We start from the raw sequence: 139,657 nt of genomic DNA, 5'->3' as shown, positions 1-139,657 counted from the left end.
TTCAAATGGCTTTTAAAAGCTTCCTTTTTAAAGGCAATTTGGGGAGCTCAGGGGTAAAATAAGTGAGAACAGACAAGGGAACCCTTCACTGGCTCCTTCCCTTCTGGCCTGAGAAGGACGCGCTCGCTCCCTGCCGAGCAGAAACCTCCCCCGGACTCTGGGCTCCTGATTCCACCAGCTCGCCGCAGCCCCACCCCCGTGCCCAGAGAGCCCAAGTCCCTCTGGGAAATGCCGCACACTTCAGCCTGAGGGCCGCACAGAGATGGCCAGAGCCCCAGCACAGCCATCCAGGTGAAGCTGCACCTGAACTGACCAGCTGCTGCAGGGGGCTGCGTGGGGATGGGAGGGGACCTTCACCCAACCTCCCTTCCGCCCTCCCTTGCTCCCTCCTCCCTCCCCTCTCTCCTACTTCCTCCCCTACTTCCTTCCTTCCTATCCTCCCTCCTTCCTTCTGTCCTCGCTCCCTTCCTTCCTCCCTCCTCTCTCCTTCCTTCCCTTCTTCCTTCCTTCCTTCCTTCCTTCCTTCCTTCCTTCCTCCCCTCCTCCTTCTTCCTTACCTCCTTCCTTCTATCCTCCCTCCTTCCTTCCATCCTTTCTTCCCTCCTCCCTCATTCTTCTCTCCCTTCTTCCTTCCATCCTGCTTCCTTCCCTCCTCCCTCCTTCCTCTCTTCCTTCCTTCCTTTCTTCCTTCCTTTCTCTTTCTTTCCATCCATCTATCCTTCCCCCTTTTTCCACTGATGCACGATTATTTACAAAGCTGTTGATAAGAGAGTCCCAAGCACTCATTGAGCCCCACTTGGGCGGCCCCTCCCCCACAACTTCTTAAATCAAGAAATAAAACCGGGAGTCAGAGAGCTAGTGCAGGGTTCAGGGGTCCTGCCAAGAGTGAGCCCCACCCTGGTTCCATTCCGGCCCTCGTGGGCCCTGAGCACTGTTGGTCCCAGCCCAGACGGTCTCCTGCTACACTGGGGGATCAGAAACTCCTGGTGAGTTCGACCAGCTATGGGAGGCCCCGGGGTCTCCACCATTCCCAGATAAGCACCCCCGAAGGGCAGGGGTCCTGTACGGGTCCTGGAGCAGGGAGGCGTGGGGACGGCTGAGTGATGGGCGCATTCCTGGAACCGAGCGGAGCTCTGCTAATAAATCTGCCGTCGCATCTTGCCTCTGTGGATTTCTGCCCAGTTTTCACCAACGCTGCTACATATTTCTTGAGGAGAACAGCCCCAGATACTGTAGTATCACTTCCAGATCCACTTAGTGCCCCCTCCTTGGCCTTAACTCAACGGGAGAATGATTCACTGGCTCACACAGCACGCGCTCTTGGACGCCAGTGCCGCCCTCGGCGGCTCCCGGCAAGATCTAGGAGGCCTCTATATGGGCAGCAATTATCACATAATGTCAGAACATTAAGCTTTTCACATTTCCAAATGATACATGAATAATCTGCGCCCCGTGTGTCCCAGGCCTTATAAATCAAACATTTAATTTTCAAACACTTTTGAAGGCCATAAAGGCATCTCTTCCTCGCTGGGAAATAGCCCCCGGGCCCCCTGCCCTGGCTGGCTTATTCCTCAGATCAACTCATTCCAGATACGCCGACAACGGCGAAAGCCCCACCCCCCAACTTGTAGTAAATCAGGTTTTGTTAAAGCACACCCTGAAAATCAGAACGCGCACGGTAAAGAGACGGGGCTGCTCACGGCTCAGTGTGGGCCTGAGCCTGGAGGGTCTGGGAGAGAAGCCTGGGCCACGGTGCTCTCCAGACTGCCCCGACACGTGCCACACGAGCTCTGGCCTGGCCTCAGCCCAAGCAACCAGCTCTCACGAACCTGTGGGTCTCAAGTGGCGCTTCAGTGGGTTCAGGTGGAATGACGAGCAGCAGTGAGGATGCTGCCGGTCTTGCACATGATGTGGGGGACCCCACTCCAATGCCCAACACCACATGGGGGCCTCCCCAGCTACCCAGAAGTGAGCCCTGAGCACAGAGTCGGGAGTCAGCCCTGAGCACAGAACCAGGAGTGAGCCCTGAGACAGGAGTCCAGAGCACAGAGCCAGGAGTCCACCCTGAGCACAGAACCAGGAGTGAGCCCTGAGCACAGAGCCAGGAATGATCCCTGAGCTCAGAGCAGGAGTAGTGGAAATAGACAAGACTAAAAGTTGTTAAAGGGTTTCAGCAGCAGCGAGTGTTCCCCACCCTGCCTCCCCTGCACCAACAGCCCTGGCCACTGGGACAGCCCGGGAGGCAAAGGCCCCTCCACGAGGCCCCCCTTGCAGTCCTGAGGGTAGAAGCTGTCCCCCCCTCAGCACACAAGGGGACGGGGGCACCCGGAAGAGTATGCGCCCTGCATACAGCAGGACATGGGCGCCTACAGAGTCTGCCCACCCGCTCCACATACGTGGAACACGAGCATTAAACAGGACAAGCCCGTGACCCGAGAGCTGCCCTCTGTGAGATGCACAGAGGCTGGGCAGCGGCTCGGGAGGACTCTGGGTTCCGTCCTTCTTGCTCCTGCTCAGCCCCGTGCTGCTGGCAGGGTCCATCCATGCAGCTGTGCACCCCCAGCCCTCCCCAGGGGCCGACACCCATCCCACACCCCGTTCTCCCCTGTGCTAACTCTCTCCTGAGTATCTCCATTCCCGCCGTCCTTCTGCATGTCACTCCCCTACCAACGATCCTTCGGGACTAACCCTTGAGTGCCACTCTTCACGGACCCAAGATCTAAAATAAAAACCCAAGGGGCTGGAGAAATAGCACAGCGGGTAGGGCGTTTGCCTTGCACGTGGCCGACCCGGGTTCGATTCCCAGCATCCCATAGGGTCCCCTGAGCACTGCAACACTGTTACTCCTGAGTGCAGAGCCAGGAGGAACCCCTGTGCATCGCTGGGTGTGACCCAAAAAGCAAAATAAATAAATAAATAAATAAAATAAACAAACAACAAACACACTGTCCTCCCGTTGTTCATCGCTTTGCTCGAGCGGGCCCAGTAACGTCTCCATTTTGAGACTTGTTATTACTGAGTTTGGCATATCGAATACGCCACGGGGAACTTGCCAGTCTGCCACGCGGGCGAGATACTCTCGGTAGCTTGCCGGGCTCTCTGAGAGGGGCGGAGGAATCAAACCCGGCTCGGCCAGGCTGGCTGCGCCCAAAGCAAATGCCCTACTGCTAAAAACCCAAGACTGTAATAAGACGAAAGTGGGGATTACAAAGGATCAATTTCAATCCAGCAACAGCAATAAGACATTGGTGTTGTTCTGCTTTGTTTGGGGTCACACCCGGCTGTGCGTGGGGCTTACTCCTGGCCGTTTGAGGGATGCAGCGCATTGCTGGGGATATACTCGCGGCCAGCTGCATGCAGGCGTCAGGTCCCCGATGATCTTCCCAGCCCATGGGGCAGTTCTGGCCGCCTCAGAACCGGCCGCAAAGCTGAGGTGCAGTACTTGGCGACTCCCCTAAAGCTTTGACCCGGAAGACGAAACTGCATCGCTGCCAGGGGAGCCGGATGGCAACGCTCACGCACAGGCAGGAGCAGATGGCTCGCGTGTGCCAAAGCGCTTCACAGAGCACAAATGGGCACGGCGTTCTCAGCATCTTCCTGAGAAGATTGTTAACACCCACTGAGCTTTTGCGTGGCAAGAATCAGTGCTCTGCAGCCTCTGCCCACCCGTGGGCCTGGAGCATCCCCAAGCAGGGACCCTCAGCTCTAGCCGAGGCTTGCTTGGGTCTCCACGCGCCTCGCCCGCCCCTTCCCTTTGGTGGGGTCGTGGCTGTGGGTCCAGGGGGCCACGTTGGGAACTGAACTCACAGCTTCCCCCCCCGCCCCCGGGCCCTGAAATCTGTGTCTGATGGTGACGCTGTGAATGGGGAGCTCGGAGGAGACATGGGCCAAGAGAAGTCGGGATTTTGGAAAAGAAATTGGGAATTTTGGTGGCTGGAGCCTGACTTGGGCATCTTGAAGAAAAGGGCAAGTTTTACTGTCAAGAAGGCCGGTGGCCCATCCCTGGGTCAGTGGAGCAGAGCACTCCTCGAGAGAGTCTGTGAACCTGTTCCACGGGCTCAGCCACATTGTAACTTAGTTTTTGGGAGACAGAGGCAAAGATACTTCAACCCGACCAGCCAGGCGAGGACTGGTTCTGTCACACTGCATCTTAGGTCCTAGGAGACGTAAGCGAAGATACTTCAACCCGCCTGACCCAGGACAAATCCAGAAAAGGTCACTGCAGGCTGGACCCTTGGTGTCCCAGAGAGTGTCTCCAGCCTCTTACAAGCCTATTTTATTTAAGCAGTGTTTTGTAGTATTCTTCATATAGGTCTTTGACCTCTTTAGTTAAGCTGATTCCCAGGGACTTGATTTTCTGAGCCACAATTGCAAATTGGATTCTTTTAATCCCTTTCTCTCTTCTATTTCATCATTTGTATAAAGGAAATCCATAGACTCTTGCATGTAACTTTTGTATCCTGCCACCCACCTTACTATTCAAATCTATTGTTTGCAGGAGATTTTTTGTAGAGTTCTTGGGACTTTCCAAATACAGCACATGTCATCCACAAATAATGAGAACTTGACTTCTTCTCTTTTCTATCTGGATGCCCTTAATATCTTTTTCTTGCCTGATTGCTAAGGCAAGCATTTCTAGTGTCATAGTGAATAGCAGTGGTAAGAGCAAGATCACTGTGCCTAATCTGAGGTGGAGGCTATTAGTTCTTCCCCCTTGAGTGTAGTGTTTGCTGTGGGTTTGTGGCTTTGACGATGTTGAGGAAAGTTCCTTCAATTCCATTTTACTGAGAGTTTTTATAAGAACAGGTGCTGGGAGAGACAGAGCAGTGAATCCCGGAAGACAGCAGCTCGTTGGAAATCTTCCAGACCCTGTACGGAGTCAATTCCACCGGGACACCTCAGAGGGAGCAGGTATGCCCTCCCTGCCCGCTTCTGATGAAACCCCGATGGTCAACGAGCTTCCAGAAGCAAAACCCAGGTATGTGGACTATGGGACTAAGACTCAGGGCCACATGGGGGCAGTGGAGATGGGCTGGCCCTTCCCGTCTCTCTTTCCACTTGGGGTCCTGGTGGTCAGGCCCACGATCTGCCTCAGGGCGACCTCTCAGCACATCAACAGCCTTGATCCAGAGACTCCCAAATGAATCTCAAAATGGATTAGCTCCCTACAGAGATGTCTCAGGATCCCAACCATTTACATTTTAGAATTCCAGAAGTACATGGCCGCTTTTGTGGTCACACAACCTCTCATGATATTCATAATTAGCAATAGAAAATAAATTATCTAGCATCTGCCCCTGGCAGGCAGGCTTGAGTGGTGGTGGGAAAATTCGAAAGAATGATGGTGGGAAGGTGTAATGGTGATGGGATTGGTGTTGAATGTAATCAGTTAATGTGAACAACCTTATGAAAATAAAATTTTTAAAAAGAGAATGGGTGCTGGATCTTATCAAATGCTTTCTCCTCCTCTGTTGATATAACTATATGATTTTTTTCTTTGCGGTGATATGTGGAGTATGTGGATTGACTTGCATATGTTAAACTATCCTTGCAAACCTGGGATGAATCCCACATGGTCATGGGGTACAATTATTTGGTATTATCATGAGACGCAAATGTGCAGGGGAACAGTAGGCCCAGTGCTCACCCAACAGAACTCCGGCAGTGGCCTGCTGCCATAGTCGAAAGTCATCACCCTGCCTCAGAGGGACCTGTCACCTCACCATGTCTCCAGACTTATGATCTTCTCGGTGAGTCGTTGGATTTGATTTGCTAGTACGTTGTTGAGGATCTTGTAGCTGAAATTCTACAGGGAATGACCCTCACTAGCATTTTAGTCAGTGGCCCCCAGAATAGAAGGAAATCAGAATAAATGCTGATAATTTTCTCTTTAGTCATCATTGCATTGTTTTCAGGACAATAACATTTCAGTCTCTTTATAATTAATGTTTGTGTTATTTTTTGTTTTATAATGAGCCCATGGGTTTGTTTATATTTATATATTCAATTGCAGCTTCATAGTCATACTCACTATCTATGTGCATATCTTACAGGGAAATGAAAAGAGCAAATAGAATTCCTGCCAGCCCCTCCTCCCATGACTCCTCAGCACTTTGACTGGGAACTTTCAGCTCAGGGTAATGTGAGATTGTCCTGTGAGACCCCCCTCTTTCAAAAGCAATGGCTTAGGGAGACATGAACTCCTTAAAAGCAGGAACATTGAAAAAGAAGAGGAACTGGTCTTGAATGCACGATATTTCATACCACACACCCTACCCATACTCCGAGAGTACCACGCCACATCTAATGGGGTTCAAAGTAGGAGGCAACCAATCTTAGAGGGAAATCATTTTAGGGGTGTGTGTGTGTGTGTGTGTGTGTGTGTGTGTGTAAAAGCACACAAGGCTCAACCTCTAACAACATGTTAGTGATCTCTTAGAGAAGGGCTTAATGGCCACTGGGTGAAATACAATTCTCACCCTCTTTCCTCTAAGGATACTTTTTTGTAGAATTTTCAGTAGTTTTTCATAACAAACAATACAAAATATATTATTTCGGTTCTGCTTTGGGGCAGGGATTGGGGTTCAGGATAGAAACACCCGAAATATGATGGTGGGATGGTGTAATGGTGGGATTGGTGTTTAAATATTAAATGTCATGAAATATTGTGAACTACTTCATAAAACAAAAAATATTAAGAAATAAACAATAAATACCTTTTGGCATGAAAAAAAAGAAAGGAAGAGGAACTGTTTAATCAGGGGAAGAGCCCCCATAGGGGTTTAAGACATTCATTGTCGGATGTGCCCAGACACTGGCTGAGGCCCTTTGCCAGGGGTCAGACAGACGGGAGGTCACACTCAGAGCACACCTGACCCCCAGAGGAGCCACAAAGGCCGGGGCCTGACCAGAACTTAGGTCACACCGGCCACTCAGACCTGGGGAGCAGCCACTGAAGGACCCCCCACCCCAACCCCAGGCATCGTCTTCGCCCTGTTCCCTACCCAACTGTGTAGCCCCCACCTCGCCGCTGCCCAGTGCAAAGCTTGCCTGGCCCTGCCCGCTCCCTCTTCTCCCCCACACCTGTTTGCTCACCCCAAAATGCCCTGGGCTCAGAGCCCCCAGCAGCCGGCTGCAGCCCCGCGGCCCTGGGTAGCTCCCGTCCTGCCTCCCTGGCCCTTCCCACTCCCTCTGTCCTCAGACATGCCTGCCTCAGGGTCTTTGCAGCTCCTGAAGCAATTCCCCTCATCCAGGACAGGGTTCCAAGGCACCAGTGGATGCCCACAACCCACAACAGCAGGTGGACACAGGTGTGGGGGTGTCCTGAGAGGACAGGAAATGACTGTGCAGGGGCCGATGCCTCTGGCCCACCGCCTCTGCCCAGGGAGGTCTGTTCATGCCTCTGTCTCCACCCAGTGTGGACCTGCCCAGCATCCCCGCCTCCCACTTACCAATAGCTCAGAGGATCCAGAGTCTGAGATAATGCAGGTAGATGGTGACCAGGCTGCATAAATCAGGAAAAAGTGACCCTCCCCCATACACAGACCCCTAAACTAACACAAGTCTGTCCTGCCTGGCTTGCAGAGACCTCCAAGCGCCTGGCACTGTCCGGGGCTAAGCTGTCCACTGAGTCCCGACCCTTCCCGAGATCCCGGCACAACTGTCTGCTGAGAGCACCCTGGGCTCAGAGCCCCCAGTAGCCTGCTGCACTGGTCGGTACAGGTGCACTGGTCCCTGCACCTGCCGCCCTCCACCCCTCCTTGCTCGAGGACACATGACATAGAAGCCACCGGCCTCCCCCCGCCCAGGGTGGGCCCTGGACACAGTACCACAACGCCAGGGGCATGGGAAGTGCCAGGAGGCTCTTCCAGGCAGCTGTGTGGCCACCTGGCCCTTGGCTAGGTCTTCTTGGTACTTTCTGTTCTTCCCACCAATGCCCCAAATCACAGCTTCAGACCGGCTGGCACACAAGGCTCACCCTTCACACCCCTTCCCCTTAGTCCTGAGTAGCAGCGCCTGTCGCAGGGATGAGGCTGAGGTGCGCATAGTCAGGCCCCCAGAGCCCTTCTGCTCCTGCTCCATCACCTGCCCTAGAGGAAATCCCAGGGGGCTGGGGGCTGAGTTATGGAAGTGGCCCTCGCAGGGCTCCATCAGGAAGATGGATCTGGCCCTTCCCCGGCCTGTTTCCTGAGCCAGCTGCACCCGTGGACCAGGGCCTGACGAGGGAAATGAGTAGGGCCTTCCCGCCCGATGGCCCCAGGCCCTTGGGCCTCACGCTGTGCTGAGCTGGGATCCCCACAAATGCTCGCATACTGATCACTGAGCATCCGTTTCCAAGCCAGCACTGCCGAGAGCTGGACCCGAGGCCTCGGGAAAGGCCCCTGCTGGCCCCCCTCCCAATCACGAACCCTCTCCGGGTGCTGCTGAGCTCCACAACCACGCTGAGGGCCCCAGAGAGCCACCGATCCTGCATGCTGGGTCCTTAACACTTAGGGACCTCAAACACATTTACTTCCACTGCCTGACTTTTACAGGCCACAACTTTAGGCAAAGTCCACGTGCTTCTTCCACCAGAGACTGGACCGGAGCTCACTGCCGGGGTCCTCTCACCCCTCAGCCCAGCGTCACCCAGCTGGATTCACGGTGCCAAGAGAACTTGGTGGGTGACCCAACGGTTTCTGAAAGTTCAAAAACAGAAAAGAGAGGGACTGGAGCGGGTAGGGCGTTTGTCTTGCACACGGCCGACCAGGGTTCGATTTCCAGCATCCCATATGGTCCCCTGACCACCACAGGGATAACTCCTGAGTGCAGAGCCAGGTGTGATCCAAAAAGGAAAAAAAAAAAGAGAGATTAACGGAACCTCTATAACAAAGTATTTTGAGGACATTTCAAAGAGGGAGACACTCCAGGTCAAACCCAAGAGAAGGCACAGCAGGGAAGCAGCCCCACGGGGAGAGCCGAGGAAGGGTGACATGCAGCGATGGCACCAGTTGTCCCAGTGGTAGTCAGCGGGGATAGCACTGGTCCTGCACACAGTCCACCGGGGTGCGATCCCTGGTACCACAGATGAGGCCCCGCAAGTGATCACATGCCAGGAGTGATCCTGAGCGCAGAGCCAGGAGTCAGCCCCGAGCACAGAGCCAGGAGTCAGCCCTGAGCACTTACCAGATGTGGACCAAAAACAAAAGGAAATTATTATTGACCACATTAACTAATAAAGGAGAAACACTACACGATCGCTTTTAACCAGTGCAGAAGGATCATGTGATAGAATTCAGTGTTTGTAAATTATGAGTAGAAGAGGTTAGTTTGGCAAAAGGTATTTGCAAGACTCCTATCGTGTCCTTAACTGTAACATGGAACTGCCTTCTGGAAAGGACAAAGACGCTCTCGAACACCACTTATATCCAACCTCTACTAGAAACCATAGTAACGCCTACAACTACAGCAAAACAAGCAAATAAATAAAGGGCCTGAAGTCAGATGAGCAAGTTAAAGATCAAGCGCCTAGGGCTAGAGCAATAGTACAGTGGGGAGGGCGTTTGCCTTGCACGCGGCTGACCCGGGTTCAATTCTCAGCATCCTACATGGACCCCCCAGCACTGCCAGGAGTAATTCCTGAGTGCAGAGCCAGGAGTAACCCTTGAGCATCACCGGGTGAGATCCAAAAAGCCAAAAAAAAAGAAAAAAGACTCAGCACAATAAAGACATCATGGTCGTCACATGATCTACGCGAACCCTCCAGACTGGACCCTCCCTAGGTGTCTCCTAGGACATTTGCAGGCCAATCTGAGCATCTTTATTGAAATGTAAAAACAAAACCAGCCAAGAATCTCCAAAGCCATCTTAAAAAGAGAGCAGAGACACAGAGACGGAGACAGAGAGACAGAGACAGAGAGAAACAGAGACAGAGAGAGACGGAGAGAGAGTGGGAGAGAGAGAGAGAGAGTTCCTGCCTGAGAGGCAGGTGGTGTTGGCGGGGTGGGAACTGGGGACATTGGTGGTGGGAAACACATGCTGGTGAAGGGACGGGGATTGGAACATTGTCTGGCTAAAACCCAACCATGAACAACTTGGTCACTGTGCAAACTGTGTCTCTCACTGTGATGCAACAACAAAATAAAAAGAAAAGGAAAGAGAACAGAAATGTTTTCCGCGGGACCCTTTATCCATCCGACTGGCCCTCGAGACTGGGTTGAAGGCCTGAGAGAGGGCACGAGGCTCAGCCTCTGGAACAGACCAGAAACAAGCATCTCGCTCTCGGTCCGAGCAAGGGCTGTGGCCCCTGCAAGATGTGATGGTGGGTCGCTGTGAGGCCCCGACAGGGACGGCCTTGCCCCGTGCTTCACACAGACACAGAATCAATCCTAAGTGGATCACAGACCTGGCGAGGGGAAGAACAAATTTTCCGGCAATAACCCAGGAACATAACTTCAGGGCCTCGGGCAAGAGACAGTTTCTGGCACAAGATGCAAAACGCCTTTGCCAGAAAGGAAAAAGTTTGCAACTGACTTGATTGCAACGAAGGAGCTGGAGTCAGCAGAAGGCATCCAGCAAGGCAAACAAATTGCGGAGGGGAAGACTTCTGGGTGAAAGGTCCCTGAGGCGAATGCACCCCCAGACACAAAAGACTCATTCCAACCTCTGGGGGGGTGGGAGGGGAAGACTGACTTGATGGCACAGTGCCACAGGCGTCACTCCAGCGGGAATCAGCGCTTTCCAGGGAGCAGGTCGGGATGACAGGGAGGAGCAGGGGAGGCACTGGGAGCGGAGTCCGCCTGGGCAGGGGGGCTGGAGCCCTTCTGGAGGGCCCTGCAAGGCTGGGCGGCAGCTGCAGCTCTGCTCACATGTGTGGTGAGAGCAATCCCATGGAGACTCTCCGAGAAAGGGGTGCGGCTCACCACTAAGGAAACCAGTGCTCACAGCCTATCCCTACCTCCGCATGCACCCATGGGACACAGATCGTGCAGGGGCCTGAGCGCATGCTTGCACATCGTGGAGCCCAGTTCTACCCAGGCACTGCACGCCCTCCCCCGCACAAAGCAGCACCAGGGAGTCCCCCGCATTGCAAGGTCCAGGCAGCGCTGCCTCTGGCTGGCCCTCACACCGAAGCTGGCCAGGAGTGGCCCCCAGTGTCCTGAGCATCCCGTGGGGGCATCCCCCAAGTCACACGGTGTACAGAGATCCTCGCCGTGGTGTGGACCAGCTCACACGCCCAGCAGCCAACGTGAGGGAGAAGCGTTTCAGTCAACTCAGAAAGGAGAACAGCACAGCCCACACACTGCTCTAGAGGGCCAATTCACCGCCAGGCCCAAACCAAGACAACAGCTGAGACATCCAACAGAAAACACAAGCTGATCAGAGGTGAAACCAACAGGGACTCTGCGGGGGGCACTCTTGAGGGTCACTGAGGGGTGGAGGCGACTGGGAAAGGTGGTGGGGGAGCCTCTGGCTCTGTGGGTCACTGATTTCCTCGTGTCAGAACTAAGTGCGTTTTACTGACATTTTCTCCCAGTAAAATGCGCTCACTGGGACTTCTGGGTCCATCGGTATGGTCAATCTCAGTCAAAGGGTTAGAAAAAAAAAAGAGAAAATGATGCTGGAAATTAAACACACTGACCAAAAGCACTGACTTGGCCCAGAATTGTCTGTGCTGGGGCTCACAGAAGCTCTGAGCGGGAAGAGTTATGGCCCCTGAAGGGGCTGCGGAGACCCTGAGGTCAAGGCCACGTTGAAAAATAAGCCTAGGGGCCAGAGCGATAGTACAGTAGGGAGGGCATTTGCTTTGCATGTGGCCGACCACGGTTCAATTCCCAGCATCCTATATGGTGCCCCGAGCACCATCAGGAGTAATTCCTGAGTGTGTGAGCCAGGAGGAACCCCTGAGCATTGCTGGGTATAAGCCAAACAGCAAATAAACAAATGAAAATTTAAAAAATAAGCATAAGTACCTTGAAGGTTGAAAAGGGAGTCAGATAACGGTAGATTTTACCTGGATGGCTGGATGGATGGCTGGATGGATGGATGGACGGATGGACGGACGGATGGATGGATGGATGGATGGATGGGTGGAAGGGTGGATGGATGGATTGGATGGATGGATGGATGGATGGATGGAGAGAGAAAGATGGATAGATGGATGGAAAGACAGTTTTGCCTGGATGGATACATGGATAGATGAATGGTGGTGAGATGAATGGATAGATAAATGAATGGCTATATAGACAGATGTGACCAGGATGGATGAACATATGGACAGACGGGTGGATGGATAGATGGATAGAGAGATTACCTCAATGGATGGATGGATGGATGGATGGATGAAATAATAGAGATTACCTGGATGGATGGATAGATGGATGGATGAATGAATGAAATTATGGATGGATGTAACCGAGGTGGATAGATGGATGGATAGTTGGTGGCAGGGAAATGGACCAGTGGACATGTGGAGAGAAGTGACCAGATGGGTGGATAGATTGATATCACCAGGATGGATGGAAATTCATATATGTTACCTGAACGGATGATAGATATTAAACTGAGTGTTCAATAGACAGCCAGCATGTCTGGCCGCAGGAGAAAACAGCCCTTCATCTTCACCATCTGGAGGGTTGTGTGGAGCTCGAAAAGGACCCCCAGAGCCGTAGTACCACTGATGAGGAAGACAGACCCCCGCCCCATCTCACATAGGCTAATTTCCCTCGGGTCACGTCTGGACAACGTGTTGTCTCCATGGGATGCATCCAAGAGGCCTCGTGTCCTTGAAGTGTCCAGAACCTGCTCTCCAGAATGAGACACTCGGGAGTTTCGGCTTCTGTTCTCTCATACGTGTCCCACCCACTACCAGATATTCTACAGAAATGAGCTCTCGGGGCCAGAAAGAGCTAGGACACACATAGTTAGTCCAGCAAGTAGGGCACTTGCCTGACATGCGGCCAACCCAAGTTCCCTCCCCAGCACAGCCAGGAGTGAGCCCTGAGCATTACCCGGTGTCGCCCAAAAACTAACAAAAAGAACCTGTGCTCTCCCCTTTGCATGGGCCCAGTCTCTGAAGCAGGAGTTCTGCAGGGCCTACTGGTACATCATAAACAGAGATACCACTTCTCAGCGTAGACCACTTGGGCCTTTGCTCTCATAAGAAGTTCTGCAGCACTGCCAAGCCCGTTTCCTGTTTCCTACCACCAAGGCCAAAGGCGGACAACGCATATCCTTACTAGAGGCCGCATCCAGTGGTGCTGGGGGGGTGAGGGAGGAGGAGTGGGGTCACACCCTGTGGCTCAGCCCTGGAGTGCTGGACTAACAGAGTTTTGGTCAACAGTGCTGGGGGCATGTGCACACATGTGTGTCTTATATGTGTGGCATGTGCTGGATCCGGTGACAGCTGCCCCCAGCCCCTAGATGAACCGATTCCTTTTTTTGTTTCTTTTTGGGTTACATCCGGTGATGCACACGGGTTCCTCCTGGCTCTATACTCAGGAATCACTCCTGGTGGTGCTCAGGGGACCATATGGGATGCCGGGAATCAAACCTGGATCGGTCCCGTGCAAGACAAACACCTTCCCCGCTGTGCTATCACCCCAGCCCCATGGAAGAGTTTAATATTTTTTTTCTTTTTGGGTCATACCCGGTGATGTTCAGGGATTCCTCCTGGCTCTGCACTCAGGAATTACTCCTGGCAGTGCTCGAGGGACCATGTGGGATTCTGGAAATCAAACCCGGGTCAGTTACATGCAAGGCAAACACCCTCCCTGCTGTGCTATCACTTCAGGCTCTGAATCGATTCTTTTTTTTTTTTTTTTAATACAGGAGTACTGCTATTTATTCAGCCACTGATTAGCTGACTGAATTGGGTATGAACTCCACCTTACTTGTTTTTTTCATAATTTTTTCCTTATATTTATTTATTGAATCACTGTGGGGAAAGTTACAAAGTTTTCAGGTTTAAGTCTCGGTCATACAATGATCAAACACCTTTTCCTCCACCAGTACTCATTTTTCATGACCGAGAACCCCAATATACCCCCGTCCCACCCCTCCCAATGCCTGTGAGGCAGATGATTTCTACTTGACTCTTCTCTACATTGATTACATTCATTATTTTGATAAAAGATGCACCATTATTGTTTAGAATTTCCCCCAACAATCAGAATTGCTGAAAAGGCATTGTGAAATACTTTGTTTTCTATAGCTGGTTATGAGAATCATATAATGTCACGCGGCCACAATTTTGGATTTCTGCAAAGAGACAGATAATTATGAGATTGGTTTCTGTGCATCTGGAGCCATGGCCATGCCGGAGAGCCACTCGTGGGGGGCAACTTGTGACCTCGGTAGGGTGTGAAGGACGAGCCAGTGCCGCCCCCCTTCCCATGAGACTGCAGTTGCCCCATCACCGCCAGCTCATACCTGGCTTTCCTATAATCTCTGAGGCGGCAGCCACCTTGCTGCCGCGGTGGGGGGGGGGGGGGGGTGGCGGGGGAAGGCGGAAGGGAGCAACACCCTTTCCCTCCTGGGTAGGCATGGCACCACAGTTTAATGCATGGTCCATTTACTTTTCTGCGCAAGCTGCTGGGCTCTGGATTAAGTCCTTTTGCCTCTGGAGCCATGGCCGTGCCAGAGAGCCACTTGTGGGGGGCAACTCGTGACCTCGGTAGGGCATGAAGGACGAGCCGGTACCGTCTCCCTTCCCATGAGACTGCAGTTGCCCCATCACCGCCGGCTCATACCTGGTTCTCCAATAAGTTCTGAGGCAGTGGCCACCTTGCATGCGGTCCAGATGCATTTCTGCCAAAAGCCGCTGGGTTTCAAGATTTGTTTCTGATTCTCTGGGATCATGGCCATTAATCTGCTTGATCAGGAGCCAGAGAGGCCATTTGTAGGCGGCGACTTGGGGTCTCGTTGGGATGGGGAGGAAAGGGCCGGTTCCACTCCCATCTGGTGAGGTCCTGCGTGTCTCGTTACTGCAGGCCCAAACCTGACTGTCCAGTAGACTCTGGAGGATCACGGTCACTGGGCCACCAGGGGGAACAGGCCAAGGCACAAAACCTATTCCCACCTGGAGTGGACCAGCGCCAGTAACCTATTGCAGGAACAGGACGCATTTCTGCCAAAAGCCTTTGGGTTCTGAGATTCGTTTCTGAGTCTCTGGGATCATGGCCATTAAGCAGTTTGATCAGGAACCAGAGAGGCCATGCCTCCAATTATGTAGCTGGGCCAGAGGTGGTTTGTGGGTGTGTCTCCCACATACCTAACTTTTGGCCCTTTACTTTCTTGGTAAACTTTTCCCCAAGTTTTTGGGGTCTGGCCAAATGCACAGCAGCAATTTGGGGGTATCTGAAAGTCTGACGGTGCTGAATCGATTCTTAAGACCAATGTTTCCCACCCTGACCGTCCCTCTCTCACTTGTCACCTCACTGTGGCCCCCATCATACTCTAGTCGCAGGCTGTGCCCACTTATGCAATTTTTTTTCTTTTTTACTTTTCTGTTTTTTTTTTTTTTGAGGTCACACCCGGCAATCCTCAGGGGTTATTCCTCCTGGTTCTGCACTCAGGAATTATTCCTGGCAGTGCTCGGGGGACCATATGGGATGATGGGGATCGAATCTGAGTTGGCCAGGTGCAAGGCAAAAACACCCTCCCCGCTGTGAATCCCTCCGGCCCCTACTTACATGCAGTTTTAATCTATGACCCCTAAGGATGTTCTGGGGCCCATAAGATGTCACAAGACCCCAGAGGAGAGCTGCTATTTTGGAGAACAACGAAAAATAAAAAAACATGTCTGAGAAAAGAGAAATAAATCAAGTTTGGGATTTAAGACCAAGAGCTTAAACAATAATTTGAAAAACCCCGCATCCTCTCAGCGATTCCAACTGCTCACCTTAAATTTAAGACCTGCAGCTTACACCTGCAGGTTGAAGATGAAAGTGTTTTTGCTTCTAAGATGCCCTCCAGTCCTGTTACTCAGGGCCCCTTTCCTCACCCAGTCCTGAGGAGACAAATGGGTCTGCATAGTAAAAGCAACAGCTGTGTCATTTAACCCAACAGAGAAAATACATGCAAAAGCACCACCTCGGGCACGCCTAAGAAAACTGGTTCTGAAGGATCAGCTGGTGAGAGTGACAGCCTGGTTATCTGGAAAGTTCTCAGAGTGTCAGGGTGGGGGCAATGGCTTAGTCACACGAGCACTGCCCCAGCTATGTCCAGTCACAGAACTGCTCAGAAATGCTCAGGAGTGCAGCTGGCCTGCGGCTGTGTGGGCCGGGGCTGACAGGGTACAGTGGGGCTGTCCACAAGCTCACCACAGCCCTGACCACCCTCCCAGAGGGAGACACACTAACCTGGCTCTGAGCGTCAGCCACCCATCAGGTCACTGAGGCGCAAAGTTCAAATATACACATGGTCTTCTTTAAGCCAGGGGGATGGGCTCGCTGTCCCCAGCTCCTTCTGTCCCAAAACCATCGGGTGCAGCCAAGAACCAGACATAGTCGATGCACAGCCAGTCCCTTGGGCGAGCGGGGGGAGGGCGGGAGAGAAGGGGGGCAGGCTAGGAGATCTTTCTTTCTGCCTGGAAGCGGGTCTTCCAGCACACCCGATGCAAAAGCCAAGAGAATGCCACCCGCAACGGAAATTATTGTTTTGTCTCTGTGGCTTGGGGGGCGCATCCTGCAGTTCTCAGGGCTGACTCCCGGTTCTGAGCTCAGGGATCCCTCCTGGCAGGGCTCAGGGAACACTAGGGGGTGCCGGGGATTGAACCCAGGTTGGCCGCATGCAAGGCAAGAGTCTTCTAATCTTCTCCTATTCTCTCTCTCTCTCTCTCTCTCTTTCTCTCTCTCTTTCTCTTTCTCTCTCTCTCTGCCCCTGTTTTTCAGGGCTACTGGACATTTCAAAAGAATTTGTGTGACTTACAGAAGTTCATAAAAAGATGTGCAGATTATTCATTCAAAGAGGTTTCGCAGAAGCCCAGGCGCATAACACTGCTGTCGTCCTCTTCATTATACAACATTGAAATAATTTGAAAAACCCCGCATCCTCTCAGCGATTCCAACTGCTCACCTGGGGCGCCAGGCCCCGCTGCCATTCCCCCTGCCACACGCAGAAGCTGCTGACGAGGAACCCGATGCAGGGCGCGCGCTCGCATGATGCAGATGACTTCCAAGGGACACCATTCATCTTCCCCGGGATCTTCATCTCCGAGTGACTCACCGGGGGAAGAAGTTCTAATAAGCTCTCATAATATGCTTAAAATAAAACTCGATTTCCATACTGCTTCCCAGGAATGGATCTGAGGGAAACAAAATGCCCCTGCCCCTTGCCGCAGACACGAAGCTGGGCCCCCACCAGCACAACTGTCCGATCTGTCGAGAACAGCAGGTGACCCTCAGATCTCCCCCCTGCTCACCTGCTCCATTGCTTCGGAATATTTATTACCTGCTGACTATCCCATTGCTCTTGTTTGGGCTGCTGGCAATTAATTCCCGGCGCCTCCATTAGCTCGCGCCAGGATGCGTCCCAAGCATACACTAGACCATAAATAAGGTTAAATAAGTGAACATGTTCCATGAAGTTACAGGCAACCATCTTAGGATTTCTAACGGAGAGAAGGTGAATATTGTCTTCGATGTTCTAGATTAAGAAGAAAGCGTTTGACTCGAAGAGCAATGGTGCCCTGGGATCACTTCCCCAAGTGCAAGGATTCAGGGAGGCCCCTTGAGGAACTGGTCATCCACCTTCCCACTTACGTTAGCTCCGGACAGGGCTTTTTGAAATAATAAGATTATAAAAATAGAAAGGGCACGGAGAGGCAAGAGTAAAAAATCTCCTGGGGTTGAGGGAGAGGAAATCAAATCTGGGGAGACGGATGAAGAGTCTGACTCTGTTGTGCGATGCTTGACAGAGCAGGGCGTTTCTGGGGCTCTTCTCCCATGTCCTGACCTCTAGCTGTCAGCACCACAGGAGAGAAGGCCTTGTCTTTATTATTCTGTACTTTGTGTGGGAAATGGATGGCTGCTTTCTCTCTGGAGACAGCAATTGGCTTCTGCCTACCTCTGAATCTGTTTGTTTCTGGGTGGCCTTTCCTTGGCTCTGCTGTGATAACACCTATTCTTCATCCCAGTCATCCCTGAAAAGGGGCATTTTACAGACAATGAGCCTGCATCCACTCTGCACCACAGAAGACAGCAGCCACAGCTTCTCAGTAGATCTGCTTCCTGCTACCACGCCAGCTCTCTGCAGCAGAGCCCCTTTCCTCACCCAGTGACTCCCCCATCAGATGCTCTCCCCGATACACACGCACTACCATGACAGAGACAATCTCCTTGTACACAGTGCCTCTCACCTCAGAGACTCTCTCCTCACACAAGCTCCACTCCGCTCAGAGAGTCTCTCCTCACAAATGCACTGAACCCATCAGTCTTTGTCTCCTCACACACAGCACCACTCCTATTAGATTCTCCCCTCGGACCAGAATCACTTCTCTCAGAGATTCTCTCCTCACACACTGCTCCTGTCAGAGATTCTCACCTCACAAATGCACTGCTCCTCTCAGAGATCATCCCCTCATACACAGCACCACTCCTGGCAGATTCCCTCCTCACACATAGATTCACTTCTCTCAGAGATTCTCTCCTCACACACAGCTCTGTTCCTGTCAGAAATTCTCTTCTCACACACAACACCACTCTTTTCAGAGATTCTCTCCTCACACAGATTCACTTCTCTCAGAGATTCTCTCCTCACACACTGCTCCTGTCAGAGATTCTCTCCTCACACAGATATTTACTTCACTCAGAGATTCTCTCTCACACACTGCTCCTGTCAGATTCTCTCCTCACACACAACACCACTCTTGTCAGAGTCTCTCCTCGTACAGATTCACTTCTCTCAGAGACCATCTCCTCACACACATTACTGCTCCTGTCAGAGAATCTTCCCTGCATTCACAGAGAGCATTTTGAAGAACTAGTCCAGGCTAGTTCCCTTCTTCCAGAGGTAAAGATCCTTACTCAGCCCCAGTAGCTCTCTATCTCTAGACCAGTCTCCCATCTTCTCACACCCAACTTCTTTCTCCATGGGGAACCATGAAGGACCATGCAGGAGTCACAGGCAGAGGTGTCATGTCTGCGTGTGCCACGCCACAGGAGACCTAAATCTGTTCTCCCTGGTGCCTGTTGGACCCCTGCTGGGCCTTCAGCCTTGTCCTAGCTGTGCCGCCACTGTCACGACTCCACGGACCCTGGCACCTTCTACCACTCAGGTCCCCTCCTCAGCGGGGAGGGGGGGGGGGTGTCACCTGCAGTTCCATTCCCTCACAGGAAAAGACCCACTGACTGGACAGTGCCAGAGAGAACAGAGGAGCACAGACGCCATGGTGACTCAGAGATATGTAACAGTGTGTAACAGTAGCTCTCATTGCCCTGGCACTAAGAATGATACCAACTGGTATCTGAACTCCTCAGGGGCAGAAACAAGTGAGGGGCAAGGGGCAGTGCTGCCTGCCAGCTGCCGGGGTTGAAGACGTCAGTGGAGGAGCTGAGCCCTGCCATGGTCCCAGGGCCTCCATCCCGGCAGCCACTCCGGGGAGCATCCCTCAAACCAGGCATTGGCGCCCCCTATGGAGTCACCTCTGAAACTCCCATGGGAGAGACGCTGTTCATGTTAGGGGGTTCTGCCCCACAGCCTCTCTAGAGGGTCAGGGGGGCACAGAGCAGAGATTACCCCCATCAGATCAAAGCCGGAAGGTTGGACTGCCCGTTTCAACTCAGAGAAGCCGCAACTGAAGCTCTGGTGCTGGGCGGGGAGAGAGTGACCCACGAACCATGTCCAAGGCCACATGGAGCAAAGCAACAGGGCTGTTCCGTGGAAGCTGGCTGCCATCTGGGAAGATGTTTCCTTTCAGTTCGACGACGCTAGCTTGACTGGAGGCAGCCTCAGAGATCACTCCTGAGGTGCTAGGGGACCTTGGAGGGTGTCAGTGAGGAGACCGGGGTCAGCCATGTGAAGGCTCTCACGTTGTCCCTGGACTCTCTCTCCGACCCACCTGTAGTTGATTTCTACAGCTAACTACACACATGGCTTCAAGCAACCACGGCAACGCCCTCACCAGGGTGAGAACTGACTTCACAAAACAACCTTCACTGAGAAGCCTTTTCAAGAACAACCTTCCTGCAGATGCATCTAAAAACAAATTATGAAAACAGAACACACATTCAGGGGTAGAGCCAATATATTAGGAATGTTCCTTAAGACTTCTAGGACATAGTTACTAAAACTCCAAGAGGAAAAAAAAGACCCATGTATAAAGAATTTGATTTGCCAAGTAATTATGTAAAATAATGATACAAAGTGTAAAATATACAAAGATAAAATGCCATTTTCTTAGGAGTATAAATTAACTACTATTAATCGCATCTAAATGGGTTTAAGTATCAAAATCACACAGCACATGGAAATTTGTGCTTTTTAATAGCAGTTTCACGAAGGAACTAAGAATGAAAACAAATGTAACATTTTCCCCATATAGTCCCACTCTAAATCCCATTTACTGTATTTATCAATGCCTTTGACTCAGTCTGAGTGCTGAGTGAGTCCCACCGGGGGCGGTGGCCTGGGACCCCCCCAGCCTGTAGTGCAGGTCGGGTGAGGGCATAGGAAAAGGTGAATTAGGGGCCAGGAGCTCACAGAGGGTTAGTGGCTGTGAGTGAGGCCAAGCCGGGCCCAACGCCACAACCTTGAGGACAACCCCTGAGCATCGCCAGTTGCCCCCCAAACGAGAAACGTAATCCTGTCAACCGCCACCCCTCTCCCCCGCCCGACAGAAGTCAGCTGCTCCATCCCACGGGGGTTTCACCACGGATCATCCCTGCCGCAAGAAACAGTCATTTTCTTCCTTCCCTGAACCTCAGGATAAAGGGGAACACATTCTATTTGGGGTCCACACCCAGGGGTGCTTAGGTGCTTAAGCTCCTGGCTGTGCTCAGGACCGCTCCTGATGGGCTCTGGGCATTGGATCGGCCACATCCAAGCAAGCCCTGGACCCCATCCTGCCCCCCCAAAATCGAGATTCCCCCAAACCTTCACAGTAATGGCCCCCAGCATGCATCCTTCTTCCCTTGGCTGGCCAGGGCCCAGGGCTGCCCGCCCGCGGTGCAGGCGTGCCGGGCTCTCTGTGCAGGGCCAGCCGGGACCAACCAGGCCAACCTGAACACCAGGACCTTCCAAGCCCCGCGGGACTCCCTCAGAGCAAAGCCCTCTCCCCTGCGCCGAGGGACAGGCGCTTGCTCAGATCATTCTCGTAGATAATGAGGCATTTCTACAGGCAAACAGCACAGCCCGAATGCAGCGAGGGGCTTATGGCCGAGGGGGAGGCGTCCGCACGCAGCCCCCTCCCCCGAGGCAGGTTCAATCCCCGGAACTCTGCCCTGCTCACTCCTGACCGCAGAGCCAGGAACCCCAACACCCCAAAACTGGGGAGGGCCAGAGAGAGAGAAAGAGAGAGAGAGAGAGAGAGAGAGAGAGAGAGAGAGAGAGAGAGAGAGAGAGAGAGGGCTCAAGGTACCACCCAGCTCGACTCCCCGAGCACCGAGTCAGGAGTGAGCCCTGAGCGCCAGGGTGCGGCCCCCCAAAGATAAAACACAAAGCACAGTGAGGGTCCCATCCCCAGTCCAGGACCCACACAGGGTCACATAGCATGACCAGGCACGGCCAGGCACGGCTGGGCATGCGTCCCCACCTGCAGGGGGCCGCGTTCCTTTGGGGGTGGGGGTGGGGCACACCCAGGATGCCAGGAGGAGCCTGCGGCTTTGTTTCCAAGATGACGCTTAACATCAATGCAGTGTGACCGCTGCGTTTGTGTCTGCATAAACGCTGGGCCCATAGATCTGTGTCCACGGGGACAGAGCGTCAGCCCGGCCGGGACACACTGACCACGTCCAGAATTCTCGTGATCCGCGTTTGTTTCACGTGCCGGGAGTTTCTCTCCCAGTCGCGTCCCAGGGAGTGACCGTGAGACTCAGTCACGAGAGAAAAGTGGTTCTCAAGGGGGCCTCGGTGGGGGCGGCCACAGCCCCTTCAGCCCCTCTCCCCGAGCCCCCAGGGTGGGAGCCCAAGGAGCCAGGCAGGGTCTGATCCCCCCACCAGACCAGACCAGGCCGACCCTCCAGGCGAGGGTCTGGGACTCCAGGCCTCTAGTGCTGGGAGGAGACAGGAGTCCTGGACGGCAGTGGGACCCGGGACGCTGGTGTGGATACTCATGGCACAGAGGGACGAAAGGCTGTCCGCCATCCGCGGCCTTCCCAGACCACAGCCACCAGCTCGAAAGCCACAGTCAGACCGACAGCCCCACACTGGCCCTGCTTCCAGAGCTTTCCAGGGCCTTCCAGACCTTCCACGGAAGCTGCCAGTGATGTCCTACCCTCGAGGTCAATGTTGCATCTGCTCAGTTCTTCAAACGCTGATTTTCAGGCAAGAGATTTCTGCGTGGGGGGACACTTGTGGCAGAAGGGAGGCGGCGTGGGTGGCCCCAGGACAGAGCTGGGCCTGACTTACAGCCGGGGGAAAGAAATCTGGGCTCTGGCTTCCCCATCCTCCAGCCTCTGCTTCGTGCCCGCAGGCTCTGTCTCCCGACCCAGCACACCCCTGGCCTCTCCTGTCCTCCCTGACACCCACGGGCCTCCTGCCCTGCTTAGCCACCCAGTAGGCCCCCAGAGAGGGTCCAAGGGCGCAGGGGGCACCGCCCTATCCTGCGTGTCCTCCCCCCCGCCCCCCCCCAGGAGGCAGGAGGCCTGTGCCCAGTCCTGGGCCCCTCAGCCTGCCTGCTGGTCTCTGTCGCCACCCAGCGGTCACTCGGCTGAACGACCTCCCAGTATCCCTGATTTGAGACAACCGCCTTAGTGGACACCTGATTCAACGCACCTGGGGTGCCGCATCGTGGGGGGGGGGGGGGCACACCTGGCCGTGCCATGCTTTCATCAAGTGGATGCCTTCACCCCTGCACTTGTCTCTCTCGTTTTAAAAGAACCTGTTGAACCCAAAAGGAGAGAGAGAACAAAAGGGAATGCCCTGCCAGAGGCAGGGTGGGATGGGGGGATGGGGGGTAGGAGGGATACTGGGATCCGTGGTGGTGGAAAATGGGCACTGGTGGAGGGATGGGTATTTGATCATTGTATAATCGAAACCCAAGCACAAAAAATTGTAAACCTACAACTGTACCTCATGGTGTTTCACTAATAAAAATTAAAAAAAAAAAAAAAAGAACCTGTTGAAATAGGAAATGATTAAATTGTGACAAGAAAAAAAAATACCTAATTCTGGGACCAGGTAAAACAGAAGGCATTTGCCTTCCACTGGTCAGGACAGACTCAAGCCCTGACAGAGCATCTCGCGAGTCCTGCCAGTAGTGACCCCAAGCACTAAGCCAGGAGTCAGCCCTGAGCACAGAGCCAGGAGTCAGCCCCGAGCACAGAACCAGGAATCAGCCCCAAGCACAGAGCCAGGAGCGAGCCCTGAGCACAGAGCTGTGAGTAAGCCCTGAGCACAGAGCCAGGAGCAATCTCTGAGACACAGTCAGGCATCATCCCCGAGCACAGAGCCAGGAGTGAGCCCTGAGCACAGAGCCGGGAGCCAGCCCAAGCACCACCTGTAAGGCCCCTAAACAGCATGTCCGTGGGAGACCGGCACCCTCGGGCTCTCCCCTCCCTCTGGAGATGCTGCCGGGGACCACAGAGCAGGGCCCAGTCCAGCAGCGATGTCCACCCAGAGTATGTGTCCCGTGACCATCCTGGCACCTGCGTCAGGCCCGGCCCAGCCCCTGCCCGCCCTGCCCAGAGCACCGAGGGCCCCTCTGCCCTCCTGGAGCCCATGAGCCCTGAGCGCCACCCTCCGCGGCCTAGTGCCACCCGCGGGTCCTTCCCAGCCGGCGCCCAGCTCAACACAGTCCAGCCTTACACCACGGCGGCCGAACACGCTGCCCATGCTGGCCACACCGCTGACTGCTCCTCCCCCACGGCCCCACACTGGCCCTCCCCGTCCACTCTGCCCTGGCTCCCAGGCCAGGTCTGGTGCCTGCAGGACCCTCCCGTGGGTGAGTCCACGGTCCTGCCCCCCTGTGCCCACCCACGCAGGGGTTCCCCTCATGCTGGGCACAGCCGGGCGGGGCAGGCCAGGGGCTTTGTGCTCCCTCACTCCTGCGGGGCTTGGCTGCTGCCCGCAGGTCTGGGCACAGTAGGGTGCTCCTGCAGGAGTCGCGCCGCCTGGGGGTGAACTGGGACAGGCCTGGCGACACTCGGGGTCCAGAAGCACCTTGGGCCTCAGGCGGCTCGGAGCTCAGGAGTGGGGTCTCCTAGTCCCGCCAGCTCAGACACGCCCAGGGTCCACCTTCCCCACAGCCCCGGGTGCCCCCACTCCCACACCCACCCAGCCCGGCGGGCCCCAATTGGCAGAGGGGCGCTGAGGCCTCCGGGTGTTTGGGGTGTGGGGATGGGGCATGGGAGGCTAGTCAGGCAAGGGGGAGGGAACCCTGGGCCAGACCCCACGTGCCTACCTCCCCTCCCCCCTCTTGGGGACCCCTCAAACCCCTCCCCTGCACACAGTCACCCACAGGGGGCTCCCCGATGACCCAATGTCCCCTCCACCTTCCCAGACCACAGCCCCCACCCCACCACATCGCCAACCCCTCCTCCTCAGGGACCCTGACCTGGGACAGGCAGGGTACAGGGAGAGGGCGGGTGCAGGGACAGCTCCCACAGCGCGGCCCAGGCCACCACAAGGGGAACTGAAACCCTGGCCAAAGGAGGCTCCAGAGCCCAGGGCTGCACCCATGGGCCTGTGGTGTCACCCCTGTTGGTGATCAGCTGTAGTGGGGACACCCCCGGTTCTAGAAGGTTCCTGAGGTCACACTACAGGTGCCAGGTGGGGGTGAGGTGGCCCCTCGTCAGCACAGGGCAGCCCCCTACCAGCACTGGTAGAGCCGGGCCACCCCGGGGAGCCCCAGGAGGGCGTCCACGGCCACGGGGCCCAGCTACGCAGTGACCCACGGGTGAGGCCCAGGAGGCTGACAGGCTGCGGGGACAGGGAGCGCCCAGATCCCGGGCAAAGGCGTCCAGCTCTGCCCGACAGTTGTGCTGGGGTGGGGGCAGGGCTCTTCTGTGCAGAGTTGCTCTGGAGCACTGATGCCCCTGGCCCGTCCCACAGCTTGTGCCTGCGGCACCAAGGCCTGGTGTGACCAGGCGGCAGCGTTCGCTTGCCAGAGACCCCCGACCCATTTTACTGAAGAGCCGATGCTTTGCAGACCCTCAGGAACGGGCTCTGGTGTCTCCTAGAACTCGGGTCAGGCACATTTTCTCTACTCCACCTGGACTGTCTTTGAACCTTCCAAAGTTAGCATCTTCACAGTATGGACAATTCTCAAAAAATTAAAAATTGAGCTCCCATTTGACCCCGCAATACCACTCCTGGGAATATATATCCCAGAGAGGCAAAAAAGTATAGTCGAAGTGACATCTGCACTTGTTTGTTCATTGCAGCACTCTTTACGACAGCCAGAATCTGGAAAAAACCTGAGTTAAAGAAACTTTGGTACATTTACACAATGGAGTACTATGTAGCTGTCAGAAAAGATGAAGTCATGAAATTTACATACAAGTGGTACTACCTGGGAAGTATCATGTTAAGCGAAATGAGTCAGAAAGAGCAGGATAGACACAGAAAAACTGCATTCATCTGGGGAACATAAAGTAACATAATGGGAGACTAACACCCAGGAGTGGCCGAGACTAGTACCAGGAATTCTGCTCCATGACTTGGAGGCCAGCCACACATGCTAGGGGAAAAGGCAGCTTAGAGAAGGGAGCACCAAATAAAGGGTGTTGGGAGGATCCTCCCAGGATGGGAGATGCATGCTGAAAGTAGACTATAGACCAAACATGACTGCCACCCAATGCCTCTTCTGCAAACCACAGCACCCAAAAGGAGAGAGAGAACAAAAGGGAATGCCCTGCCACAGAGGCAGGGAGGGATGGGGGGAATGGGGGGTGGGAGGGATGCTGGGATCCGTGGTGGTGGAGAATGGGCGCTGGTGGAGGGATGGGTACTTGATCACTGTTTAACTGAAACCCAAGCACAAAAATTTGTAAGTCTATAACTGTACCTCGTGGTGTGTCACTAATAAAAATCTAAAAAAAAAGTCAGCGTTTTCACTGTTTGTTAGAAGAAAAGTCCAAAGCGCCGAGTCGACCCCCTGCAGCGGTTTTATTTATCCACATAGAAAAGTGATTATTGTTATTTAAAGGCCACTTCTGTGCCCTGAGGTACACGGAAAACACCAACCACAGTGCAGACACCGGTCACTCAGAACCGCGCCCAGCTCCCGCCAGCGGCTCGACACCTGTCCCTGAGAGATGAAACCTTCCAGGAGCTTTCCCCGGCCGGCAGTGCGCTCTGCTGCCCCAGGAAGGCCAGTGCCAAGGACCCAGGAACCAGGGCACCTGCCCTCGCTCCCGGCTGGCCGTGCCCAGGATCTTCGCACATGAGAACAAGCTCGGACAGACTCGGGAGAGCACAAAGGAGCGTCGTAGAAGTGGTTTCTCCGACGAGACGCCACCCTCTCCCGACGGGATGTTGTCAGGTTCCAGTGCGTGTGGCCAGGCATCAGCCCTCACCTGTGACACGTGAGGAGCAAAGGGCAAACCACGTGACTCCACTGCTCGCGGGAGCTGCTGTTGGGGGGGGGGGTGGGGGGGGGGGACACACCTTCGGGAAATTGCTTTGTGAGGGTAAGTGAATCAAAGAAATTTTTTAGAGTAAAATGAGATTCTTTTTCCTTTTGAGTTCTCTTGACGGTGATAAAAGACAAAATTTACCATTCTAATGGTTTAGAAAAAAAAAATTGGCTGACTCTTGGTGCTGTAATTAGGGATCACTCCCAAATTACAGTGGCAGTGCTCGGAGGACCCTATGGGATGCCGGGGGCCCAACCCAGGCCAGCTGCGTTCGAGGCAAACCCCACTGTACTATCGCTCCAGCCCCTGCTTCCAATTTTTTGATAATTAAAACAAACAAAAAAAACTTTACAATTACTAAAACCCTTCATACCTGAATATACTCTTAGGATATGTAGTTCTAGGACTAGAATACTGTATTAAAAGAATTATAGATTTATTTTATTGACTTATTCTCCACATTTTACCTTTCATATCTGTTTTCTGAAACAAGCATAGTGACCCAGAGAAAATCTTGAAATTCAAGAAAGAGACTAATTTCTTCCAAATCCAAATCTTACACACCAAAATCACTGTCAGTGTCCTCCCGTTGTTCATCGATTTGCTCGAGTGGGCTCAGTAACATCTCCATTGTGAGACTTGTTGTTACTGTGTTTGGCATATCGAATATGTCACGGGGAGCTTGCCAGGCCCTGCCGTGCGGGCGAGATACTCTCGGTAGCTTGCCGGGCTCTCCAAGAGGGGTGGAAGAATTGAACCCGGCTCGGTTGGCCGGCTGCATGCAAGGCAAACGCCCTACCGCTCTGCTATCACTCCAGCCCATAAAACACTAATATTTAAGTTTTTCAAGATAAATCTGACTTTCCTTCCCAATACTTACTCTGTGTGCGAAAGTTTCATTTCTTCCCTTTGTTTTGCAGAATAATTTAGATTCCCATCTAAAATGCAAATAAACACAATCTTCTCAACTTATGCTTGTAAATAAAATTCAAACAGCAATGTGCTTTATTTTAAATAGACAGGGCTATGTAAGATGAGAAAAAAAAATCATTTCCCTCCTAGAACCTTTACTAGGGAAAAAACTCTCGTGCATCCGTAAGAACGTGGTTCCAGGGCCAGGGGCTGGCGCGGCTGGTTGCTATAGCTACACTGGCCCGCACAGGGCTGGTCCTGGCTCCATCCCGTAGGGCGGAGGCTCCCTGGCGCCCTGAGCTGAGGCGGAGGAAGCCCTGGGCACAGCTGGGTGTGGCCCCAAAGCAAACTTGAAACCCAAACAAACCAACCAAGTCCTTGTAAAGGTCTTTCTGGGTTTACCCACAGAGTCTGCCAAGGGCAGGGTAGCAAGTCCACACCAGAATCAGGTGACAGCCCCCGGGCCCAGTAGGTGTGTGGCAGGACCTAGCCCCTCCCCCACGAAAACCCTCCCAGGCTGGCCCAGCCCTGCCAGCAGCCAGCACGCACCTTGGGCTCGGTTCACCACATAGAGCAAGGCCACGGCGAGCAGCGACACTGCAGGAAGACAGACGGACAGTGCTGACCCCCATCCCACCCACCCAAACAGACAGGCAGGGGCTAATCCCCCATCCCCGCCAAACAAACGGACAGGGCTGAGCCCCCATCCCCACCCAGACACCTGATCCCTGCTGCCCCCACCTGCCAGGGGCCCCCAAGGTCAGGGACACCAAGGTCAGGGCAGCCCACCCCCAATTGTCAGGAAAAACGCTGATGTGTCCTGCCCGCCCCCCTCCCCCCAAGAACAGAGCCCGGGAGGGTCTCCCAGCCCCCACCCCCAGCCGTGATTCTACCAGCCCTTGAGTGGCTGATCTTTCACCAAAGCCAACAGGAGCAGCCTGGGGAGCCATCAGGGCTGAAACTAGTATGTCCAATCTGAAGAGAGGGACATCAGGCCAAGGCAGCGAGACCGCAGGTCACTCGCGGCACTAATGCCCCTTAAATCCCCGGGGCGTGGCTTTAAGGGGAGACCTCTGGTCTCCCCAGCATACGCACCCATGGGCAGGGCTGCAGCACCCAGGTCCGAGCACAAAGAACCCAAGGCCGCACCCCTCCCTTGGGGAAATGCCCGCTTTGGTGCCAACTGCTGCGCCCACCAGGGACGCCTCCCCCCACCCCACAACCTGGGAGTCTCGCCCGAGACAGCCGTGCCAGCGAGGGGCAGAGGAGGGGACGCTCAGCCCCCAAACCAGGGTCCAAGCACTTCCCAGCCCGCAGCCATACCAGAGACACAGGCGATGAAGAAGACCTCCAGGAACAGGTACCCGCGGGTGTCCAGGATCACGCCCGCCAGGATGGAGATGACGGCCAGGCCCAGGTTCTGGATGGACTGCATGCTGGGGCAGAGGGGGTCACGGGGTCGGGTGCAGCTCGCCGTCTCCCCTCCCTGCACACCTCCCCCCTCCCCTTGCTGGGCAACCTCAGTGCTGAAGGCCCGAGGGCATGTTTCATGAACAAGGAGCAACGTGGAAACAGAAGAGCGGGACAAAGGCAAAGGCAAAAGCCTGCCGGGCTGCAGGAACAGGAACCCGGCCAAGGGCGAGGGCGTGGCACAGCCCCCAACGGAAACCCTACGGCTAGAGGTCCACAGGGAGAGGCAGACCCAGATGGGGTCTCCCAGCAGGGACAGGCAGCCCAGCCTCGCCACGGCTGTCTCCCAGAGTCTGGAGACCTCAAAGGACCCAGATGGGCTGGATCCACGCCTCACCGGAGGCTGGGAACTCGGTTCTGCTGAGACCGGGATGGGAACAGCCGCCGGTATGGGCCCCTGGGCACGGCCTGCGCTAAGCAGACGGCACTGGCTCACGAGTGCCATCTGGGGGTTCACCGCTGCCCCCCACCACCCACCACAACGGCACTGGGTATGTCAGGTGATTCTCAGCTCACAGCTGCCTCCCAAAGTCCAGGGACCCCAGGGCCGGGCACTGTCCACCCAGGGGCAGGTACTCACAAGCCATAGGCCGTCCCCAGCTGATGCTCAGGCACCACGAACGCCACCATCGGCCACAAGGCGCAGGCCAGCAGGGAGTAGGACACGCCCAGGAGGCTCTGGGCAGAATGGAAGGGGGGAGGGGTCAGCTGCGCCCTCAGGCTCAGCCAGGCTATCTCACACTCCCCCTCACGGGCCCAGCTATATCCAACACCACACACCCAACACCACACGCTGGACTCGACAGACACTGGCATCACACACACACACACACACACACACACACACACACACACACACACACCGTGGAGTGACACAGTGTACAGAGCGTGTCCACTCCCTGTCACTGATCACACACAGTATCAGAGCATGTCCACCCCTTCATCATGGACGGACATTGGCATCACACACACATGCAAACACACACCCCGACCCCATGGAGTGACAGAGTGTACAGAGCATGTCCACCCTTCCATCACGGATGGACACTGGCCTCACACACACACACACACACACACACACACACACACACAAACACACACAGACCCCGTGGAATGACAGTGTACAGAACGTGTCCACCCCCCGTCACTAGTCACACACAGTATACAGAGCGTGTCCACCCTCCCATGGGCTTCTCCTTTAGCTCCCTCTGGGCCCTAGAGATGACTGACACTTGGCTGTCACTGCTGACCCTCCTGGGTCTGGGAAACCTGGCTCCCCTAGAGCTGCCGGCCCACTGGGAGAGCTGACAAGGGATTTCAGAATGTGCCACCAGGGGCATGACCACCTCAACGGTGCCCTGAGTTACCACCGTGTTCAATGGCTGAGCGAGCCCTGCCCCACGTAGTCACCATGACAACCCAGGGGGGAGCCCTGCCCCCAGTCACCATGACAACCCCGGAGTGAGCCCCGTGCAGTTACCATGGCAATCCAGGGGTTCCACAGCGTCAGGGCCAACATCACGTGTGCAGCAAGCGTGGCGGCCACGGCACACAGGACCCACACGATGTTCCTCCCAGTCTTGTCCACCAGGAGACCGAACACAGGCGACATGGGTGCAGAGATCACGTAGACGATGCTGCACGGAGCACACTCTGAGCCGGGGCCCTCCCTGGGCAGCCCCTCAGGACAGTGCTCACACCCTGGACGCTGGTCTCAGGCCACCGTGGGCCCTGGCACGGGCGGGTCCCACCTCCCGCCTCACCCGCAGGTGCCAGATGGCATCAGGCACATACCTGTTAATGGCACTGGCAGCCTGGGAGGAGAAGCCAAATTTCTCTATGAAGAAAACTCTGACCGGAGGGAGAGAGAGGAGCGCGTCAGACGCCGGCGGGGCACGGGGAGCCGCAGCCCACGGGAAAGGCAGGAAGCCGGCTGCGACTCACTTGCCCAGGCCGATGAACGGGAAGATGGCCACGTAGTAGCAGACGCACACCAGGAAGATGAGCCAGAGCGGCAGGGAGAAGTCCTTCACATCCGTCAGCTTGATGACCTCGCCTGGCCGGACACAGCAAGTCAGGAGCCCCTCGCCGCGCAAGCCACAGACCACATGGGTGGTAAACTGAGGCCTGAACATTTCAGCTGGGGACGGCACGGCGGGCAGGACTCTGGCCGTGCCTGTGACCAGCCCAGGTTCAAGCCCCAACTGCCATGTGTGGGCGTGAGTACTACCAGGAGTGACCCGAGACCTCTGGGTATGGCCCAAACAATGAACCTTTTCTCAGGAAACTACTAGAATACGGCTTCTGGGCCCACAGAGACCCGGACACAACAGCTGGGCCCGAGACATGACAGTGGGGGAGGCGCCAATCCCGGCACCAGGCATGGCCCCCGTGAGTAACTCCAAGGGTCAGTGCTGACCACGGGGCTGGCCCCAGCCCCCTCCGCCAGGAGAACCCAGCATGGCCCTTCCTGCTCTCTCCAGGAACCCTCCCTCCTCGCAAATGTGCAAAGTCCTTCAAGCTAAGTCCCACCAAAACCCAAGGACAAAGGGGCCGTGCCGGGGCAGGGGGTCGCAGGAACCCTGAGTCTCGGGCGACAACAGGAGGGCCCCACGCACCTGTCCTGCCTTGCTCCTTGTGGAGAAGCCTTTCTGCTCTCTGGTCCAGGTACGCGAGCACCAGGGCGCAGACAAGCGACAGGACACAGGTGACACCCCCTGGAAGAGGGAGGCTCTGGGTGCGGGGCCGGACAACACGCGAGAGGCAGTGCGGGGGCGTGGGGGGCGGTCACGGGGTGTGCGGGACGGACGGACTTCGCCCACTCACCGATCAGCAGTGTGACCCCGAGGGTGCTGTGGCCGGTGGAGCCCAGCGCGGCTGCCATCCGCGAGTATAGCCACCCCATGAGGTTCATGTTGACGGTGCTACCCTGTGGGGACACAGTGGCCACCTGTGTCTCTCCTCCCCACGGGAGACAGAGCGGGGGTGACGCGTCCGGGAGAGCACCCGGGGAACGCTGTGGGCACAGCCTGAGCCCCCGAGTGTGCTTAAACGACTGCCAGAGCCGAGCAAAGCGTGGTGAGGGTCAGACCGGAAGCACAGCGGGAGGCCCCTGCCCTGTACACAGCAGACCCGGGTTCAAGCCCCAGCACCCACGCGGGCCCCTGAGCCCCACCAGGAGCGATGCCTGAGCACAGAGCCAGGAGTAACCTCTGAGCCCCTGAGCACCGCCGGGTGTGGCCAAAAACAGAAGGGAAGAAAGGAAAACCCTCGAACACCATTCCTGGCCCCTCACACGCACACCGGCTCAGGCCCTTCCCGAGAAGCGACCCTCAGCCCCGGCCCGTCATACTCACGACTCTCGCCATGCTGAGCTGGAGCCCAAACACCAGGTTCAGCTCTTTGCCTTTGAACCAGCTCACGGCATATGTGTTCTGGGCCACCGCGAGGGACTCGCCACCAACCCTGAGGGGAGAGAGGGAGGTGCTGACGGAGGTCAGGAGCAGGGCTGAGGCTGAGCCCGGGCGCCCCGTCCTGCAAGGAGTGGGAGGAATCTGGCCCCCCGGCTGGTGGCCGTCAGCTGCGGGGGCCGCAGGTGCCGTCTTTTCGGTCTACTTTAAACCTCGCATGCTTGGGGGTGTGGGGGACTGTGCCCAGCAGTACTGGGGAACTGTGTCGCTTCAGGAACTGCACCTGGGTTCGCCAGCATCAGAGCAAGCACTGAGCCCCAAGCTATACCCCAGCCCAGAACATCACTCAGTCTATCAGAAAAACACAACATGAAGAAGACCGTTCTGTTCCAATCCCACAGAGTTAAGCGGGGCCCCCAACAGTGCTGGGCCTCGGGGCCAGAGAGATAGTACAGCAACACCCCAACCCAAGTTCAATCCCTGGCACCCCGATGTTCCCTGAGAATACCAAGAGTGAACCCTGAGCAAGCCAGGAGTCAGCCCTGAACATCGCCATTATGTGACCCTCCCACACACACACAAAAAAGCATTGCTTCCTTCACAGGAAGATGACAACTTTTACAGTTTGTAAATAGAATTCAAGGGTTCAAGATAAATTCTCCAGAAAGATGAAATACTTTGCACAAGTTGTTAATGAACAGATTAACACTAAAACAATATATTAGGATACATGAAATTACTTTGCACTTACCCAAACACAAACCTTCCAAACTCCATCAACCAAAAAGCATTAAATATTCCACCCAGGGCAAAAATAACCTATAATGAAGCATGTAACAGAAACTCAATGAGAAAGTAAATTCAAGGCATTCCTGAGAAGCGGCTGACGTTCCCGCCCCAGGACCCGTGACATGCCGCGTTCTGTGAGCTCAGAGCTCACATGCTCTGTACCAGGAAGGTCAATGCGCCGCCGACTCAGTGGCTTGCTGCGAGCCGGGGACAGCGTCCGGGTGACTGCCTAAGCCTTACCTGCCCCAGGCAGACGAAGCAGCTGAAGATGATGGTACCCCACCTGTGAGAGAGACAGAGATGAGTGAGCGCCCCAGTTGGTGACGCCTCCCTCCTGCCTGACCCTCTGCCCCCTCCAAGGAGCCCTGCCAGCACCAAAAGTCTGGAAGTGGGGGACAGTGAGCAGCAGACAGAACCTCGGCCCCTCTCAAGAGCGGCCGCGAGCACTGCAGAAGAGAGGAGAGGAGAATGGCAACTCACGACACATTTTGAATTCAGGGTTTTGGCCAAATGTACCCCAAACCAAAAGAAGTCTAGACTTCTGAGAGGATTCTAGAAGTTTCCAAAAAAGGCCCAAGTCAGGTCATGATGACTTTCAACACAACACAATAATCTTCTGAAGTTCTCAGGCTTTCCATTTACACCCGGAAAGGCTAACATTTCCAGTAAGAACCCACTACCGAGGCCAGTGAATTCCCAAGTGAACCATGCCGAAGGGCTGAAATTCTTAGCAATGAAGGGCCAGCTTCAGAGTGACAAACACCATCCAGGTGAGCACAGTTACACCAGAGACCTTCCGGTCAGAACTGATGTCGCCCCAGAGTAACAAACCAGCATCCTCAGGACCCTCCTGCTCAGCCAGGGAGCAAAGGCAGGGCCAAGACGCCAATCCCACCCAGGTCCCGGGCAGTGGCCACACGGTCTGTGTGTGTGCTCAGACCAGGTAAGCCCCGGCCCCTCCTGCCCGGAACCTGCCCGCTACATCCCACCAACCCCTCTCCTGCAGGCTCATGAGGGAGCCAACTCCTCCCGAACACGCTCACCGTCTTAGGTCAGCATCCCCGTCACACCGCCTCTGCCCCTTCCAGTCCCTGTCCCCGTCACACCATCTCTGCCCCCTTGAAGTCAGTGCCACTGTCCACCACTGAGCTCCAACTCCCCTCACCAGTGCCCTCTGTGTCTGAAACTCCCCCGCCACCCCCCTCTCCCAAGCGCTCCACATCCGCCAGGGGGGAAGTGACGGTGCTGACCCTTCACTTCCCTCCTCGGCCAGCAAAGGCCCTGCTGTCCAGAGAAAGGCAAGGCTGGAGCCAAGCACTGTGGCTCCGGCCCCTGTCCTGCAGGTGACGCTTGCTTGTCCCGTCCCAGACAGTCCCCAGGGCACCAGCACGTGGAGGCCTGCATGCTACAGGAAGGCAGAGACAGCCCGGGGCTGGGCGAGGCAGAGACCTCACTGCACAGAGCCACCTCCCAGGCAGGATGCAGGGTCCAGGTTTCCCAGTGTGCCCACTGCAGGCTCACATTGAGGGCAGTGGACACCCGCAGGTGAGGACTGAGCTCCGGCCTCGAGCAGCCTTCCTCGTTCAACACATTTCCAAACATTGAAAATCTAACTCCAGAAACATAAAAATTGCTTCAGTGACCAATGTCCCAGTTTCCCATTGGTGCTGGGAAATGACACCGGTGGAGGGATGGGTGTTGGAATACTGTATGGTCAAAACCCCATCATGAATGGCTCTGTGACACGCACATGCGCTCTCTCTCTCTCGCTCTCAGTTAAAAACATACATGCAGTTCTATGTTCTCCTAGTCACCAGGCTCTGCCATTGGTGCAATTTGGGTGCTGTTCTCAAGCTTACCGTATTCCAAAGACTCGGTCTATCAAAAAGCCGCCAAGGAAACACAGGATGACATTGGGCCAAGAGTACCAGGCGTAGAGCAACATGAACTTGGTGGTATTCACCTGCATGTCCTGGGAGGGAAGAAACAGAACCGTCTCTAACAGGGAAGCGGAGCAGCTGACAAGTCAAGGGGCCGACTGCCTGCCAATTTCTGGCAGCTCTAGTCCCTGAGAACTTTCTGGGTTCCTGTGGCACTAGGCTGTGCGCACCTGCCTGTACCTCTCTGTGTGCCGTGGGGCTGCCCCACCCAGAGCAGCGTCACCTCAGCCCCCTGCCACCACCCGTCATTCCCCCCTTCTTCTCCTTCCAGTCTGGAAAGGAACATCTATGCATTTCCCCCACCTCAAAGTAAATGGCAGACAGACGACGCCATACACAAGGAACTGTTATTACCGTGTGAGGCTACAAAACCAGACTGAAACCACCCACAGGGACATTCTCTGCAGAATGCAGAGACATAATCTCCAAATAATCTCAGTGACTAGTGCCCTGGCTAAGAAGTCTGGGGACCTTTACAGAGTCAGGGTCTCTCCCGTACCCCCCATACAGTCCTGCCCACCACCCACGTCTGCCTCTTTGGCCCAGACCTAGATCTGGACCATGCACACCTTCTGAAGCAACGGAAAGCTTAGTAAGATCTTCGGACAAGGGCTCACTAACCCTGAAATCAAATAGAACAATGTTCAAAGAAATTTATTTTCTAGGTCTATTGCTTTTAATACTGCAACTTTGTCGTCTAATCAATTTTAAACCTAGAATTGTATCAAAAGTGCCACTATTTTCTACAGTAAATACTTGATCACTTGACTTCCTGTTAATCGTCGATTTGCTCGAGCGGGTGCCAGTAACGACTCCAATTGTCCCTGTCACGTGCTAGTGTAGCCCAGTGGCGTCTGTTCGTTCTAGGAACACGAAGAGCCTCAAACCGATCGTTCATGATCTTGATGAAAAGTCTGACCATCTGGTAGGTGGGCGGCCACACGGTCTTTTGACGTCCCGTGGAATCCAGTCGGTAACAGCTCTAGTCCAGCGGTCATCTCCAAATCTCATTAACTGACCAGCCCATCTGATTTTTTGACGCCTTGGCAAATGAGACAGCATCCCTGATTCTTGATCGTCAACGGAGGTCGAAACTCCAGATTCTTTCTCTCACTTGAGTGAAACGTGATACTCCAAGCATAGCTCTTTCAATTCCTCTTTGGAAGACCCGAATAGCGTTCTCATCCTGTTTGTGTAGGGCCCGGGTCTCTGAGGCGTATGTTAATGCAGGAAGAACAGTGGAATCAAAGAGATGTGCCTGGAGCCAGAGGTTCTTCATCCTCTTAGCTATTTCTTCGACGTTCTTGAAGGCATTCCAAGCCGCTCTCTTCCTCCTGCGCAGCTCGGTGCCAGGTCATTTGTCATGTTGACTTCTCGACCTAGGTACACATAGCTGTTGCATTTGGAGATGGTTGTTCCGTTGAGAGCGAAAGGGGCGTCAGGAACGAGGCTGTTTCTCATAAACATTGTCTTTGTAAGATTCAGCTGTAGTCCGACCTTTCCACACTCACGGTCGAAGTTGGCCAGCATTTGTGCCGCTTGGCTAATGTTTGGTGTTATTAAAACAAAGTCATCAGCAAAGCGGAGGTGGTGTAGTAATTACAATTGGTCTCATACGTTAAATACAATTTTAAAAAAGTTCCCCTTTCAAATTATTTGCTCTTGGGGCTGGAGTAATACCATGGCGGGTAGGGTGTTTGCCTTGCACCCAGGTTCGATTCCCAGCATCCCATATGGTCCCCGAGCACCGCCATGAGTAATTCCTGATCCAGGAGTAACCCCTGTGCATCGCTGGGTGTGACCCAAAAAACGATCTGTCACTCTCACTGTCCTCCCGCTGTTCACTGATTTGCTCGAGTGGGCCCAGTAATGTCTCCATTTTGAAACTTGTTGTTACTGTGTTTGGCATATTGAATATGTCACGGGTAGCTTGCCAGGCTCTCCGAGAGGGATGGAGGAATCGAACCTAGGTCAGCCGGGTCAGTTGCGTGAAAGGCAGACGCCCTACCCGCTGTGCTATTGCTCCAAGCCCGCCCCCAAAAAATAAAGCAAAAAAACAAACAAAAAAATTATTTGCTCTTCTGAAAACTGACTGCACAGTTCAGTCAATACAATGCTAAGCCCTCTGACTATGCAGCGGACACAGCAAGTCACCAGCTCTCCAAGTGGGGACAGGAGCAGCCGCCGGTGCTGACAGCACCGGGGTGGCACTGGGATGCAGGACTGTGCCTCGGGGCCCCTTGCCTACACAAAGCCAGGAAGGCATGAGGTGAACTCACCTGCTTCACCTGGATCTGCAGGGCCGCAGGGTTGTCATAGCAAAAGTAGCTGCCTGGGAGGAAAGAAGAGCCACAGTTACCTCAGTGATAACTGCCATCTGAGACCGTCTCACGGGACAACTCAACCGGTGACTTCAAATGTATGTCTCAGGGGCACAGGAACTGACTGGAAACTCTTTTGGACCACTCCCTTGCCCAGCAGTATCTTCTAAGTTGTCACCAAATGCAGGGAAAAAAAATGCCAGATCAGTTAAATCTATCAGAGAGCACAGACAGCAAGCCTGGATGGAGAAGGCAGTGCAATTAATGGTCCCACTTTTTATTTCCCTTAGATTTCACAGTTTTAGTACTGGCCTCTGGAAAAAGCTGCTGTGTTTTCTTTAAAGCTGCCAGAACACACACACACACACACACACACACACACACACACACACAGAGCTCCAAGCACCATTCCTTGAGATCACTGTGTGTCTTGACAATAAATGGGAGTTTCACTCAGACTCAAGCAGTAACGAAACAATAGTTTTATTCTACAGAGTCTCCAAGAGCAAAGACTTGTGAGGACCAGAAAGACACTGCAGGGAGTAAGGCCGCACCATGGAGCTCAGCACTGCAGAAAGAAAGGCCTGAGCAGCACAAGGCAGGGAAGAGGAACAGAGAATGGTAAAGAAGTCCTAAGAGCAGGGCAGAGTAACAGTACAGTGGGCAGGGGGGTGCCTTGAACGCGGCACGGTTCGATCCCTGGCATCATGCCCTAAGGTCCACGAGCTCGCCGAGAGTGATTCCCGAGTGCAGAGCCAGGAGTAAGCCCTGAGCACAGTTGGCTGCGGCTAAAAAACAAAAAACGCCCACGGGGATGAAAAGGAGTCCCCGTGGCCAAGGTTAGCGCGCAACCGCCGCGGGTGGGCCAGGAGAGCGGGGAGGTCTGCGCGTCCCACTCCGGGGCCGGCGAGGCGACACGCCTCCGTCTGTCTGCCAGCCTGCCTGGAGGTGGTGCGACCCCGCACCCCGAGAGGCGCGCCGCGCCGGGAGAGCACGAACGGGCGGCGGACGGGCGGTCTCCCAGAGCCGCCTGCCGGAGAGCGACCACCGGCGCCGCCCGAGACCCCCCGGGCGGCCGCAGGGTCTCGTGCCCGCGGGCTCCCATCCCGCCCCGGCCCCTCGCGGCCTCCCCGCTGCCCCCCGCCCGCCCCTCAGCCACGGCCTCCGACGGGCCGGCGCGCGGCTCACCGAAGCCCAGGAAGCACATGAGCAGCAGCACCAGCAGCCGGTGCGCCAGGCGGCGGGGGTCGCAGAGCGCGGGCGGGGCCGCGGGGGCCGCGGGGGCCGCGTCCGGCAGCAGAGCGCGCGCCTCCTCCTCCTCCTCCATCCTGCGCCGCTCCGGGGGACGCGCCCGTCACGTGACCTCGCGCTCACGTGACGCTAGACGTGCCGCGGCACGTGGGAGCATGCGCATTCGGTGGCGAGTGGGACTCGGCGGTGGGCGGGGTTTCCCTGCTCACGTGATGTGTGGGCGGGGTATCATGGGCGTGGTCTTGTGGGTCACGGGGCGGGGCGGGGCGGGGCCTGCGGCGCGCACGTGCCGGCCGGGGCTGAGCCGCGTCCCTGGCCTCTGCCTGACCGTGTGTTCGTTTGGCTCAGTATTTTGCAGTTATGGAATCTGCTGCTGCAAATAATCGTGTGTCATGGCACTAGGGGGGGCCACACCCAGCGGTGCCCAGGGCAGGGGCAGGGACCAAGGGGGCTGCCCCGGAGTGAACCCCTGCAGGCCAGCGCCCTCCCCGCTGTGCCCTTGCACTTTTATGTTGCTGGAAGCAGTCGGAAGCGGGGAACCGTGTCCCGGGAGAAATGCAGGGACTGGGGGCTTCCCTGAGTCTTCTACTTTGGCTGCAGAGCAGACGTCAAGCCTTTGGTTTCTGTCTCTGGATTGGCTCCAGACAGCAGAGGTCTAGATTTCTAGTACTTTATCTATTTTTTCCCTTTTTATGGGTCACACCCAGCGATGCTCGGGGTTACTCCTGGCCCTGCACTCAGGAATCACTCCTGGCCAAAATATGGGATGCCGGGGATTGAACTCAGGTTGTCTGCATGCAAGGCAAACACCCTCCCCGCTGTACTTCCCGCCCCGGATCTAAAAAAAATTTTTTTTTTTTTTGCTTTTTGGGTCACACCCAGCGATTCTCAGGGGTTACTCCTGGCTCTGCACTCAGGAATTACTCCTGGCGGTGCTTGGGGGACCATATGGGATGCCGGGGATCAAACCCAGGTCAACTGTGTGCAAGGCAAACGCCCTATCTGTTCCGCTATCGCTCCGGCCCCTGGGTCTAGAATTTTAAAGAAGGTGAGTTTTCACTCTCTTGACAGCTGTATCCAGCCCCTGTGGGGTTTCCAGCCACAGCTGTCTGACCAGCGGGTGTCACTCTCGTGATGCTCTAAGGACTCTCCCCTCCCTCCATCTCTTTCTCTCCCTCTCCTCTCTCTTTCCCGTCTTTCCCTTCTCCCTCTCCTCCTCCCCCTCCTCCTTATCCCCTCTCCCTTGCACGTATCCTCTCTCACCAGGCATCTCTCCCCCTCTCCTCTCTCTCTGTCCCTCTCCACTCTCCATCTCTCTCCCTCTCTCCCCGCCCCCGTCCCTGGGGCTAATGCTCTCTGGACCCCACCACTGACTTTAACCATCTCCTTGGAGGGTCAGAGAGATGGTTCACCGGGCAGGGTGCTCGCCTTCCACTCGCCCTAAGTATATTCCATCCTGGGCACCATCGTGGCTTCAACTTCAGGAGTGATCCCAGAGCACAGAGCCAGGAGTGACCCCCAAGCAAAATGGGTGTGCCCCCCAAAAAAAGTCTCCCTGGGGCTGGGAGAGAACCCAAAGGCTTCATCTGTCCCCTTCCATGCAGGTTCAGCCCACAGCACCCCGTGGGCTCCGGCGGGTGTGACCCCCAACTAAAGCTCCCCTCTGTGTGTACGAGATAAGCCAAGGGAGTTTCCAAGCAGTGAATCTGTCAGCAGGGGGGGCCAGGAGGGGCCACAGCCCGCTCAGCAGCTGGGGACCAGAGCTTGTCCAGTGGTTTTCAAGCCAGAACTAAAATGAGGGGCGCAGAGAGCTACTACAGAGGCTTGGGGCTGGCCAGGCATGAGGCCAGCCCCAGTTTAGTCCCCCGCACCCGATGTGATCCCACCAGCCCTGCCAGGAGTAGTGACCCCTGAGCACAGAGCTAGGAGCAACCCCTGAGCACTGTAGCCCACCCAAAGCAGCACAATTAGGCACCTTCCGGAGCAGCAGGGGCGAGCCCAGGAATGCAGGGCTTCTTGTGGGGACACCTCACCGCCCGGCATCGGCTCCTCAGCCCAGGCCCAGCAGGCGCCCTTCCTGCCCGGCCCATCTGGGGAGCCCCTCCGAGCTCCTGCAGCCCCTCTGCCCTACCTGGAAATGTCCCACCCACAGCTTTCCCAGGGGTTTTGAATACCCTGCAGGTATTCATAAAGAAGCACCGCCACTGATGGCAGGCTGGTCTCAGAGGGGCCACCTTGGCAGAACAGAGCGAGGATGTGCCGGGGCAGGGGTCACCCAGGAGGGCTGGGCGCGGCCAGGCACTTCCTGCTTTCTTTTTTTTTTTTTTTTGCTTTTTTGGGTCACACCCAGCGATGCTCAGGGGTTACTCCTGGCTCTGCACTCAGGAATTACTCCTGGTGGTGCTCGGGGGACCATATGGAATGCTGGGAATTAGGTTGGCTGCGTGCAAGGCAAATGCTCTACCCACTGTGCTATCGCTCCAGCCCCCCTACTGACTTTCATCGACGCGCCTGAAGCCTTCATAATGTTAGAACAGGACAGGCCATGACTGCAAACAGGCTCCCGGGGACGGTCCCCAGCGACCACCCAATCCTCTCCCTGAGGGGCCTCGAGGAGGGACTGGAGCTTCCTGTACATGGGGGTCTCACGTGTTGCTCACTGGGTCTCTCTTTCTGAACCCCATAGCATGACTGAGCTGTCTGCCCCTGGGAGACACCCTGAGCCCCCACTGAGCCCTCTCCCTGCTGAGGTAACTGTCAGGCTCCCTGTGGTGCTCACCAGGCCCAGGAGCCCTGAGGTGCCTTCAGCCCCCTGCTGTCTTTCTACCCCCACCAGCAGAGTCCTAGGACTGCAGCTAAGACCCCGGTGGCCGGCAGAGTCTCAGGACAGCAGCTAAAACCCCAGTGGCTGGTGTGCAGGACAAACCAGGGCGCCTGCACGCACAGAAACAGTTTCCTGAGAGTTGGGGGTCTCACGTGAATGCTCTGATAAGCCACGCAAACGCCTGACCGCTGAACTTTCCCCTGCAGAGTTCTGGCCCTGTGCTTTCCTGACTTCCAAACTTGTAGCTACAATGGCTTTTGCATGTAAGAAAATTGGGTGGTTTTGCAATCTGCTGCCAACTCTTAGATGAGCCAGGTGCCTTCTGACCGGGCTTGTTCCGAAGCCACCTAAAATCAGCCACCCTGGCTCCTGACCCGGCCCAGAAACAGCGGATCCGTCACGAAGCACCTCTGCACTGAGACTTCTCCCCTTGTTTTGGGTTAAAGTAGGCCTTCCGTGCATTGAGGTTCACAGCCTCGTGACAACCATTCTGGTAGAACAAGCCGGAGACGGTCCACAGGCACCCTGAGGGAACTCTGTTAAACTTCAAAACTCCGCATTTAGGGGCTGGAGAGCTAGCACAGTGGGTGGGGCGTTTGCCTTGCAAGCAGCCGACCTGGGTTCGATTCCCAACATCCCATATGGTCCCCTGAGCACTGCCAGGAATAATTCCTGAGTGCAGAGCCAGGAGTAGCCCCTGTGCATCGCCAGGTGTGACCCCCCCCAAAAAAAAAAACCAAAAACTCCACATTTAAAAGGAAAACCAGCACGATCGAGCTCACTCGTGCCAGTTCGGTCACATTAGAGAGATGAACGGCTGGTTAGCAGCTGCCAGAGTCGGGCCCTGGAGGGTCCCAGGGCATAAAACATAAAATAAACAGAGCATGACTATTAATCGGGAATGCAGAAGGATGAGGTTCCATCTATCACCGTGCTTTAAAATAGTTTCCATTACACAGCGGATCTTTTCATTTTCCCGCCATCTCCGGCTTCACCTTGCTGGCGACCTTGCCGAGAGGGAAGTGAGTATCTTTAATACGGGAGTTAAATCTTAGAGCCGCTCGGAGGGGCTGCGGGGACTGTTTATGTCAATCATAAATACACTGGATGACTTGTAAAACCCACACTTTGGAGTTTTTATTCCCAATGCCATTGCTGACGTGCCATAAATCCTGGGGTTGAAAGTACCATATGATATCAAACGTTTAGCGGACCCGCATAAAATTGAACAGAAACTGTAAAATGTGGTTTATGGGCACAATAAAACATGGGGCCGGAGTTCCCGCTTTCTTGGCATCTCTCTGATCCATCATGTCCTCTGGACATTCGAGCTAATGTCCCGGAGAGTTGGAAATTGGCTCTCGGTGTTTCCCTGGCCCCGCCGGGCCTGGACTGGGGCACCGTCCCCTGTGAGAGGCAGGGTCAGCCCTGAGTGGAACCCCCTGCATCCTCAGAACCCTCCTTCCTTATCGCCCTTCCCACTGACCCGAACTCGCCACACTGCGGTCACTGATCACCCCAGTGTCTGGTTCCTGTAACCCCTCAGGGGACCTAGCTGGGCTGAGTGCTGAGCTCTGTTCGGTGGGCCAGCAGTGGGCAGGGTGGATGGGTTTGAAAGGATGGGGGTTAGGGAGATTGGTGGTGGGGAATGTGCCCTGGTGGAGGGATGGGTGTTTGGTCATTGTGTGACTGTAACCCAAACATGAAAGCTTGTAACTTCCTCACGGTGATTCAATAACGTTAGAGGGGCTGGAGCGATAGCACAGTGGGGAGGGTGTTTGCCTTGCACGCAGCCGACCCAGGTTTGATTCCCAGCATCTCATAGGGTCCTCCAAGCACCACCAGGAGTAATTCCTGAGTGCATGAACCAGGAGTAACTCCTGTGCATTGCCAGGTGTGACCCAAAAAGCAAAAAAGAAAAAAAAAGAATGGGGGTTTAGTGGAGGTGAGCAAACTTCGGGGCTCAGAGGAGAACAGAGATGGGGCGGAAGGGGCGAGGAAGAGGGCAGAGTGGGGGTACCCAGGGCTCTGGGTCTTGCTCTGCGAAGTTGAGTGTGGGGCCGAGGGAGCTGGGTGGCAGAAAAGGAGAGTCACATGGGTGCCACCTGCCAAGGCCCAGCTGCTTGGAAATGTCCAGCAGCACGTCTGCATGGACCGAGACAGGGCTGGGCTGAGCCTAAGCTCCTTGCTGTGGGGGGAGGGGGGTGTCAGCATCCTCGGGGGCTTTTCATCACACCCTCAACCCTGGCACCCCGCAGACTGGAGAGACAGGAGACTCGCTCGCAAGCTCCAAGGCAGAGAACAGAACCAAGACTTGTCACAAGAACAGACCCGGGTCTTTCTCCTGATCAGCTCTGGCACGGATGTCAGCAGCTTCGCAGATTGGCTGGGAGTGTCTGTGGGCCGAAGCACCGAGGGTCAGTGGCGGAGACCACCCGCGCGGTCTGTTTAGGCGCGTCCCCTCCTGATTCTGGGCTCCGGGACCCTGAGCGTCTGGCACAAAAGACGCTCCCTCCTGGGCAAGGCCGGGGCAGCAGCGCCCAGGCTGGGACCCGGAGCCAGCTTAGAGAAAGTACAGCTGCAAGGCCGGACCCCCTACACAGAGGCCACAGACACGCCTGAGGGGGCCCGGTGACCACCAAGGTCTTGTGGCATAAGGCGGTCACTGTCCGGGGGGGCTCTGTGATGTGGTTGCTCAAGAAGGGACTCACTCTGCAGACCAGGTGCTGCTGCTGTCATCTGGGGATGGAATCTGGGGTCCCACACTCCAGGACATGCCCTGGTGCCCCCCCTCCCCCGCCCTGCCTGGCGCAGACCGTTTTGGGGGATGAGGGCATTCAGGAGAGATCTGATTTCTCGGACGAGGCGGCAGACAGGCAGGAAGTCAGACCACAGGGGAACTTTCTGGTCAACAAGCCCAGACTCAGGGGGACCGTCCCCCCTTCAGTGGGTTCAGCCAAAGTCCTCCCGGAAGGCCGGCCCCAGCGCACACACGCAGCTGACCTCAGCTGAACCTAATCGCGTCCTTCCACATCTGAGTCAGACGGCCACTGCGAGCTGGGCACCTCTGGGGTCACCAGTCCCCCGGGCGGTGGAAGGCACACACGGGGCTGCCCCTCACTCGTCTCCGGACCACCTGCCTGCTCCCTCCCAGATGGACCGGTTCTGAGTCTCGTGGTCGAGGCCATGAGCACTCTCGTGGGGGGGACACGCTGCCCCAAGGACATAAGGTGGGGGACGGGCTGGGACCGCGTGGCAGAGCACGTGATTGCACGCGAGGCCCTGGGTTCGATCCCCGGAATTGCAAAGCAAGTAGCAGGGCTGGGGCGGGGGCGGGGGGTACTCTCTGCTCTAGGGGGGAAAAGTGCAAATAAATAAAACCCCAGCAGTGGGCCAGGACACCCCCCCCCCCACAGTCTGACCTTTCAGGGCATGTTAGGGCTGGCCCCGGGGGGAGGCCACAGGCGGGGACCCCAGCTCCCATGGACAGAGACGGGGACAGCAGCCATCAGAGATGCGGTCAGATCCCAGGACCCTTTGACTCCACCTCCCGGTGCCAGAGCTCGGTCCCAACTGGGAGGACTCCCCCTGCAGTGCTCACTCCCTTTAATCCTCGGCTTTGTTTCTGGGCCACACCCAGCAGTGTGCAGTGCTGACTCCTGGCTCTGTGTTTAGGGAACTCCGGGTGTGTATGTGTGTGTTGGGGGGTGAACCTGTGTCAGCCGTGTGCCAGGCCAGCGTCCATCCATCCATCCCTGCTGTGGTCTCTCTGGCCCCCTCTGTTTCTGCCACTGTTGCTGTGGGAGTGTGGTGTCCGGCACACTCCTGGCCGTGCTCAGGGAAGCATATGGGGCCCAGGACTGCAGTGAAGTCAGCCACACGCTGGCCAGAGCCGCCCAGTGCCATCTCTCTCCCCCCGAAGTCTTGCTCTCTGCAGGCCGCCAAGGCTCCCTCTGCCAACGGGGCGAGTTTGATCTCTCCTGACAGGAAGAGTCTCTGGCCAGAGACTGGCAGGCACGTGGCAGCCCCCCAGGAAGGCCTGCGATGGCGGAGCAGGAGACGCAGCCACACACACGGCCCCACATCTACTCAGGTTCCTACAAACCAGCTTTCCTTTCCTATGGGGACCCACATCATTCTGTGGGGACCATTTATTACTTTGTGGTTGAAAAAAAATGACAGTGCAAAATGGGGTTGGGAGGGAGGTAGTGCCTATTCCAGCAATAATCCCACCAGGGAGAAACTAGCTGCACTTCCCCCCCAGGAAGGCCTGACAGAAGCCGGCTCAGCTTACACACACAGGGCCTCAGAACTGGCAACTGGCCGGGAGTGGCCTCTGGGAGGCCTGGCAGAAGGTCAGAGGGGAGACGCATCCCCGAGGAAGAGGCCTAGGGAGGCCTTTGAAACCTCAGACCCCTCACTCCCTGCCAGACGCTCTGGGGGGCCGAGTGGCAGGGCAAGGTCGTGGCTACCACTGTCATCTAACCTGCTGTCCCCAGCGCTGGTGGATGGCGGGGGGGGGGGGGGAGGGAGTTGGGGGGGAGGCGCCGGGCCCAGGATGAGGCTGGAGCAGCACCCGCTCTGCCCGGGCCATCAGGGCACCCGCTTGAGGACAAGGGGGTACTCAAATCCATCATGTCCATCCTGGAAACTGCCTGCTTCCCTGTCCTCCCCACTGTCCCACTCTGCCACATGACCTTCCAGAAGCTTCTGGACGGGCCACATGAGGGGTACCAGCACAGTCTGCTCCTGCCTGCCCCAGGCTTCCTCTGCCCAGCTGAGACCCTCCCTGAGCCCCCTAGGGGCAGCCCTGCCCGGGCAGTGCCCGCTGGTCCCCTCTGTCATAAGTGCAACCTGCGAGGCCCGTCCCAGAGGGCACAGGTGAGAGGGACGCCCTGGCCCATGCCGGCCGCCACCCTCAAACTCACCCTCCAGGACTTGGCAAGCACTTTTGGGGCAGCCCCATCAACCAGACCGGCCCCTAATCCCGCCACTGCCCCACCCGGTGCTCTCAGGTCTGTGCTCAGCTCTCTGAGGCTTATTACGGATGGACGATACTGTCCACACCCTTGCTCTGTCTCTGTCCACACCCAGGAGTGACAGTGCCTGTCCGTCTGTCCCTGTGCCTCCGCGTGGCACCCTCCCATCCATCTAGGCTGCCCTGAGCCTGCCGGTGCATGTCTGGGGGTGGTGGCCCATGGGAGCTGGTGACCAGGACAGTGGGCGTCACACGTGCCATTGTTTCTGAGGACCCGGGGAAGGGCGGAGGAGATGGGACCATGGGAAGGACACTGGACTGCACGCAGCAGACCCTGGCTCAGTCCCGGTGCCACAGACAGTCCCCAACCCCTAGGCAGTCACCCAGGATGGTCTCCAACCTCCAGGGCATCCCCCAACCCCCAGGGCATCCCCAACCCCCAGGACGGTCCCCAACCCCCTCTACGGGAGACCCCTGAGCCCGCAGGGCCTGACAGAGCAGAGGAGTCTCACGTCCCACACTCAGGAGCGCAGAGTAGCGGGTGAAGCATCGGGTCACTGAGTGATTCAGGGCGACAGGCGGGGTGGGGGGTCTCGTTTCTGGCACAAGCAATAAAGTGCCCAGCCCCCACCCACCTGCAGACCCAGCGCCCTTGCTGGCCCTGGGTTCGTGTTCAGAGACCCACATTCCAACTGGGGCTGCTGGGGTACACCGCGGGAATGAAAGTCCAGAGAGTGGACAGGCCCGTGCCCAGTCAGCCCACTCCTGCAGGTGGACCAGACCCTGGTGAGCTGTCCCCGGGGTCTCATCCACACTATCCCCATGGGCAGAGAAGAGTCAACGAGAAACTCAGGCCATGCGGGGCCCCACCTGTCTGCTCTCGAAGGCAAGAAACGCTCCTGCAAGTAATAGGAAGGGCCGGGGACACAGACTCGGCACCAGGAGCCGGGCCTGACCGCAGCACTGCGGGGTCCAGCACTGCCCGAGTGATCCCTGAGCACCGCAGGGCCCAGCACTGCCCAGAGTTGCCGGGAGCCAAAAGGTCAGTACAGCCTGACATGCAATTAGGAACTAATTTCTTGGAAAAATGTTAAAAGTCAATCACACCCTGATTGACTGAGAATCTGTATGCTTTGTTAATTCCCCATTTTGCCCACTTCCTCATATAATCAACTATAAAAAGCTAGCTTGGCAGAAATAAATTTGGAGCTTGATCAGAGTCTTGTCTTGCTCCCATTCTTCTGTCTCTCTCTTTTTCCCACTCGCGCACCCTCTCCCGGTTATCCACGTTGACTAGTCCTGCGGGTCAGGGCACGGAGTGATCCCTGAGCACTGCTGGTTCCCAGCACTGCCGGGAAGAATCCCAGAGCACTGCGGGGTGTGGCTCCCAATCCAAAAAACAGGGAGGAAAGAAAGAAAGAAAGAAAGAAAGAAAGAAAGAAAGAAAGAAAGAAAGAAAGACGGACGGAAGGATTCTGGAAACTGGAGGGGCAAAAAACCCCAACCACTTACGTAACATTAGTAACGCACATTTTCGTGACTTGGCTAAATATTTACTAAAGTGGAACATTTATAAACACAGGCTGGACTATGACAGCAGATTAATCTCCGGGACTGCTCAGTCTTGTGAGAAGAAATCCCCTAACCCCAGACAAGGCCACAAATAACCAAGAGCAACCTTTTTCCTCTTTTTCATTTTGTTTTTGGGGCCACACCCGGTGGTGCTCAGGTCTTACTCCTGGCTCTGGGCTCAGGGACCACCGTGGAAGGGCTCGTGGGACTGTATGGGGGCGCTGGGATTGATCTGGGGACAGTTCAGAGCAAGTCACTTACCCCTAAGCTCTCTCCAGCTCCAAAAAGAAATCGGAAACAAAGCAACATATATGAAGAAGGAGAAATCCCTTCTGAAATAATCAATCAAAAACAAGGTCTGTTGGGGGCTGGAGCAATAGCACAGCAGGTAGGGCGTTTGCCTTGCATGCGGCCAACGTGGCCGACACGGGTTCGATTCCCAGCATCCCATATGGTTCCCGCACACCGCCAGGAGTAATTCCTGAGTGCATGAGCCAGGAGTAAGCCCTGAGCATCACTGGGTGTGACCCAGAAAGCAAAAGCAAAAAAAAAAAAAAAAAAACAAGGTCTGTTGGGGCCGGAGTGATAGCGCAGCAGGTAGGGTGTTTGCCTTGCATATGGCCAACCTGGGTTTGATTCCCAGCATCCTATATGGTCCCCCGAGCACCACCAGGAGTAATTCCTGAGTGTAGAGCCAGGAGGAATCCCTGAGCATCGTTGGGTGTGGCCCCCCCCCAAAAAAAGAAAAAACAAAACAAAAAAAAGGTCTTTTTTTAATGATAAAATAGATAAAATAGATCACAATGAAACACCACATATCATCTCGACCTCAAGCAAAACTAGAGAAAACTAGAGAAAAAGTTGCTTTACAAAAGTAAAAAGACTCAGAAGTAAAGACAAAAGACGAACGGTAAAAGTGCTTCGTTTAACAAGTTACAATGGTCAAGAAAGCAAAAGGGAGAAGCAAATGGAAGAAGAGAGACAAATTTCAAACCTCGAGATAACTCGGTTCAGCATCAGTCCAAAGCTGACCTCTCAGAGGCTGTAAGAGGGTGGAACTCTTGCCAACAACCAACGGTGAGCTCCGAGGTCGCTTCCACGGACACACCCAGCGCCATCAGACCAAAGGAGGCGCGTCACACCAAGGGAGGAGATGGGGTCTCCCCGAGTGACCGTGACCACACAGGAGAAGCCGGGACTAGAATGTTCCTTCCTGAGTAACTCAACACGGTGTCATTCTAGTAAAGGCACCGCCATGGCGACAGAGCTCAGGGTGGGCAGGGTGGGGCAGGGAGGGTCACAATCCCATGTGTCGATGTTGCCAGCCCGGCCGAGTCCTGCCTCCCTCCAGCCCTGCGCCACAGCACGGTGACAAGAGCACTCGTAAGGGAATGTTCCACTCTGGGGGCGCTGGGGGGCGTCGAGCAGAGACAGGACCTGGGGACACTGGGCCTGCTGCTCATTTTCAGTCTACAATTGCTCCTTTTAAACACTTTTTATTGGTGTGTGTGTGGCGGGGGTGGGCCACACTCAGGGGTGCTCAGGGGTTTCTCCTGGCCCTGCACTCAGGGATTGGGGATCCATCAGGAATCAAACCCAGGTTGGCTGTGTGCAAGGAAAACTCCCTACCCACTGCACTACCTCTCCAGTCCAAACTGTCCTTCCACCCGCCCCCCTCCCACACAACGGCTCCATTTTTGGACCAGAGAGGTAGCTCGGTGGACCAAGGTACACATGCAGAGAAGGCCTGGACTCAGCCCCTGCTTCTTTCTGCAGGGCAAAAACCAAGACCAAGCTGGGAGTGACCCCCACCTTTATTTATACCAGGTGAAATAAAATAAAATTAAAATAAACAGAACCACCTCTTCTTAAACATCCATTGAAGTTTGGGGGTGGGGGTGGGAATCATGAATGGTTTTATACTTGTTTTACCAAACAATCAAGGATAACCAAAATCTTAAATAAAATACATGCAAATTACTTCCAGCAATGTATGGAAACTTCAAAACAAACAAGATTTATGGGGCTGGAGGATCGGACAGTGGGGATGGTGTTTGCCTTGCATGTGGCTGACCTGGGTTCAATCCCCAGCATCCCCGAGGGTCCCCTGAGCATGGCTGGGAGGGATTCCTGAGCATCGAGCTATCAGTAGGTCCTGAGCACTGCTGGGGGTGTGCCCTAAGCAACAAACAAACAAACAAAAATCCAAGGCTTATTCCCAGAATGATATGATGTAAGTTCAGAAAAATCCTTAGTGTTGGAACCTACTGAGCACGTTCAAAAGCTTTTAAGGACCATCGGGGAGGTGGCACAGGTAGGGCACTCACCTGACAGGGGCCTCGGCTCTGTCCCCGGCACAGGGGAGATGGAAACACTGCAGACAGGGCAGAGGCCGGGTGCCACGGGAGGGTTTAGCCCCCCCCACCTCTACGCCCACGCTTGTCCGCCCAGTGCCAGGTGATCCCTGACGGTGATCCCTGACGGAGGAAGCCCCAGGCAGTGCTGGGCGTTGGCGCTGCCCCAAAACAAGAACAGGAAAAATAACGTAAACACAATTACTCAGGTCTAGAAAACTCATATAATAACTTCAGAGCTCATTCATGGTTAAAATAAACTCTAGACAAGAAGGATGGAAATGCTCATGAACTCGTGCCAGATGGGCACAGCACTTCACGTACATTTTATTATTTTTTTATTTTTGGGTCACACCCAGTGATGCACAGGGATTACTCCTGGCTCTGCACTCAGGAATTATCCCTGGCGGTGCTCAGGGGACCATATGAGATGATGGGAATCGAACCCGGGTCGGCCGCATGCAAGGCACATGCCCTACCCGCTGTGCTATTGCTCCAGCCCCCCAACACATACATATTAGATAGAACCTCACAGCTTGAAAAAAAGGGGGGGCTGGAGAGATAGTACAGTGGGGAGGGCGTTTGCCTTGCACGCGGCCAACCCGGGTTCGATTCCCAGCATCCCATACGGTCCCCTGAGCACCACCAGGATTAATTCCTGAGTGCAGAGCCAGGAGGAATCCCTGAACATCGCTGGGTGTGACCCCAAAAGCCTACTGGGTCCAGAGAGATAGTACAAAGGGAAGGGTGTTCGCCTTGCACACAGCAGCCTCGTGCTGGTACCACATAGGGGCCCCAAGCACCCACCAGAAGTGGCCCCTGAGTGCAGAGCCAGGGGAAACCCCGAGAATCACTAGATATGGCCCAGAAACAAACAAAGATGAAGAAAACATTTCTGGAAACTGCCTTCTGTTGAACCCAAGGGTTTCGTCAGCTCGACCAGAGGTTACGAGGAGCCGCGGCAGGGTGGGGAGGGAGCCATGGGCCGTAGTCGGGGGCCACCGAGGGGGTGTTTGTTTTTCCGTTGCTACTAACAAGCGCCACCACACGCTGCCTCTCCAACCTGGCTCGCCGCACAGCAGGAGCTCAGGGCAGGGCAGGGCCACCAGCACGGGGGCCTCTTCTCTCCCTGGCCGGGGCAGTAATCAACTCCTGGGGCCACATCAGTCCACGCCGTCATCCGTGGGCAGCTCCTGTATCAGAATGCCCGCACTGTGCTCCCGTGGGCCGACAGTCTTGATGAAACGAATCTCAGAGTGGCTCTTGGAACACCTGTGGCATCCCGAATATCCGAATCAGAGGGCGGGTGCGAAACGCCCCCAACTAACTAAGCAACTATCTCCTGCTACTAACTAAGCAACTATCTCCTGCTCCAACAGGCTCTGCCCACGCGCAGGGATGTGTCCGCAGTCGGGCGCAAATCCAGCGGCCCTTCTGAGAATTTTGCCCCCCACAATGGACAAAGCCCAAGAGATTTTTATTTTTCAAAAGAAAACACGATCACCAATATGATGTTCCAGCAGGTTGTAAGCACAAGATCGACTGAGAAAAAGCACAAGGAGCAAAACCAGAAGCAACTCTGGGAGAGTATCAGGAAAAAAGAAGTTTCTGACCTGATAAAGCCTCGGGCAGGGTGTCGCCTCGGGGTGAAACCTTGGGTTTGATTCTGGCACCAAGGGAAATAAGGGGGGGGTCCCGATACCTCAGAGAAGGGAAAAGACCCAAACTGCTGAAGAGCCCACTAAGCCGGGGCCAGCCACGTCTCTCCCCTCCCGGAACTGTGTCCTGCTGAGTGTGACCTGCCAGTGCTGCTCAGCCGGGTGCAGTGACAAGGGACGGAGGGATCAAACGGGGCAAACCTGAGGTTCCGGTCACAGATCTGAGCAAGCCAAGGAAGGAAGCGTGCGTGTGTGTGTGTGTGTGTGTGTGTGTGTGTGTTCGTGTGCGGGGGGGGTGACGTGGCAAACCGCAGGTAACACAAAAGCACTGGTCGAGACTCCTGGGCACAATTGGAGTTAATTTCTTTGTTGTTGCTGTTGGATTTGAGCCACAGCCAGGGGCACTCAGGGATCATCCTGGCAGGGCACAGGGGACCATATGGGGTACCAGGGACGGAACCAGGGTTGGCCATGTGCACGGCAAGCACCCTGACCTCTGTACCATCATTTAGGCTTCAGGGAGTTAATTTTTAAAAATATGCTTGCTAAGAAGATGGGGTGGGGGCGAGGGACTATGGACACTGGTGGACGGACACTGACCAGGGATGTGAGGGAGTGGAGGGACCATGGACGCTGGTGGACGGGCACTGACCGGGGCCGAGATGGGCTGGAACTCTATAAGCCTGAAGCTCTCCACTCACGGGGCTAGCCCAGCACACAGCCTGAATGACAACAGTGTAAAATACAAGTACTGAAGCAGGTACACGGGAGGGGACAGCGCCTGGCCCCTCACCACATCCAGCTTCCAGCCCTGCCTCAGCCTGGGGGTAGAAGGGGTGAGACCTGCACCCCTGGTCTCGGTTGGGGAAGGCGCGGGGGCCCAGGAAGGCCCCTTCTCTGCCCGTGTGCCCCCTCGCTCCCCTCAGTGGGGGAGATGGACGTGCTCCTCCAGGCGGAGGGGGGAGCCCCCAATGCTCCCTGCGGGGACCCCCTGCAGCCGGGGCATCCACGCGGGGAGGGCATGGAAGCTCAGCCCCGCAGCTGCCCAAACCTGAAATTCAAGCTTCGGCAACTTCATGCAGCTGCTGATGGCCCCAGGTCTGGTGCAGATCCAGAATATTCCACTGGGAAGTTCCAGTGGGTGGGCGTCTTCCCTTGTGAGACGTCCAGGCTCCCAGTTCCCGCTGCACCCTCTGCCCACACTCCAGAGTGCAGGGACCCCGCCAGGCCGATGCTGTGTCCAGCGCCCGCGCCCTCCATTCTGACCTTCAGGTTCAGCAGCTGAGGCGTGGGTGCCCCAGTGGCGGCGCCCGCTGGGGTGGCCTCATCTTCCCTGGAGTAGCGACACGCTTCCCCAGAGGGGTTGGGATGGAGGGTACGGGAGGGCCAGGCTGGGGCTCCAGAAGGCGCCCGGGCATGACACTTGGGAGGTCCTGGGTTTGGTCCCAGGAAAGATAAGATTTTGGAAAGATAAGATTTCGGCCCAGATAAGATTCTCTCGGTCACACCCCAAGACAGGGCGGATAATCAGCTTCCAGTAGCCCAGGAAGGAATGTCCTGCTTCCCCACTGCGGGGGAGGGAGGGAGGGAGGAGTGGAAGAGGGGCAGCAGGAGGGGAAAGGAAGAGGGGGAGAAGGGGAAGGGAGGGAAGTCAAGTCCAGGGAAGCCTGTTTTCTTGGGGGGGGGGGAGTCTCTGGCTTCTTTCTGCCTTTCCTCTGTGCTCCCCACCCCCACCTAGCCAGTTTTCTTGCACAGTGCAGTTAGGTCAGGGCTAAGACCCTCCATACACATCCCAAATGCCCAATGAGCAGAGTGTGAGGGTCAGGGGGAGGGGCAGTGGGGTCTCTCCTGTGATGTGACTCCTGAGCCCCCAGGATGCAGGTGCTGATGGGGCATGACCATGGGTTCTGTCCACGCACAGCCCAGCTCGGCCTCCGGGGCCCTGCCCCGTGCCCCGCAAGGCTGTTTCCACTCAGCCATCCAGGGGGGAGGCAGCCGCTGCTCAGAACTGCCAGGCTGGCCTGACACCCCGGGGGGCAGGAAGGGGCAGGAAGGGGCAGGAAGGGGCAGTGTGGGTCTGCAGGAGGGCACCTGGCCAAGCGCCTGCTAATAGGACGTCTGTCTATCAGTCTGTCTGTCTGAAGGAGCCGCGCAGACACAGCTCAGGAGAGAGCAGCCCACCTGCTCCTTCCCCGGTGCTGGAGTGAAGGAAGGGCCAGAAGGAAGGGCTCCCAGGAACCTGCCTCAGCAGGGGAGTGGGGAACGGTGGGCCAGGCCACAGCACGAGAAGGAGGACGGCACAGGCGTCCCCATGACTCAGCTGGCGCCTGTGCCTGCTGCCCAGCCCCTCCCCGCCTGCTCCCGGGAACCCTTCCCGCCTCTCCCCCGCAGAGCTCGCCTGGCCAAGGGCAGCCCGTGCTGCCGGCCTTCGCCCACTGCTCCCCTCTGTGCCGGGGACCAGGTTCGATTCCCAGCACCGCAAAGCAGAGAGAACGGAAATAAATGGCCAACGCAGGGGTCTGGACAAAGCGGTCCGGGTGCTCGGCTGTCACACCCGGCCCGCCCTCCACGTGGGCCCCTTCTGGGACGCTCGGAGCGGGGTCGGCCCTCCAGGAGCTCCAGCCCCCCACGCCCCCGGCCCTGCCTCCTGCCGCTTCACATCTACCGTTACCGTACCATGACGTGGGGACATCCGTCAGTGCCCTAGTCCCTCGGAAAAGGCCATCGACCCCCGCGAGGGACAGATCCCAGGGTTAGTCCAGAGCAGCCGCCACGGGACCTCGCGCCGCGCCTGTCCCCGGCACCGATCCGGGGCCGCCACGTGCGTCTCGGCTGGGCGGGGCTGTGGGCGGGGCCGACGGGCTGTGGGCGGGGCTGACGTGCTGTGGGCGGGGCCCCGGGCGGTGATTCGCGGACTGGGCTCGGCGAGGCCCTGAGGGTGTGGGCAGGTCCATGCAAAATAGGAGAGGCTGAGCGGGGGCGGGGCCTCGGGCAGCCTGACAGGCGATGGGTGTGTGTGGGCGGGACCTCAAGAAGGGCAGTGGGGATGGGCGTGGCCGTGTGGGGGGGCATCCAGGAGATGCGCCGGGTGTGAGGACCGAGGACTCGACAGCGCCGGGGTGGGCGTGGCTTCGCGGGAGGGCGTGGCTTGATGTTGGGGGCGGGGCCGGTCCCTTTATCCCGGGCGGCCGGCGGGGCCCCCGCACCGGCCGCGCCAATGCAGCCCCGCAGCCCCAGGCCCGGCCCGCGCGGGGGCCCGCGCCCCTCGGCCGTCCTCCTCCTGCTGCTGCTGCCGCTGCTGTCCGCGGGGGCGCCGGCCGACCCGCAGCTCCCGGCACTGCTGCAGCGGGCAGCGCGCGCGGCTCTGCACTTTCTCAACTTCCGCAGCGGCTCGCCCAGCGGCCTGCGGGTGCTCGACGCGGTTCAGGGGGGCGACGCGCGGGTGAGCGTGGGTGGGCAGGGGTCGGCGCGGTGCAGGGGCCGGGCGCGGGCGAGTGCGGGCCGGGCAGGGGCCGGGCGGGGTGCAGGGGGTGCGCGCGGGTCAGCGCAGGCAGGTGCCGAGGGGCGGGCGCGGCGAGTGCGAGCCGGGCAGGGGGCGCCGGCCTCGGGCACCCCGCGGGGCTCACCTGGGCGGGCGAGTCGGGCGCCCCCGTTTCAAGCCCCAGGAGCGTTTTTCCCTCCGAGATCCATCATTTAAAACGAGCGCGCTGCTCGGCGTTTTCTCGCCTGGGGTCCCTCCTTGGGAAGTGAAACTCGCGGCATCTGTCGCAGAAGAAACCGAGTCCCGGACCCGCACATTGGGGGAACCCCTCGCTCCCCCGAGAGCCCGCTTCTTCCGTAGGGCCGTCCGCAGTCTCGGAGGGAGGGACGCTGGCTCCCCGGAGGGGTGTCGGGCCGGCGGGCAGGGGTGCGGGAGGGGCGCCTGGCCGCGGGCAGAGGCGCGCTGGGCACCGGGCAGGGGCTCTGGGTCCCGGGCAGGGGCGCGGGAGCAGGTGGTGCGGAGCGGGCGCTGCCCTGGTCTGCCTACTGCCTTCGGGAAGGGCGTCGAGTCCAGCGGGGGAGCTGGGTCCCTGCCGCCTTCACCCCACCCGGGGCCCGTCTCTGGGCGCTGGAGTCTGGGCCGGGGATGGGGTCTCCGCGGCGCTCCGGGGAGAGCGAAGTAGGGCCAGAGCTGGTCTGCGGAGCTGGCTGGGGGTCTCCGCCCGGCCCCTCTGCCACCACACTCACAGACTCCGGCTCGAGGTCACGGGGTGAACACAGGTGCCCCCGGGGCGCGTGTCCCGCAGCAGTGGGCACTGGCAAGGGCCGGTTGGGTCTCCCAGACTCGGTCCTGCGCTCTCCGCAATCAGGGGGTCCGGGGGGAGCCCGGCTTCGACGGCGTCGAGGGGCCTGGCCAGGTGGGGCCAAGTCAGGGCTTTGCAGAGTGCGGCTCCCGGTGGGCTGGAGAGGAGCTCGGTCATCAGTGACCCCAGGGAGCGGCGCAGGCCAGGCCGGTCCTCAGAGCCACGCTGCCCTCTGGCGGCCGAGGGGCGCTCGGGGAGGGCGGGCTGGGAGGTGGCACGGGCAGCCCGGCGCAGGGACCTCAGCTCGCCCACACTTCTGCCCGCAGGCCCGCCCGCTGCGGAGGTGCACCGGCCACCCTTCGGTTCCAAGCCGGGGAGGGGACTTTTTTTTTTTGAGTCATACCCGGCGCTGTTCAGTAACTCCTGGCGCTGCTCAGGGTACCATATGGGATGCTGGGAATCGAACCTGGGTTGGTTGCATGCAAGGCAAACGCCTTCCCCGCTGTGCTATCACTCCAGCCCCAAGGTTGGGGGGGAAACTTTTGAGGCAGAGAAGGACGGGGCCTCAGGTGTGTGTGGAGGGGAGGGGGCAGCAGCACCTCTCCCAGGCCTCACCACAGGGCCAGGAGCCACCTGTCCCAGGGGCACCGCCTGGGAGCTCACCCTGGAGGCCCCCGCCCCCAGGATCTGGAGGGAGGGCGTTCCCCTGCCCCACCCCACCCGGGTGCGTCCCTGAGAAATCACTGTCCAGGGGTGAGGTGGGGCTGCCCCTGTCAAGTGTCCCCACTGACGATTGTCCTGCAGGTCAGCGATGAGGACACCTTGGTGGACGTGACCTTCGCTGCGGAGCGCTTCCGTCTGGAGGTGAGTGCGGGACCCCGCAAGTGGGCCTGGCGGTGGGGGGGAGGGGTCCCCGGGATGCTCCATGGTGACTCGCCACGTTTCCTGCAGGGGCCGCCGAAGACCGGGAGGTGCCGGGCCCTGGTGCGGTTCGCGCCCCGCAGGCCACGGGTGGCCGTGAACGTGACGTGCGCGCGGCTCCTGGCGCAGGAACGGCGGGAGCACGAGGACCTGAGGCTGTTCACGTTCCTGCGGGATCTGCCCACGCCGCCGCTGGCCAATACCACCATCCCCGGTATGGGCCGGCGTCCCGGTATACCGGGCTGCCCACAGGGGGAGACCAGCGACCTTCCTGGCACTGCCGATGCCCAGAGGCTGAGTTGCCCTGGGCATCAGGCCAGCCCCAGGACGGTCTCAGCCAGTGGGGCGCCGAGTGAACCCCAGTGCTGGGCAGACCTGCCCCAGGGTCAGCAGGGGCTGAGGACGAATCTTCACCCCCGCCACCACCCACCCCTGCCCTGCTCATCCCCCCGCAGAGTCCCCCCTAGGCCTACCCCCAGTGGGCAGACTGCAGGTGCTGGTCACGGAGCACCCTTCGTCCCTTCCAGACTGGCACAGTGGGTTCGCTGGCCATTGTCCCCCTTGGTCCCCAGACCCAGGCCTGCCCAGACACCTGGTGGCCGCAGGAGGGAGCCCCGGGTTCCCCGTCAGACACGAGGCCAGACGCTGGGGTTGGGGGGACGGGGAGGGGCTGGGATGCGTGGTGTGCAGGTGTGATCCCAGCACTCTCCCCCAGACAGCCACGGGTATGTGGACCCCTCGCTGCAGCCGCTGTGGGAGCTAGCGCTCTTGGGCAGCTCCTTTGTCATGTGGAAGAAGACCACGCAGGCGGCGCGCTACAACCTGGCCCAGCTCATCGGGGTGCAGCAATGGGTGAGCCTGGCCCCCTGCTCGGGCGGGGGAGTCTCAGGTCCCTCCTCGCTGCCCCATTCCTGGAGTCGCTTGCGGCTTTCGGTCAGGAGACGGCAGGTCCTGAACAGGCACCAAACGCCCCCATTCAAGGGTGGACAGAGAAAGTTGCGGGCAGAAGGCGGGGGGGACAGGGCATCTGAGAGGGCCGGTGTGGGCAGGCAGGTCCAGGCTCAGCCCCAGGAGCACCTCACTGCAGGGTGTGGGAGCACATTCTCGGCCGCCGGGGCACCACACCGCAGGGCGTGGCCCAGACCCAGGCTCCAGGATCAGAAGCCAAGGCTGGACACTGTTTCTGTCCCCTAGAAAACAAGCAGGGACTCGATCCACTTTGACTACACTGTTCTGCTCCACGAGTTCACGACCCAGGTAAGTGCGGCTGCGCCCACACCGCCCTCCCACCACTTCGCCCTTCCTGAGGCCAAGCGGCGCATGGGGACACCAAGTCTCCCTCCTAGGAGATGTTTCCCTGCCATGTCCGCCTGGCCTGGTCCCCCGGCAGGCCCCCGAAGGTGAAGTACCACTGCTGGGAGCTGCAGATGCCCCAGGAGGTATCCGGGGCTGGAGAGCACGGTGACTTCTGAAGAAGAGGAGGGCCAGGTGCTGGTGGCTGGTTCCCCCCGCCCCACCACGTGCCCCAGAACCAGGCCCCTGATCCCCGGGGAAAGCCGACACCAGAACCAGGGAGAGGCTGAGATACTCTCTCCATGGCCCTGGGTCACTTCACCCCGGGGGCACATGTGCTGACCCGCCGAGACTCAGTGGCTGCCCGGGTGGTGTGGACAGGACGACATGGCCGTCTCGCCCCTGCTCGTGTGCAGCTGGATCAGCTACCCTGGACCCTGGGGCCCCTAGGAAAGCCGGTGTAGTCCCACGAAAGTGAGTCCGGGGGCCTGTGTCCCCGGACAGTACTTTCCAATAAATTTCGTGTTTCTAAATGAGTCAGTGGAGAATTGCTCATGGAGTAAAAATGCGCGGAACCAGAACCGAACTCGTCACATCTGCTGAGTTCAAGCAAAAAACCTGACTGAGCCGAGCACCAGAGCAGGCTGACACACATGCAGCCAGGCCGACGGGGCCAAGGCGTGCACAGGCGCCACAGGGCAGGAGCACGAACACTGGGCCGTGAGCGCTCACCGGGAAACATGCCAGGGCCCCCTCAACACTCGCCCCTGAAGCCTTTAGCCCTTTCCCCAGGCAGCACTTGGAGAAACAGACACCGAAGCGCACGTCGTGCCCCCCAGCACCACCAGGGGTCCCTCCTGAGCACCACAGGGCAGCCTGCGCCTCTTGTCACAGGGCCAGGTCCTGCTGAGTACATGGAGGGAACCCCCCTCCAGCCCCCCCCCCCCCCCCCCCCCCCCGCACAGCCAGGCCCCCAGAGCCGAGCCGACCTTCAGGGGCAACTTCCGGGCACAGGAGCAGGCTGGGGAATCCAGCTCAGCCCAGAGCACCGCACAGTTGGCCTCACGGTCCCAGCAAATACGCGCCAAGGCTCAGATCCAGCAGGCGGGCAGGCGGCAACTCCAGGTCTGTCCTTTATTATTCACCAAGACCAGGGTGGGCAGAGACAGGAAGTGCTCCCAAGGGGCCTGTCCTGCACCCAGCTCAGCCCCAAGGGGACCCAGGAGCTCCCGAAAGCATGAGTGCGCTGGGCACTTCCCGTCCAGCCAAGTCCGAGCTCACAACCGTCCCCAGAAAGCCGAGCACTGAGGAGTGAGGCAGGCGGATGGAACCAGGAGGGCTGTGGCCGACCCGCCCTCTTCACGGGCACCATCAGAAAGGCAGCGCCAACCTCCCATGGAAGCCACTTGCCTCTTTCTTCAACATTAGATCTATCTCGGCAGTAAGTACATGTAGGTTTCCCGAGGACAGTAACTGCATCTAGGTTTCCTGAGGACAGTAACTGCATCTGCGTTTCCCAAGTCTCTACAAAATCCATTGATACAGATGAGAGACACAGTCGTAGCAATAAATACCGCCTCCTCAGCACAGGACGGTGTCTTCGCTGCCCGCGGGGCCAGGCTGCCCAGCCACGACGCCCGGCTCAGTTCTTGGCCTTGCCCTTCTTGGCAGGGAGCTGGCCCGTGGCTTCCAGATGCCTGCTGACCAGGTCTTCCTGGGTGGCTGGGGCGCACGGCTGGTACCGGCAGTACTCCATGGTATACTCGCCCTTCCCCTGGGGGAACAGAGTTCTGTCTGTCTGCTCCCCGCACCGCCACTTTGTCCCACAGGCAGACCGAGCGCCTTACCTCCGTGCATGAGCGCAGTTCCGTGGAGTAACCAAACATGTCGTTGAGCGGGACCTGCAGAGGAAGCGCGTCACGGGCAGACCAGAGGCACCCAGGCCTGGCCGCCAGCCGCCGACCCTCGCTTCACCGCAAGGGGGAAACCACGGGCAGCTACGGGGGAGGCAGCTTCCTCCCTCCCTCCCACATGGGCCCCTGCCTCAAGCCCACCCCCAGCCATGGCCCAGACTGTCAGGCAGTTAACGCTTCGGGACATGCAACGGGCACGCCGTCTGACTCCTGAGACACACTTTCCCCCAGACCAGGCCAGGCCCGGGACCTCCCAGGCCGTCCCAGCAGCCACCACGACTGCCGCTCCCCTCCCCATCCCGCCCGCCACACCTCTGCGTAGATCGTAAAGTAGTCTTCCACGCCATCCTGGCCTGTGATCACCCCGTGGCGCCGGTTGAGCCCCGCGATCACGGGCCCCTGGAACTCATTTGGGGCCACGACCTCCACGGACATGATCGGCTCCAGGATGCACACGGTGGCGTTTGCCAGGGCTGGGGCAGGAGACAGGACAGTGAATCAGGGAGGCCCCCAGCAGAGGGGGGCTCTAATACCCCACCTGGCCCGCTTCCTCGGGCAGTGGGAAGAAACACCTAGAAAGAAAACTGGATTCTGGAGTTCCTGGGACTGCGCATCCATCCTTTAAGAAACCATGGACGGGCTGGAGCCAAACTGTCCAGTGGGTAAAGCACTTGCCATGTATGGGGCCAACTTGGTTCTCGTCACTGGCACCCTTATGGTCCCCCGAGCCCAGAGGATTCCCCAGCACCACCGGGTATTCCTACCCCCCTTCCGCCCACCACCACCACAAAAAACCCTCATTACGCTATGAAACAAAAACCAAAGATTGGTGGGAGCCAACCCTGACTTTCCTGGAGGGTCCCTCCCCTTCCCGAAGCCCATGGGAGGCTGGGGGGTGGGGGGACATGCCCAGAGCAGATCCCCCCAGCACCAATTCCTCGGGGCTTCTGCAATGCCTCTAACATTCTGACACCCCGCTTGGAAAATGTCCCTCTAGAGCCTACCAAGACCAGAGAAGGGCTCGGGGCAGGGCTCGGGGGGGGGGGGGGGGGGGGGGGAGAGGGGCTCACGCCCACATGTGGTCCACTCGATGTTGAGCCTTGCCGAGAGAGCAGCCCGCGTCCAGCCTCCCAACGCACGGCCACCTGCATCCGTGTGTCCGATGGACACTGGAGCACACACGTATCCGACAGACATCCGAGTCTGACTCACACTGCTGCCCGGAGGGAGTCAGGAACGTGCTCGTTCTCGTGTATTTCACGAAAACCTCACGAGCACTTGAACTCTCTCCCAATGTGTGTGACAAAATAGCTGACAAGGACGGTCACTCTGTGGCCAGCTCAGCCCAGCTTTCTCACCCTACAACAGCCCGGCAGCCCGGCCAGAGGCGATGGTGAAAGCTCATTCGTCACACATGCTTGCTCTCACCCCCTGACAGATGAACTGGTCTTCTGCTCGGGGACAGGTGAGAAGCCGGAAGGGCAGACTCAACCCCTTCATGCGGGGGCGGCAGGTGCCCGTTCTCTGGCAAACACCCAGAATCAGGTGACAACCCCACTGGCCCACACTGCTCAGCCACCACACTCGCTACCCTGGTGAACGTCTGCTGCTGCGCTACCCTCGCTACGCTCAGGGGTCGTTCCTGGTGGGGGTTGGGGGCCCCATGGGATGTGGGGGTTGAACCCGGGTCGGCCACAGGCAAGACGAGTGCCTTTCCTGCAGGACTATCACTCCGGCCCAGATTCAGTGACTTTTGAACTTCAAGTGTCTTTAAGAAAGCATCGGGGGCTGGAGCGATAGCACAGCGGGTAGGGCGTTCGCCTTGCATGCGGCAGAGCCGGGTTCGATTCCCAGCATCCCATATGGTCCCCTGGGCACTGCCAGGAGTAACTCCTGAGTGCAGAGCCAGGAGGAACCCCTGTGTATCGTCAGGTGTGACCCAAAACACAAAAAAAAAAAAAAAAAAAAAGAAAAAAAAAAGCGTCACAATGAAAGTAGTGAAAAATCTTCTAATTTTGTCAATTATGTTGAATAAGATGAAACAAAGCACAAAAGAGACTACTGTCACTTTGTGACAGATGCTTGGTGACACGGGGCGTGCAGTGAAGCACCGCACTCCCAGCCTCCTCTGTCCACCCCCAGTCTCCTCAGCACCGTCCACTCCCTATCTCCTTGGCACTGTCCACATCCACTCCCCCTGTCCTGGGCACAGGCCCACACGGCATTTGCCGTCGAGAAGCATCAGCCTGGAGTGGGCCTGGGCCCACTGTGCAGGGCCTGCAGGCACTGGCTGGGGCCTCTGGCCAGCCGTGCAGGAGCCAGCGCAGGACCAGACCACAGCCCCGAGGGACAGCAGGAACGGAAACTGGCACTGTGACTGAGGTCACTTCCCTCCGGCCATCTGGTGCTTAGAGGAAGAGGCTCCTGTGAGCTGTGAGTCACCAAGGTCCCTGCCCAACACTCCCATCCCCACTTCACCCGCGGCCAGAGAGTGACCTCTCTGGCTACAGGCCACACCTTTGAAGTCTCCTGGTGATGACCCCGAGGTCAGACTCTGAGCAGTCTCAGGCAGAGCCGCACTGGGTGCCTGAGGCTACAGCCCCCCCACCCCGCCCATGGGGCAGCAGCATTCACAGAGACTGCTGTGGGTCGGCTCAGACGGCTTTTACAGACTGACCAGGGTGGGGATCATTCAGAGGCAGAGCACAGCCATGCGTGGGAAACGCCCGGCATGGCACGTTCCAGAGCACTGCTGGGTAGAGCCCCGCACGGCAGACCCCAGCCCCAGAGCACTGCTGGGTACCGCCCCTGCTGCCGCCGCACTGTGCTCTCTCCTAAAACAGCACCACAGGCCACATCTGGGCAGGGTCCAGCCCCCAGCGCGGGGAGCCGTCACACTTCATCACCAAGGACGCCTGTGGCCCCCTGTGCGGGGAGAGGGTCTGTACGGTCCCCCAAGACACGGGGCAGAGACACAGGCCAGGAGCAACCCCCGAGTACCTGCAGCCTAGGGCCCAAACACCTCCTGAAACAATTCTTTCGATTAAAAAATAAAGTCTCTCAAAATACACAGCCATCATCAAAATGCCGCCCAAACCAACTTACAAATTTATGGATTTCCTGACATCTGAGTCACTAAAAACAGTGCAAATGTGATTTTTCTTTAGTATATTTCTTAAAATGCTGAACATTTGTCTTCTTTACTAAAATCGTAACTTACAGATTACCTAAGAATTTTAACGTTAGAAAAATATACCACGGCATTTATGACAAAGGAAGGGAACGTAGGGCCCCCCTCACCTGGTCTGGTGGCTACCCCAGCTCTGGAGTAGATCCCGCCCCTGCAGGTGGGCCCCACCCATGGACGCAGGCCCCGCCCCTGCACGTGGGCCCTACCCACAGACACAGGCCCCGCCTCTGCAGGCGGACCCCACTCACAGATGCAGGCCCCGCCCCTATGGGGAGACCCCACCCAGGGGCACAGGCCCCGCCCCTGCAGGTGGCCCCACCCAAGGGGCACAGGCCCCGCCCTTGTGGGTAGGTCCCGCCCACAGATGCAGGCCCCGCCCCTGCAGAGGCCCCGGCCCCAGCCCCGGCCCCGCCCACCTTGCTTGAGGGCGCCTTCTCCAGCCCGGATGAAGGAGATCTCATTGGAGTCGACCATGTGGTGCGCCCCGTCCTGCAGCACGAAGCGCAGCCCCGAGAGCTTGTGCCCGGACAGCGGGCCCTTCTCGCAGGCGTCCAGGAAGCCCTGGGGAAGGAGGGTCTCTGCAGAGGGGCTTCCCACACACGGAATCCAGGAAGCCCGAACAGCCCCCGGCCCCGTCTCTTCTCCCGCCTCCAAATCCAAAGGAGCTGGTGAGCGGCCCAGTCCCGGCCAGGTTCCCTGGAAGGCTCTGCAGAGCCCTGCCGAAGGCAACCCACAGCCGAGCACACGCAGGGGCCCGGGTGGCACCCGAGGCACCTGAAAGGGGCACCTAGACGCATCTCCGAGAAGGATCTAGCTGCTGGGTGTGTGAAGCGCAGTGAAGCAGAGAACCGGGTACAGACAATCACCAGAGTTGCTGCAAGCTGATCCAGTACAAGATCCCGACAGAAAGCCTCTGCTCTCTGAGAGGGGGGCCCTGGAAATTCAAGTTTACTCTGGTCGGGGTCACACCAGCGGGATCGGGAGCTACTCGTGGCTCTGTGCTGAGGGTCTCTCCTGACATACGGATGCCGGGGGCCACACCGAGCCAGCAGCAGACAAGGCGAGCACCCTCGCGCTGCTCATCTCTCCTGAAGATTTCCACTACCCAAAACACAACCATTTCTGCTGCACCAGAAGCCTGCACTCCAGGGGCCAAGTCTGGGAGGGACCTCCGGGCTCTGCTCCGGCCCGGGCAGTGGCTGCGATGGGTGGTCCTCACTCCCCCAAATGGGGACCCCACCTGCACCCAAACCCAAGGCGCTGCCGGGTGTGAGACCCCGACACCTGCATGAAGCATCTGCCCGTGTCAGTGGGTGCCGTGAAGGCTGGATCAGATGGAAGCTGCCCACACAGAGCCGCCGTCTCTCCGACGGGCCCCCAGACACGGCCTGGGAACTACCTAAGGGTTAACCGAGGCCGAGAGACTGCACAACGGCAAGGCATTTGCTCTCAGTGCACACGGTCAACCTGGGCTTGATCCCCAGCACCCCGCAGGGTTCCCTGAGCACTGCCAGGAGTCGTGATCACAGAGCACAGAGCAAGGAGTCAGCACAAAACACTCTGAAACACACTGACAAATTTAAAATGCAAGGAACGTTGTCTGCGCCGCTTTTACCTTCTCCACAGCGGGCACAAACTGCTTGGGCACGTTGGCTCCGAATGTCTCATCGGAAAACTCCAGCTTTGTGTAGTTCTCCGGGTCCAGGGGCTCCAGGACCCCGATCACTCTCCCAAACTGGCCGGCACCCCCCGACTGCTTTTTATGCGTGAATTCAAACCTGCAAGTGAGGCAGGAATAGAAGATTAGCAGGCACGGGACACGCACATCAAACGGGGTCCTCTCAGGGCAGACGCAAGTCACTCACCCAGGGCCCCTGCGCGCCCCCCCTGGACTCTCTCTGACATTCCCTGGACGCTGCCGACACCCTCACGGAGGGAAGCTCCAGAGAGGTCAGTTTCCACGCAGAGATGACCACGGCGGTGCCCTGGGCGCCGGGACGCCCCCTCCCCGGGTGGCCCATGGCTGAGCTGGTCCCAAGTGTCTCCCAGCACTGAAGCTGCACCAGGACAAGTGACAGGGACAGGCGGAGCCCCAGACGCGGCCGCTGCTCTGGGACTCTCAGGGGCGAGGGGTCACCGCCGTGCAGCCTGCCCGGGAAAGCCCAGCTGCTGCGCCAAGAGCAAACATCACACCCAGTGACGGGAGGAAAGTTCCAGAATGGGACGTGTGGCAGCCCTCCCAGACAGCCTGCACCATCTCCCACGGTCCTGCGTCCCCAGGGACGGGGCTGGCGACGCAGAGGCGGGTCCTGGGGGAGACAGCTCCGGCAGGGCCGCCCGCAGGGAGCGAGCGGCAGGCACCACGCCACAGACGAGTGGGCGCAGCACAGGCCGCGCGGTCCCTGCCAAGCTGCCATTTCCCCAGAGGCTCCCGCGAGAACAGAAGGGGATGGGCATGGCCAGTGCCCAAGGCGAGGCCAGGTGGAGCGCAGGGCGGGGCCGCCAGGGAGGGGCAGGAAGGTGAAAGGTCTCGGCGGCCAGGTGCGGAGCTGAGAGCAGCCCAGGGTGTCCTTCAGGGCTCTGACTCTCTGGGCACAGCAGGCCATGGGCCGGGTGATGTTCACACCTGATATGTATGACACAGGCGACCCGCCTGGCCCGAGACCCACAAGGGGGCCCGCACACTCCTCAGGCTCAAGAATCAGGGATTCTGGCTCCTGTCCAAGAAACTTTTTCCTCCAGCAAAGACCTCGAGGAGGTTCTGGGAGCGGCCGAGACGGGGGGTGGGCGCTAATGGCAGGAGGGGGGCTCTGAAAGGACCCCCCACATCCCCCCTGCTGCCAGCCTCAGGCGGACAGAGACAAGCCGCTCACACACCGCTTCCAGCGGCTCCCCGGGACTCAGCCTGCGGCACGTCCCCAAAGCACCTTCGCCTTTCCAGAAAGACGCCAGGTGTCCCAGCCCCGCCCTGGGAGCCTAGAGAGACCCCAGGAACTGCCAGGTGTGGCCCCCCAAACCACAGCCCCAAAGGAAACCAAGCTCTTGGGAAAAGCCTGGAGGAGAATCTCCCTCAGGGCCCTGGTGCGCCAAGGGCGACCCTCCTGCTCCTCTCTGGGAAGCGCAGCAGGGAGCAGCAGGCCAACCCCCTGCCCCTCCCCCCGAAGCTGCTCCCAGTGCTCCGTGAGTTCTGCTTTCGGGTCTGTCCCAGGGTCTCTTTCACTGGGGCTCACCGGGGGACTGGAGGGGTGCAGGACGCAGCAGCTTCCTCCCAGCCCCGCCCTGCCCGGCTCCCCGCGGCTCCCTCCCAGCCAGAGGCCCTTGCGGGCAACACAGTGGCAGGGCAGTGGCCCAGCCCCTTGCTGGCCAGGAAGCCCCAGCCGGCAGCTGTGGGGGCAGAAGTGGAAGCACGAGACCCCCCCACTGCTGACCCCCACCCTGACCCCCTGGCTGCACGGAAGGGGGGCGCCTGGTGGGCGTTACTGGAGGGGTGAGGAAGGAAGGAGGAGGGAGAGGGAGGGAGGAAGGAGGCGCGGGGGTGGGGAAAGGAGGGAGGCGGGGAGCGAGGGAGGGAGGCGGGAGGAGGAGCCGCCCCGCCCCGCCCGCCTGCCGGGCCAGCCCGCCGCACTTTGCTGCAGGAAGGAGCAGGACCAGCGTCCAGGCCCATGGAGATCCCGCCGACCCATGCGCCTGCCTCGCGGGCCGCCTCCGTGGTCGAGAACTGCATCAACTACCAGCAGGGCACCCCGCACCAGGTGTTCCTGGTGGGCGCCGTGGAGCGGGCCAGCCTGGAGGTGAGCGGGCAGCAGCCCTCCCTTCCCTTCCCGCGGGAGTGGACGCCTCTGAGTGTCTCTCAGGACGGCGGCCGTATTTCCCCGCCATCTGCTCAATGGGCCCCGAGGGAGGCGGCCGCTCCCGCTGCCCCTGCCCTGCAGGGCACCCTGGCAGTGTGGCTGGTGGGTGTGGGCAGGCCGAAGTGTGTGTGTGTGGGGGGGGGGGGGGGGGCAGGTGCCACAGCCTCGGCTGGGCAGCCAGGGCTGGGCGGGCCGGGCGGGGCACTCGGCCCTGCAGAGGGTCCTGAGGCAGCACAGGGGCGGGGGAGGTTTGCTCCAGCTGCTCCAGCCCCCCAGCCCCAATTTCCTAGCCGTGCAGAGAGTCATCATCCTAACGGCTCACACCACACACACTTTTCTCACTTTTAGGACATTCCAGGAAAGGGACATAAGTATCATCTAAAATTTTCTCTGGAAGAAATCATCAAAAAGGTAAGTGCCGGAATGGGAACCTCTTCAGGGCTAGACTCCAGACCCGCTGGTCCCAAAATGACATTTTTCAAAGGCGGCCGGGAAGCTGCTGCCTTCAAGTAGCACCGACCACCCAGGGTCAGCTCCTCCCCTGGCTCAGGCCGGCAGGAGCTGTGGAAACCAGGCTGCAGACATCAGTGCAGCAGCTCCCATTAAAGTGCTCTGCCCTCACAGAGCCGCGCAATCAGGCCCCGGGGGACGGGCCTGTTCTCTCGGCCCCATCATTTCCTCAGATCCACCTCCTCTCTGGTCCTGATTAGCGCAGCCGCGTGCCGGCAGTGATTTCCTGGCAGGGGCAGGCTGAGACCCACGATTCCAGCAAGGGCTGAGAGGAGGCAGGAGAGATTTTAAAACCATGCAAGTGTTCAATTATTAATGAGACCCGCTTAATATGGTGTGATTTGCACCACAACTCTCATGGAATCAAAAATAGATCGCCCTTTGCTGAGCTCAGGAAGCTCAGGGAAGGCATGTGAGTGAGCAGATAGCCATCGCCGTGGCCATCGCCATGGCAGGGGGCGGCTCCCTGCTGGGGCAGGAGCCAGGCGCGAAGGGAAGGTCTGAAACGGGACCAGAGCCTGAACTCGGTCAACCAAGTCAAGACCAGGCCTGGCCCTGCACAGGGACATCCCACCATGCTGACACAGTCCCGCGAGCCTGGACGGCCCTCATGGCCACACTGACCAGATACAGGGTCGGTTCCCGAGACTCCTGCTTGGGCAGGACCCGGTCAAGGGAGGCCGCCCCAAGTACAGATCCCTGCAATCTGTTTCTTGCAGCAAGTTACCGTGAACTGCACCGCAGAGGTGCTTTATCCGCCAGAAGGGCAGGACACAGCCCCCGAGGTCAACTTCACATTCGAAGGAGAGGTCGGGAAGAACCCAGATAAAGAGGACGACACATTCTACCAAAGACTGAAGTCCACCAAGGAGCCACTGAATGCACAGAATATTCCAGGTATAGAAACGCGGTCCGAAACACCCTTCCTTTCACTTTGCAATCAAGTCAGTTACTTATGCTCAATTACTCCTCCAGATTGTTGTCGGGAGTAGACTAGCCTTTAAAGAAAAGTTAACAATGTAACGCAACAAAAACATTACAGATTTTAGAAATTCAGGAAACCACCGCATTTTCACATTGGAGGGGAACAAGATATTGCTTAGAACTGAACTCTTTTTTTTTTTAAGGTGGTTCTGTATGTGCAAGTTATATCACGTCTTTCCCCCCACCAGACAATTTTGGGAATATCGCTCCAGAAATGGAGCCAGTTCGACATTTAGGCTGGGTCGCCTGTGGTTATATCATATGGCAGAACTCTACCGAGAACACGTGGTACAAGATGGCCAGGATCCAAACTGTCAGACAAGTGGTGAGTCATTCCCAGGCGGCGTGCAAGGGTTAACGCTGATTCAAAGCCTCAGAACCCATGACCGGGCGAGGAGGGCGAAGAGGGCCCCTCCAGCCACGCTGGACCTGGGGGGCGGGGGCCACACCCACAGAGCAGCTGAGCAGCCCAGGTTCAACCTGGGGTTGCCACACAGATGCCAGCGCCCGACCCCTGGACCTCTTGGAGTTAAAACCGAGGCCCTGGGCTTCTGCAGTGGAGTCCCCGCCAGCCGAGGCAGTGTCGGACGACCTGGCCTCAGGCAGGCTCCGTGCCCGCCTCATAGCTCCTTTCTTCTTGTTTGTGCTTGGGCCACGCGGCCAGTGTTCAGGGACCATTCCTGGTGGGCCGGGGATGGAACCAGGGTCGGGCTTATGCACAGCCAGTGCCTGCCCCCGTTACTGGCTCCCTGGTCCCCCCACCCCATTTCCTCCTGGGTTTGTGTTCAGACAGCAGCGGGTGCTGGGCTGGCGGGGAGAAGCCTCGGCCGCAGCCCGCTCCTAAGGGCCCCTCAGTCTCCTCACGGCCGCCTGTCTCGCTGGTGCTGGCCTCAGTTTCCACAGAACTGCCTCTGAGGCCCCACCTCCAGGGTCCCACAGAGGAAAATGAATCTGTTCACACTCAGTTTTACCGAGAGATTAAAAAAATTAAAAAATAAAGTGCCACCATGCAGTACCTGGCAGAACTTTTAAAAATCCAGAATGCCCGGCAGTGCAGGGGCCACGGTGGTGGGGCCAGTGCCTGAGCCTGTGGGCACTGGAGGCTGGACTCGGGCCCCTGCCGTGCCGGGCGCCTCACACCAACCGTCAGCTCAGCCGGGCCTGGGGTGGGCCAAGACTGAGCACCAAATCACCAAATCAGAAAAACGCCACTTGCATGGCATTGTACCATTTCCTGTTGTAAAATGGAAGGAAAGGGAATTTCTGTTTCCTTTCCTGGAAATGGTCATTTTGCTGGTTTCTCTCTTAAAAGCAATGCTTTTCTGAACGTTCAAGAACCCTAAGTGAAGGTACAGACTGCGCCTGGCGCCCATCTTCAAGGAAACCAGCTGGGTAGCGGCCCTGAGCAGCCAACAAAACCCCATGATTCTTTTTCTTTTTTTGCTTCTTGGGTCGCACCCAGTGTTGCTCAGGGGCTACTCCTGGTTCTGCAATCAGAAATTACTCCTGGCAGTTGCTTGAGGGGCCATATGGAATGCTGGGAATTGAACCCAGATGGGCCGTGTGCAAGGCATACGCCCTGCCCGCTGTACTACTGCTCCAGCCCCCCCATCCATGATTCTTAAAAACCGTTTTTAACACCAGAAAATAGATTTTCTGTCAGCCTAAACTGAAATCATGACATCCAATTCTCGTTTACCTGAAAATACAAGTATCATAGCTACCAACTGACAAAAGCATGTTTAAGTCCCACATTTGCCAGTGGGAGTGGCTGTCACTTTCTATGCCTGTATTCTTGATCGTGCTGGGGACGGAACCTGGGGCTGCCATGGTGTGACCCCGAGCCTAGGCCCGGCCCCTCGGATGTGACTGACACCAGGCCCATGTCTGTGGTTCTAGCCGAGAAACGACGACTTCATCGAGCTGGATTATACCCTTCTCCTCCACGACATCGTGTCTCAGGTAAGGCTGCCCGTGCCCCGCCGCCCCCAGCACACAGACAGGCTGCCCGGGCCCCGCCGCCCCCAGCAGACAGACAGACAGATGGCGCCCGCCACGGCTGGCCTCAGCCCCAGGGGGCACAGAAAGGCGGAGCCCTGACCACAGCCCGGCGCTCTTGGGCACTTGCCACGCCACTGCTTCTGTCACCCACAGGAGATCATCCCATGGCAGATGCAAGTTCTCTGGCACCCGCAGTATGGCACGAAGGTCAAACATCACAGCCGCCTGCCCAAGGCCGCAGAACCGCAGTGAGGAGGGACGGCGCCCCTCCCCCTCGCCGAGCCGCATGTCCCCCAAATAAAAGGCTCCCCCCCCCAGCCCAAGTGTCTGGTGCCGCCTACTTACGGGACGGGGGCAGTAATGGTCTCTCTGAAGGCCACCTTGGGCTTTCCGGTGACACAGGGACAGCCGTACTCTCTCTCCATCCGCTACAAAGACGAGGGAGAGGACGTTCTCACGTGTTCCAGGGCGAGCCGCAAGGGAAACCCCCAAAGGGCCTGACCACCCTTCACCGAACACGAGCACACAAGAGCCACTACGCCGGTGCAAGGACAGGACACGGAACCTGCTGTCACACTGAGAGAGGCTGGGCTGCCGGCTCGGGGCCACTACACTCTCCACCGCTCACACACGCGTCAGCGACCCTGCCCCTCTCCACCCCAACTCCACTTCTTCCTTGGCATCACCTGGGAATGCCACGATGAGGGGTCGAAACCCACATGTCTACAGTCAGCTTCAGGGGCACCCACAGGACAGGAACCCGCCCCGTCCCCGCCCCTTCCCACGGGAGCCCGCCCTGCGGGGGGACCCTCAGCTCGCTCCTCATCGTGCCACGGGAATGGAAGCACCTCAGAGCCTCCCTGCCAGCTGCCCCCAAGACAAGGACCAGGGCCCACGGACCCCACTCTCCAGCGCTGGGGATGATGGAGGCTGGGAAGGTGAGAGACAGACAGACAGACAGATACACACACCCACCCGCCCTGGCCAACCTGAACAAACCCCCGCAGGTGGTACCTGCTCGTAGATTTCCAGGTGTGTACACACACACACACACACACACACACACACACACACACACCTGAGCGTAGATTTCCAGGTGTAATTCCCCCATCCCAGAGACGATCGTCTCTTTGCTCTCGGTGTCAAAGTGGACTCTAAACGTGGGGTCTTCTCTTGTGAATCTGCTGATGCCTTTTGAGAATTTTTCCAGATCATTCTATAACAGAACATTGCGATAGCACAGCGGGTAGGGCGTTCGCCTTACAAGCGGCCAACATGGCCGACCCGAGTTCGATTCCTCCGCCCCTCTCGGAGAGCCCGGCAAGCTACCGAGAGTATTCGATATGCCAGACACAGTAACAACAAAGTCTCCAATGGAGACGTTACTGGGCCCGCTCGAGCAAATCGACGATCAACGGGAGGGCCTTTACCTTTACCTTTACCTATAAATCCTACTAAGCACGAGAAGCCATGGGATTACTGAGAGCCCGGCAGAGTGAAATCAAAGGCTCCGACGGCTGTGGTCAGTCACGGCTCCCCTGGCCGAGGAAGTGGCTGTACCTCACAGCCCCGCGGGGGCCGCCCGCAGGCAGAGAGGAACCCCCGGCCTCCCCAGCCTCCCCAGCTTCAGGCGCAAAGCCGTTCCCCTGGGGAAATGGCTCCTGAGGCTGGCTCCCATCCCCAAGTTAGGGCCAGACACCAGGGGCTCGGCCTGTGGAACCAACTCTGGTTTCTCCAGCAACGGTTAGTGACCAGGCGCCACCTTGACCCGACGGTCAGCGTGTGACGTGCTGGATGCTGCATCTCCATGGGTCGGTGGCCCTACATGAACACGTCCCCCCAGCCCCAAGGCCATGGCTGCCCCATTCCTTGGGGACTCAGGTGTGCTCTGGGGGCGGGCTCACACCCACCTTGTTGGCCGGCTTCATGGCGATGGAGATGACAGGGTCGGGCACGTGGATGGACTCCTGAAAATTTCCAGAGCCAAGAGTGAGTCGGGGTGACTGGCTTTAGGGTGCCATTTCCACAGGAGGGTAGTTGGCAGCCTGAGGCGAGAGCTGCCTCTGCAGTCAGCAGGGCCGAGCAGCCGTCAGCTGGTCAGGAGCTCCCGGTCACACGTGGGCCTGTTAGCTTCTCTGCCCGGGAAACTGGCACCCAACACCGAGATGAGGACGCCGTCCTCACGGCTGCCCCAATGGCCATTCCGCCAGCATGCCCGGGACCGAGACAGCAGCAAGGACCCGCATCAATCTTGGGGCAGCCTGTCCCCACCCACCACCAGGGGGGCTCTGGGGGCACAGACGGACACGCTCCACCTCACTGACCCCCTGTGGTCCCAGAGGCAGTGATGCTGCCCACATTGGCCCAGGGCAGAAGGATCAGCAGGCCAACTCACTCCCCAGATCTGCTTGGTGTCCTGAGGAGCCGCCAGTGTCCACTCCACTCCCACCCTCAGTCCCCCGGCCCAAGGAGCTCTTTCGCGTCTGCCAACGCACGAGGAGTCTGGCAGCTGCCCAGGGCTCCCTGTGGGTGGCCACAGCTCCCTGCGGGTGGCCCCGGCCCGCAGGCCCTCTCGGCGAGTGACTGTGGGTGGCCACGGCTCCCTGCACGTGGCCCCGGCCTGCAGGTCCTCTCAGTGAGTGACTGCAGCTGGCCACAGCTCCTTGTGGTGCCCCCGGCCTGCAGGCCCTCTTGGAGAGTGACCAGCAGTCCCCAGGCAGGTCACCACACGCCCGCGGTCCTCTACGGACAAAAGGGAAGTAGAGCACGTGTCTCGGCCACGTGAGGCTGAGCCATGGGGCCCCTTCTTGGGCACCACAGCTGCGTCCCGCACCCCAAAGAGGGAAGCGGTGGGCCTGGGGCGCTCAGGCGCCGGGTGCAGGGCCCTGCGAGGAGGCCACTGAGGAGCGGAGGCAGCGCCCACACACACTCGATCTGCTCTCTGCCCGGCCCTGTGGTCAGTGACGGATCCCGGGGGGACCAGGTGATGCTCCAGGAGCCACACTTTTGTCTCAGGGTCACCTCTGGTGGGGTTTGGGGACTGGCCTTGTGCAAGGCACGCCCTCCCCCCCGCAGTGTCCCCTCTCCACCCCTGTAATTCACTCCTACATGAGCAAAGAGCACGTGCCCCGTGCACGAGGCTCCACCCTGCTCCTCTCCTGAGCCAGGGGCCCAGCTACAGGGCGGGGAGGGGGGTCCCGGGCCCCAAGTCCTGTGTGGGAGACCCACGCACCTTCACAGGGACCTCTGGGTTTGAGGTCACACCTGGTGCGGTCACTCCCGGCTCAGTGCTCGGGAGCACTGCCCCGCACACAGACGTGCGCTGCGCCCGGCCCTGGAGCAGGCCTGGGGTGGGCCGCGTGCGCGGGGACGGGCCACTCACCATGGACAGGCCGCTGCTCTCCTTGCTGGTGAAGGTGTCCCCGCTGGCACAGTCGATGCCGAACAAGGCACAGATGTCGCCCGCAAACGCCTCCTCCACGTCCTGAAGGGAGCAGAAGCCTGTGACGACACTGGCCAGGCACCCGGGAAGCTGTGCAGCCGGCGGGGCCTGCATAGGGCTGTGGCACCCGTCCACATTCCAACTGTCCCCCAGCACAGCCAGGTCAGACACGGAACCCACAGACAGACAGACAGACAGACAGACACACACACACACACACACACACAGAAATAGGACACACACATTCCCCTCAGAGCCACGCAGTCAGGCGCCCAGTGTACAACTCCCACCCATGCACCCCATCATCGAGGCCTTGGCTAAACCAAGGCCAGGGGTCTCTCGGCCCATGGCGGGGTCACACACAGGCCCGTGTGGCAGCCCAGCCTGGAAGGAAGCGGACACAAAGGCGGCAGCGCGGCAGGAAGCGGCAGGGCCTCTGGGCTTCCTGGCTTTGTCCCTCCGCGGGCTGGTGAGACCCCCACAGCTGCAGCCGCGCCGGCAGGTGCATCTCTGTCCCGGCCCAACGGCCCCGTGCCCCTCCCGCAAGTCAGCGTCTACAGTCTGGGGGCGAGGCAGCAGGGACAGTCGGAGGCTGAGGGTGCAAGATTTGCTGCCTCCAGGCACACAAAGCTGACCCGAGGGTGGGCGGGCTCTATCCCCCCTGGGCCACCTGTCCCCGCCCACGCTTCTCCCAGGCCAGGCCATCGGGATCGCATCTGCAGGTGGACTCTCGCACCTGTGGTGGCATCGCACGGGGTCGAAGACAGGGCTCCACGCCACCCCAACCCCCGCAGTCCCTCCTTCTCCAGGAGGCCAGCTCCCGGGGGCCCGCCTGCTCGCCGAGCCCACCCGCTGCGCCCAAAGACTTACCTCCATGGCATCGGCATGCATGCGCACCAGCCGCTGCACCCGCACCTTCTTCCCCGTGCGTGTGTTGTAGATGGTGTCGCCCTTCTTCAGCTCTCCCTGGTAATTGCGCACGTAGGTCAACTGCCCAAAACGGCCTGCCTGCGAGTCCCAGAGGAGCAAGGAAGGAAGAGAGAGAAAGCAGAGGGCGTCGTCATCATGGGGGGAACTGCATGGAGCGAGGAAGGAGAGAAAGCAGAAGGCGTCATCATGGGGGGAAATGCACGGAATCAGTATAGAAAGGAGAGAAAGAAGATGGTGTCATCATGGGGGAACTGCACGGAGCAAGGAAGGAAGGAGAGAAAGTGGAAGGTGTCATCCCAGGGAAAACTGCGGAGAGCAAAGGAGAGAGTGTGGAAGACATCATCCAAATGCATGGAGTAAGGTAGGAAAGGAGAGAAAGCGAAAGGTGTCATTATGGGGGAACTGCATGGAGCAAGGAAGGAAAGGTGAGAAAGTGGAAGGCGTCATCCCTAAAGGAACTAACTGCACAGAGCAAGGAAGGAGGAGAAAAACTGAAAGGTGTCTTCCCAGAGGGAACTGCACAGAGCAAGGAAGAAAGGACAGAAAGTGGAAGGCGTCATCCTAGAGGAAACTGCACAACCAGTGGGAACTTCTCAGGAATTCCAGCAGAGATACTGAAGCTGCCCGGCCACTGGCTAGGAATGAGCTCAGCAGGGCCAAATGGGGGAGGGCCCTGAAGGCATGTGCCGGACCCAAGTTCGATCCCGAGGGGGAGCCTGGGGCCAGGCACGGCTGATGCAGCCATGAGACCGGATGATTAACCTAAGCACAGTGAGCGACCGCCAGCACACACACATGGGGGTGGGAGACAAGCCCCCCCCACCCCAAATACCGCCTGGGCTGCCTCTGCCCCCTCATGGTGAGGGAAGGGGGTCACCGGCCACGTGTGCAGGAGCAGAGGTTAGGTGGCTGTGGTGGGGACCCCAGGGCAGGCGTCTCCCGGCAGCGGACACACACCTCCAGCTTGAAGGCCAGGCCAACGAACGGGTGCGAGCTGTCGCGCAGGGGGCTCATCAGGACGCGGGTCTTCTCCTGGGAGGCGCTTCGGAGAGAAGCAACACGACAGTGACACAGGCGCGCTGGGGCGAGTCAGGTCTGCCGCAGCCTGGGCCCGGATCCTGGCCCCTGCAGTCTTGACCACGCACCAGGAGCCCGGCCCAGCCAGCCGCGGCCCGAGTCAGTGGGAAGCAGGCCCCTAACCCCGGCGGGCCAGACCTGGACAGGGAGGTGGTGCTGCCCCAGTCTTTTGGGACTTTGGATCACACCCGGCAGTGCTCAGGGGCTACTCCTGGCTCTGCACTTGGAGATCACACCTGGAGGGGCTCGGGGGACCATGTGGAATGCCGAGGATCGAGACCACGCTGGCCACGTGGAAGGCAAGTGCCCTCCCTGCCATGCTGCCGCTCCAGCCCCAGTGTGTGTGTTTCTGTATGTCAAAGTGGCTTCCCAGACAAGCAGCGGTTTGACTTGGTTGTTTCGGGGTGACAACACTGCTCAGGGTGACCTACATGGTGCCGGGTTGGGACCCGGCCAGGCCACCGCCTCCACACACGCCTTCCCCCCAGACCATCCCCAGCCCTGACTGACACTAAACGCCAGGAAACTCCGCCACCACCTGACCATGTTTGCACACGGACCAGGACTTACTCCTCCTGGTTGAGAATCGCGTAGTTCTGGACCTCCGACGGGTCGGGGAGGTACTCGAGCACGGCATCGAGAAGCGGCTGCACACCTTTGTTCTTCAAGGCACTGCCCAGGAGGACGGGGGTGAAGGACCTCTGCAGAGTGGCTCTCCGGATGGCGAGCTGTGACCGGAAAAAGCACCATGAGTCTCAGGAGTGCAAGAACACACCAGCCTGGTGCCCTCCAGGTCACCGGTCCATCCACTGGGCAGCGGGATCTGGGGAGGGGACGGGCGGCCAAACCGGCTGTGCTCAAACACCCCTGGTGGACCCGGCGGGTTCTCCGGGGGCCGGGGATGAGCCGGGAAAACGCCCCCCACTGCCCCATGGCCCAGGCCCTGGTCAGGCGCCTTCAGGGCTTTCTCAGAACGTCACTGATGTCAGCTGAAGCAGACACACACTGAAGGTGTGAGCACAGAAGCTTCAGACCCAGGCGAGGCTCTGCCAAGGACCCGCGGCCTTCCCACAGGTCAGCAGCACACACAAGGCATGCAGGGAGCTGGCGTTTGTACGCTCACCCGGAACAGAATGGGACGCCTCAAGGGTCTGCACGCAGCCCTGAGGGGGCCACACGTGTTCCTCTGTGGCAGCAAACACCGCTGAAAACCCCTGCGGGCCGATGTCCACTTGTGCAAGGGCAGGCAGCAGGTCAGGACCACAGTTGTGGACAGCCACTGCCAGGTGGCGGCATAGGGGGCAGCAGGGGCCACTGGGCACGGGGGACCCAGCTCCGCCTCCCTCCCGGCAGTGCCGTGGCCCCTGCCCCAGCCCCGCACACAGCCTGTTCCTAGGGCCCAGGGCGTTCACTCCACAGCCACACAGAGAAGCACGGCAGTGGGGAAGACGGGGGAGAAGAGACAGAAGAAGCGGCCCCGTATTCTCGAGCCTCTTCAGCTGGGGCGCAGGCCCGCAGGAGCAAAGTGACTGTCCCGGTCAGTGTCCAACCCCGACCTGCTCTCCACAGCCATGCACCTGGGGCCGCAGGAAGGCGCCTGGGGTGGCGGTGTCACTTTAAGACACTCTGTCCCCCACCCCCCCCACCAGCGGACGGCTCCGGCCCTGCACATGGCACGGCAGCTGGAAGCAGGGCGGGAGACCCCAGGTCCAACCATCTACACCCGCGGGCCCATGGACTGGCTGAAAACCACTTTCCGCCTTCACTCGCTGAAGAGCTGCCGTGGTGAGTGTGAAGCACCCGCTCGCTCTAGTGGAATGCGCCCACTCAGACCTCATTGCTGATAAGCAGGGAGTCCCCGCCAAGGCCGGACGCCCCTTCCCCAGTGACGGGGACTCGCAAGCACTGGCCTTTAAGTCAGAGACCGACGGGGTCTTCTCCTCCAGGAACATCTCCCCCAGCTGCTCATCTGAGTTGGCCACACACTCAATCAGCTCCTGCCGGTGGTCTGCTGCCGCTGCCCGGAAGTCTGCCGGGATGTCCTCATACCGGACCTCCTGACTGGGCAAAGCCAACCCGTGAGGCACTTGGGAACCTGGATGGCTGAGAGCCACCCGGGGGGGGGGGGGGGGCGGGGGGCACAGAGGGCGCAGAGAGGGGCTGGAATCTGGGGGAGAGGGCTGATATTTGCACTCAAGCGCCCAAATGCCACAACCGTCACAGAGTCATGAACTGCAATGCAGACTGTTGCAGGTGGCAGAGGGCCGGGGCTGACTCGGAAGCCGTGCTCACGCCTGCAGGACGCGCCCGTCAGACAGAACCCGCCTCGCTCACGACCAGCGCCTCCCTGCGTCCCTCTGACCCTCCCCGAGACCAGCTCAGAGCCTCCAGGCTCACCCGAAGTCGCCGTCGAAGTAGATGGCCCGCTGCTCCACGAGGTCGACGAGGCCCTTGAAGCCGCCCTCCAGGCCGATGGGGAGCTGCAGGAAGGCCGCATTGTGGCCGAGCTTTGACCTGCGAGCAGCAGAGACTGCGTCAGCCCCCCAGGAGCCGCCTGCGCTCCCCAGGGAGCGGGGTCCTCGGAGGTCATGCACAAGGTAGGGAGAGGCCGGAGTTCTGAAACTGCAGTTACCAACTGAGGAAACGGGTGAGGGCAGGAGCAGAGAGAGTGGGGCGGAGAGGAAGACGCTGCCCAGAGATGCCCGCCCAGGGACCGCCTACCACCTCTCCCGGCCCCGAGCACAGGTGAGGCCAGCCCCGGCTGCCTGAGATGCCACAAGTTCCCAGCGGACAAGGCCCCGCTATCCTGCCGAGGGCCACACCACCCCACATCCCGCACTCCTTCCGGGGCTACGGGCAGGGGCTCGGCCCCCACAGGCCGGGCCTCAGTCCCACAAAGGGCCAGGCATGGACGCTTGAGGGTTGCGGCTGCTGCGGTCACTCTGGCCACCACGGCCGGCTCGGGAAGTTTCGATTCCTCTGGAGGAAGCCGAGGAGAAACAGGAGCACTTCCAGAACCTTCTCTAGCTGCCAACACCGCTCCCGCCTGCCAGACTGTCCCCACCCACCTGGGCGCCCCTCTGCGGGCGGCAGGGCCGGCACCCACCTCATCTGCTGCAGGGCGCGGGCCGGGTTGGAGCCGGTGCGGTCCAGCTTGTTGATGAAGGCGACGCAGGGCACATCGTAGCGCTTCATCTGCCGGTTCACCGTCAGCGTCTGGCACTGCACCCCGCCCACGGCGCACAGCACCAGCACGGCGCCGTCCAGCACCCGCAGCGCGCGCTCCACCTCGATGGTGAAGTCCACGTGCCCTGCGGGACAGGAAAGGGGCCTGAGCAGCCACCCGCCGGGTGCCCCTCACCCGCCGGCCCGGGGTGTCGATGATGCTGATGGTGCCCCTCCCCCCACCAGCGGGTGCCGCCACCTACCCGGGGTGTCGATGATGTTGATGTTGACACCCCGCCACAGCGTGTAGGTGGCGGCCGACTGGATGGTGATGCCACGCTGCCGCTCCAGCTCCATGGAGTCCATGACCGCACCCACGCCGTCCTTGCCCTTCACCTGCAAGGCCCACAGTCACAGAGCCACCCGTCACCAGCCTGCCCTCACTGAGCCTGTCCGCTGCTCGCCCGCTGGGCCCCGGGCTGGGGGGGGCAGGAACCTGTTTGTGTTCTGGGGCCCCCCAGCAGGACTCTGGTGTCACCCCTGCTGGCGGGCGCCCCCAGGTCACGAGAACACGTGCCCTCCCCCGGACTATCACTCTGGCCCCCTCTCACGAGCCGTCGTGCGTGTTTGGCGAGGGTCTGTCCCACGTGACGACTGAGTATGAGCCCCCAGCGGACCCCTGGCACCAGAGCGTGCCAAGACGAGCCCCCGGTCCCCCGCGGGTGCCCACCTCGTGCATCTGGCCGATGCGGCCCGTGTAGTAAAGCACGCGCTCCGTCAGCGTGGTCTTCCCCGAGTCGATGTGCGCTGAGATGCCGATGTTGCGGATCTTCTCATTGGGGACCGCCCGCGAGGAGCAGCGCCGGCGGCAGCCCTGCCAGGGGGCCTGCAGATGGGAGGGGGGCCACACGCTGACTCCCCGGGCTTCCCGCGGGGCCTGACCGGGCGCCCCCCTGACACCAGGCAGCCCTGGGGACCGCGGGGGCTGAGACATGGCATGTGGCCCACCGGGTTCGACCTCCGGCACCCCAAAGGGTCTCTGTACCCCGGCAGGGAGGCTCCCTGAGTACAGAGCCGGGATCAAGCCCCGAGCCCCACAGGGGGCCACTGAACAGGTGCACTGGACAGGTCACCGGACATGAGCTGGCACATCTGGTCCCTGTAACAAACACTGTTCGGAGCAAACTTAAGGCTCAGGCTCTTTTTAAGAAGCATGATGGGGCTGGAGCGAAAGCACAGCGGGGAGGGCGTTTGCCTTGCTTGCGGCCGACCCAGGTTCGATTCCCAGCATCCCACAGGGTCCCCCAAGCAGGAGTAATTCCAGAGTGCAGAGCCAGGAGGAACCCAAGTATCACCGGGTATGAGCCGAAAAGCAAAAGCAAACAAAAAATGAAACATGAAAATGTTCTCCCAGTGGTTCAGGTTTTAGAGACTTCCTATGTGCCTCCCTGGGTTGGCTCCTGCACGCTGCCGGACCTAGAGTGAGCCTGGAGCCCCAGAAGGTGCAGCAGGAGGACCAGCCCGGGCCTCCTGCTCGACACCCGGGGCACAGCACCCTGGGGTGGGTCCAGGACACCCTGGGGTGTGCACCCGGGGGGGGGGGGGCGCGTGGGGCATCCTCCGTGGGCACCCTGGGGTGGCCATCCTCGGGGGAAAGGGAATACCCTGGGGTGGGTCCGGGGCACTCTGGGGTGGGTCCAGGGCACCCTGGGGTGGACACGGGGGGGGGGGGCGGGCATGGGGTATCCTCGGTGCGCACCCTGGGGTGGGCATCCTCGGGGGAAAGGGGATACCCTGGAGTGGGCACCCTGGGGTGGGTCTGGGGCACCCTGGGGTGAGCACCGGGGGAGGGGGCGTGGGGCATCCTCGGTGCGCACCCTGGGGCAGGCATCCTCGGGGGAAAGGGGATACCCTGGGGTGGGCACCCTGGGGTGGGTCCGGGGCACCCTGGGGTGGGCACGGGGGGGCGTGGGGCATTCTCGGTGCGCACCCTGGGGTGGGCATCCTCGGGGTAAAGGGGACACCCTGGGGTGGGTCCAGGGCACCCTGGGGTGGGCACCCAGGGGGGGCGTGGGGCATCCTTGGTGCGCACCCTGGGGTGGGCATCCTGGGGGGCAAGGGGACACCCTGGGGTGGGCACCCTGGGGTGCGCCCGGGGCCCCCTAGGGTGAACCCGTGTACCCGCAGGGACCCTCCGCGCACCTGCCGTCCCGCCCAGCTCCGGGCCGCGCCGGCGGCGGCCGCCAGCAGCTTCATGGCCGTGCGAGGGGTGACACGAGCCCACCGGGTCGCTGTCCGGGCGCCGCAGCCCCGCCAGCAGCCGCCAAAGTCACGCCGCGCGGGCGCCGGGAGCGCTTCCGGGGCGAAGGTCGCCGCGGGGGGCGGGGGCGACGGCCGTGGGGGGCGCGCCGGAAGCCAAGGCCCGCCGCCCGCCGCCCGCGCCCCCTGCAGCCGCGGAGGAGGAAGTGCAGCGCCGGCGGCGTCGCGTGCTCTTCGGTCCTGGCGGGAGCGGGACCCGCCGCTGGGGTCTGGCCGCCCCGACGGCCACGAGCCGCGGGAGCAGGTGAGCGGTCCAGGCCAGAGCCGGTCAGCATTCGGACCCTCGCAATGCCCCTCTGTGCCCCCGCAGTGCCCCTCCGTGCCCCATCTGTACCCTGCCGTGCCCCCGTAGTGTCCCTCTGTGGCCCCGCAGTCCCCCCCCACCCCGTACCCCGCCGTGACCCCGCAGGGCTCCTCTGTGCCCCCTCTTTGCCCCTGCAGTGCCCCTCTGTACCCCCGCAGTGTCCCTCTGTGCCCCCGCATTGCCCCTCTGTGCCCCCAGAGTGCCCTTCCATGCCCCAGTGTGCCCCTTTGTGCCCCCAGTGTGCCCCTCCGTGCCCCAATGTGCCCCTCTGTGCCCCCGCAGTGCCTCTCCGTGGCCCGGGCGGCGGCTGCCACGCTGCAGGGCGTTACCGTAATTCCCTGGCCTCGGTATGCTCGCCAGGTGCAGTTACGGTAACGGGCTGCGCATTGGGCCCCGTTGAGGTGGTAAGCCTGGACCCCTTGGCTGAGCCTGGCCGCGGCCTGTGGAGTGTGGCCAGGGAATTCGCTGTCCGCGTTCCCGGTGGCTGAAACTCAGAATCCAGGGTCTGAGCTGACGTCCCCCATCCCCACCCCGCAGCTGGGGCCACGCCTGCCCAGGCGCAGGCTTTGGACCACCCGCTGTCATTTGTCTCCTGAATGATGCCCTTCTATGGCCCCGGCGCTGGTGTCTTCTGTACAGCTGTGAGCAGCAAACGGTGATTGTTTTTTAGAATTAAACCTGGAAATGTGGGCCAGGGCTGTGACAGTTGCTTTAAGTGGTCGCCTTGGCTCTGATGCTCCAGCGATGCCCCGAGTGACCCCTGAGTGTGGAGCCAGGAGTAAGCCCCGAGCACCGTTTAATGTTACTAAAACAGCATCCTGACAATGCCGGAATAGCAGTTTAATAGGTTCCTTAAGTAAAAATTCATTCTTGTAAGTATATCTATTCATATTTTCTGTAATTATTATATCACGTATTCTTAATTTTTTAAAATTACCACTTTTAGCCAAAGCAATTTAGTTTTGTTTCAGAAAGAGAACTGAAAGACAGAAATGAAGAACCAGCTACCTCCATGCAGGTGAGGGTTAGGGTTAGTCAGGACTCAGATCCAGGAAGTTCAAGTCAGAGCATACAGCCAGCAGCTGTGCCCACCTTTGTAAACTCTGACCCTTAAACCACACAAGAAAGATCCTTCGGTGCTGTCTTTGGCGACCAAAGCCTTGTACTGGGTTTACTGATGACCTGTCTAGGTATCCAAGAACTAACTTGACCTCAGTTTTTATGTGACATTTGGGGCGGGTTGGGGGGGGGGGTCGTGTCGTGCTCAGAGGACATGTGCGCCAGCGTTGGGGCCACGCAGGAGGCCTGGTTCGCTCCCCAGCACCAGGCCGTACCCGCACACTGCTGGGGCAACCCCTGGGCCCTGAGATGGGGGTGCGGTCGGACTTGAGCTGGCACATCTAGTACTTGTAATGAATACTGTTTGGAATAAAATTTTAAGAGACGTGAAAAGTTTCTCACTGTGATTACATTTTTAGAAAGGGGGGCAATGGGAAAGTGAGAAAAAAACCATAAAAATTTTATCTAAACATCATTTTCTATTCTGTGATTACACAATTGGTGGTGTTAATAACTTCTTTAAGATGGGCAATTCTGAGATTTTATATCATAAAAAGCCCAACCTTTTATATGGACTAGAATATTTTCGTTTTAAATTTACATAATAAAAACTGCCCCCGATCTAAACCTCTGATATACCTATTAGCTGACGACTGCCCTGATATAAACCATCACCGAGTCTGTCTCGGGATTGAGCCATTCTGCTGTCGCCTGACCACAGACCTAGGAAATGCGGGCACCAGCTGCGAGTGAGCAAGGGTCCCCCACGGCCACTCCCAGGAGAAAGTCAGATCAGGACCCCGTGACCCAGGAGACAGTAACAAGCACCATACTGGGAGCTGAACCCCCCAATTCAGATCCGCAAGTGAAATCCTGTAACGGAGACTCCCAGGTCGCCGCTGGCAGGGCCCCTCGGTGGATCTCCACATAACCAGAGCTCAGCAAACACTGAGCAAGCATAGCGACCGGAAGTTTCCGTCCCGAGTTATGGTAGGTGCAGGGCCAAGGTCTGAGTGCAGACAGATCCCACCTCCCAGATCCCACAGCCCCTGACCATCACGCTCTTCCCTGGAGCCCCTGCAGCACCATCCACCCCCACAGGCACCACACACACACACACACACACACACACGCACACGCACACGCACGCATGCACGCATACACTACACACACATACAGTACACAGACACACACGCGCACACACACATATACACACACACATGCACGCATGCAGGCAGACAGGCAGGCAGGCACCCTCTGACACAGCCTGTCCCATAGCAGCCAAGACTCTGAGCTCACAGTCAAGGCTGAGGCCCCAGACACCAAACCGTGTGGCTTTCATTCCCTGGCACCCCGAGAACACGAGATGCGGGTGCAGGCCCAAGTGAGAAACCCTTTGGGAGACTGGCTAAGGTTGACTTTAGCATAAACTCTGCAAAAGGTTAAAATTAAAGCATTATGTGAACAGAGAATTGGCACATATTCTCTATATCACATTTTTGTGTCCTCCAAGAAAGCATGTGGCAAAACACACAGCAGAAATGTCATCTGTACTTCTGTGTTCATCGCAGCACTATTCACAACAGCCAGAATCTGGAAACAACTGAGAACAGACGACTGGATAAAGAAACTATCTACACAAAGGAATACTATGCAGCCCTTCGGAGAAATGAAGTCATGACATTTGCTTATAAGTGGAGGGACATGGAGAGTATCATGCTGTGTGAAATGAAGAAGAAGGCCAGATATAGAATGACTGTATCATTCATTTGTGGTATGTAAAAAAAAAAATAGTGTGAGACTAATAGCCAAGGCCAAGGAAAAATGGGTGAGGAAGACAGGTCAATGATTGGAAACTTGCCACAGGTGTGTGTGTGGGGGGGGGGGGGGTGGTAAAGGACAGTTAGGATAGAGAAGGGACCAGTGTGACAATAATAGTTGGAAATGATCATTTTGGATAGGAACCGAGTGTTGAGAGCAGGTAAAGGGATAGACCTGATAACCTTTCAACCTTTCAGTATTGGTATTGCAAACCTTAAGGCCCAAAAGGAGTGGGGGAGGGAGGGAGGGAGGGAGGGAGGGAGGGAGAGACAGAGAAAGAGAGAGAGAGAGAGGGAGGGAGAGAGAGAGAGGGAGGGAGAGAGAGAGAGAGGTGCCTGCCATGGGGGTGGGAGGGAAACTGGGGACATTGGTGATGGGAAATATACACTGGTGAAGGGATGGGGTGCTGGAACATTATATGACTGAAACCCAATCATGAACAGTTTTGTAACTGTGTACCTCACTGATTCAATTAAAAAAATTTTTAAAAATTACAAAAAGTGGGGCTGGAGCAATAGCACCGCGGGTAGGGCGTTTGCCTTGCATGCAGCTGACCTAGGTTCGATTCCCAGCATCCCATACGGTCCCCTGAGCACCACCAGGAGTAATTCCTGAGTTCATGAACCAGGAGTAACTCCTGTGCATCGCCGGGTGTGACCCAAAAAGCAAAAAAAAAAAAAAAAAAAATTACAAAAAGCAAGCACGTAGCAAAAGAGAAAGGTATTATCACGGCTGCTCCTCCCAGACAGGAGTATAAAAGGAGGCCCCCAAAACCATGCCACTGGACTCTGTGCCAGGCTGTTTCCACTCAGGGAGCCCAGGGGGGAGCAGGCGAGAGCCCTCCACGTCCCAAGGGACCCAACCCCAGCAGCCGACCTCCACTACCCAACCGCTGCCAGGAAAGCAGCCGCACAACACATCATGGGACACTTCCTACCCATTGTACATAATTACCACACCATGTTTGATGGAGTTTAGACAGTAGGCAACAAAATCATGAAGAGAAATATATATATGTATAAATATATGTATATAATATATAATATATGTATACGTAAATATATTATAATGATATAGATAAATATATATGTAAATATAAAAAATATATATATATGTGCCTCTCGGAGTGCCCGGCAAGTTACCTATAGTATCCCGCCTGCCTGGGCAGAGCCTGGCAAGCTACCCGTGTCGTATTTGATATGCCAAAACCAGTGACTATAACGGGTTTCATTCCGCTGACCCTGAAAAAGCCTCCAATCATTGGGAAAGATGAATAAGGAGAGGCTGCTAAAATCTCAGGGCTGGGACGAAGAGAGATGTTACTGGCATCTGCTCGAGTAAATTGACGAACAACAGGATGACAGTGATAGTGACACAGTGATTATTTATATACACACATTGGTGTGTATACAAATACAAACTTTAATTTGTACTTGACATTTGTGGTGGAAAAAAGTGAGGGAATCCATGAATTCTCTAATTGCCACATTATATAGGAGTCATTGAGTGCATTGTTCATTATTGTCCTCTTGTTAACATAAAAATTCAAGTCACCATCAGTGACTTGATGTTAGGCAAAAGGAGAATCACAATGTCTAGATTTTGCTCTATCAAGTAAATTCAAGTAAAAGTAGCACTGTAGCACTGTCCTCCCGTTGTTCATCGATTTGCTCAAGCGGGCACCAGTAGCATCTCCATTGTGAGACTTGTTGTTACTGTTTTTGGCATATTGAATACACCATGGGGAGCTTGCCAGGCTCTGCCGTGTGGATGGGATACTCTCAGTAGCTTGCCGGGCTCTCCGAGAGGGACAGAGGAATCGAACCCAGGTCGGCTGCATGCAAGGCGAACGCCCTACCCGCTGTAAAAAGTATTATTCAAAAGTGACGGGGTAGGGCGTTTGCCTTGCACACATCCAGTCCGGTCGAGCCGGGTTCAATTCCTCCACCCCTCTCGGAGAGCCCAGCAAGCTACCGAGAGTATCTCGCCCACACGGCAAAGCCTGGCAAGCTACCCGTAACGTATTCGATATGCCAAACACACTAACAAGTCTGACAGTGTTACTGGGCCCGCTTGAGCAAATCGATGAACAACAGGAGGACAAGGGCAGTGACAGTGACAGTGATGCCTTACGGCAGTTTCCCAGTGCATTACCATCTGCTATGCGCGTGCTAAAGGTCGAAGAGCCACAGCGCTGGTGTCTTTCACACGTGCTCTAGCAGGTCAGTTATAAACATTTATGGCCAGGGCCAGGGAGGGGCATTTTCTGAGGGTCACAAATTGGCTGCACAGAGTTCCTGAGGAGACTGTCCCTCTTTCCAGCACTTGCCCAGCAGATGAGACCTGCCCTTCAGGAAGGCAGGCAGGAACGCTGCCCCTGGTTTAGAATGTGGAGAGTGAAATAAGCAGACTGCAGAAGGAAACTAGCAAATTAAATGCTCTTGGCGATGAACCAGAGAACCTTTGTTATGTTCCTGATCAAATAACTCCTTTAAAAACTCCTACCATTAGATTGCTTTATGCTTTCGATTAAGGGGGGTTTTGAGTCACCCTCAGTGGTGCCCCGGTTGACTGTGTGCAAGGAAAGCGTTTGACCTGCTGTACTATTTTTCCAGCTCTGCTCTATATTTTAAACATGATTTAACATAATTAAGATATAAATCTGGTTACATATGACACAGTGTGAAGTTTGAGGTAAGTTATGTTGACCTTTATTAATATATTAATATCAATCTGTTACTAAAACGTGAGCTATTTTTTAACCATTAAAAACCTATTTTTTTTTTTCTTTTTGGGTCACACCCGGCGATGTACAGGAGTTACACCTGGTTCATGCACTCAGGAATTACTCTTGGCGGTGCTCGGGGGACCATATGGGATGCTGGGAATCGAACCTAGGTCGGCTGTGTGCAAGGCAAACGCCTTACCAGCTGTACTATTGCTCCAGCCCCGAAAAACCTATTTTTGGAGAGTGAACATTTGATTTGTACAGCTAATCGAAACAACAAATCGGGCTCTAAATTCAATCTGAACATAGGAACGACTACAGAGTCAACAGACAGCTGGGAAAGCAAAATCAGCATGTGAGCTTTAAGAATTTAGTGTGGCCAGGAGAGCCCTATAGAATGCTTAGCAATTCACTTCCACTGTTGAAACCAAAGTTTATTTCTAAAACAAGGGCAATCTCGGCTAGCAAGAACATTCAGTAAAACTGAAGCAAGCTGCGAGGCACAGAGACATCTAACAACTAGAGCTTGGTCTGTGGGTTACCCAGCACCAGTACACTCTGGAAAGCAACCCAAACTAAGGCAAGGCTCTTTATTTTTTGTTGATTTTCACAGTTGACCCTTTGACGTTGAGTCTGTCAGCAGACCCAATTCTTCTTCCCCCTTCACTGGTGAGACTCGGATGAATCTTCTCCCTGAGAAATGTACATACAAACATTAATTCCACTTTCCACAACATGGGTGGATTAACATAATAAACATGGTAAGTTTAAGGAGAGTCTCATTTGAAAAGTTTCTAAATAACCCCGAAAACACATCAGCAGATGATATCACTGAACCATGAAGAGAACCACCAATTTCCACTAGTCACACAGTTTAGGTTCAATTATTAAAAAGTCAATTATTAAAAAGCTCTAGTTCTTTCATTGAACCAGGAGCTATCCTCCTGGACGATACAAACATTGTGCTCACTGGACAAAGTAATTCCCAAAAGCTCAAATGTCTAAGCCTTTTAAATATCCCCCTTCTCTCCTGTCTAATCTACAGGCACCAGACCCTTTCCCTGTATGAAAAGTATGATCTACCATAACAGCCAGATTACAATCAGTTTCACAAGAAAATATTTTAGTATATCGCTTTTTCCAAGAAAAAAAGAACCTTTTTCTTCTGAAACCGTGTGCAAGTGAGTAATCATATAATCTAAAAATGTATTGGTTTATACATACAAATTTACATTTATGTGACATACTCAGATTTATATAAAAATTATTATATGTAATTAATTAATTAAATAATTAAAATTACTATATCTTTCTCAAAAGATATTGTTGCTATAAACAACTTGGATGTTAATTCAAACTTCCTGATAGGTAAGGCTACATAACTTTTCTTCTTTTAAAAACTGGTAGAGATAATTTTTACCTTTTTTTGAGTTCTCGGGATCCTGAGTTATCATGAGAAATACTTCGCACCCGGCCGTTCTCGATATTGCGGCATTGTATCACCGGTTTGCACTTTAACACCTCACTCTGCCACTCATCGTCAAATGCAAGAGCATCACCTAGAGTAAGTACCAGAGTGAGGGACAGGGGTTAAGGCTTCGACCAATCAGTAACTGTCTTGCTACTCACACCAGTCCTTTTACCTGATGTTTCCTGCAAGCCTGAACTCAGGACACCAGCAGGAAACTATCTGTGACTGTGATGTTTCCTTGTTTGTTGCTCCTCTCCAACTTAGATTTGGTTATTGATGCTCCCGCCTGAGGTCCTCAGCCTACCCAGTGATTCTTTGATGCGGTTACACTGCCTGATGGTTGTGAATTGGCCATCACATCCTAACCAAGTCATTCTCCCTACTGGACACTTCTCGTTCTTCCCACCACTTTCCTACTGGCTTGGCCTCCCAAGCTCCTCCCAAGCTCCAGTTGTCAATTCCTCAATACTAGGTTACTCCTATCAATTTGGTACGAAGTAATTTTTCCATAATAGCAACAACCAAAAACTAATTCCTGTTCTCAGATTACTCTCATACTGTGTTCACTTCACTAACTTTTTCTTCAACATGTTAATTATGAAATAACATTATATTTAACAATGAAAAATTTACAAAGATAACAAAATCACAAAGATTAAAATTAAAGAAAGGTTTAAAAGGTTTCTGACATCCATAAGAATAATTTTGATTAAACTCCAAACTTAAGATAATTTCTTGGGGTGGAGCGATAGTACACCAGGTAGGGCATTTGCCTTGCATGCAGTAGACCTGGGTTTGATTCCAAGCATCCCATATGGTCCCTTGAGCCCCTCCAGGAGTGATTCCTGATTGCAGAACCAGGAGTAACCCCTGTGCATCGCCAGGGGTGACCCAAAAAGCAAGCAAAATAAAAGATAATTTCTTTCTAACATGATACAATAATTTAAAACCTTTAATAAAGCAATGTCATTCAAAACACTTTCTGTCAGGAAAACAGGCGACAAGTATAATTTTAAAACTATGATGAGAAGATGCAGGATATTATTAGACCTAAAATGCATTGAAGAGAAACATGAAATCTAGAAAACAGAAATATTTATCTTCAATGCATTTCTGCTAAAACATTATCAAAGATAAAATACTACCTTCAATATATTTAAAAATCATATTTGATTGTTCTCAGCTATAATTATAAATAAAATAAGCATGGCATAAATGATTGTGATAGCCAAACCTAATTTTGAAAGTGTTTGTCAATAGATGCTTTTAGTAAAACTAAAAGAAATGCAATAAAATTTGAGTTAGGATCATGGTTAATTCAAATTTGCTTCTTTAGGGCTGGAGAGGTAAAGAGTTTGACGTGATCAAAGTAGAGAGAGAGTAATGTGAAAATCATCTGCCCCACAGGTAGGGGGAGGGTGTGGGATGGGGGTATACTGGGGTTTTTGGTGATGGAAAATGGGCACTGGTGAAGGGAAAGGTGTTTCATTGTATGACCAAGACTTAAATCCAAAAGCTTTGTAACTGCTCTCACGGTGATTCAATAAATAATATTATAAAAAAAAAGTGATGCAATAAATAATATTATAAAAAAAGGATAAAAAAATAAGAGGAGTTTGAGGCCCATTTTGCTTTCCAGCCCTGGCTGAGCCTGGGCCCTGAGTTGTTCATCCTAGCTGATGTGGGGCTCAGAGTGGCCTGGAACCACTGAGCCCTGCTTGGAGGACACTCCCCATTGTTTCTTTTTTTATATACTTTTCAAATCAATTTGAAAATCAGAAAGATAAAAACTCACGTTGCCTACTGACCAGCTACATTCTCCAACTATGAAACAAAAAGTCAAATGGTGTCCAACATTATAAAATATTACTACAAAGACACAGTAACAACAAAGTCTCCAATGGAGACGTTACTGGGCCCGCTCGAGCAAATTGACGATCAACGGGAGGGCCTTTACCTTTTACTACAAAGCTCTACTATGAAATGGTAAAACCATAATTCCATTACTTTGATAAGGTATTCTCTACATTCATAAACCCCAAAACTTCTATTTATTAATTTTTTTGGTTGTTGGGCCACACCTGGTGGGACTCAGGCCTTACTCCTGGCTCTGTGCTCAGGGATCCATGAGGGGTGCTGGGGATCAAACCCAGCTCAACTGTGTGCAAGACAAGTACTCTGTTGGCCTTACAATCTCTCTGGACCAAACCTCAGAACTCTGAATGAAATGCTTCTACGGAAACAATTGCTCCTGGGCATGGCTGTTGGTTCAGGCGACTCACTCTCATTCATATTGATGAACTCCTGGTTGACCTCCTCGTCCCCAGTCCTGCTGTTCTTGGACTTCTTGATGACATGAGCACGGTCTCGGAGGTGGTGGCCAACAGACATCTTCTCGATGCCACTGTCAGAGTCTCTGAGCGCTTTCCGAGTTTCCTTGATCTGTAAAGAATGTTTTCAGTCACTTCGTTTTTATTTAAGCATCTATACATAAAGAACAGACAAGATTCTTTTTCCTCCAAGCCTAGTTGCCGTCGCAGCTAAAGTCTAGTAGAACTGCACAGAAAAGCTCTTCTGACTTTTCTGCTTACAGATTAAAGTGTGTGCCCAGATCAACATTGGCTGAGTGTCGGAGAGGGAGGAGAGGAAAGAGTGGAGGGGAGAGGAGAAGATACAGATGAGAAACAACAGAAACCAGGCCAGGGGAGGCAGGTACAAAGATGGTGTTAAGAAGTGACAGAGCCAAATATCCAAACCACAGAGTCAGCAACCCTGAAATCGAGAGGCCCAGATTTTAACAGCTGCACTTAGCAAGGTGACTGTGTGGAGGGTAGGTTGGGCGGGGGAGGGAAGGGAATATGGGAGGGGATTTGGGAACAGTGGTTTGGGGGTTGACACTGGTGGTGGGATCCAAGCTACGATATTTTATGCCTAAAACTCAACTATGAATAACTTTTAAAATCACAGTGCTTTAATAAAAAAAATAATAAAATGTGGGACCAAAGAGAGAGTGCAGCAGATGGGGTATGTGCCTTGCACATTAACTGACCTGGGCCCAATCCCTGGCACTGGGGAATATGGTCCCTGGAGCTGCACCAGGAGTGATCCCTGAGCACAGAGCCAGGTGAAAGCCCTGAGCTGTGACCCAAAAACATAAATAAGCAAAAAATGAAAATGTATAGAATAGAGCCAGTTAAAAAGTACTTTTCCCACAAATTATTTTAAAAAATGAGACAAAGAGTGACAGTTTCAAATCCCAGTGGCCTCCACTCTACCCCAATACTGAGAGGAACTCAGAGCAGACAGGGCTGCAGGCATGGGAGACGGGTTTGATCCCCAGTACTCGGGGTGGAAAGGCCACGGGATAAACAGGGGTTTCTCAGCCCATTCACACAAGTGCCAATGGATTGCTCGGCAGTCATGCTCATGGGCTGGGTCTCGAGCCTGAAAGCATGATGGTAACAGAATCAACAGCTATTTATGGAAGAAGCAGGGAGGGGACCAAGAATGGCTGAAACTGAGTACACGGTCAGCTGGATGCTTTCACAGGGATAGATATCCCCCCATCTCGTACCAAATCAGATTTCAGGAGCCAAAATAAGTAAGCTTTGGTATTGGTAATTTGTAATTCCATGGCCTTCTACAATGCCACAAAGCTTAGAAAACACTCACTCCTCCTGGGGCCCGTCTGGTCTGCGTCGAGGCTTGGAAGACCTTTGGTGGTTCATTTCCGACTTTGGAATAAGTCATGACAGAGGAAGAGCTAAATGAATGTCCATCTGAGTCCATGGAGAGTTTTCCCTGGAAGGAAAGACCTGTTGTAAACCCAGAGTTGGTCCCGCATGCAGGACTGTTAGCGGGCATCCCAGTAAGAGCACTGAGTTATCAGTGGGCCCACTGAGTTATCATCTCTGTGCCCATTCCCACTCTTCCAATGAGTGACAGCAAGTGACTTAGAGATCGTGCAATCAATGATATGAGCACATGTGGCTTATACTTTAATAACGATGCCCACCCGGAGCCTGTGCTGGTCAGTTGCTGCTCAGCCCCTGTGACTCTGCCAGGGTCCAGCAAGAACCTGCAGACGGAGGTATGGTGCCGCCAGCAGGTCAATCTGTACCTGTGAGGCAAGTGCATCAGCAGCCTGATGGTGCTTTCAGACTTCCAGATACCCCAAAATTGCTGCTGTGCCTTTGGCCAGACCCCAAAAACTTGGGGCAAAGTCTACCAAGAAAGTAAACAGACAAAAGTTAGGTATGTGGGAGACACACCCACAAACCACCTCCAGCTCAGCTATATAATTGGAGGCATGGCCTCTCTGGTTCCTGATCGAACTGCTTAACAGCCATGATCCCAGAGACTCAGAAATAAATCTCGAAACCCAGTGGCTTTTGGCAGAAATGCATCCAGTCCCTGCAGTAAGTTACAGGTGCTGGGCCACCCCAGGTGGGAATAGTTTTTGTGCCTTGGCCTGTTCCCCCTGGTGGCCTCGTGACCGCCATCCTCCAGAGGCCTCTGGACAGTCAGGTTTGGGCCCACAGTGACGAGACATGCGGGGCCTCATGGGATGGGGGTGGAGCCGGCTTTTTCCTCCCCGTCCCAACAAGACCCCGAGTTGCCAACCACGAACTGCCTCTCTGGCTCCTGACCAAGCAGATGAACGGCCATGATCCCAGAAACTCAGAAACAAATCTCGGAACCCAGCGGCTTTTGTCAGAAATGCGTCCGGACCCTGCAGTAGGTTACTGTTGCCGGGTCATTCCAGGGGGGAAAGGGTGCTGTCTCTCTGCCTGCTCCCCCTAGGTGGCTCAGTGACTGCCATCTTCCAGAGGCCACTGGACAGTCAGGTTTGGACCCTCAGTGATGAGCCACGCGGGGCCTCACTGGATGGGAGTGGAGTCGGCCCTTTCCTCCCCTTTCCAATGAGACCCCGAGTCGCCACCCACTAATGGCCTTTCTGGTTCGTTGATCAAACTGCTTAGTGGCCATGATCCAAGAGACACAGGAACAAATCTCGGAACCCCGCAGGTTTTGGCAGAAATCCTTCCAGATTTAATTGTTAAAATTTCAGAATTTCAAAATTGCATGGCCACTACTGCAGCCATGCAACATCATATGTTATTCATAACCAGCAATAGAAAACAAATTGTCTACTCTTGCCTTTTCATCAGATCTGAGTGTTGGGGTAAAATCCTAAATAATAATGGTGGGTCTGGTGTTAAAATATTGAATGTAATCAAAGTAGAGGGAGAGTAATGTGGAAATCATCTGCCCCACAGGTAGGGGGAGGGTGTGGGATGGGGGTATACTGGGGTTTTTGGTGGTGGAGAATGGGCACTGGTGAAGGTACGGGTGTTTCATTGTATGACCGAGACTTAAACGCGAAAGCTTTGTAACTTCTCTCACGGTGATTCAATAAATAAAATTATAAAAAATGAAAAAAAAAAGTAAGGTGGAGTTCATGCCCAATTCAATCGGCTAATGAGTGGCTGAATAAATAGCAGCACTCCTACATTAAAAAAATTTAAAAAAAAACCCCAGCAGACTCCAGACTGCTGCCCCGGCCTTGGGTAGGCAGGCCTGGATTTAGACATGCGAAATGACCCTTAGTTTCGATTCCTCTGCACCTCTCGGAGAGCCCGGCAAGCTACCGAGAGTATTTGATATGCCAGACACAGTAACAACAAAGTCTCCAATGGAGACGTTACTGGGCCCGCTCGAGCAAATCGAGTTTCCAAACTAGATGGCAGAAAACGAGATGCGGGTCATCTCAAAGAACTAAGTTATTCTAATTATTAGAATCAGTTGACAAGCGACGTGGGTGCCCATCGCCCCCTGCTGGCGTATTTCACTAAGCACTTGATCTCGGTTGTGGAGAACTTCTGATTTCATATTTATCTCGTTGACTGTACAGTATTCCACTGTCTATATACACAACTTCCTTATCTATTCTTCTGCTGTTGGACATTTGGGTTGCTTCTGCAGTCTGGAAATTGTGCTTAGCACTGCAATGGACACAGGCTTGCACGTAACTTTTCAGGTTAGTGATTTCATATTTTGGAGGTTGGTGCCAAGAAGTGGATTTGCTGGGCCACAGGGGCGCTCTATTAGCCTGAGTAACCTCCATCCTGCCTCCACCGAGGCTGCCCCAGTGGCACTGCCAGCAGCTGTGGGTGGTGGCCGCTTTCTACACATGCCTGCCAGCACTGGCCGCTTCCCGTCTCTCCGAAGGGCTCTGTCTGCGTCTCCCCGATAAGGGACGGCAGTGCCGGTGCTCACTGCTCATGGGCTATCATTTGTGCAGCCACTGCCAATTATGGATTTTTTAAAGAAGGTCCTAAGTAATGAAAATATCTACACTTACAGAAAATGCGTATTTGTAATAATGATCTCTAGCAGAACAAAAATGATTAGGCTAATTTTTTAAATTTTGGAAGTTAGTCACTGTCACTGTCCTCCCGTTGTTCATCGATTTGCTCCAGAGAGCCCAGTAACGTCTCCATTGTGACAACTGTTACTGTGCCTGGCATATCGAATACGTCATGGATACCTTGCCAGGCTTTGTCGTGAGGGCGAGATACTCTTGGTAGCTTGCTGGGCTCTCTGAGAGGGGTGGAGGAATCAAACTCGGGTCGGCCATGTTGGCCGCTTGCAAAGCAAACGCCCTACCCACTGTGCTATTATTTTTTTCAACCCGTAAAGTCAGTTTGGTGGGTTGTAAGCAGGATTTTTAAAATGTGAAATAAAAAAGAAAATATCAGCACACTAAAAATAGTATAATCATTGTTTCATGAAACTTTTATCTCAATTATATTCATAAAGTTAACAAATATTTCACTCCAGTGGTCATGATGTAAATATATGTTTTCAATTACTCTCGACCATGGCTTAAAAAGTTCAAACCCCACTACTATATAATGCAGCAGAATCTGACAACAGTGCTTTCATCATTATTTTAGTACTTACAAAGTTCCTCTGCAGATCCTGTATGCTCCTTCCCACATCTGCCATCATCCGGTCCATAGCCTGGAAAGGGTTGACATCTGCAGGCTACAGAATACCAGGACGTGTTATCAATACAGCACTAGAGAAGGGACCAGCCTTCCCCAAGCAGTTGACTCTTCCCCCAATTTATGCAGGCCTTTCATGCAATCCCAGAATCAGGCAAAGCCAATGTAAAGACTCCACAATGAAAATGATTTGTTAAAGAAAAAATGACATATATGAAATACCAAATAACCACAGGGTCACTGATTAGGGAGCTGTGAGCCACAGCCATAGGCACACATAAATGCGTACATATAAACAATACACATGTGTCAATATTTACACATGTGTCAATATTTACACATGCACCCATCGTTCATCCATGTCCTCAAAACTGAACTTGGTCAATATTTATATATTAAGGGCTGGAGTGATAGCACAATGGGTATAGCATTTGCCTTGCATGTGGCCAACCCGGGTTCGATTCCCAGCATCCCATTTGGTTCCCCGAGCACCACCAGGAGTAATTCCTGAGTGCAGAGTCAGGAGTAACCCCTGTGCATCACTAGATGTGACCCCAAAAGAAATAAATAATAAATTTATATGTTAAATGACACATTCTGGGGTAACACGGCTCTGACAGAGTGGAATATTCCATTTTTCCTCCATTTCCCCTTTTCTTAACCTACTAAATGAATGAAACTTGTATTATCTTACATAAAACATATATCAGTGTTATCTCCTCGTCAGGACTGATGAAAGCTGCCTCTGGAATAGGCATTGCTCCTCCTCAGAGGAGGGTTCAGGCTATAGCAATGGGTTCTGCGAGGCCACCTGTGCTGCCTGTGCCTGCAGCTCAGTAGGGCATATCCTGGGACAGTTAAGAACGATTGGACGGGGTGTTATGGTGCTTGCCTCAACTCGGGGTTGACGCTCATCCATCCCTAGCACCAACAGAAATGAGCTCTGAGCAATGACCCTTGAATGAGCCCTGAACACTAATGGATGTGACCCAACCACCCCTCACCCCCGGCTCCCGCAAAAATAAATAAATAAATAAATAAAATAAAAGTCCAGGATCAAAGCAGTCACTGCTGGCCAGGCAAGCATCTTCACCCCTGTGCTATCTCTACAGCCCAAGATTTTTACATCTGGGAAGTGATCATAAGCTCCGAAGTCTCCAGCTTGCAAACACAACTCTGGGTTATCCTCTTCTGCAAGTCAAGTGACTATTCATCCATTAAAATGTCCCTTCTTTCCTATGAGAACTGGTTTTACATGTTAATAAGTGACTGCAGCAAGCACATGCCTGAAATGAACGAACAGGTTCCAGGGCCAACACTGAAAAACATTAGCGAAAGAGAAACTGCATGCCAATTTGGTTTGAGTTAATGTGAAATATCTGTCCTAACATATGGCTAAAAGAGTTTATGTCTCATGATACAAACCAAACCACCAAAACCGCCAAAGGGCACAAGAGAACTCATTGCCTAGAAAATAAAAATCCCAGTAACTCAGGTGCTACTATACGATAATCCCCTATAGAAATGAACGGCACAATCACACGGTTTGGAGTTGACAGACTCACAGAACTTTGTAATCAAAGAGCCCCAAGCACGTTGTTAAGGTCAGTTGCTTTGGGTTCACTGCAGACCTAACAGAGGCAAGACTGGTAAATACCTCTATATCACTTTTAAAGATGAGAACTTTGGGCTTTATTAAAGGCAGTTGAAAAAAAATGCTGTGCATTAAGATAAACATTTCTCAAAGGAAATACAAATTCACACAGAAATTAATTAAAACATGAAGGTATAATGATTTAGATTAAGTCACCTTTCCTTTGCCTGACTCTTTCATATTTAAAAAAATATCAGTTAATCTTGTCTAAATCTATAAAAATGGAAATCTACATAATATTTTAAACTATTAGTAGAGGTACTGTGCAAAAAATTTAGCAAGCAGCTCTTAAAAATAACATACTGAATAAGTATTATTTCTTATATAGAAATAATAGAAAAGTTGAGTCATAGACTTAAAAATATTTAGTCTTTGATGGGAAAAGACTATTAATAAGAATAGATGAAATAATCAAAATTGATAGTTAACTTGTATTCCCTAACAGGCAAAGATGAATAAAAAGAAATTTTTATACATGTATAGAAATAGAAACTTTTATTACATATGTTTCAAATATGGAAAATTAATGTCAAGTTTCTGGATAAAGGGTTTATATAAAGTTTTACTATAATTCAGAAATAGGTATTTATTACCCTCCATAATACTGAAAAATAAAAATTACTAGTATGTGTATTTAATTTTATAACTTTTTTTAGGTTTTTGGGACAAACCTAAAAAATGCTCAGGCAATGCTCAGGGTCTACTCCTGGTTCTGTACTCAGGGATCACCCCGATGGGCTTGGGGACCATATAGGGTGCCAGGGATTGAACCCAGGTCTGCCATGTGCAAGGCAAGCACCCTACCCACTGTACTATTGCTCTGGCCCTTTCACAGCAAATGAGGGGTCCTTGCTCTCCACGTGCCTTCCAGCTCATTTCTAGTCTTTCTCACAGGTGTGAGATCACATCTTATGATTTTGATTTGCATTTTCCCAGATAACAAGTGATAATAAGCAGTTTTTATCTTCTTTGGCAGTGTGCCTGTATAGCTCTCTGTCCCACATTTTGTCTTGTATTTGGAGACACACCTGGCAGTGCTCAGGGCTTATTCCTGGCTTTGTGCTCAAGAATCATTCCTGGTAGGCCAGGGAACATACATGGGGCTGGGAATCAAACCTGGGTCTGCTGTGTGCAAGGAAAGCACTTTGCACACCGTACTATCACTTTCACCCCTCTCATCTTTTGATAACGTTCTGTTCATCTTTTTGTTATTGAGTTTTGTGACTTCCTTAATCTTGCCAACTATGAGAGGATTAAAAATTTTCTCCAATAGAATGTCTTTGTTCACTGGTAGTTTTTTTCAGTGCAGAAGATGTTAAGTTTCATATAATCCCATTTCTCTATTTTTTTATTTTTGCTTTTGAGAAAAGCAGAGATTTAGATGTACTCTGATACCATCACTCAATATAAGTGTCAGATGAAAATACTCAACATTCAGTTTGGCTAATAATATATAACCCCGTGATCCAAAAATCTCTAGAAGCACAGTGGAATTCTACATAGGTAGCACTCAGTGTTAAATAGTTTCCCAAAAGGTGTCTCGTGTTATAAATGCTCATTCCCATAATTCAAGTCTCAGCCCTGTCCTTCAGCATCAATATATTCTTCTGTAGCCGTTTTTTTTTTTTTTCAAATTTCTCCACCTGATTTATTTAAACTGTGAACTTACATTAAAGTAGCTTTCTCCATCATCCCGTCCCATCTGATTACGAGCTCTTCTTCTACCATCAAAATTTTCATGAAAGTCTCTTCCAAAAGGTATGGGAAAACTTCTCATCATCTGCCTCATACTCCCTTGGTGTGCCATGAATGAGTCACTGTTAAAAGAATGTTCCATGGGTGAGAATAAGTAAAGGCCCTCCCGTTGATTATTGATTTGCTCGAGTGGGCCCAGTAACGTCTCCATTGGAGACTTTGTTGTTACTGTGTTTGGCGTATCGAATACGTCATGGGGAGCTTGCCAGGCTCTGCCATGCGGGCGAGATACTCTCGGTAGCTTGCCGGGCTCTCCGAGAGGGGCGGAGGAATCAAACTCAGTCGGCCATGTTGGCTGCGTGCAAGGCAAACGCCCTACCGCTGTGCAGATAGCTAAATACTGTAGTATTACTCTAGGCAAGACTCAAGAGTTTAGGAGAATAAAATTATCTCCTATGGACCTGAATACAATTTATAAATAAAAGAATTATCTTATAAAGATTCACCATTCACAAACACAAACACTGCTCTAATTGTTATACACTATAATTCACTTACTATAATAAAAACATACCTATGTTTATCTCCTAGTGCATAAAAGCAATAAATACAAAGTATTTATCTTAGGTACAAACCAGCACTCAGGGAAACAGTAAAAAAGGAAATCTGAAAACACCAGGCAGAGCCACTGACATAAGCCCTATGTAATCATAATATATGCTATATAATGTATAATATAATTTGTTTGTGCTTATTATATATTCGTGCACTTATTATAAATGAATTGATATCCAAGACTCTTTCTGAGCCTGAGTTTCCACAGCTTATCATGAGAATAATATCTCTTCTCTTACTGAGATAAACAGAAAATCTCTAAGCATATTATCTGACCCCTCAATACAATGAATGTTAGCTGTCTTTGCCTTCTTGAACTAATACATTTATGTGATTTCCCATTTTCTGATTAATTAATATCTCTCATGGGAATAATAAGATGTCTTTTATTTAAAAACACATAAAGCAGTAATCCTGTTTCTAGTCATGTTTTATAGGTTATCACATATATCATGTGTAATTATATATTTCATTGAACATAAAATATTTAATATATTTTAAAAGATCAAAACATAATGTAAAAAAATGCAGACTTTTTTCATGATGAAACAGAGGTCAGGGAGGGAGGAGTATGGAGCAGGTTTTAGATCACTATCGTGATTTAGTTGGTTGTCAGGAACTGAATCCAGGGTCTATGCTCGCAAAGATACACTGAGCATTGACTGACACCACAGCCCTAATCACCCAGTCACCCTGATCTGGCATTACTCCAGCCATCCCAAGAAGTCTCAAACAAGAAACTAACCATTTTTCTGCCTGATGGCGGTGGTTTCGTGAATAAGGGATGCTGGTTAATTCCCTGTTCCAGAACTCAGGGCACACCACAACACAAGCCCAGATGCTGTGTCCTCCCACCCTTTTTGGCTATGCGCTGGAACCTCCAACATGCACCCCAGCACCATCCTTTCTCCTTAGTTCCAATCTTCAGATGTCATCATGAGCAAGTCAGACAATTCTGTCTTCCTTCAAGAGTCTGATGCCTGAAACAGCCACATGCTAACACCGTTCACGCCACCCGCTAATATGCTCACATCACAGGCTAACACACTCATGCCATAGGCTAACATGTTCATACCACAGACTAACACACTCATACCATAGGCTAACAAGTTCATACCACAGGCTAACATGATCCATAGGCTAACATGCTCACACCACAGGCTAACACACACCATAGGCTAACATGCTTACACCACAGGATAACAAACACCATAGGCTAACATGCTTATACCACAGGCTAACATACTCATGACACAGGCTAAAATGGTCACACCACACTAACACACTCATGCCATAGGCTAACATGTTCACACCACAGGCTAACACACTCACACCAGAGGCTAACATGTTTACACCACAGACTAACACACTCACACCAGAGGCTAACATGTTCACACCGCAGGCTAATATGCTAACATCTTACGCTAACATGCTCATGCCAGTGCAAGGCTCTGGTGGCTCGTACAGATAGCAGCGCCAGCATGATGTCAAAAACAGATCCTCTGCAAAGCCACCTCGCTTTGCTCTGATACCCTGGTCTTAGCAATTATTTCCTGCTAGGATTCACCATTAACTTGGGACTTGGGGTGCGAGAAGGGAGCTTGTACCACAGAGCCAGGCTTGATAGTTCCCCTTTAAATAGTCCTTTGAGAATCTCTCTTCCTTTGTGCCCTTGACAGAACTTTGCAAACCAGGGAACCAGAGAGCTCGGGGACCCAGAGTCAGGCCTGGCCGTTCTCAGAGGCCACCATGCATATGCTGAGCCTGTCTCTGGCACTCCACCAGCTCTCTTTCTCTCTCTTCTCTTTCTCTCTTCTCTCTCCTCTATTCCACCCCCCCTTCTAATCCTAGGTCCACTGAAAGGGACTCAAATCCTTTTAGACTATAAAACAGCTAACAGAAATGAAAGAATTTATGAAATCATGGCAGTGCATACTCCTCTGTCCTTATGTAGCCAAGCAAGGCTTCTCTCCAGTCCAGACTCATCCTTTCCCGATTTTTTTCTTAAGCTCTTGTTTCCTTTCTTTTAGCACTTAAAAATCTTCAAATGGTCAAATATTCTGTGCTCTTTTCTTCCTTGTACTTTAAAACACACATTCCTTTTCTCACTTGCACTCAACATCTAAACATCAAGGATTCCCTGACCTCTGAATGCCTGAAACCCGAAGAAAGGTCCTTCTGTCTCTTGAATTCTCAGCATGTGGTGGGCAACAGAGCCAGGCTTGATAGCTCCCCTTTAAATAGTCCTTTGAGAATCTCTCTTCCTTTGTGCCCTTGACAGAACTGAGTGTCAGGGCTAAGATCAGTGACATCTGAAACGGTGAAACCCTCAGCCTGGGGCAATCAGATGAGGCATGAACCTGCGGAAACCCCAGCTCCAGTTACTTCTGATTCCACCCTGCTCTTCTCTTTTGTGCATGTGCTCTGCAAATGTTTCCTAAGTGTAAATGACATGAAAATAACCCGAAGTTCAGACCCCTAAAGAACACTTCCTCTGAGCTTTGTCCTTTACTGATCTGCTTTCACCTGCTCTCTGTGAACTACTTCTTTAAACTTGAACATGCTGAAAACCATTCTAAGTACTTTCAAAATGCAGTTTCCCGTGACAGTCAGGAACTTTGATTTCAATTCACACTGGACAGGAGCTAGTCACTGGAATTTTAGCAATTACTTCAGGTAACCCTAATGTAGATGATCTAAGAACTGCACATGATTAAATACAGATCAATTGCAATAAATGGTGAATCTTTATTTCAACTTATGCTTATTTTGATGTAAATTATCTTCGTTTATCCAACACATGATACTCACTAAATATGAAAGATGACCTCTGGAGGGATAAGACCAATTTCCAACTTTCTACTGGCAAGGAATTATAAAAATTCCTAAAGTGCTCAGTATAAATTACAAGCTAATTATTAAATGACTTACTAGTAAGTCAATAAGCCATGCTTGATCAGCCATACTACTGATGCATAATTCTTGCCTATTTTCAGCTTAAGAATTCAAAACTGTGTTTTGACCTTAGCCAGATTTTCCTCCTAAAATCTCTATTTCTATTAAGGATGCAGGCTTTATTCTCCAAGTAATTCAAATTCAAAACTTCAGAAATAGGCTGGATATTATTTTGTGTGTCTATATCTCTTTGCTTACTTGACACTCAAAGACTTATCAGGGCATAGATATCTCTATCACTTCCCTTCACTATTTTGACAATAGTGCTCCATTATTGGGCCAGAGCAATAGTACAGCTGACCCAGGTTCAATCCCCGGCATCCCATCTGGTCCCGAGCATCACCAGGAGTGATTCCTGAGTGCAGAGGCAGGAGTAACCCTGGAGAATGACTGTGACCCAAAAAGAAACAAAAAATAGCGCTTCATTATTTTTCTTAAGTGATGCTTAAGAAAGTTCTATTGACAACCTGGTTTTCATTCTTTCTAAGAAATCTATCATCTCTAGAAACTTAATCTTAATCACTTAACTTCCCGTTAGTCGTTGATTTGCTCGAGAGGGCACCAGTAATGTCTCCATTTGTCCCTGTCGCGTGCTAGTGTAGCCCAATGGCATCTGTTCGCTCTGGGATCATGAAGAGCCTCAAACCGATCGTTCATGATCTTCACGAAGAAGTCTGACCATATGGTAGGTGGGCGGCCACGTGGTCTTTTGACATCCCGTAGAATCCAGTCAGTAACAGCTCTAGTCCAGCGGTCGTCTTTAAATCTCATTACGTGACCAGCCCATCTGATTTTTGACACCTTGGCAAATGAGACAGCGTCCCTGATTCTTGATCGTCGACTGATGTCGGAACTCTGGATTTTTTTCTCTCATTTGAGTGAAACGTGATATTCCAAGCATAGCTCTTTCTATTCTTCTTTGGGAGACCTGAATAGCATTCTCATCCTGTTTGCATAGGGCCCAGGTCTCTGAGGCATATGTTAATGCAGGAAGAACAGTGGAATCAAAGAGATGTGCCTGGAGCCAGAGGTTCTTCGTCCTCTTAGCTATTTCTTCGACGTTCTTGAAGGCGTTCCAAGCCGCTCTTTTCCTCCTGCGCAGCTCGGGTGCCAGGTCATTTGTCATGTTGACTTCTCGACCTAGGTACACATAGGCATTCGGAGATGGTCGTTCCATTGAGAGCGAATGGGGCATCAGGAACGAGGCTGTTTCTCATAAACATTGTCTTCGTAAGATTCAGCTGTAGTCCTACCTTTCCACACTCACGGTCAAAGTCGGCCAGCATTTGTGCCGCTTGGCTGATGTTTGGTGTTATTAAAACAATGTCATCAGCAAAGTGGAGGTGGTGTAATTGCCGACCATCTATCTTCACTCCCATTCCTTCCCATTCCAGTCGTCGCATGATGTTCTCGAGGGTGGCACTGAGGAGTTTCGGTGAAATGGTATCACCCTGCCGAACCCCTCTCCTGACATCAACGATCACTTCTTTGTAGAATGGTGAGATCCTGGTAGTGAATCCGCAATACAGCTCACGGAGGATCTTGATGTATTGTACTTGAATGCCCTGATTGGCTAGGGCTTCAATGACCACTTCCGTCTCAACAGAATCAATGGCCTTCTTTAAATCAATGAACATTAAACAGAGCGGCATCTTGAACTCCCGAGAAACCTCAATGAGTTTGGTTATTGTGTGGATATGGTCGATGGTGCTGAATCCTTTGCGGAACCCAGCTTGCTCGCATGGTTGTCCTTCATCTAGTGTTCTGCCAATCCTATTTAGGATGACTCGAGTGAACAACTTGTAGATGACAGACAATAGGCAGATCGGGCGATAGTTGCCAATGTCATGGATGTCTCCCTTCTTGAACAGTAGTACGGTCCTGCTGGTTTTCCATTGGGACGGAACCTTGCATTCAGACAGGTAGCGAGTGAAGAGCCGAGCCAGTGTATTGATGAGTACTGACGGCAGGTTCTTCAGGTGTTCAGGTCTGACCTTGTCTGGGCCGGGTGCTGTTTGTTTCTTTACCGACGAAATGGAGTGTCGGATTTCAGAAGGGAGAACGTTGGGAACGACATATCTCTAGAAACATTACTGGTTTTTTTTCATAATTATATTTATTTATTTTTCTTCTTATTTTATTTATTGAGTCACTGTGGGAAAAGTTACTAAGCTTTCAGGTTTAAGTCTCGGTCATACAATGATCAAACACCTTTTCCTCCACCAGTACTCATTTTTCATGACCAAGAACCCCAATATACCCCCGTCCCACCCCTCCCAATGCCTGTGAGGCAGATGATTTCTACTTGACTCTTCTCTACATTGATTACATTCATTATTTCGACAAAAGATGCACCATTATTGTTTAGAATCCCCCCCCCCCCCGCCAACAATCAGAATTGCTGAAAAGGCATTGTGAAATACTTTGTTTTCTATAGCTGGTTATGAGAATCATATAATGTCACACGACCACAATTTTGGATTTCTACAAAGAGCCAGATAATTACGAGATTGGTTTCTGTGTGTCTGGTGTTATGGCCATGCCAGAGAGCCGTTCATGGGGGGCAACTTGTGACCTCGGTAGGCCGTGAAGGACAAGCCGGTACCACCCCCCTTCCCATGAGACTGCAGTTGCCCCGTCACCACCAGCTCATACCTAGCTTTCCTATAAGTTCTGAGGCAGTGACCACCTTATTGCAAGGGGTGGGGGGGGCGGAAAGGTGGAAGGGAGCAACACCCTTTCCCTCCTGGGGAGGCATGGCACCATAGTTTAACACATGATCCATTCACTTTTCTGCTGCAAGCTGTTGGGCTCTGGACTAAGTTCTTTTGCCTCTGGAGCCATGGCCGTGCTGAAGAGCCACTCGTGGGGGACAACTCGTGACCTCGGTAGGGCATGAAGGACGAGCCGGCTCATACCTGGCTTTCCTATAAGCTCTGAGGCGGCAGCCACTTTGCTGCGGGGGTGGGGGTGGAGGATAAAGGCGGAAGGGAGCAACATCCTTTCCCTCCTGGGGAGGCATGGCGCTGTAGTTTAACTCATAGTCCATTTGCTTTTCTGCTGCAAGTTACCGGGCTCTGGATTAAGTCCTTTTGCCTCTGGAGCCATGGCCATGCTGAAGAGCCACTCGTGGGGGACAACTCTTGACCTCGGTAGGGCATGAAGGACGAGCTGATACCGTCCCCCTTCCCATGAGACTGCAGTTGCCCCATCACCACCGGCTCATACCTGGCTTTCCTAAAAGCTCTGAGGCGGTGACCACCATGTATGTGGTCCAGATGCATTTCTGCCAAAAGCCACTGGGTTTCAAGATTTGTTTCTGAGTCTCTGGGATCATGGCCGTTAATCTGCTTGATCAGGAGCCAGAGAGGCCATTTGTAGGTAGCGACTCGGGGTCTTGTTGGGATGGGGAGGAAAGGGCTGGTTCCACCCCCATCTGGTGAGGCCCCACATGTCTCGTCAATGCAGGCCCAAACCTAACTGTTCTGTGGCCTCTGGAGGATGGCGGTGACCGGGCCGCCAAGGGGAACAGACCAAGGCACGAAACCTATTCCCACCTGGAGTGGCCCAGCACCAGTAACCTACTGCAGGAACAGGATGCATTTCTGTCAAAAGCCTTTGGGTTCCGAGATTCATTTCTGAGTCTCTGGGATCATGGCCATTAACCAGTTTGATCAAGAACCAGAGAGACCATGCTTCCAATTATATAGCTGAGACAGAGGTGGTTGGTTTGTGGGTATGTTTCCCACATACCTAACTTTTGGCCGTTTACTTTCTTGTTAAATTTTGCCCCAAGTTTTTGGGGTCTGGCCAAAGGCACAACAGCAATTTTGGGGTATCTGGAGGTCTGACGGTGCCATCAGGCTGCTGATGCACTCGCCTCACAGGTATAGATTGACCTGCTGGCAGCACCATACCCTCCTACTGTTTTTTTTAACCCTTTTTAAATTTTTTTTTATCATTTTTTTATTAGTGAAACACCATGAGGTACAGTTATAGACTTATAAATTTTTGTGCTTGGGTTTCAGTTATACAATGATCAAGTACCCATCCCTCCACCAGTGCCCATCCTCCCCCACAACGGGTCCCAGCATCCCTCCCACCCCCCGCCCCCCCACCCCCGTCCCACCCTGCCGCTGTGGCAGGGCATTCCCCCTTGTTCTCTCTCTTTTTCTGGGTACTGTGTTTTTCAAGAGAGGCATTGAGTGGCAATCATGTTTGGTCTATAGACTACTTTTAGCATGTCTCTCCCACCCTGGGAGGGTCTTCACAACATCCTTTATTTGGTACTCTCTTCTCTATCTGAGCTTCCTTTTCACCTAGCACATGTGGCTGGCCTTCAAGTCATGGAGCAAAATTCCTGGTACTAATCTCAGCCATTCCTGGGTGTTAGTCTCCCATTTTGTTGCTTTATGTTCCCCAGATGAATGCAATCTTTCTGTGTCTATCCCGCTCCTTCTGACTCATTTCACTTAACATGATACTTTCCATGTAGTACCACTTGTATGTAAATTTCATGACTTCATCTTTTCTAACAGCTACATAGTACTCCATTGTGTAAATGTACCAAAGTTTCTTTAACCAGTCATCTGTTCTTGGGCACTCAGGTTTTTTCCAGATTCTGGCTATTGTAAAGAGTGCTGCAATGAACAAACAATTGCAGATGTCGCTTCGACTATACCTTTTTGCCTCTCTGGGATATATTCCCAGGAGTGCTATAGCTGGGTCAAATGGGAGATCAAATTCTAATTTTTTGAGAATCGTCCATACTATTTTCCAAAAGGGTTGGACCAGCCGGCATTCCCACCAGCAGTGAAGGAGGGTCCCTTTCTCGCCACATCCGCGCCAGCACCTGTTGCTTTTGTTCCTGTGGATGTGGGCCAGTCTCTGTGGTGTGACTTAGGTTCTTGGACACGCCATGGTGGCCAAGGTTTACTTCTGCCTCTGCTCTGAGATCACTCCTGACGGGACTTGGAAGACCAAGTGTGGTGCAGGGGAGCAAAGGTATTTTTTCTGGTGCCAGGGATACGTGAGACCTGTGTTTTTTATTGCCACATCCTGGGCACCACTAGTGAAACTTTATAAAATATAAAAATGTTTGAAAATCAGTACTCTCTAACATCCAACAATACCTTGTTTTACAAAACACCAAGGTGATTTTTATTTCAAAAGTGCGTTTCACCCAAAAGGAGAGAGAGAACAAAAGGGAATGCCCTGCCACAGAGGCAGGGTGGGATGGGGGGGATGTGGGGTGGGAGAGATACTGGAACCTGTGGTGGTGGAAAAGGGGCACTGGTGGAGGGATGGGTATTTGATCATTGTATAATTGAAACCCAAGCACAAAAATTTGTAAGTCTACAAATGTACCTCATGGCATCTCACTAATAAAAATTAAAAATAAAAAAATAAATAAAAAGTGCGTTTGTTATATGTAATACATATTTATGGCAAAACCCACAAAGATACAGTTGAGTGCACGGTTAAGGTGCCCTCCTGACAGCCACATGAGTGCACACTGCACTGACCATGTGCCACGTTTAAGCGGTTAAGACAGGGAAGCCCACTGGGCTAACACAGCAGGATCTGTGCACATTTCTGTATGGGGAGCTAAACTTCCAATAAGTGATGGTTAAGGCAAAAATCCCATAAAATTCCCTACACCTCTAGCCTTCAGCCATTTAATTCCCCTTCCAGGATATAAGCTCTGTGACCAGCTTGCACCTAACCTCCTGAGCTGTGTTTTCTATATCTGTATACATGTGTACATTAATTTGTATACAAATGGGGGAATACATAGTTTTTTCTAATACTTGTATCAATATATATGTTATCTGCCTTAAAGTTCTAATATTCCATTTGAATTATTTCAAAGAGCTGAAAAGTCTTTAATTTCAGCACAAGAAACCCTTTGCTAACATGTAGTAAAAATAATAGGATTAAAATAATATGAGGAAGATTAAATAGAGTAATAAGCATTCAAATAAATACTTTTAGAACAATTTTTAGAACTAAAGACTGAAGTTTGTAGAACCCAGATTAAAAAGAAAAAATATTGCATTGACATGACAATTTTTAAATTCTACACTGAAACCCATAATAATACTTCAAAACTTTAAAAAACATGTAGGGCCAGGAAGATAGTACAGCAGGTAGAGATCTTGCCTTGTACATGGTCTGACTCCAGTTTGACCCATATGTAAATACAGAAATTAAAATGGGAAAAATTTTTGCAGTTGCAAATCAATACCACTTTTGAAGTTTCCCTTCAATTTTCTGATGAGACGTTCACGTGGTAAGGAGATAAACACTGAAAATATATTCAGATTAAAACTACAAGCTTTCTTTTTACTTAAACATGAATGACAGTTTGACAATGCATGGTCTTTTAAGTTTCAAATTAGTTTTTTCTTGTTTTTTGGGCCACACCTGGCAATGTTCAGGGGTTACTTCTGGCTCTGTTACTCCAGAGGTACTCCAAAAACCGTACAGGATGCTGGGGATCAAACCCAGGTGGGTCATGTGTAAGGCAAGCACCTGACTTCCTATACTATCTCACCAGCTCAAATTATTTAATTTTTAACTTAATAACTATAATGCTTATTTTTGTCTTCCCATCTTTTGAATAATTGATAGTTTCCTAATATTGATATCCTTTATTCTGAATTAATAGATTATTTAGAAAATAATGGGCTGGAGCGATAAGCTCAGCGGGTAGGGCATTTGCCTTGCATGCAGCAAATGCAGCTGACCCGAGTTCGATTCCTCCGCCCCTCTCGGAGAGCTCGGCAAGCTACCAAGAGTATCTTGCCCGCATAGCAAAGCCTGGCAAGCTACCCGTGATGTATTTGATATGCCAAACACAGTAACAACAAGTCTCACGATGGAGACGTTACTGGGCCCACTCGAACAAATTGATGAACAACAGGAGGACAGTGCTACAGTGCAGTGCATTTAGAAAATAAAAGTGTACAAATTAAAAAGTTTCAGTTTAATAATCCTTGGCATGCATATGATCCTCTTATCTCCACCAGGAGTGACCCCTGAGCACAGAGTCAGGAGTAAGTCCCAAGTACCTACAGGTATAGCCCAAACTGTCTCCCCCCCTCCACACACACATACAACAAAATCATCGGGTCAACAGCAACATCTGTTGAATGTAAATAAGTACTCTCAGCAATTACTAAATATCTGATTAACTACATGCCACAGCAAAGGACTTCAGATCATCATTATACAATATTTACTGGCTATTCTCTACATGTTAGACATTAAACCATCCACTAGGGCCCCACAAAGACCACGAGGAAAGATTTACTATTTGCTATAAAGATGGAGGCCTTTTGTGCTCCTTCACCTCAGGTATGATTTAATCAATTCCTCATATTCAACATGTATTAAGTCACAGATACTCATTTTGTCTGGCACTAGGGTAAAACTGGTGGGCTAAATGAAACACGTTTATTTTGTTTTGTTTTGAGGTCACACTGGAGCTGTGCTGGGGGACCATGTAGGGCTGGAGACTGAACCTGGGGCCTCACGTGGGCAGGCAAATGCTCTACCTCTGAGTCACACCCCCAAACGACAATTTTAAATAAACACAAATTCATGCTACTTCTCTCTCTTACCTCCTCCAAATTGTGTACTTTTGGGGTAATTGATCATGAAGCAAAAAAATTATAGGCATGAATCAGTCGTGCAAAACGGATAGAAACGGTGGCAAGCTGACTCTTGGTGGTTAAGAGTGCCCTGTGAAGGTTACGGCCAGATTCCCGAGCTGCCTGGCATGTAACTGATAGCCCCCTCCCGCCCGCCGGCACAGGTCTCTGATGTGCGTCTACTATTTGTGGTCTGCTGCTATTTCTGACCCGGAGCTCCATTACCTTTGCTCAGAAGGAGTCACCCGCAAGTTTAAATCATTTGCTGGGTATTTCAAAGCGGAGACTAATGAGGTGGACAGTAATGGTCACTGCTCTGCTTGGAACAATGCAATTCAAAACCTGCACCTTGCAATCTTAATTGTCACCCCCACACTGATGCCACGATTGCACAAGAGCCAGTTTACCAGCTCATCTTCGAATATAATTAGCCCCTGAGCTCAGAGGCAGGTCACACAAACCCGGGGGCTGGTGAAAGCGACACCAAATGGTCAGTATCCCAGTGCCTCCTGGACAAGGGACGAAACAGTCACACATTCGCCCAGGTCCACGGACTGCTTCAATTCTCATAAATAACCTTACAATAAGGAGCCCTTATATTGTTGGTCTTCCGGTCACTTTATCCCCAGTCCCACTGATCTCTGTGCTCATTAAACAGCACTAAGACATTCACATCAATAGTCTCCTTAAAAACAACTAAAAATCGACGCAGAAAAAGGACTGTATATATATTTTTTCTGCCCCCCGCCCCCCCCCCCACCACCCAAGGGTGCCCAGGGCGTCCTCCTGGCTCTGAGCTCGGCCCTAAACTGCCAGTACTGCAGCCCGATGCGAGCGGAGAGCGGGGCTGAGGGGTCGTCGGGGACCCGCGGGAGACCCTCAGGGAGGCCGAGCGCGCGCAGAGGAGAGACCTGGGAGAGTCCAGCTCGGGGCACCCTGGGGACCCTCGCGCCCCTGCGCCAGCACCCGCCCCGCTTCCCGCGCCCACACAGCGGCTCATCACCCCGAGGCCGGCCCGCATCCTCCTCAGACCCTCCCGGACGCTGCCCGCCCCGACTAACGCGTCCTCCTGGGCGCTCCGGCGCATGCCGCCCGCTCCGCCGCCCCCAACCTTCCCCGCGGGTCCCCCGGGGTCCCCCCAATCCCCCAGCCCCGGCCCCGTGGCCCCCTCGGGCCCCCGCGTCTCCCTCAGACTCAACGTCTCCCTCGGAACCCGCGTCCCCCCCAAACCCCGCGTCTCCTCTCAGTCCCCACGTCCCCCTCAGACCCCCCGCGTCCCCTCAGACCCCGCGTCCCCCTCGTCCCCTCAGACGCGTCCCCCTCATCCCCCTCGTCCCCTCAGACCCCGCGACCCCCTCAGACCCCTCGTCCCCTTCAGTCCCCTCAGACCCCTCGTTCCCTCAGATCCCGCGTCCCCCTAAGTCCCCTCAGACCCCTCGTTCCCTCAGACTCCGCGTCCCCTCAGTCCCCTCAGACCCCGCGTCCCCCTCAGACCCCGCGTCCCCCTCAGACCCCGCGTCCCCTCAGTCCCCTCAGACCCCTCGTCCCCTCAGACCCCGCGTCCCCTCAGACCCCGCGTCCCCCTCAGACCCCGCGTCCCCTCAGTCCCCTCAGACCCCTCGTCCCCTCAGACCCCGCGTCCCCTCAGACCCCGCGTCCCCCTCAGACCCCGCGTCCCCCTCAGTCCCCTCAGATCCGCCCCGGCGCCCGCTCCGCCCGGCCCGCGCGGCTCCTCACGAGAAGAACGGGTCGTCCTCGAAGGTGCTGCTCAGCGTCCCAAACATCGCGGCGGCGGGCTGGGCGACTGCTGGGACCCGCCGGCCGCGCGCGCAGCGCTGTGAGGACTCGCGGGGCGGGGCGGGGCGGGGCGGGGCGGGCGGCCGCGCGCGCTCCTATTGGCCGGCGCCTGACGGCACTGAGGGGGGCGGGTCCGGCGCGCCGTTGCCACGGCGACCGCCACAACACAGCGCGTGCTGGGCTGCCGGGCTTCAGCAGAGACACTGTTAGGCCCATCTCGGGGCGGTTCGGCAGGATCCCGAGGCACCAGGGTCCGCGAGGGGCTCGGCCTGCACCCCACCGACACCCCGAGTCCATATGGGGGTCGGTCTACACCCCACACCGGAATCCATATGGGGACCGATCTATACCCCAGTAGCACCCGGAGTCCATATGGGGTTCTCTCTGCACCTTAGAGGCACCAGAGTGTGAGGGATTTGGTCTACACGCCACTGACATTCAGTGCTCACATAGGGGTTGGTCTACACCCCACTGACACTCAATGCCCACATGGGGATCGGTCTACACCCCAGTGACTACACCCCACACGGGGTTTGGTCTATACCCCGGTGGCACCAGGGTGCGCCTGGGCCTTGACCCTAGGGTAAAAAGTCCACTTGGGGCTCGGTCTGAAGCCCGGCAGTGCCCAGGACTTCTGTGGGGCTCGCCTGGGACCCCCAAGGTCCACTCGGCCGCCAGGTGAACGCCTGGGGTCTCTCCCTGCACCTGATGTGGTTATAACCGGGGCCCTGCACAGAAGCCGAGCAGAGAGCAGCGTGGACCGCTAGAGCAGGGGGCCAGGCCTCTAACGCGGGCACCAACACGTGGCCTTGGGGGAGTCCAGACGTCCGTTTCCGGCGAGGGGATAGGGGTCGGCGCATCTTTCTAGACAGAGCCCCCAGTTTCTCACCCTTCCGGCTGTTGCCTCTGATTCTGGGGCGGATCCTGATACCACTAAATGGCTTTGTAATAGAAATAAAAATACAGTATCAGCTCAATCTGCAGCCAGTCCCTGTGCACGCATGTGCACGTCTGTTAGTGCGTGTGCGTGTGGAGCGCACTGGGAGATGGGACCCAGGTTGTCCTCTCCAGAGCTCTAGGGCTTAGTCTCCGGCACATCTGAGGTGTTTTGAAAGGGAGCATGTCCATTCCATCTTAGCAGCCGATCTCTTACATTTTAAGTTAAAAGTGAGTGTGGACGGGGCTGGAGTGTTACTAAGCTCTGGGAGAGGTCGCCTTGACCTCGATGAAGACAGGTGGCCGGAACGAAAACGGAGAGGAGAGGAGAGAGGACACAGGCCAGTGGCCTGTCCACTGAGGGCTGTCCCTCCAGCACAGCACCATCAGGCCCCAAAGGCCGCCTGGCGAAGGGATGAACCCTGCCAGGGTGAGGAGTTTTCAGGGCGGGACCTGGAGGTGGCAGGAGTTTTGGGGGATATTTTGGGAGTGGGAAATTTAATCTTGTGGACCTTTTTACCTCCTGCCTTTAGCCAAGTTCTCAGAGGCTGTGGGTGAGAAGTTATTATAAACATCATAGTAATTAGGATTGATAGTGCTATTGTGGATTTTCTGTATTTGTAGCACTTTAAAATTTAATATAAAATAGTTTTTGTACATATTGTCAACCACTGAAAAATTATTTAAAAAACGTTTTTGTGGAAAAATTTTTTTCAGACTTTTCCAGACAGTGCTCAGAGAATAGAGATTAGTGAATTTCTAAATTGAGACCAGAAATAATAGTCTCCTTAAGCTACCTAAACAAGAAAGCAAAAGAAAATGAAAAGAAAAAAATCAACAAAACTCAAAAGAAATGACAAAAGGGAAGAAAGAAAAAAAATAACAGAAACAGGGACTGGAGTGTAGAGGACAGGGATCGTCTCACATGTGTGGGACCCTGGCTCCACCCTGGCACCACATATGGTCCCTGGAGCACCATCTGGAGTAATCCCTGATCACATAGCCTTGAGCATGTTTGGGTCTAACCAAAATACCCAAATTATCATAATCATGGCAATAAAATTGCAGAGGGGCTACACATCACACAGCGGTTCATGAGCTTGCCTCAAAAGCAGCTGGCCCTGGGCTTCCATCCCCAGCACCCCACAAGGTCCCCTAAGCACCACCAGGAGTGATCCTTGAGCACAGAACCAGGGGCAAGCCCCGAGCACGGTTGGGCCCCAAATAAAAGAGAAAATAACACAAACGCAAGATGGGGAGGAGGCCCCCCTCCCCACCCGCTGGTGAGGGACGACACTAAAATAGTAGATTCCGGTCAGTGACCCAATCGTCTTCCCGGCCCCTGCAAATATAGCCAAATAAGGCGCGTGTGAGGAAACGTCCCTCCTTGTTCCCTGGTGGGTGTTAAACTGGGAGCCCGTCTCAGCTCAGGCTGTGGAGCTGACGGGCCTCGGAAGCAGCAGGCACCGGGCAGCTGGCAGAGGCCAAAACTGAACAGGAAGCAGAGGAGAGACGGGAGCTCAGCGGCTCCAGACCTGCTGGGTAGAGATGGAGATGGGGGAGGGGGGTGTGGTACCCGGGGGCGGGGGCACAGCCCTCCGAGGTGGACAGGTCAGCCTGGGAACGGCAGCATAGCCATGGCTGTGGGACGTCCCCGGCAGCGGGCAGGGCTGGCTGCGTGGACGTGGGGGACGGGCCATGCTGGAAAGTGGCATCTGTCCTGCTTCCTGCCAGAGCCACCCAGGCCCACGCCTTGCTCTGCATTTGGGTGGGCCTAGAGGGAGGGAACTTGGTGTCTGCGGGGTGGGCGGCCAGTGCCAGTGGACATGGAGGCAGAGAGGGGAGCAAGCCCGCGCTCCTGGACGTGGCACTTGGGTGAGGGGGACCGGAAACAAACGACTTGGGTGTCTGTAGGGGATGGGCCCATCCCGAGGCGGTTCCGGGAGGCCTCATGGGCACTGAGCGGAAGGAGGCAGCATCCCCAGGAAGCGTGGCTGGCAGGGCCCTGATCGCTGCCTGCTGGACACAGGAACAGGTGAAGTCCAGGTGCTGAAGTTTAAGAACCAAGTGAGGTCATTTCTTCCGACAGGCTCCCGGCTCTGCCAGCACGGTGACTGTTGTGGTTCCTACCGACTCCGGCACCAGGATGCCGGCCCCACCTCAAACAGGGAAAGGAAAAGCAGCAGGGAAGCTGGTGGTGGGATCCAAACCACACTGGCTTGATTCAAAGCCCCCCTGCCCCCCTAGGGGAATCGATGAGCTGTTTCTGAGCACTGCTGGCCGAGCCCCTCGTGCACGGGGATCTGATGCGCTCTGTTTGGGTCCCTTTGGGGTCCGTGAAACCCAGGCCGATCCCCTTTACTGAAACAGGAAACATAACGCCCACCCCTTTCCTGCCCTAACTCACTTCACGTTGGCTGGGGGCCTCCTGCCCTGCCCTGTGGGCGTCCCGGCCAGCGGTGGCCAACGCCTTGGTACCCAGGGGTCTGCCGGAACCCGGGACCCCTCGTTACGAAAGTCAGGAGTGTTTGTGCCCCGCCTGGGAGGCTCAGGGCTGAGCTGTAGCCATGGTTCTGTCCCAGGACGCTTGGCCCCTCGACACCTCTGTGGTTTCCGGGTGCCAGAGCTTTGTCTGCTAATCCCTGAGCTGTGCAGGGGAGCGCTGGGGGCCTTGGAGGAACTGGGCACGTGTGTGGGGCTGGGCTTGAGTGACTGGTCTGGGAGGGGACCCGGTTCCCTTCCTCTCCCTAGAGGGCCAGGATTTCAGAGCGGCCGCGGGTGACTGAACCCGTCCAGGAAAACACAGTCACCACGGCAGCAGCGGGGCAGATGCCAACCTGCTGCCCGAGTGCCTTGCAGTGCCAGGAGGGCTGGCTCAGTGCCGGCATGAAATGTGGCCGTTGATGGTCGGAGGAGGAGCCTTTTCTTACACGTTTGTGCGTTTGAGAACCTGCTCTATGGCTGAAACACAAGCGCGTAAGCGTGGGCCTTACTCCACGGCGTGTCCACACGCCTGGCGTTTCTTCAGCCCTGGGTATGGAGACACCGCGGAGGCTCTGGGGCTCAGGGAGTGCGAGGTCGGGGTCCCTGCTGGAAGGGGGCGACGCCTGAAGCCCACGCGGTGACTTGGGGCCACCAGGTTCCTCTCCCTGGCCCCGCCTCTCCCAACATGCTACACAGATGAAGGTTGCCCAGTGCCTTCAGACTTGCCACGGAGGGCAGCTGGGGCCCCCGTGGCCACTGTTCCACGGCAGGGACACTCCAGGCCTGAATTCCCAGCACAAGTGGCCGTGGCCTGAGTCCCCTCTCCAAACATGATCGAGAAACCCGGCAGGGTGCCTGCCTGACAGCCTGCTGATCACTGGGTGTGGGGACAGTCTAGAATGGAAGGAAGGAGGAGAGGAGGGAGGGAGGGAGAAGGGGGAGGGGAGGAAGTGAAGGAGGGAGGGAAGAAGGAATGGAGGGAGGGGGAAGGGAAGAGAGGGGGAAGGGGATAAAGGGAGGAAGGGAGGGAGGGAAGAGAGTCAAGGAGGGCGGGATGGAGGGAGAGAAGAATGGAGGGAAGAAGGAAGAGAGGAGAATGGAGGGGAGGAAAGAAGGAAGAAAGGGAAAGAGGGAGGGTGGACAGAAGGAGAAGGGGCGGGAAGGAGGGAGGCAGGCAGGGAGAAGAGAGAGGGAGGAGGAGAAGGAGAGGGGGGATAGAGTTTTTTTTTTTTGCTTTTTTGTTGGGCGAGGGGGTCACACCCAGCGATGCCCAGGGGTCACTCCCGTCTCTGTGCTCAGGAATTACTCCTGGCGGTGCTCAGGAGGTGCCCTGTGGGATGTTGGGGGCCGCCAGCATTCACCCCTTTAGGTCCATCTTTGGTCAGTGACACTCGGCAAACTTTTTCCCTGTGGAGAAGAGTTGCAGGATGACAGTTTCCCTCTCAGTCTTCGGGGCGGTCTCTACTCCCTTTGTGCATTTCCAAGCGTTGGTAGATCAGGGACCGCAGGTGCACTGAGGCTCCAAGCGTAACCGGGAAGCGGCTGGGGCCATCTCCAGCCGGGGAGTTGGACGTGACCGGGAGTGCCGGCCCACAGTTATTTTTAAACCTCTGATAAGGTTTGGAGAGAATTCAAATGGGGCAGAGGCCCCGGTCAGCTGAGAGACACTCCCAGGGCCAGGGATATTCTGGGCGGCTTCAGCACCGGCCCGGGCTCGCGACCGCTGCAGGAAAGGGAGAAGCTGCTCCCACCTTTCCGTTTCAGGCCCCAGGCCCGGCAGGTTCTAGCATTCTCTGGAGCAGCTGCAGACGGTCCCAGCCCTGAGCCACCCTGAACCCTCCCCAGGACACAGGGACCTGGCACGGGGAACCCGGAGTCCTCATCATCCCACAGGTGACCCCTGCGCCCCCCAGTCTGATGGAGAATCTGGTCTCTGCAGGGGCGAGTGACCAAGCCAGGGAGAGGGACAACGGCTGCATCTGCTCGTCCTGTCCTGGGTCTCAGAGCTTCCCCGGGCCGCAGTGCACGTCAGGGTGCCCCCACGGATGCCCTCCCGGGGGCAAGGGCAGAGAACAAGCCCTGGGTCAGGCATGGGAGGTGCCCCTGCAGGTGCCCCTCCTGGGACGCGGCTTCTCAGAAGAGCTCCCACTTTCTAGCGGTTTTGTCTGGGGGCAACACCGGACTGTGCTCTGGGCTCACTCCCGACTCTGCTCTGGCTCTCCAGGAAGGACCAGGGACCCTGTGGTGCCAGGGACCAAACCTGGGCAGGGCGTGTGCCAGGCAAGTGCCCTACCCACTGGGCTCTCTGGCCCTACCCACTGTACTGTCTTCCTAGCCCTACCCACTATACTTTTTGGCCCTGAGAGCTCCCACTTTTTAAAGTTGGTAATTCAGGCCACGCCAACGGCCCAGCTCCAGGCTTCTCCTCTGTGGAGACGCTGAACTGATGGAAACCCCAGGCACGGGGATGTGGGCTGAGAGCTCTCGGCTCTGCTCTGTAGCCCACCCCTCCCGCCCTCCCCCCAGTCTCCACAGACCCTGGAGTTCTGGGAATGACACCTCTGAATCCCAGGCACCGAGTTAGAGGGGAAGGTAGTACACAAGCTTTCAAGCTTGGGAGGCTTGATTAGCTACAAAGGGCTCAGTGAACCCCAGACAAGGACCCTGTGAGCCAGTGTGAGATGGAGCAAGTTCACACATTTTCTTGTACTGAAACTATTTAGTTGTGACAAGCAGTATAAAATATGTTCTTCTGTGCCCGTGGCAGGCTTGGGGGGTGGGGTGGGAAATTGGGACAATGGTGATGGGACAGTGTGGAGCAATGAATGCCCGTGACAACTGTATAATAAAGAACTTGTAAACCAGTGTATTTTAACCAAGTTAAAAAGAAAAGGGGGGGGGGGAGGAGGAATTGGTGAGTCACTCAACACCAACGCTCCCCCCGCCCCCCATCGGTTCCGCCATACCCTGTCTGTGTCCGTGTATCTGCACATGTGCACGTGTGTGTGTGTGTGTGTGTGTGCGTGTGTGCGTGTGTGCGTGTGTCTGTCCGGGACCTCCAGGAGCACATATGCTTTTAAACGTAGCTCAAGAGCCGCCAAGGCCCTGCAGCGGGCCTGCAGGAATTTTATGGAAATATTTCCAGGAGGAAAAAAAACATTTATCAGACACGGATTCTGGAAGATTTTCTATCTTTGATCTCATGTGGGAAAACTGCGTCTGATGCCAAAGGACACAGCACTTTGGAACAAGAAGGAATTCTTCTCAGGCTACTCAAAGGTGCGTTGGCCAGGGGACGTGGCTCACGGCTTCCTCCCAGGCCCAGGAGCACACAGGGAGTGACATGAGAGTCGCAAGCGCGTCAGCGCGGGCCTTACTCCACGGCGAGACTCTTCTCCCGCTCTCACGCCAGCAGGAAGGGGACTCGGAGAGCCACACTGCGACAACATGTACCAGCCAGTTCCCAGAACTGCTTCTTTGTTCAACTCAAAGCTCTGTGGGCCGCCACACCTGGGCTTCTCGACTGTCCAGTGTCCCGTGCTCGTCTGCACCTCACAGTCTCTGGGAGGCGCTCGGGCGGTGGGGGGCGGAGGGGGGCGTGCAGGTGGGACAGACCCAGGCTTCCCCGGGGGTGGGGCTGGAAGCCGAGCTGTCAAGGAGGGTCAGCTCCATCCGCCCTTCTGCAAGAGATCTCGGGTCGACTCGCCATTCCTGCTGGAGCTAAAACTAAGCCGCGGGCATGCAGGGAGAGAGGGCACGGCTTGACCCACAGGCAACCCAGCTCTGTCTCTGCCAGGCCCCGGGGGCACCGGCCATGGCGTCTGAAGTACGGGCGGGCCTGGATGGTGCTGGATTTGGTCCCTGGCCCACGTGACGCCGCCAGCCTGCAGGCCTTTGGGCGTGAAGTCAGAGGCGCCCAGCTCCCCAGCCCGACCGACTGAAACTGTGTCTTCGCTGTGGCCCCACCTGGCTCAGGGCTGACTTCTGGCCTTGCGCTCACAAGGTGCGGGGGATCAAGCCTGGGCTGGCTTGTCACCCTGGTCCTGGGCCTCCTTGAGCATTAACGCCCGGTGGGGAAACACGAGAGCTCCCCTTGCGCTGTCTCAAGTGTGGTCTCTGGGTGTGGGACCCACGTCCTGGCCGCAGCCCCCAGCCTCCCTGAGCCCCCGGCCCTCTCTGTGTCCCAGGAGGTGTGACTGTGACACGCCGTCCTCGCGGGGGTCGAGTCGTGGCCCTGCGGCCAGCGCCTGCACCTCGGGACAGTCCCTCTGCAGGGTCAGGCCTCCTCCTGGCCTGGGCACAACGGCGCTGCCCACGGGCCCGGGTCCTCGGGGCAGTGACATCCCGCCGGGCACTGGGGGGACTGGCCTTGGGCTCTTGGTGCTGCTGGGGTGCACAACCACAAATGGTGACATGGCAGGAAGCACGCAGCCACGGAAAGCGAAAGCAGACCTGTGACCCGGGCGTCCCTGTCATCACCTCATGGCATGAAAAGGATCTGGCTTTACAGACGGGCGACGCTGGGCGGGACGCTGGGCCCTGTGCTATGAAGTCTCCCTCATCAAAGGCGACCCGGCCCCCGCGGAGGCGGGAAATGGCACTAATGGATGTTAATGAGAACCACGCAAATCAGGAGGAGGGAAGCACTACCGGGCTCCTGAGGGAACCAACTTTAGTTTGTTAAAAACACATGACCTGGGGCCAGAGTGACAGCCCAGTGGGGAGGGTGCCCGCCCTGCACACGCCAAGGTGGGTTTGGTCCCCAAGGCCACAGCGCCCCGAGCACCGCCAGGAGTGACCCCTGAGCACTGCCAGGTGTGGTCCCCAAACCAGCCAACCAACCCAACCAGAACAATAGTGCCCGAAACAGGGCACAGGGCCAGTGCACACGCGCGTTGGCTTCTGTGTTTGCGGTATTTGCGTGTGAGTGTCCCGGGTTCCAGCCCAACACCGATAGGGTGGCTCCCTTCTCTGCCCCCAAATGTAAACCGACTCTCTCCATCAAAAATAAAGTAGCTTTGGGTGGAGGGAGAGATACTGGGGACACTGGTGGTGGAGAATGGGCGCTGGTGGAGGGATGGGTACTCCATCATTGTATGACTGACACAGAATCATGAAAGTCTGTGAGTCTGTAACTGTATCTCATGGTGATTCAGTCACTGTCACTGTCCTCCTGTTGCTCATCGATTTGCTCGAGCAGGCCCAATAACGTCTCCATCGTGAGACTTGTTGTTACTGTATTTGGCATATCGAATATGTCACGGGGAGCTTGCCAGGCTTTGCTGTGCAGGCGAGATACTCTCAGTAGCTTCCGGGGCTCTCTGAGAGGGGCGGAGGAATTGAACCTGGGCCGACCGGGTTAGCCACGTGCAAGGCAAATGCCCTACCTGCTGTGCTATCGCTCCAGCCCTACGGTGATTCAGTAAAATAAATAAATAAATAAATAAATTAGCTTTAGAGTTCCCACTGCAGTTCAAGTTACCTGAGAATCTGAGCTTCGTGCCAAAGGCCGCCAGTGTGAAACCAATCCAGCAGGTGAGCATTGGTCAGGAGCACTGGCCAGGGGCCCCTTGGTCCGGCCACACCCTAAGATACTTTCTGAGAGCGTGGGGACACTTTCACTGTGCAAGCGGTGCGGATCGAAGAATAAAAAATATTGCAGAAACTTTTATCTTCATTTTTTTTAAGGCCACCGAGTTCAGCGTGTGTCTGTGGACCCACTACAAGCGCCGGGCACACTGCGGGCAGGCAGGGAGGGCGGAGGGGGGCCGTCTCTGCTCCCCGGTAGCCTGCGAGCCACGGGCAGGCAGGCCAAGCTCTCTAGTCTCTGCTTCTAACCGGATCTGCATTTCCAGACACAGAGAGGCTACCAGAAATGCCTCACAGTTTGGTCACTGCACCCCGACAACGTTCTGGGTTATCTGCTGGCCTGGGCCAGGGCCAGGAGCCCAGCGGAGGGGCCAGGGCAGCAGAACGCGGAGGGCGGGTATCTCCCCTGGGTTGCGCCAGGAGTGGCTGACGAAGTGAGTCACTCCCCAAGTCGGAGCGAGAACACTGACCGGTTTCCTCAGAGACGGTTTCCCCAGCAGGGGACAGGCCAATGGTCAGGTCTTGCAAGAATACAGGATTCCTGGAGCAATGAGCTGGACAGGCTCTGTCCCCCCATCCCTTTATTGGGGGGGGGGGGTCAATACCCCACAATGCTCAGGGTTCACTCCTGGAGGAGCTCAGGGGACCGGACGTGGTGCCGGGGATCAAGCCTGAGTCGACCGGGTAGAGTTGTCACGTGCCCTCCCCACTGTCCTGCCGTTCCAGCCCCTGTGTCGGCATTTCAGTGAAGTTACCGACAGCTGATTGCTCTGCAGCGAGTTGCTAACTGATTTGACTCTCAGGAATTATTTTCAGTAAATGTACTGTTCAGTAGAAATGACATCTGCACTGTTCACAATAGCCAGAATCTGGAAACAACCCGAGTGCCCGAGAACAGACAACAGGTTAAAGAAACTTTGGCCCATCTATACAATGGAATACTATGCAGCTGTTAGGAAAGACGAAGTCATGAAATTTGCTTATAAGTGGATGGACATGGAGAGTATCGTGCTAAGTGAAATGAGTCAGAAAGAGAGGGACAGACATAGAATGACTGCATGCATTTGTGGGATATAAAATAACATAATATAAAACTGATACACAGTGACAGTAGAGACAGGACCAGGAAGATTGCGCCATGGTTGGAAGCCTGCCCAGCTGGGATAGAGAAGGGATCACTAAGTCAGTGATGGTGGAGGGATTGTTTGGGATGGGAGATGTGTGCTGAAAGTAGATAAAGGACCAGACGTGATAACCCTCAGTATCTGTATTACCCAAAAGTAGAGTATGGGGGAAAATTGTCTGCCATAGAGGCAGGGGGATAGTTGTAATGAGGAGGGGGATACTAGTGACATTGGTGGTGGGGAATGTGCACTGGTGGAGGGATGGGTGTTCACTCATTGTATGATTGAAACTCAAACACGGAAGCTTGTAACTGTATTCCATGGTGATTCATTTAGAAAAAATGTGCTAATCCTTCAAAATGATCGTGCTTAGGTTCTTCATGATAGTGACTTGAGCGGCATCAGGTACTCAATGCCAGTAGCCAAGCAGACCAAAGCAGAAACCAACCAAGGGGGTTGCATTAAATCAAGCTTCCGCACGCAAAGGGAATGAGGCTGACAAGCACTCTGGCGGGCTGGAGGGACAGCGGCCCATCACCTGGCTAAGAGCTAACAGCCAAGAGGGACAGAGTACGTGAAGAATTGGTTGGTCTGTTTTGGAGGCTCAGGGGTCACTCCCGGCTCTGCACTCAGGAATCACTCCTGGCGGTGCTCGGGGGACCCGATGGGACGTCGGGGATTGAACGCGGGTCAGCAGGTGCAGGGCAGATGCACTATCGCTCTCACCCCGAGCACCTGCAAAATTGAACAGCATGAACACAAGCAACCCCACCAAAACCGGGGAGAAGAGCTGGACAGATGCCTCCTCTGTGGAGACACAGAGGGCTGACAGGGCGGTGAGAAAATTGCCTCATCGAGGAACTGCAAACCAGCACCACCGGAGACCCTCACACCAGACGAGCAGCAGCGAGCAGCATGGGCAGGTGCGGGAAGGAGCCTTGGGCCCCTGCGGGGAACCGCCTGGGGGCTTCTCGGGCAACTGACCCCAGAAGTCACACAGCAGAGCAGAGATCTCTGTAGCCCTTATGGTGGCAGGAGTCAGACCAGCCCAGGCGTCCGAGAATACACGAGAGGGGAAGAGACCAAGGGACACACACAACAGAACACCCGGGAGAGATGAGACCCTGCAACTGGCCATGCCTCGCCGGGGCAAAGGGACCGACAGAATGATCGCGGACAAACGGGCACAGCTCATGCTCAGGGCAAGGGGGCGGTCGCCAGGGCTGAGGGGTCCAGAGAATGGTGGGCTGAAGCGGCTGTGGGCAGCGCCCCCCTCCTGCTCACCATGCCTGCTAAGCTTAGATGGGCAGGTGTGCCTGAAATTTTGCATCGTGGTAAAACAGAAGATGGAACTGCAACACCTGGAAGATAAGGCTAAGGTTAAAAAAAAAGATAAAAATGCAATGTATGGAAGGTGAAATCTCATCCATCTATGTATGACATATACTTTGATACTTAGAAGTGCATAATTAATCAGAATTATGTCTTAGTAGCACAACTGGAGATTTTTCAAATGATCCTCAGAAGCCTGACTGTATACAATTTATTTAAACGGTGACACTTTAAAACAGCTTTGTTAAGGAGTATCACATTTTCATGCATTCTTTTTTTTTCCCCTTGCTTTTTGGGTCACACCTGGTGATGCTCAGGGGTTACTCCTGGCTTTGCACTCAGGAATCACTCCTGGTGGTGCTCCGGGGACCATATGGGATGCTGGGAATCGAACCCGGGTCGGCTGCGTGCAAGGCAAACGCCCTACCCACTGTGCTATCGCTCCAGCCCTTCATGCATTCTTAATGTCTACATTTAATACCCACAATGTGTAATATCAAATCAACAAAATCTCAAGCTCATGGGAAAACAATAGTAAAATGAGGTTACTTTTTCATACGATCAGCTAAATTCTTTTGGAAGAGGAAAAAGTTGACACTGGGAGTTAAGACCCTCAATCTCCAACACACTCGGTGAGCTCACGCCACTGGGCTGCCCATCAGCCTTTCCTGTCGGAGGGCGATGAGCCTCTTGAACCACTTCTCCTCGGCGTCTGCTTTATCGACAAACAACTGAAAAAGGAAAAAAGGAAAGGAGAAAAATTTTACTGTCAATGCTTAGATCGACTGCCACACGGGCGGTGCTCAGGGCTTATTCCTGGCTCTGCGTTCGGGGATCATTCCTAGCAGGACTCAGGGGACCACGCCGGGTGCTGGGGTCAGCCATAGGCACAGCAAGTGCTCAAACCACTAGCCTATCTTTCCGGCCCCACAAATCACATCTAATACATCTTCCAGCAAAGACTGGGTATAGCTGACACTGGATGATTTCTTTCTCTCTCTCTCCCCCCCCGCCCCCCGGTTCTTTTGGACTACACCTGGTGATTCTCAGGGGTAAGTTACCTCTGGCTCTGTGCTTGGGAATCACTTCCGGCTGGCTTGGGAGACCATCTGGACTGTCCACCCTCCCTGCTGCACTATGCCCACCCCGGGCGACTCTCCGGAGTCCACAGTTCACAGTGCTCAGAGTCCTGGGCACAAGACTTGGATGGAGGCCACTGGTGAACAATCCCATCCCGCCTGCCAGTGACCCTCGTGGCCGGCACTGCCCAAGCGCCCAGAGGACATGCAGTGACCGTGCGGGTCCTTCGGTGCTGGACTCTAAGGAGTGTGCGATTCTCCTTTGCCTGCCTTGGGGAGTCGGGGGACAGCGGCATCAGCCCAGGGGCCCCCAGGACGCGCCCGAGTCCGCGAGGCTCACACTGGGATGTGCCAGTGAGTTGTCGTCCTGGTACTTGATGGTGGTTGGGATGCTGTTGGCGTCCGCCCCCTTCTCGCCACTGGGTGGGTCCGTCGCTGCTGCTGCTGCCGCCGCGGGTCCCGCCACGGCCACTGCAGGCCTCACCTCGCCCGCCTCCACCTGCTATACCACACAGCACACGTTAGTGACTGGCTCCGGTGCTCCACGGCGAGAATCCTGCTGGGTTCTACTCTCGGACCCTCTGGGAGGGGCTGGACTCAGGGTGGGCCCTGGCGACTGAACAGGAAACAACCAGCCCAGAGCAGGCAGAGCCAAGGGCAAAGCTGAGGGAAGCACCGAGAGACGCGTCTCAGGGCCCGTGGAGTTTTCTCGGAAACCAGGCACCATGGGTCTGTGTTTGGGGGAAACGCACAGCCGGGATGTCCCCCTCACTGGGAGGAGCAGTTTCCATTTAATTTCTATGTGAATTTATGGTGTTGGTGTTTTTTTTCCCCTTAATATGGAGCGATAGCACAGCGGGTAGGGCGTCTGCCTTGCACGCAGCCAACATGGCCGACCCGAGTTCGATTCCTCCGCCCCTCTCGGAGAGCCCGGCAAGCTACCGAGAGTATTCGATATGCCAGACACAGTAACAACAAAGTCTCCAATGGAGACGTTACTGGGCCCGCTCGAGCAAATTGATGATCAATGGGAGGGCCTTTACTAATATGTATGTGTGATGTGTGTATGTGTGTGTGTATATATATATATATATATGCTTTTGGAGTCACACCCTGTGATGCACAGGGGTTCCTCCTGGCTCTGCACTCGGGAATTACTCCTGGCGGTGCTTGGGGGACCATATGGGATGCTGGGAATCGAACCCAGGTCGGCCACGTGCAAGGCAAACGCCCTACCCACTGTGCTATCGCTCCAGCCCCATGGTGTTGGTATTTCTAGGCCTAACTGCAGCCTGTGGCCTTGTCCCTAAAAGGGACGTTTGACCTTCAGACTGTGCTGGGCACTTGGCATTGAGGTGGCTCCCACCAGAACCAGCCGCAACGTTCTCTGGCACTGAGTTTGGCCTCTGTTACATTTAAAAAGCGAATTCAAGGTTCCTGGGAGAAATGCTTCTGTGCAGAGGTGCAGGTCCTAGCCAGGACCAGAGCACAGAAGCGGCATTGAATCTTGAGTAAGTATAAAAGGCCATGCTGGAACCTGGTGTGTATGTGTCTGCGTGCGTGCACATGCACGCGCGCATGTGTATGCAAGAAGCTGTCATTGAATCCTGAGTAAGTACAGAAGGCCATGCTGGGAACGCGGTGTGTGTGTGTGTGTGTGTGTGTGTGTGTGTTCGGTCTGCCCTGGGGATTCTGCCACCTGCTGGTTGTGTGTGTGTGTGTGTGTGTGTGTGTGTGTGTGTTCGGTCTGCCCTGGGGATGCTGCCACCTGCTGGTTCTGTCTGGAAGTGCATGTTTCCCAAGAAGGAATGCCCGTCCCTCCCTGGGAGCCCATGGCTCTCAGAGTCCACTCCCGGGTGGCCAGCTGAGCCCACTCTTCCTCTGGGCCCTGAGGCTGGTGACACAGTGGGCGCTTCCAGATGCGCCTACTCCAGCGAGAGACCCCTCACTGCCCACCTGGACAGGGAATCAGTCAGAGCCGGTCACATCTAGGAACTGACCCTTCAGCCCATGCTGCTCTGCCTCAGGGCGGCACTAGCACAGCGAAAGGGTGTCCACTCAGGGCAGGTGGCACAGAAGGCCGCCCATGGCCAGGACCCTGCTCTGCCCGGCTGGCCCTTTCACCTCCACATGTGGGGGCCATGTCCTCCAGTGACCCACCTGCCCGTGGAGTCACCTCGTGCTGCTGACCCCTGACCGGTCATTTCAGGCACCTGGTCCCCACGCTAGCAAACTGGCCCTGTTTCAGCTGCGTGAGAACTTGCCCACGGCCTGCTGGGCACTGCTCTGTGCTGGATGCCTGACCTGGGGACCCGACATGTCCCGGGAGATGCCTGGCTCCCCCCAGGGCCTGCAGTCACAGTGGGAGAAGCAGAAGCCTGGGGGTGGACACGGGGGTCTCCTAGCTGGGGCCCGGGCAAGGCTGAGCAAGCCTGCAGAACCTCGGCTGCCTCTGAGTCGGGCTGGACACTGGGATGTAGCATGGGCATGTGCGGTGGCCGCGAGGAGGAGGAGTTTGGAGTCTTTCGTCATTCTGCTTTTGCCTAAGCAGGTGGGGATGCGGACATCGTTTCACCTCGTTTGTGTTGTGCTTAACCTTTCAAGTAGCTGTGCTGAGGCCAGGGGTCCCAGGTGGGCAGTGGGGAGGCAGAGAGGAGAGCTAAGAGTGGCCAGCTGGCCCAGATGGGCGGGGGTGGGGGGTGGGAACAGAGTCTGTGTGGCCCCGGGGACTCAGGCTGCAGCTTTGGGGTTGGGACACAGGCCGGGGCGCGAGCTGTCCCTGCTCAGAAGAGGGCCAGGCCTTGAGGAGGGGCCGAGGCCCTGGCCCTGAGAAGGAGGATGGGTCTGGGCCGAGGTGTGGCCGGTGACCGGGTTCCTGGGGGTCCTCGTGTGCACGCGACAGGAAGCGCCCCAGCCCCTCCCTCTGGTCTTAGGCCACGCCCACAGGGCTCAGGGCCTTCTCAGCCCTGTGCCTGGGTCTCTCCTGTGCGCAAGGCTTGTGCCCAGCCGGTGGGCCATCTGGCCAGACAACAGCTGGCCTTAAGGGCGAGAGTGTGCAAGCAAGAGGCACCTCCGGGTGCACCATCTCTAACCCCTGATGCCACAGATGAATGAAACGGACCACGATTCACCCACTCACGGCAGGTTATTACAGACTCACAGTGCTCCTAAGTGGCAGCTACCCCTTTATCCGACGTGTACTATTAGAGGACAACATGTTTGTTTGTTAGTGTTAGGGCCACACCCTGGCTCTCTGGCCCAGGGGGCACCCCTGGTGGGGCCTGAGCCTGGAGCTTCCCTCTGGGTCAGTCTGCAGCCCGACATGCGTCCCACGGCAGAGTGACCTCTCCTGCCAAGGTCCCTGGTGACTGAAAGAAGAAGTACGGAGCATCCACGAGAGCTGAGTGCCCGTCGCGAGCCCTTCACTGGCAAGAGGAAGTGCCACCCAGGCGGGCGCAGGTGAACGTCCCTACCGTGACAGTTATTTATTTTAATTTTTTTGCATTTTGGGTGATACCCGGCCAGGGGTTCCTCCTGGCTCTGCACTCAGGAATTACCCCTGGTGGTGCTTGGGGGACCCTATGGGATGCTGGGAATCGAACCCGGGTTGGCTGTGTGCAAGCCCTCCCCACTGTGCTATCGCTCCAGCCCTGGTTTTTGACTTTTAAAGCCCCTTCCAAAGTTCTCTTTCGCGACGCCACCCCCGCTGGCTGTCCCACGCTGCGGCCCGCCTCGCTGCACTGAGATCCGGTTTCCCCAGGTGTTAGACCAGAAGGGCAGCCGAGACTTGGGGCTTACCTTCTTGACCTCCTTGCTGGACCGGAAGGCCTGCTGCACGAAGCCGCCGCTCTCGATGGCCTCAATCTCCTTCACCCTCTTCACCTGCGCGCCCAGGGTGGGCTGGTCTGGAAGAGACAGGACATGTCAGGGGCTGGGTGGGCCTGCGAGCGACCCCTCCCCGGCGGTGGCCGCTGTCTTAAGAGATCCTAAGCTGGGGGGAAAGGCTCTTCACTGAAGCTGCAGGAAGACATGTGGGTTTTCCTTTTCCTCCCCGAGATCCACAAATATAACCCCCAGAGAAGCCCAGTGATGGTCTCAAAGTGCCGGGAAAACGCTGCCCAGGGAGCCCAGCCAAGGGCCTGGTCTGGGGGACGGCACTCAGCCCCTTTTCTAACGCTGTTCACCCTGAAGACACAGAAAAGGAGCCGCCAGCAGCCCCTGCTCTCCTGATTGCCGCGGGGGGCTGGGTCCTGCTCTTGGGCGAGCTGGCGATACTTAACGGGAAGTTCCAGATGCCACATGGGCCCTTCCCGACTCTCCCGCGGGTGCAGGAAGGGGTTAAAGAAAACCAGAACAAAAGCAGGACGATGACGCTGGCTTCATGCCACACTGGCTTGTGGTGGGGGAGGGGGGGATCCAGGCAGGGCCCCTCCCGGTGACTCCTGGCCAGCCAGCCTTGCAGATCACCGCTGTGGGAGCACCTGGCCCCGGTGTCGGCCTGGGGGCCCCATGCTGTGCCCCAGCGCTGCTGGGACCATGTGACATCAGAGGCAGCCCCTAACGCCTGCCCCGTCTCCCGGGCTGACTGGTTCCTTGGGACCAGCCTCACCCACACCTGGGAGCCCCAAACCTTTGAATCCTGTTGGTCCTTGGCGGAGGCCCCCTGGTGCAAGGGGACAGGCAGGGCTAGGTGGCAACGGCTGCCTGGCTGGGTGGGACTCATGTTCTCAGAGTTCGGAAGGGAGAGTCCTGGGGTTCTGGGCAGCCGGGCGCCTGGCCTTGTGAGCCATCCTGTCCACCCTGGAGGGTGACCGTGGGGGTCATCTGAGATGGGACCCACAGGAAGTCCTGGCCGCTGAGTCCTTTAAATCACTCCCCACCTCACGCCTCTGTACTGTGACACCCACCCCCATCTCACCTGTCGCTGTGATAACGACAGCCAGAGCGTCTGCATATGCTGCCCACCACCGCCTCCCCCAATGCCGCCAGGACGGTGCACGCCCCCCTTCCCACCGTGCCCCACAGGCCCTCCGGTCCGGCTCTCTGCTGTCCCGGGATTTGCTTCCTTGTGTCTCCCCTCCAGAGACCGCCTGGAATCCCTCCTGGCCGCCTCACGCCGAAGACCCCTCGGGCTCCACCCATGAGGCGGCAGCTGCGTGGGTCTCTCTGCTCCTGGCGTGTCTGCTGTGGGCCAGGGTTTGGGGGCAGCTGCGGGTGTGCCCGGCCCTCCAACGGGTGGGCGGCAGGACTGGCTGCGAGAACACGGGCGCGCAGCCGCCCTCCCTGTCACTTTTGAATCCAACTATTTCAATCCGACTACTGAAGAAAACGGATCTTTCATCCTTTGAAAATCCCCCTGCCCCCGGCTGGGCGGGCTTTATCCTCATGCTGTCACCCATATGTTCCGCCCCGTGATCCGTGTAAACCAGTGGTCACGTCTGGGCTTGGCTCGACTCTCAACTCGAGTCCAGAACACAGCGGACCGCTCCATGCCACACCCGGAGATGTGAACGCCGACTGCGGGCCGGGACAGGAAGCTCCTGCCAGCCCTCGCTGCATGGCTCATTCCTGGGTTGAGCACCAGCCCATTTCATCGGACGCCAGAACACAGTGCCTCCTAGCTCAGAGCTTGGTTCTCTCTGACTCTTACCCCTGCTGGACACAGTCAGTGTAGGGACAGCAGGAGGCATGTTCATTCCTGCCCTTCTCACCACGCTGGGACGCCCTGCCTTGTCTGGTGAGTGGCCTTCACAGCCGGCCTTTCACGACTTGGTGCTCAAACATCTCCTCAAAACTCCCCCCACTTGTGGCTGGCACCCACCTTCTTTCCTGACAATGAGGGTGTACAAGGTGCCCCCGGCTGCCCCTCACAGCTTCTGCCCCAGACCAAGGCTCAGCAATTTCACCTCAGTGATCAAGACAAAAAATAACCTGGCACGGCCCGTTGCTGCTACTACACCGTCATAGCTCCTTCAAGCGGGAGGGAAGAAAACACGTATCCTTTGAGGGGAAACTGCTGAGTTTATCCTAATACTAGGACACAACCTAAAGCTGGTGGCTTCTGAGTCCAAGGCCGTAACTTCATGTTTGGATTGCTTTTTCTTCCAAGCTCCAGGAAGAGAACAAGGCAGAGTCTCCTGCCCCCGCGACTGCCTGTCCTCATCGGGGCCCCTTGGAGGAGGGCAGGTTGAGTTTCCCTCTCCGCCCTGAGCAGAGTCCTGACAGCAGAAGACCTCCGGGACCCAGCCAAAGCCATGCTGAGACCACTCTCCACACCTGGATGAGGAACTGGCAGAGGAACCCAGGTGTGCGGGACCCGGGGCTGAGATCTCCAAGCCTGCTCGTTTCGGGACTGGGCCTCCTCCACCCAGCTCCCCCACCTTCTAGTAGCTAGACAGTCAGACCCACCAATTGCCGTGTAACCCCATCAACGGCCATCTGGAGACTATAAAACCAAGCTCCCGGCGAATGCAGCCGCGTGACCTCTTATTCTCTAGTTCTCAGTCTGAAAGTATCATACCCGCCTATATGCCTGACTAGGAACACCTGTAAAGGTGAGTAGAGGCTGCTCCAAAAGCCTCCATCCATCTCGGAGAGCCCGGCAAGCGACCGAGAGTATCCCGCCCGCACGGCAGAGCATGACAAGCTACCCGTGGCGTACTCGATATGTCAAAAACAGTAACAATGAATGGTCCTCATTCCCCTGACCCTGAAGGAGCCTCCAATGTCATCAGGCTACACTTGCACGTGACAGGGACGAATGGAGACGTTACTGGGCCCGCTCGAGCGAACTGAAGAACTGTGGGGTGATAGTGACAGTGATTTCTTCCTATCAAAATTGTCAGCCTGAACGATACGATCAAAACTTACTGTTTGTATTTCCTAACTTGTGAGCTGAGTATTAGTTTGAATGATAAGAGAAGCATTTCTATCAGTAGCAGATGAAGTCGGCGCAGCCCGAGCTTCCTTTATGGTTCTCTTTGATCTTCGGGTGTGTCGCAGGACAAGCCTGGTGTGACTGCGCTCCCAGGGCTCATCTGCTTCCATTCCCTTCTGACTTTTGGCACTACTCTGTTTTGTTCTCTTTGTGGCTCACATTTGTTTTTGAATTGCCCAAAACATGTTTTTGTAGTTAAAACTCCAGCCCAATACCCAGTTTCTGTGCCCCTCTTCCTACGCACTTCTCCCTATCCTTGGGGGAATCTTTTTTTTTTTTTTTTTTTGCTTGTTGGGTCAGACCCGGCGATGCTCAGGGTTACTTCTGGCCTCCTGGCTCTGCATTCAGGAATTACTCCTGGCGGTGCTTAGGGGACCCTATGGGATGCTGGGAATCGAACCCGGCTCGGCCGTGTGCAAGGCAAATGCCCTACCTGCTGTGCTATTGCTCCAGCCCCGGAAATCTTTTATTTATTTATTTTTTTGCTTTTTGGGTCACACCTGGTGATGCTTAGGGGTTACTCCTGGCTCTGCACTCAGGAACTACCTCTGGTGGTGCTCAGGGGACCATATGGGATGCTGGGAATCGAACCCGGGTCGGCCGTGTGCAAGGCAAATACCCTACCCGCTGTGCTATCACTCCAGCCCCAAGGGAATCATTTTTGAAGTCAGGCTTTTATTCGTGCCCGAGAGCGTACGTGTGCATCTTCCCTTCTTACGTGAAACTGCGCAGGCCACCTTCTGTTCCTGCTTCCCCACAGCGACGTCTTTCTCTGCTCCCGTGTGGAGGCTCTCAGCTCCGATTCTCCCCGCCCTGCCCTGCCCTACGCCATCTCACTCTGACCTATAGCTGGGATTCATTCCATGGCTTTCTGCCATTTTCCGTACTTGGCCCTGCTGCCAGATCCGTGAGTGACCCGAGCCCTTTGCTTTTACAATTAGTGCCTTCATAAAAAGTAACAGTGCATGTGTCATTTCATATTTCTGGGTCCCCCACACCCCAGTTAACGTGCCAGGAAAATGCAACCTGTGGCTCAGCCCCCTGCAGGGGGACCTCCCCACCCCCCGCCCCGCACGGGAGCAAGAGTGGGCCAGGAGCCGTTGTATACTCAGCTGCCTGTCCAGGAACCTGAGAGTTCAGATCTGCCTTGCTGGGCTGCGTTGACTTCTAAGGGGAAACCGTCTGGGCATGAAGATAAATTGTATCAGGGTGATTCTCACCTCCCGGAGCTAAGCTCAAAGGTTAAGTGTTAGAGAAAACATGGAGAAGCTTTGGTTCGTAAGTCAAATGAAAGAAGATCAACATTTTATTTTTCAAAAAAAATCTCCATCTCAACATTAGGCCCATCGTGAATTATTATGAGCGATTTTCCTGCAAGTTTATTAAGGGAAACGTGTGTATGTGGGTGAGTTCTTAACGGCGGTGACCTGTCTTCTCCTGGGAGATATTTCTCCTGCTCCCGGGGCCAATTCACCGCTCCTCGGCAGAAGGGATTTTTCCACATAAAAGGAGCACCCAGCGTGTCACGGGAGAGAACCCACCCCACTTGCCTTCAAATGAAAGTTCCTCTGGGCCTCGGTCATGCGATGCACTAATTAAACACAGTGCAGGAGACGACTCCTCGCTGATTTATCCGCATTAACATTCCGCGCCAGTGGCCGGTATTCTTCTCAGGACATGGACGCTGGTGCTAATGGAGCAGCGAAGAAGGTGTGGTAGACACGGTTCCACCTGGTTCTGCTTCGCGCCCTCACACGCAGACGCTTGGGAAATCAACGAATAGCTGCGCCCTTTATTTCTTTTTGTCCGAGGCACTGTGGCCGCAATACTATTAAGGGGGCTTGGCGAGGGTGTGTCCCAGTCCCCCGCGGGTTCCCACCACTTCTGCCAGCCACTCTTCCTATGCATGCTTCTTTATTTATTTTTTGCTTTTTGGGCACTCAGGAGTTACTCCTGGCGGTGCTCAGGGGACCATATGGGATGCTGGGGATCGAACCCGGGTCGGCCGCGTGCAAGGCAAACACCCTACCCACTGTGCTCTCCAGCCCCTATGCATGCTTCTTCAGACCGCGCAGGAGGGAGCTCATTCCACATCTGTCTGTCTGTCCTTCTCCTGGCTGACTTCACCCAGCAGGATACCCTCCAGATCCACCCACGTGGTGGCAAATCGCAGGATTCTGTTTTTCCCGATAGCTGAGCCGTTTCCGTTGGAAAACATCTGTTTTATAGATCCGAGGCGCCTCAGCGTCAATGAACTGATGTCACGTCAGGGTTTTGTTGTAATTATCTAAACGCACTAAAATCTGCTACCAGTTTCACGATGGGGGCCAACGGGAATGAAAAGTGATAGTTTACAGCTGGAGAACTGGCTCAAGCCCCGAGCTGAGCTGGGGCGGCCCCCAGCACCGCCTGGTGTGGCCCCAGATCCAAATCCAGGAGCAACATGTCCAGAACCTTCTGCAAGACATTAGGATGTGGCACACAGATTTTACATAAAGACGACGGGGCCAAAGACAGACTTTCTAGTTTGAAAGACAAAATTCTAATTTGCACGGCGTTGGCAGGTCCCAGACCAACCCGTCTCCTCGCGCCGGCCGCAGTGCCAGGCTGGGAGCAGCAGAGGGCGCTGCCGCCCACAACGTGATCGTGGCCGCGAGGAATTTCTTTCACCAAAGGGAACCTGGCCATGGAGACCTTCCGGATCCCTCCTGGATGGTAATACTCTATGAATCCACCCAAAGTTAAGATGGAGTTACTTGCGTGATACAGAACTTGGGTGAGCTGTCCTCAAACCTACTGAATTAGGTTATTTTGGGGGGAGGTGGGGCGGGGAGCGTTCTTTACCAACAAAAACCACGACTCCCGATAGATAACACATGAATAATAATGCAAAAGGAGGTCTTCTTTTAATTAATCGGACATCCTTTTGCATTTTAAATTCAGTTTTCATTCGATTTAATTCAATTTTACTTTGGCTTAAGAATGGAATCATGCCCCCAAATCCCTGGTTTGGGTACAATAAAGATACTGAAAGGAAAATAAAGTCTTTGCAATGCAAAGTGTTTAGAAGCCCTTCCTTAGAAGGAAAGAAAAACAAACAAACCACAAAAACTGGCGATTCAACAAGCAAGTCAACCAACCAACCAACCAACCAACCAAGCTGTAAAGTCAATAAAATCTGTGGAAAAAAACACCCCTAGACATAGTAACCAAAAATAAAACCCCTTAGAAATCAGAAATTCTTAAATGTTTCACAAACATGGCCTGCCCCCCGCTCCCCCCCCCCCCCCCCCCGCCAGAACCGCCCAGTCCTGTCCCTCTGAGTTCCACTTCCAGAACTGGCCCCGTGACGCAGGGAAGAGAAAAGCTTTGGCCGAGTGGAGCCTCTGGGCCTTCGGGAAACTTCTGCTGGGAAGCAGATGACAGATGACCCAGGTGTCTGTGACCGTGTAGACGGTCAGCAGCCGGGGCCAGTGCACGCTGGACGGTCTCCATTGAGGTCTCCAACTCTCGGCGTCCCCGAGTCAGCCCGGGGTGCAGTGACCAGGCCCAGCCCAGGGCCCCTTGCCCGCTGCGAGGAAAGGGGGCTCCCGGTGAGACGGCCCCCCCCAGCCCGGGGGCTGCGCTCGGAACCAACAGTCAAGTGGAACTCGGGGCAGGGTGCGAGGCTGGGCACGGCTCTGGTTTGGCTGGCTGGGGCACGAGCCAAGTGCCAGGACGCCAGGCCCTGCCCCAGCACGTCCGAGCTCAGCCAACAGGAGTTTCCCCCCCCAGACAACGACAGGCCATGCTGAGTGGGCTGCACCCCCCACAGGCCCTCACAGTCCTGGGGTGAGCCTGGCGGCTGGGTCCAGGCGAGGCCTGTGGCCCCCTCCAACCTGGCCAGGGGGTCCCCAGGGACGCAGCAGGGAACCTCAGCCCGGCCCCGCTGACAGAGGCATCAGTGGCATGGGGGAACGGCACGGAGATGACCGTCCATCAGACATTTGACTCGAACTGTCCAGGCTGGAAGGCCGCTGGCCTGAGGAAGGTCACTGGCATTGGTGTCCACTGAGACAGCGGTACAAAGGCCAGAGGCCCTGTTCAATGGCAGCTGCGGGCATGGCCGTGGGCAGGCAGCCACCGTCGCCTCTGCACACCCCCTGGGGGGGCGCGTCAGGCTGAGCCCGACAGACACGGTCATGTCCCGTGCAAGGGTCCAAGGCCCAGGTGCCCCATCAAGTACAGCCGCATGCTCCTGCTCGCCCCTGGGTGCCGGAGACACGAACGGCAGGTCTGGCCCCGACCTTGAGCAAAGCTGCTTGTGAATCAAGAAAATAAAAAAAGGAAAAGAAGCACTCTGGTGCCCGCGGCCTGGCAGGCACAGGGCCTCCTGTCCGGACTCGCCTCATCGCCTCGGGGACAATTGCGGGGTCTCGCCACTTCAGAAAGTCCCCAAAGGAAGGAATCCCACCCTCTGGACAGCCTCACTGATGGCTTCTTAAGTATGGCTCCAGGGGCTGGAGGGACGGCCAGCAGGGAGGCTGCGATGGGAACCAGGTCCACCCGGGACTAGGCAGGGGACCCGCACCCACGTGTGATGCCTGACTGCGGAGTCAGGGGGACGCCGAGCACTGCTGGGTAGCCCCAAACACCAACCAACCACCAACCAGGCAGAGGTTCTGGTCTTCTAGAACCCGGCACTCTCCTTCCCCACCAGGAAATGGGCAGGTGACAAGCCACTTCAGGGCTGCTTTTGACTGTGCGCAAGGGGGGTGAAAACTGGGTGGTTCCCACCAGCGGGTTGCCAGAGCCAGCGAGTCTCCCTCAGAGAGGGAAGGAAGGACAATTCCTGGCCGGCCTCCGGGAAGCACTACATACTTAATGGGGCAGAGGGAAGGGACCTATTCTGGGAGCAGCACATTACTAGGGACAACAGACCCCAAAGCTGCTGTCTGCTGTCCATTCTAATTCTAGAACTCTCCTTGACTAATTAAAATTCTGTCTGTGGAAGCACTGAATGTTACGCAGGAATGCTGTGGCCTGCCAGCCATACCAGAACCACACACAGTTCCCTGCCTGTCAGCCGTCACCACAACAGAACCACACACAGTTCCCTGCCTGCTAGCTGTCTCCACACCAGAACCACACATAGTCCCTTGCTTGTCAGCTGTCACCATAACAGAACCACACACAGTTCCCTGCCTGTTGGCCGTCACCATAAAAGAACCACACACAGTTCCCTGCCTGTCAGCCGTCACCATAACAGAACCACATACAGTTCCCTGTCTGTCAGCTGTCTCCACACCAGAACCACACACAGTTCCCTGCCTGTCAGCCATCTCCACACCCAATACCACAGTTCCCTGCCTGTCAGCTGTTGCCATAACAGAACCACACACAGTTCCCTGCCTGTCAGCCATCTCCACATGCAGTAGCACATGGAGTTCTCTCCCTGTCAGCCGTCTCCACACCCAATACCACACACAGTTCCCTGCCTGTCAGTCGTCTCCACACGCAGTAGCACATGGAGTTCTCTCCCTGTCAGCCATCTCGACACCCAATACCACACCCAGTTCCCTGCCTGTCAGCCATCTCCACACCCAGTTCCCTGCTTGTCAGCCATCTCCACATCCAGTACCACATGGAGTTCTCTCCCTGTCAACCGTCTCCACACCCAGTACCACACACAGTTCTCTGCCTGTCAGCTGTCTCCACACCCAGTACCACACGCAGTTCCCTGCCTGTCAGCCGCCTCCACACCCAGTACCACACACAGTTCCCTGCCTGTCAGCCGTCTCCACACCCAGAACCACACAGTTCCCTGCCTGTCAGCAGCACTGGCGCAGACGTCGCGCGGCTTCACCACATTTGTCACCGTGGCTAATATCAGAGACGCGGGGCTTTTTTCTTAGCACACAAAAGCAAGATATGTAATTCAATGCTCAATTTACCCTTGTCTCGCAGGAGATTTTTCCCCGCTAATTGATAGAAATTAAGCCATTAATCAAGCCACTAGCCATCGTTCAAACCGGAGAAGATGAATACAAACTTTCCTCATAACCGCCTTCCCCATTTTAGTGTTCATTAGCATTAATTTTTAATGCAATTATGCTCTTCTTTTACGCTGAGCTCATAAATTACTGCTCTTTTGTTGCTGGCTGGCCTTGTAAAATCCAAACTAATGCTTTGTGCTGGGATCCTAAAGGCAATTACGAGGTTCTTCTATCTTTTGTATCTTTGCATCGCCAATAACCTTTATAGAACGAACACCCGTGACTAAGTATGCCCATTTTTTAAAACGCGCCTATATAAATCTCTGTGCACATTTAAATGTGGTCAGATGTATCTACAAGCAGCACAAATATAAATCTATATACACATTACACATGCATTACAAAACACAGATGTTAATATAAAAATAAGGCCTCACAAATTCGTTCTGTAGTTTAGGTTCAATTATAAAGACATTATTATGGTCGGACAAAAATGCAATACATCATTCTATTAAAGTTAACATTTTTATAATGAATTAGAGAAAGAAAACTGGTATATTAATAGTCTGTCACAAACATCTGTAGTGGTCAAACGACTGAAAATGAAAGAATAATTATGGACTATCAAAACCCTTGACTCTGTAACTAGGGTGATTGTTTCGTATTCAGAGTCCCATTTAAAAAGTGTACTGAAATCTGAGAATCCATGAGATGGAAATGTAGAGTCCTGAAAGATAACAGAAGCTACTAATGCAGAAGTGAGTTTAGGAGGTATACAGCAACTGCAGAAACCCAGTGTTTGCCAAGTCCACAAAGGGTTTCTCAAAAGACAGGAAAACACAGACAGATCTGCTCTTCCCTGGAAGCCACTGGTGGGCCCAGAGACGACCCAGGGTCTGCCACGATGGCGGGGGAGGGGCAAACGCCCCCCTGCCTGCAACCCCCCAACTCCAGGATGCTCTGTCCTGGTTCAGAGGGGACTGGAATTCCCCAGCCCAGCAGGGCCCTGGGCTGTGTCTGCAAGTGGCCAGGCTCATGTTCAGGGGCTCAGAACGCATGTGGCAGGCAATGCTGGGAGCGCACGCGGTTCCTTGCCCTGCTCGGTGGCCCCAACCCAGCAGCAGCGAGGTCCGGGTCTCCAGGTCATCCGCCCACACCAAGCCTTGTACCGTTGGTGTCTCACGGCCAGCGGAGGCCAGTTCCATCTCCCCTGGCCTCCTCCCCTCAGAGAGTCCCTCCTCAACAGGGCATGGACGGGAGGAGTAACTGCAGGAATGTGGTGCTCTGGGTGTCCCTGGCCTGGGTGTGTGGAGACGCTGCAGGAGAACCAGGCATCCGTGCAGCCAAGCTGTCGCTCTCAGGACT

General features: G+C 55.3%; 6 protein-coding genes across 7 annotated transcripts in view; 2 read left to right on the top strand and 4 right to left on the bottom strand.

The window, feature by feature from the left end:
• Positions 1-27,590: 27,590 nt before the first annotated feature.
• MFSD1 (major facilitator superfamily domain containing 1) lies at positions 27,591-115,863 on the bottom strand. Its single transcript, XM_056113954.1, has 16 exons — positions 115,860-115,863; positions 38,745-38,888; positions 37,515-37,567; positions 35,155-35,267; positions 33,536-33,578; positions 33,258-33,325; positions 32,453-32,561; positions 31,923-32,025; positions 31,715-31,813; positions 31,041-31,152; positions 30,891-30,947; positions 30,577-30,733; positions 29,677-29,774; positions 28,950-29,062; positions 28,176-28,223; positions 27,591-27,652 (listed from the first exon to the last, which is right to left on the bottom strand). The coding sequence occupies exons 2-16, from the start codon at positions 38,881-38,883 to the stop codon at positions 27,591-27,593; spliced, it is 1,374 nt and encodes a 457-aa protein (XP_055969929.1). The 5' UTR covers positions 38,884-38,888; positions 115,860-115,863.
• Positions 55,411-59,033, top strand: RARRES1 (retinoic acid receptor responder 1). Its single transcript, XM_056113958.1, has 6 exons — positions 55,411-55,635; positions 57,281-57,340; positions 57,428-57,611; positions 58,113-58,249; positions 58,592-58,654; positions 58,744-59,033. The coding sequence occupies exons 1-6, from the start codon at positions 55,411-55,413 to the stop codon at positions 58,867-58,869; spliced, it is 795 nt and encodes a 264-aa protein (XP_055969933.1). The 3' UTR covers positions 58,870-59,033.
• Positions 59,818-82,076, bottom strand: GFM1 (G elongation factor mitochondrial 1). The gene is made up of 18 exons (XM_056113953.1): positions 81,956-82,076; positions 80,484-80,639; positions 80,017-80,149; positions 79,695-79,899; positions 78,986-79,102; positions 78,499-78,649; positions 77,159-77,316; positions 76,469-76,553; positions 75,452-75,589; positions 74,522-74,623; positions 73,050-73,106; positions 72,218-72,355; positions 71,485-71,567; positions 65,409-65,571; positions 64,210-64,354; positions 60,916-61,076; positions 60,538-60,591; positions 59,818-60,464 (listed from the first exon to the last, which is right to left on the bottom strand). The coding sequence occupies exons 1-18, from the start codon at positions 82,007-82,009 to the stop codon at positions 60,333-60,335; spliced, it is 2,232 nt and encodes a 743-aa protein (XP_055969928.1). The 5' UTR covers positions 82,010-82,076; the 3' UTR covers positions 59,818-60,332.
• On the top strand, positions 67,456-71,401 carry LXN (latexin). Its single transcript, XM_056114263.1, has 6 exons — positions 67,456-67,584; positions 67,993-68,055; positions 68,874-69,051; positions 69,327-69,463; positions 71,038-71,100; positions 71,293-71,401. The coding sequence occupies exons 1-6, from the start codon at positions 67,456-67,458 to the stop codon at positions 71,389-71,391; spliced, it is 669 nt and encodes a 222-aa protein (XP_055970238.1). The 3' UTR covers positions 71,392-71,401.
• Positions 88,402-112,870, bottom strand: MLF1 (myeloid leukemia factor 1). 2 transcript variants are annotated; one of them, XM_056113956.1, is made up of 8 exons: positions 112,777-112,870; positions 99,789-99,936; positions 97,891-97,932; positions 96,422-96,505; positions 93,128-93,256; positions 91,738-91,897; positions 89,405-89,543; positions 88,402-88,677 (listed from the first exon to the last, which is right to left on the bottom strand). In XM_056113956.1, exons 1-8 carry the CDS (start codon positions 112,821-112,823, stop codon positions 88,575-88,577), a joined length of 852 nt encoding a protein of 283 aa, XP_055969931.1. In that variant the 5' UTR covers positions 112,824-112,870; the 3' UTR covers positions 88,402-88,574. The 2 variants fall into 2 exon arrangements, with proteins under 2 accessions (XP_055969931.1, XP_055969932.1); XM_056113957.1 differs by lacking the exon at positions 97,891-97,932.
• Positions 115,864-124,498: 8,635 nt separating the features above from the next.
• The window catches only part of RSRC1 (arginine and serine rich coiled-coil 1), a 251,714-nt gene continuing 236,555 nt past the window's right edge, over positions 124,499-139,657 (bottom strand). The window contains exons 7-9 of the mRNA XM_056113955.1: positions 129,179-129,285; positions 125,721-125,882; positions 124,499-125,032 (exon numbers count right to left, since the gene is read on the bottom strand). Coding sequence (XP_055969930.1) covers positions 124,940-125,032; positions 125,721-125,882; positions 129,179-129,285 — 362 coding nt within the window. The 3' untranslated portion in view covers positions 124,499-124,939. The remainder of the gene's footprint in view (positions 125,033-125,720; positions 125,883-129,178; positions 129,286-139,657) is intronic.

The sequence above is a fragment of the Sorex fumeus genome, unplaced genomic scaffold, assembly GCF_029834395.1.
Source record: "Sorex fumeus unplaced genomic scaffold, SorFum_2.1 ptg000024l, whole genome shotgun sequence".
NCBI classification, from domain to species: Eukaryota; Metazoa; Chordata; class Mammalia; order Eulipotyphla; family Soricidae; genus Sorex; species Sorex fumeus.
The sequence above is the reverse complement of the archived record's forward strand: the minus strand, read 5'-3'. Positions and strand labels throughout refer to the sequence as shown.

Excerpts from the sequence above, each read along its gene's own strand:
- MLF1 (XM_056113956.1), bottom strand. The coding sequence starts at position 112,823 with ATGTTTGGGACGCTGAGCAGCACCTTCGAGGACGACCCGTTCTTCTC. Across the intron at positions 93,257-96,421 it reads AGGATCTGCAGAGGAACTTT|GGAAAACTCTCCATGGACTC; the intron begins GTAAGTACTAAA and ends CTTTCCTTCCAG. Across the intron at positions 91,898-93,127 it reads CCAGACGGGCCCCAGGAGGA|ATCAAGGAAACTCGGAAAGC; the intron begins GTGAGTGTTTTC and ends CATTCTTTACAG.
- LXN (XM_056114263.1), top strand. The coding sequence starts at position 67,456 with ATGGAGATCCCGCCGACCCATGCGCCTGCCTCGCGGGCCGCCTCCGTG. Across the intron at positions 69,052-69,326 it reads GAATGCACAGAATATTCCAG|ACAATTTTGGGAATATCGCT; the intron begins GTATAGAAACGC and ends TCCCCCCACCAG. Across the intron at positions 69,464-71,037 it reads TCCAAACTGTCAGACAAGTG|CCGAGAAACGACGACTTCAT; the intron begins GTGAGTCATTCC and ends CTGTGGTTCTAG.
- MFSD1 (XM_056113954.1), bottom strand. The coding sequence starts at position 38,883 with ATGGAGGAGGAGGAGGAGGCGCGCGCTCTGCTGCCGGACGCGGCCCCC. Across the intron at positions 32,026-32,452 it reads AGCTCAGCATGGCGAGAGTC|GGTAGCACCGTCAACATGAA; the intron begins GTGAGTATGACG and ends GTGTCCCCACAG. Across the intron at positions 29,063-29,676 it reads CTGGGGACGGCCTATGGCTT|CATGCAGTCCATCCAGAACC; the intron begins GTGAGTACCTGC and ends CCTCTGCCCCAG.
- RARRES1 (XM_056113958.1), top strand. The coding sequence starts at position 55,411 with ATGCAGCCCCGCAGCCCCAGGCCCGGCCCGCGCGGGGGCCCGCGCCCC. Across the intron at positions 57,341-57,427 it reads CGGAGCGCTTCCGTCTGGAG|GGGCCGCCGAAGACCGGGAG; the intron begins GTGAGTGCGGGA and ends CGTTTCCTGCAG. Across the intron at positions 58,655-58,743 it reads TCCACGAGTTCACGACCCAG|GAGATGTTTCCCTGCCATGT; the intron begins GTAAGTGCGGCT and ends TCTCCCTCCTAG.
- GFM1 (XM_056113953.1), bottom strand. The coding sequence starts at position 82,009 with ATGAAGCTGCTGGCGGCCGCCGCCGGCGCGGCCCGGAGCTGGGCGGGA. Across the intron at positions 75,590-76,468 it reads GCCTGGCCTTCAAGCTGGAG|GCAGGCCGTTTTGGGCAGTT; the intron begins GTGTGTGTCCGC and ends TGGGACTCGCAG. Across the intron at positions 64,355-65,408 it reads TTGTGCCCGCTGTGGAGAAG|GGCTTCCTGGACGCCTGCGA; the intron begins GTAAAAGCGGCG and ends CTCCTTCCCCAG.